Source organism: Trachurus trachurus (assembly GCF_905171665.1).
Source record: "Trachurus trachurus genome assembly, chromosome: 17".
NCBI lineage: Eukaryota > Metazoa > Chordata > Actinopteri > Carangiformes > Carangidae > Trachurus > Trachurus trachurus.
In genome coordinates this window covers 22,444,639-22,587,626 of record NC_139900.1, presented here as the reverse complement: position 1 = coordinate 22,587,626, position 142,988 = coordinate 22,444,639, and the positions used below count along the sequence as shown (strand labels likewise).

Sequence of the window (142,988 nt, the reverse complement as noted above, 5' to 3'; positions counted from 1 at the left end):
TCCCAAAGGAGAGTCATGAGAAGCGGCAAAGATGGAGAGATTCCTTGCAGGACCTACAAGAGTTGAAAATTCCGAGAATGTATACGTCACTCCCATTGTCTGCAGCTCAGAGAAGAGAAATGTGCATTTTCTGTGACGCATCCATCAAAGCAGTAAGCGCCGTTGCTTACCTTAAGGTGACAGATGACAGAGGTCACAGCGAAGTGGGGTTCATCTTCGGCAAAGCAAAACTTGCCCCAAAGCCAGAGATCACGGTTCCACGACTTGAGCTCTGCGCCGCCGTATTGGCCGTGGAGATAGCCGAACTGCTCCAAGAAGAGTTGGACATGAAGCTGGATGATGTCAAGTTCTTTACCGATAGCAAGGTGGTGCTTGGCTACATCTTCAATGAGTCAAGGCGGTTTTATGTTTATGTCCACAATCGCGTGCAGCGAATCAGACGGTCCACAACGGCAAGTCAGTGGAACTATGTGTCCACCGACCACAACCCAGCTGATCATGCTACCCGGTCGCTACCAGCTGACCAGCTGGTCTTCTCTTCGTGGCTAACGGGACCTGCTTTCCTCACCGATGAAAGTCAGACTCAATCATCTGACAAGGGTTTCAGCCTTGTTAACCCCGAGTCAGACGCAGAGTTACGGTCAGACGTTACTACTTGTGTCACCAGTCAGTCACACAGTAAGCTTGGCAGTGCACGCTTTGGAAGGTTCTCTTCTTGGAGTCCTCTCTTGAAGGCTGTTGCCCGGCTTGGACACATTGCCAAGTCCTTTATCAAGGATAACAAGGACAATACTTGTCACGGCTGGCATAAGTGCAACAAACATCTTGATGAAGAGCAGCTCAATCGGGCCAAAGCTACAATCATTCGCACTGTCCAGAGAGAAGTGTATGCAGAGGACATCAAATGTCTCCAAGAAGGGCGGCCTGTCTCTAAGTCAAGCCCACTCAGCAAGCTTTGTCCCTTCATCGACTCAGATCGTATTCTTCGAGTCGGAGGTCGGTTAGCGAGAGCCCAGCAAGCATCACGTCGCTCTACTACTCATCCGACACTTCCACAAGAAAGTTTGTCACCAAGGCAGACATTTTACGGAAGGAGCTGTAAGAGCAGCCGGTTACTGGATCGTTGGGGGAAAGAGATCGATCAGTAGCATCATCTTCAACTGCGTCATTTGTCGCAAGTTGCGAGGCAAACAGGAAGAGCAGATTATGGCTGACTTACCTGCTGACCGATTACACACAGATCCTCCTTTTACATATGTAGGACTGGATGTGTTTGGTCCCTGGTTCGTCATGTCACGGAGAACTCGAGGTGGTCAAGCCAATGCGAAGAGATGGGCAGTCATCTTCACTTGCATGAGTACGCGGGCGATCCACATTGAGGTGCTGGAATCCATGGATACATCATGCTTCATCAATTCTCTCAGGCGCTTCTTTGCCATCAGAGGCCTTGTGAAACAGTTCAGATCTGATTGTGGTACCAACTTTGTGGGTGCCTGCAGGGAGCTTCAGATCGACAAGAAGGGTTGCCACAACACGAAAATCGACAGTTACCTCACAGACCAGGGGTGCCAGTGGAAGTTCAATCCCCCACATGGTTCACATATGGGTGGGATTTGGGAAAGAATGATTGGTGTCGCACGCCGCATCCTCGATGCTATGCTCCTGGAACATGGCCATGCCAGGCTTACACACGAAGTTCTGGCAACTTTCATGGCTGAAGTCACTGCAATTGTGAATGCGAGGCCACTCACTTCAGTCTCCACAGATCCAGATCAACCTGTCATACTCACCCCAGCCATGCTCCTCACCCAGAAGGTTGGCACTCCTCCTGTACCACCCGGCCAATTCGACAGCAGTGACCTGATGAGAAGTCAGTGGCGGCGGGTCCAGAGCCTGGCTAACATATTCTGGGATCGGTGGAAAAAAGAGTACATAAGTGGGCTTCAAGGACGCCATATATGGAGAACCAAGAGGCCTAACCTACAAGAAGGCGATGTTGTTCTTTTGAAAGATGCCCAAGTAAAGAGGAACGACTGGCCAGTTGGGCTGGTTACTAAGGCCTTTGCTGGTGAAGACGGGTTTGTCAGAAAGATTGAGGTGAAGATCATCCGGAAAGGTGAACAGAGACTATTTCTGAGACCAGTGTCAGAGGTCATTCTCCTGGTTTCCAAGGACACTACATAGAGAATAAGACACTGAGACCTACCTTTTGATGATGTTTGTTGTTATTCCTGTTGGTTTGTTGGGTTGCCATCTCATAGATGCCAGGCGGGGAGTATTCTGCCCCCAGTAATTACATTAGAATGCAGTGTGCAGTGCCCCCTAGTGGTGGAGGTAGTTAAAACCACTCAAGATTTAGCAGGGCAGCCATTTTGAAGTTAGCAGTGGAGAGTTGTAATCACATCTACATCCACCCTCTTTCTTTTGACACGATCAGGCACAATCTGTTGTACATTTACACAGTTATACGTGTTACTGTTTGTTATGTAGATTATTCATGAGCATATATAATCACCAACCAGTTAACTCTCTTCAAATACTTACCATGGAGTTGTTGAATATTCTTAGATGAAGACTATTAGCCTACATGAGTGTGTTATTTCATCTGTATAATTTGATGCTGTACCCAGCAAACATTTTGACGTCTATTTCACGTCTAATTAACGTCGGTCAGGCAGGTTGATTCGACGTCGATCTGAGGTGCTCAAATGAAAGTTTTTCTGACGTCGGTGTTATGACCGACGTCATTTCGACGGCTAATAGACGGCATCATTTTACGTTGTTTCAACGTCGTTTAGACGACTTATCAACGTCTCAGAGCAGGCTACTTCATGACGTCTATCTCACGTCTAATTAACGTCGATCTAACAGGTTGATTCTACGTCTATTTGAGGTGCTTAAATGAAAGTTTTCCTGACGTCGGTGCCATGACCGACGTCATTTCGACGGCTATTAGACGGCATAATTTTTACATCAACATTTCAACTTTTGTCGTTTCGAATTGCAATATAGCTTACATTTCAACCTTTTTGTCTACACATGTAATGTATTGCATTTCAAAAGGTGTCTATAACTGGCATTATCATATCTAGAAATTCTATGAAAAGCACAGATCTTGTGCTGCATATCCTATGTGTAATTCTCAATGCTCTAATCTACACATACTTGAACAAACTTCTCAATTTTAGCAAAAAAAAAAATCTCAAGCTGCATTGACTTAAAAAAGTCAAAGACATCAAATCACATCAGCATTTTTGGAAAAGTGAACCTGACGGAAACTTTGATAGCAAATAAACCTGAAGGTTTAAAATATCCTTGTGATGTTCACCTAGGCTATACTGTAAAGTACAAGTGGTGCATGGACTAATAGGTAGAATAATAAAAGGAAAGCATTCAGGACAATATCTATTCAACTGGTTGTATTGAAAACATATAAACAAGTAAAACAAATATATTTATTAGAGAACAAATTTTTTTGTGTAAAGTCAGGTCATAGCCAAGGAGGCTTAACAGTCAGCGACGAGGATCTGCTCCTTCCCCCCGCTTCTGGCTGGCGCATGCTTTAGATGATTCATCATTGCATTCTCTATTTCCACATCTGTGGCCTTAATGCTCCATCTTTTCACAGCAGCTGGAGAGAGGACACAAGAAAAAAAAATTATAGAGCACCTATTCAGATGTAAAATGCACTTTATAAATTACAGTAAGACTTTGTCGTGGGATTTGAAAGAGTAATGACATAACCACTTCTTAGACCCACACAGTAGCCTGAATCTTCTGATGGTTCCTTATAAAGCCTATAGGCATTAGTTACAAGTCATTGATTTAACCAGCATTAGGACTCTGGAGCTAAGGGACACATGGAGCAGGTTTGAGGATGGAATCCTTAAGAGTTCCTCTTTAACCATCCTGTTGTCCACCTGGGTCAAGGAAGGAAGTACAAAGGGAAAATGTAGATCATTCATGATGATCCCTGTTGTGCCCAGTAGGGGTCGCGCCGCCTGTGTGTATTTGTGGATGTTTGGGTTCAGTTGTTTATGCCTGCTAGGCTAAAAGTAAGTCTGCCACTCCATGCTCTCGGAGCTACAATAAAAATACACTCTTTGGAGATGATGTATGATCATTGAACTCACACACATACATGCGGAAGCATCTACAGGAAAGAAGGAATGACGAAGGGAAAGAAGGATGAAAGATAAAGGGAAAGATGGGAGGAAAGAAGGGAAGGAAGGAAGGGAGAGAGGGAGGGAAGAAAAATGGAGGGTCAATTGGATCAATAGAGGAGGAAGAAGAAGGAAGGAAATAGGGAAGGAAGGAAGGGAAAAAGATTGTGGAAAGAAGGAAGGATGGAGGAAGTGGACAGATTGGTTCAATTTGACCCAGAAGGCCGACAGGAGAGTTAAGACCAAACCCAGATAAGTTTTTATTTAGAGCTGCACATTAAAAGTTCATAGACCTTTTCAAACTGCTGTACTGTCTTTGGGAACTGAATTTGCTTTGAGATTCACAACGATTACATTGTGATCCAATATTTGACAGGAGGTATTACTAGCCTTCATTTCTGAATAAAACAGTGGCCAGCGCATAGGCCTGTTATCATTTCACATCACAAATCAAATCAAATGATGATTATGACCAGAGGTGCTTTAAGTGCTGCCTCTGGCGGTCGGTGGACATTCAGATGACATCAGAATGACTTTTGGCGATGAGAATTTGTGAGGGTCATACCCTGTATTTCAGTGAATGGGTGGAGTTACAGCAAAACATGGACACTCTCATTAGAAAGAGGGGGGCCACTCCAGCGGCTGGGATTTGAAGGGAAAACATAGGGAAAACCTAGGCCATTCAGCTGACTTTCAGCCTGGAGGGGAACTTTTGAACCGCTACTACTGTAGGCCCTGTGTATAACAAGAGCAATGATGGTAAAATCTTCACAATCATTCAAGCCCCCATCACCCTTAGTGTGTGTATCTTACCTGGTATGCGTCTCTTTATCACAGCAATACACCTGTAAAGTGAGATATTGAAAAGATAGTTATCAATACAGGCCTATGGGAGAGACAGAGACACAAAAATATAGTCCTGTTTCAGGTAGAGATAGCTAAATATGACATCATCAAGCTCAGTAACGTTAGTGTGTCATGATCTTAAAATGTTTGTCATACTGTTAGGTCATAGCCATGCATGTTGCTTATGATAAAAAAATAATGCAGTGATACAGTTTTCACAGCAGCAAACTTTTCTTTTTCTAAGAGGTTACTCTGTTTCCTTGGTATGAATTTGAATTTAAAATGTACATTTTGTGAACATATACTCGGTGTAACATCGATGCTACACTTGATGTATCAGGGTAGGCCTTGCTATTTCGCCTGCTAGCTTACTGTTAGCCGCCGCTCGGTTACGAATAACATGCAGCAGATATCTGTAACATTACACGATGCAGCAACAAAATCAGAACTTTGACATGTAACTCATGAACGTATAATGTCTTACCAAGCACATTTTCATTTTAAATTACACTATTTTTCGAAGCTCACCTTTCACACGCGTCTGTGTCTTCTCCTCGGCGACTCAAAACTTCTTCTGCCGCCGCCACCGCACCGCAGCTGAAACCAGGTGCGTTCACTACGCGAGGAAAATAGTTCCTTGATGGATGCTAGAATAACAAACATTTAAGCCCACCCCGCCAATACACTTGATGGTACTACATTGTTTTCTCCCATTCACAAACATATTTCCATCATTTTGAATAGTTTTTAACAACGTAAACCGATGCCGTCTAAACGCCGTTGAAATGACGTCGTCATCCGCCGGTCATCTCACCCCTCAGATAGACGTCATATCAACCCGCCTGCCCAACGTTAATCAGAGGTGGAATCTACGTCCTGACATGACTGGACGTTGACTGGATGTCTTCATCTCCACACAGCACTAGACAGCAGTAGATAGAGGAAATCATTCTTGGCAGTGTTTTTTTAGTTAAATATGTGTTATGTGAGATCGTATCCCTCCTAATGTTATCATGTCGAAAAAAAGTCTAAATAAAGTCACGTCGTGACGCAACGTCTGATGGATGTCGTCATCTGGACGCGGATGGAGAAAATGTTTGCTGGCAGTATTTAACCAATTAATCCGATCTAAAATGACTCATTATGTATGTCATATTTACTCAGATGTTATTTTATCATGTTGAAAAACTGTCGAATTAAGGTCACGACGTGACGCGACGTAGATTGGACGTCTCCATCTCGACCCAGGTCGAGGAAATGTTTGCTGGGTACATACTGTACATTGATTCTGTGTTTCTGTTTGTATGCAGTTTTACAAAAAGACTTCCATAAAAATACCTAACGCTGGATTCCCATCTTCGTGTTTTTACTGGAAAATTGTTAAGCTCACTGTCTACACCATGCTCTCATTCCAACACATGGTTAGGGCAGAAGACTCTGAACATAACCTGGTCGGGACCAGGTTATGAGCTAAGCATAAGTTACCTGTGGACATGTAGTTTATATCTACAGTCACACAGTAGGTTATGTTAATAGACAGGCATCTATGGGACGCTTTTAGCTATTTCATTTAAAACAAATCAGCTCAGCAAAGATGGGAAATAATATCTAATCATAATTAATTCGAGAATGGACGAGAATTAATGCACGTGAGTCTGGCCGCAATAGCGGATCAGATCGGACCATCAGGTCTTTAAGAACTGTAGCAGGAATTAAGCACTTTCAGAGGTTTTGTTCATTCACTAGAACTTGTAGAAAACAGACCCGGCTTCTAATTGAGACCGGCTTTTATTTGCTGAAACCTGGAGACAGACCTGACCCAGTGCAACCGGCATCTCCCTTTTCGCCTTTTTTTTTTTCCTCCTTCTTTTTGACAATTTACAGTAGGCTACATATGATGGTCTGGGAGACACTGTGCGCTAGGCTACTGTAGGGGGATGAGAAGGCTCGTGGTTCAAATGATACTTGATCTAAAGAAGCTCTGTCTGACCAGATGGGGGGGGGGTTACAATAGCCTATCCTCCAGTCTTTAGCCGGTCGCTGCGGAGCATCATTAAAAAAAAAAGCGCTTACCCTAACCCTAAGCTTCTGTGTTGATTTTGAGCCAACAGGTCACATGAATTTTTTATATATTTTATACAGTAAATATGGGCGTTAGAGCTCAATAACTCCTAGGTCAGGTGACCTGTTGGCTCAAAATCGACACAGGATGGTAGAGCTAAGCCTCCTCTATGACACACACCTGTTTTTATTGCATTTAAACACATTTACTATTTTATATGAATTTTTAATATATTTTATACAGTAAATATGAGCATTAGCCTATAGCTCAATAACTCCCAGGTCATGTGACCTGTTGGCTCAAAATCAACACAGGATGGTAGAGCTAAGCCTCCTCTATGACAACACATCCAATTGGATAATCAAAATCATCAAAATCAATAGGAACAAAAACCTACATACAACCTTTTTTTGTAAATGACTAATCGTCAACCAAAAAATAATCGTTAGATTAGTCATAAAATTAATCGTTAGACTAATCGACTAATCGAAAAAATAGTCGATAGATTAATCGGGAGAAAAATAATCGTTTGGGACAGCCCTAGTGAGCAGGTGCACACCTGCTGTGAATCTGTCACTAATGTGTTACGGTCACTTTCGTAGGTTTGAGAAGGGGGGGCTGCCATATTGTGTAATGTTTGGATTGGTTGCCTGGTTACCTGTCTGCTTAAGTCTGACGTGAGCGGAAGGACCAAGGGATGCTGGGAAAACGCCAAAGTGAGAACCGCGTGGAGACGAGGCTGCGGCTCCGCTGAGTAGTCAAGAGAAGTGGACGATGAGAAAGGACCCGTTTTCACCTCAAGATTGAATTATTATTTTAGTTATTGTCTCGTCTAAACACAAATGAACTGACAAGGCCATGACTGCGTGACGACGGACGGAGGTCGATACACGCAGGACGCTGGAGCTGGTGGCCGGCGGTGCCACTGAAGCAGAACGCCGGTCCGCCCGGAAAGCTTTCGCCGACCAAGCTACGGGTGGGGAACGAGAAGCAGCCGGTGAGTCAAACATTATACTATATGGCGGCGAACCCCACCAGACTGGTTTTAGTAATAGAAATATGTGCACCTGTGTCAGCCCTGAAGCCTAGACTTGTTAGAGCCTGTTCGATAAAACTCAACTTGCCAGGGTGGCACGTGGTCGCGACACATGCAAGCCTGTATTGAAAAAAAGAAAAAGAGAAAACAGGAAAAAACTGCTTTCCATAAAATAAATATTCTAAATACAAGAGAGAAAAAAAAATAGTATCCTAAAAAACAAGAAATAACATTACTGGAGAAACATTTTAAAAAACAAATTTTTTGTTAGTGAAATACCTAACACAATCAAGAGAATTATGGAAAATATATAGTAGATTCACAGCAGGTGTGCACCTTAGCCACTCCCCTTGCCACCCCACACTTGACTTGACAGCGAACCGGCCGAAACGTTGTCAAATAAAACTCTCTGAAACTGTGTGTGTGGCATTCTTCTTTTTCTTTTCTCAACTTTATCCATCGCCAGCACCTCTACAATTACGGTGTGCGTTGTTCCTCATCTTAACAAATAAGTTACGTTGCCATCAAAATGAGCTGCTGGATGTCACAAGTCACTCCATTTTCAAAACATGTGAACAAAACAAAACAAAAATTAACATAAAGGAGATACTAATTATATTTCCATGATGTTAAGGTGTGGATGGATGCTGCGAACCAGGTGTTTTTCTCTTACACTGTGTGCTCAGGTTGTTTGACATCTATGGGAAGTTACAACAAATTCAACAACAACTGCTACAAGTGAGGGAATAATTATTTAGCCCCTTTTATTCCACTATGTCTCATGTTTACATGACTCAGGATACAAACACCTCTTTCCCATCACAGAGATGCAATTGGCCTGTGCATTATGAACGGTTTGACCAGCTTTGTTGCAGGATTTGCAATATTCTCTGTCCTTGGCTTCATGGCCGATGAGTTAGGAGTCCACATCTCAAAAGTGGCAGATTCAGGTAAGTTGCAATGCCACACCATGACCTGTTGTTGATTTGTCCAGTAGAGGCAAAAAAGCAAAGACAGGTTTTACAATATTATATACTTTTGCAGGTCCTGGTCTGGGTTTCATCGCCTACCCTCTAGCAATAGCCATGATGCCTGTACCTCAACTGTGGGCTGTCTTCTTCTTCATTATGCTGATCTTCCTCGGACTGGATTGTCAGGTAGGACATTCAATTTAAGTAAATATGAAGTCAGGAAATCATACTCCTTCTAATTGACAATCATGAGGATAAGTGACATCCTGAGGCTCTGACATCTCAATCTGATTCAACATTAAGGCCGTTAAATACAGATTCATTCTAGCCTATATCTTATTTTTTCACCTAGTTTGTGTATCTGGAAGGTCTGGTCACCTCCATATCAGACATGTATCCATCCTTCTTTTTAATTGGTCATCGACGTAAACTGCTGCTGTTGGTCATCTCTGTTCTGTCCCTTCTCATTGGTCTCTTTATGATCACTGAGGTGAGTGTCATTTTGTCTGTTCTGTCATTTCAATATTAAAGATATAAACTGAAAGTGGGGCTGTCATATTGGATTTCTACTACATGATAATCATAGCCAAGAGAATTACATTATCATAAAAAAAGAAAAGATGATAATATAGTCAATCAAATTCACCTTCCTTGTTTATTGTGAATTATGAATGCTAGTCTAGAATATGTGGAAGGAGTCAAGGAGAGTGTCAGAAATAAATAAGTCATAAATAAGACATTTTTCTCCCTCTTTCCTCTTGTGGGAAACAGGGAGGAATCTATGTGTTTCAGCTTTTCGACTACTACGCCTATAGTGGAATCCCGTTGTTAATTTTTGGCATTTTGGAGGTCATTTGTGTAGGATGGGTCTATGGTGAGTTACACTGTTATTCATATACGTTTTCTATCTAATCCTGTCACTCAGAACTAAATACTGTATACTTTTAACAATCCATTGCCATACATTCAGGACTTTTGTAGAGAGATATCAATCTGACCTAGTATATCTATGCCCCTATCTCCAGTTCCACATGAGTTTCTTATGGCTTTCAAATTATTCTTTATGTTTCAATGAAGTTTATTTAATACTTTTGTTTTGAGCTGGAAACATTCTCTGTCTGCACTTCACTATATGTAATATAGTTTATCTAATCAAAGTCTGTCTTCAAGGAGCTGATCGTTACTATGACAATGTCATGGATATGATTGGCTACCGCCCTTCACCTTATATGAAATATTGTTGGAAGTTCATCACTCCATTTGTGTCCTCGGTAAGAAAATAAAGTCTAAAGTCTAAATTATTATGTTTTTTCTCTCTAAATCCACTTGAATGATAATGAAGAAGATAATATTGCAATAGCCTATTGTTTATTAAGTTCTTCAGTTCTCAGTTATGTTTCTGTCTTCACAGGGTATATTGCTTTTCTCTCTGGTCAAATTTACCCCTCTGAAATACAACAGCACCTATGAGTACCCATGGTGGGGCAATGCCATCGGGCTATTTTTGGCTTTCTCTTCAGTCCTCATGGTACCACTGTGGTTTTTCTACAAACTGGCTGTAACTCCAGGAACACTAAGACAGGTTCTCTACACCTCACATATACTACACACACATTGCTGCGGTCTGTTGTGTTTTTGTGATGCTTTAATAGTTGCACTTTCCTCTTTTCCCCACAGAGAATGACAGTGATGATCACTCCTGCAGAGGAACTGCGCAGAGCACCACTCTGGACGAACACATGTCCCTCCTTCAGAGAACAAGAAGAGTGTCCTTTGTAAATGTGTAAAATTTGCAACTGGCAATTGGTTTTAAAGCCTTTTCACATCCTCTCTGGAGATTATCAGAAATGTATATAACAGCATGTGTTACTTGGTTGATATGAGTTCAGTTGCTATTGTCCTTCATAGTTGTGAGCAAAACAACTTCAACACTGGGCACTGAAGTGATCAGTGGCCTTTTTAAACGAGTAACAGTTAAATATTTTAAAGGTTGGGGTTACAGAGCGGAGTGTATTTACAGGGTGATGTGTGTATTTGTGGAGAATATGCAAGAACCAAGGGATCTATGAGAAAATATTTTATAAATGCAAGAATAAAGAAAGACAAGAACTTTTGATTAACTTTTTAAGTATTAGGGGAGACTGGGGACAGTTGCAACACTTTTTAAATTTTTCTCAGTTACTCAGAGACTATTTGGACTAGGCTCACCAAACTTTTATAGATTAAACATACATATGTCAGCTAATTAGTCATGCCATTTAAAGATGGTTACATGTGACACATCAATCACAATATTCATTTGAATGGAAGAATCCAGACGTTGCAGCTGACCCCAAACGTTGGGACAGTTGCAACACGGATAAGGGACGGTTGCAACATATTGCAACCGTCCCTAAGCATAGTATTCCTAAAATATGCATTGTCTTACAATAATACTATAGTATTATTTAGTTATTTAGTAATATTTATCAGAGAACTGTTGAGTTTTGTTTTGCATAGAACATAGGCCTTGAGTCAATGTGCAGATGTTAACAGTAGTAATAAAACTCAATAGCTTAGTGTGAGACAAGAAGAATGGAACTATTTGCAATACAAAAAACTTATATAAACATGTACTCTACTTTTGGATGATTTATTCACTGTATGACATCGAATAAATTCAATTTTGTCCAATTTTCAAATATATGTGGCTACTTTTATAGGAAGTTATCTGGGGAATTGTTTTTGAAATCTTTAGCATTAGCCTACTCTCTCATGGTTTAATATAATTGGCTGTTCTGTTCATCATGAGGAATAAAATAGATATATTGTGCCTATTTTAAGCTAAAAATGTTCCATTTTATACATTTGCATTTGCATATGTGCTTCCATATTCAAATGGAAGTTGTTGCAACCATCCCCACCCTATCAGCCATGACAAAACATCATGTACTAGCTAGACACAATGACACTGACACATGAAAACCATGTCATTTGATAGTCAACAAAACAGTGATTCAAAGGTAGGTTTGGATTCACTCAGGACAGTATGACAAAAATACAGCCCAAGAAAAAAGCTACTTTCATACCTTTAAAACAACTTTGTCTCAGTACAAGCAGGAGCAGATGCTGAATATGTCTTCTCTATTCTTGGTGGGACTGACTGTGGCCGTGCGAGTCGCGACTCTAGCATGTTTCTGATTGGAGAAATAAGGCTTGTTGCAACTGTCCTCAGTCTCCCCTAACTATGGTTTTACATTGGGGAATAAGTCTGAAACCTGTTGCATTTAAAAAAAAAAATGTTTTGGGGCTTTTTCGCCTTTAATGTATAGGATAGTTGAGAGAGACGGGAAATGGGAGGCAGAGAGGGGGGAAATGACACGCAGGATAGGGCCGCTCGGCGCGGGATTCGAACCGGGGTCGCCTGCATAGGACTATTAGCCTCAACACATGGGGCGGGTGCTTTACCAACTGAGCTAAATACCGCCCCAAAACCTGTTGTATTTTCACAGTAGGATGTTTATTTCCACATCCAGAAGCAGATGTGGAAATATAGAAATGATAATATCACAAATTCATGAACACATGAACAGTGGGTTCTTGACATATATCCAGGGGATGCATTTTCCCAGTAAATATATTTTTAATCGGGCTATTGAGATGAAATTCATTCAGTGTTTAGAAAGTCTTTTTACAAGCGTGTTTATTCTGAATGCGCCGTTGGGGGCATTACCCGGAAGTGAGAAAAACTTCACAATGGGACTGCTGCTGCAGCTGGCTGGCGTTCAGCATCAGGATCTCAACTGGATCAACCGGGGGTGCATCAAGTCTGACATGTTCAGATGGGAAGGGAACAGATTGTGTAACATACTGTAACACAAGCCCTTACATCTTGTACTACAGGTTATTCTTACCTTATGTGAAGATCACTGTAATTATAATTAGGCTTTTATGATGCTTGGTGACAGACATTGTCTCTGAGATAGTATGAAATCTCAAGCTTGTCAAAAAAAACTAACATCATATACAATCATGGCAAAGTTTTTTATTTTATTTTATTACACAATGTAGTGAAAGAAAATTTATCTAGAAATGTCTCCCAAATTCACATATTTATTGTCCTTTTTTGCCAAACGGCAACATCATATTAATCTGAATCAAACAACTGTGTATATGGTTTTCAAAGGCGGGGGGAGGGATACGTATGGAAGCCCATTTCCGCCACTTGAGAAAAAAAATTATGAGCTACTAAGTCATAATTATGAGATAGCTAAGTCGAAATTATGAGATAGCTAAGTCATAATTATGAGATACTAAGTCATAATTATGAGATACTAAATCAAAATTATGAGATACTAAGTCGAAATTATGAGATAGCTAAGTCATAATTATGAGATACTAAGTCAAAATTATGAGATACTAAGTCGAAATTATGAGATAGCCAAGTCATAATTATGAGATACTAAGTCAAAATTATGAGATACTAAGTCGAAATTATGAGATCCTAAGTCATAATTATGAGATACTAAGTCAAAATTATGAGATACTAAGTCGAAATTATGAGATACTAAGTCGAAATTATGAGATACTAAGTCATAATTATGAGATAGCTAAGTCATAATTATGAGATACTAAGTCAAAATTATGAGATACTAAATCGAAATTATGAGATCCTAAGTCATAATTATGAGATACTAAGTCAAAATTATGAGATACTAAGTCGAAATTATGAGATAGCTAAGTCATAATTATGAGATACTAAGTCAAAATTATGAGATAGCCTAAATCAAAACAAGGGGCACAGAGGAGCTCATCGTAGCAGGATGGCTATGGATTTTCAAATTCCGGTTCACGTATAATTAAAACAGTGAGGACAGATACCACACGGACTGTAACTGGAGTTGGAGACCTATATCTGAACGGATTAAAACATATTAATGTTCAAGGAGGACACGGGAACAGTGCTGTCATCTAGCCAGGCAGGACTAGCAGCATAGCTCCACAGCTGGATGAAGAACTTTCACAGTGAGGAAATACAATGAAGAGGTGGATAAAACTCTGTGGTGGTGGGTCGGCTGTGGGAGGCTGCTATGATAGCGAGGCCACACGGAGCACTGGACGACCGCCACCGTTAACCGGCACGTCAGACGGCTCTCTCATTTTAATCAGTGATGCTCGGAGCGAACTTTTGGACTATGCTGTCGGTTTGTCTGCGGTGCATTCACAGCCCGCCCGAGAGCGTTTTATTAGATCACCCAGCTTCTGGGACACTGGACTGTGACACTGGACTGTGTGGTCACACAGTGTGTGAGAGGAACACCGGAGCTTGACCGCCTGATGTTACCTGCTGCATTATGGTTTGAGTGACTAGTGTCACACATGTAAACATATCGAACAGTGCGCTGCAGCCACCTATGGATCCGCATCACACGTCCTGTACGTCCTAGGGTCACTAAGGAATAACAGTGTCCAGTCCAGTGTCCCAGAAGCTGGATGAACATGAATAAAACGCTCTCGGACGGGCTGTGAATGCACCGCAGACGAACCGACAGCGTGGTCCAAAAGTTCGCTCCGAGCATCTTGATTAAAAAGAGAGAGCCGCCGGTTAACGGTGGCGGTCCTCCGGTGCTCCTCTCACACACTGTGTGGCCTCGCTGTCGCATCATAACAGCCTCCCACTGCTGACCCAAAAGCACCACGGAGTTTTACCCACCTCTTCACTGTATTTCCTCACTGTGAAAGTTCTTCATCCAGCTGTGGAGCTATGCGGCTAGTCCTGCCTAGCATGGCTAAGACAGCACTGTTCTAACTCCAGTTACAGTCCGTGGTATCTGTCCTCTATGTTTTAACAAGTAAATTACACTGAATCGTAATTTGAAACTGATGAAAACTCCATAGCCATCCTGCTACCGAGTGTAAAAGAATTATTGTTAGGAACCTTTGTTTAGTTCAGTGTGACACACGGACATGTTTTGAAGTGACACCACCTGACCGGACCAAGCTGAATCTGGCTGAATGTAACCGGGCGTTACACGCTTAATAAAGTTTGTAACCCAGCAGGGTTAAACAGTAAGAATAGTGTAGGCCTACGCTTCTTGTGATGAAGTAACAGACTTTAACACCGAGGACAGCTGTGCTCCGTGATTTATCTCATAATTATGACTTAGCTATCTCATAATTTCGACATAGCTATCTCATAATTTCAACTTAGTATCTCATAATTATGACTTAGCTATCTCATAATTATGACTTAGCTATCTCATAATTTCGACTTAGTATCTCATAATTATGACTTAGTATCTCATAATTATGACTTAGCTATCTCATAATTTTGACTTAGTATCTCATAATTTCGACTTAGTATCTCATAATTATGACTTAGCTATCTCATAATTTTGACTTAGTATCTCATAATTTCGACTTAGTATCTCATAATTATGACTTAGCTATCTCATAATTTTGACTTAGTATCTCATAATTTCGACTTAGTATCTCATAATTATGACTTAGTATCTCATAATTATGACTTAGCTATCTCATAATTTTGACTTAGTATCTCATAATTTCGACTTAGTATCTCATAATTTCGACTTAGTATCTCATAATTATGACTTAGCAGCTCATAATTTTTTTTCTCATGTGGCGGAAATGGGCTTCCATAGATACGAGTGCTCGTGGTGGATACAAAGGTAACTCCAGGTGTTGCGGGGTGCTCTTGAAGTTGAAAAAATTTGTAGAGACGAAAAAAGCACAAGGCTTACTTCAGGCACTCACGCGCAGGAGACAAGGTGATGCGTAAAAAGCCTTTAATTAATCAGGGCATAGATACAAAAGAACGCCGACCGGTTTCGACCGACACGGTCTTCTTCAGGGCGTGGATCAATCCACGCCCTGATCCTGAGGCTTTTTACGCATCACCTTGTCTCCTGCGCGTGAGTGCCTGAAGTAAGCCTTGTGCTTTTTTCGTCTCAACTGTGTATATGGTTTGAAAGATGTGTACCAGTAGGTGAGACTGGGGTATGTTGAGCATAGAGGCAAGGTGAGCCAACCCTTGTTGCTAGAAAACCACAAGAAAAATTGTGTGACCAAAGCATGTGACCAAATATTTCAGAGGAAGGCATCATTTAATGGAGTCTGTGAAAGTAAGAACCACATTGTGGTTTGACATTTATGTCCAAATAACCATTCACTCTTGAGAGTGAAACTAGTGGATCAGAATTTTTATGAGAATTGTGTTTTGACCAAAATAGGCAATTAGATTAATTTTATACATCAGTTGTGGTATCTATGAGCTACAACATGAGGTAAAACCTAAGTGCACCATTTTAGCTGTGGGGACTAAAGTCAATAGCTCTGGGGTAAGTTGAGCAACCTGCCCCATTCACTTAATGAGTGTATTAGGGGTTTATACAGTATGTCCTAATTATTAAATCAATATTCTGCATTTGTATGATTACATTCCTGCGAGGTAAAGCTGTTTATGGTGAGCCAAGCTTTACTTACAAAGAGAAAGATAACAGAGTCTAAGTTCCTCCTATGCTCAACTTACCCCTACATGGGGTAAGTTATGGCATGAGAGAACTTTTTTTGGACATGCACCTATTATCAAAACAGTTATGTTTACACTCCTTCTGTTTGTATAAGGATGCACAACAAATGCAAATATATACAGATTGATGTAGTGATCCTGAATATGAAAAGTGGCTCAACTTACCCTGGTCTCCCCTATGCACATTCTCCCCACTCGTGAATTTTTATACATTTATCTGGGGAAATATGGGGAAAGTACTGTATACTTTTTATGTGTACATTTGGCCCCATGGTGGTCCTTGCAAGAGTCCAAAGAGAGAGCCAAGAAACACAGGGAGCTTTAGATACAGGTACAATACAACAAAACAAATGAGTAATGTACTAACTGCATCTAACTGTAGGCTAATGTGTAGGTATGTGACCTATGACTAAATGAAACTGTTCAGAGTGGGTGAACTGGTCTGTTCCAAGTTTTAGTTATAGGTCAACATACCAGACACACGTGGGTGGCACATATGGATGCCAGTGGACCGTATGAAAGACACAATGGCTGCGTGTCACGAGGCAGTGCCTTGCAAAAGTAATCACCCCCCTTGGATGTTTCCCCCTTCTTATACAGTATGAATGAAATCATGGTCAATATAATTACATGTTTTTGACAAGAATTTACAAAAAACAACTCTTTACAGTCAAAGTGAGAGAATTTGTACAAAGTAATGTCAGTTAATTAAAACTATATAATCATAATAAATGATTTTATAAACACCCCCTTTAAAGTGACTGACCCCTCAATTGAGGTCCAGCTAATTAATGCTAGTAATCTCACAATTAGTGAAATTGAGATCTGTGTGCAATTAATGTGTCACAAGTGATTGTAGTATAAGACAGCTGTATCAAAGAATGTCTCTGGCTGTATCTGGAAGCTCCGGTCACTGGTTCATCAGTATTCCTGCTACAATTACACAATGAAAGACAAAAGAATAAGCAACTCGGAGAAAAGATTATTGAAAAGTGAAAGTCAGGGGATGTCTACAAAAAAAGTTCCAACTCACTGAACATCCGCTGGAGTTCAGTTAAATCCACCATCAAGAAATCGAAGGAGTATGACACTTGTATAAACCTGCCTGGAGCTGGCCGCCCTCACAAACTGAGTGACCGGGCAAGAAGCAGACTGATGAGGGAGGCCACCAAGGAGGAGTTAATTAAAAGCTTCAGTGGCTGAGATGGTAGAGACTGTACATACAACTGTTGCCAGGTTAATCCCCAGTCGAAGCTATATGCGAGAGTGGCAAAGAGAAAGCCACTGTTGAAAAAAGCTCATATCAAATCTCAACTGGAGTTCACTCGAAGCAAAAAAATGCAGCGAAAAATTATGAAATCCTGGAGGATAATCTGACTCAGTCTGCAAGGGATCTACAATTTCAGACAAGATTTAATTTCAGACAAGATTTAATTTCTAGCAAGGCAACAACCCAAAGCATACAGCAAAATCTACACAGAAATGGTTTAAATCTAACCATGTGAATGTTTTGGAGTGGATGGGTCAAAGCCCAGACCTCAATCTGATCGAAAATGTATGACTGGACTTGAAAAGAGCCGCTCACGCCTGATCCCTGCATGTACAGGGCTCTGAGGTGCAGGAGGACCTGCTTTGGGACAGCAGACCCCACTGACTGCAATTTATGTGTAAGGGTGGATGGGATGTGTTCATTTTGCTGTTCCTGTGTATTGTTTTGTATTGTTGTTGGGGTTGTTGTGTTGTTGTGCATCTCGAACAAGTGAGATAATGTGAAAAAGAATTTCTGCTTAGGGGACAATACAAGTCAAAAGTCGAACTCAGTGCAGTTCTCCAGTTTTTCCACCAGAGGGGGGTAGATGTTAGGTATTAGACCACCAAGCCAGCTGTCGGAGCTGCATACGAACTATACTTTCACTGGGGTGAAGTCACTTTGACCTTTTTGGCACATGCACAGAAATCCATAGAGTAGCCCTAAGTGCTTTCCCTTCACTGTACAAATGGAAGGAGTGAAGCAGTCTGCTAAATGTGTAAACATGTAATATGTTATCCAGTGCTCTGCTGTATTTTACATGACATAGTAACAGTCATGTGCATCTGGCCAACATCTGGTGCCATCATGATGCCATCACTACTGTAATGCTATTTAAAAATGTTACACCATGAGAGGGAAAATATGAAAATATTTGATTTGTATTTGTAAATGTGACATTTTGCTAATACTAAAAATGTTTCACACAGCAAATTCTCCACCCGTGTGTTTTACTGTATGTATGTATCTGTTTGTTGACCTTGACCATTGCAAATATTACTGAGCACCTACAGTACTAACTCACTATCTCCCCCAAAACCTGTGGGGAAGCGACTTTGAGAAAGAAAAATCACAGTCATACTTTCACCTGATAAACATAAAGCTGAACTCAACAGGGGGGGGAGAAAAAAAAATGCAAACACACACTCATGTATCTGACAGTCCAGCCTATAATTTATCAGGGGACATTCTCCTATAATGTACTTTTCTTTGCAAATTTAACATGGACCCACCGCTGGGAGAAAAATGGGACAAGGTGTGCAAGCTGAAAGCCCTAAGACTGTGTGACAACCGTGATAAATGCACCAGGCGCTGACACGGCTATGGAAAAAGACAAAAGATACCTTTGTCTTGTCACAATAATCCTAATCTGTTTGAAGATTGGGCCATGTTGGAGAGAATACGAGAGAAGGGAAAAAAAAGAAAAGAAAAAGAAAACAGAGGAATGGAAGCAGATCCCCGGTCAGCAGTGATGAATGTTGCTACATCAGAACCAGGACTCAGGATGGTGTTTCTCTCTAATGGCCTGATTGCTCAATTAATTCTGTGGCCCGTTCTTTGCCGGCCCCCTTTAATGTGGAAACAGCTATATTTTCTCCCAGATTAGTATAGATACAGGCTGACAGTCTGCACTGCTCAAGGTATTTGGGAGGTATAATTCATTCATAATGCCACAATGCGCCCCATCTATCATCTCAGCTTTTTCATCCGCTAACTTGCCGCTTGCTCCCTCCTCTCATTCCCGGCTCCTGGCTCTTCTGGGGCAGGGTGGTGGGGGTGGGGGGTGGTAGTGGTGGTGGTAGAGGGGCTAAACTCATCCCTGAATGGTGTGTGTGTGTGTGTGTGTGTGTGTTATGTAGGTGTACATGCATATGTGGGGTTGAGATGTTAAAAGTGTTAAGATATGATGTGTGTGTATGTTTCCGGGGGCATGTGGGGTGGTGGGGCATGCAAGGTTGTGAGGTCAGCAGCTTCTCTTCTTCTGATGAATTAGCTGGCATATGCAAGCGATGAATTACCAGGCAATGGGAGTCAATTATCCCCCCCCTCCAAAAAAAAGGAAAAAAAGAGAAAGAAAAAAGGAAACGTGGGCCCTGTGCCTGTGGCCCCAGGGTCCCTTTTCCAATTCAAAGAGTGATTTTCCTAAAATGTAGAGAGGGGAAGAGAGGAGAAGCAGCCTTGAAGGAGTGAGAGTGAGATGATGAGGAGTTGGGAAAAAAAAGAGAATGAATGAAACTATAGTATATAAATGTGTGCCCCCCCCCCCCCATTCTGCCCCTCCAACCATCCCACCCTCCATCGCTTTCTCTCCCCCTGATCAAATGCAGAAGGCAAAGCGCAGTGTGAAAATGCAAAAGGCTATTATCAGGCCTTCAGAGTGCACAAATGCCACTTATGATGGATGAGTGTGGGATTTAGAAAGGCCTCCTGTCAAACACCGGCCGTGTCCCCTCCTTGAATGGCCCTCTCGTTTTCCTCACTTGTCTTTTATATCAAAACCACATCAGGCCCCTGGTTGAAACAGGCCTAAGTGGAAGACATTTGTAATATATTGAAGCGGGTGCACATGCGCTCACATACTCCCCTGCCGTTCTTGCCATTTAATTCTCTAACCTCTTTTAGAGGAGAGAGGGAAAGATGGAGTGATTGTGGTTCATGGTATTTCTGAGAACAAGAGGAAAGGTGTAGTGGTCACAGCATAGGCTGGGCAAGTGACACCGGTCAGATTGTTAGCAGGAATCACAGAGGGTTTTGAATGCTTTAGTCATGAAACGACAAAGGAAGAAAAGGAAAGTCCTTTGTTTTTATTGAATTAAAGCAAAGTACAGAACCGAGGACGGAGAATCTGAAGTGATTTTGCACAGCTGCAACATTTTTATGCAGAAGAAGACAATAACTCTAAGAAGCTGCACGTTACTGCCATGGACATAAATCCAAATCACTGGATGAACCTGGCCGCAAATGTTGCTTTTGATCGACCAATTTAATCTCAATAGTTGGACTTGCAGTGTAACCAAAGACCACAAGAGAAAAGAGGATAATATAAGCTCATAGTGGGCAAGCACAGCCAGAAGTCATTAACAGTTTTAAATCCTACACTTTATGACTGCCAAAAGAAAACACAAAACCATTAACAAAAGATTCTTAAGTTATAAGAACGAGAGCAGACACACATCAGAGTGAGAGTTCCTCGTGAGATGGGGAAGAGGGATATAAGAATAAAACAAAAGAAAGCTCTATCCCATGGTTTAGCTGGCACCACCAGTGGCCTCTGTTAAGAGTATTATGAGGGTAAAACTTCAAATGAACCACTGACACAAGTGGAGAAAACGATAGGCACAGTGAAGCCACAAAGACATTCAACAAGAAGGTGATTCCTAAATTCAGCAAGAAAGACATTTTCTACTTGATTAAGTGATGTTTACACTACCTAAATATTTATGAACAAAATCCGGCAATTTCCATCCAGGGGTACATTTACACCACGGTGTATTTGTGCACTCAAAAAAACAAAACAAAACAAAAAATACAGTCCCTGTCTTTATCTTTCCAATAACCAAAACCTAGAAAAATAAAATATATAAATTGTGGGATGACCATTTTTGTTTGAAAAAGTTATTGGAACAAAATCCACTTTTAATTGCCCAACACAAATAGTTTAAAGTCATTTCAAAGTCTGAGCTGTGGCGTTACATGATGATGAATTGCAGTCCCTCATGACAGCAACACAAAGATTTAAAGATACAACAACCACAAGAACCCTCAGTGATTTCAACATCAACTTTTTGTTTTGACCTCAGCTCAACAAAAACTCTAGATGTCTCTGTCAGAGTCTTCTGTCAAGCCATTATGCTCCATGGGTGTGGGAAACTGTCTTTGTTAAGGGTCACGCAAAAACATTTATATTGAATTACATTTGAAAGAAAACCAGCTATATGATGCACATGTTGACTACGACTCTGCTCATGCAGGGGGACACTGAATATTGACCTACAGAATCTGGAAGTTCTGCTTTCACTTTTCAAAGGGAGACGGGAAAAATCCATAAAAGGGCTGAAAAAAGAGAAAAAAGAGAGAGAGAATAAAAGAAAAAGAAAGAAAACCTTTGAATTAAGTGACTCCAACGTTCAGTATCATTGAATAATACAAGACTGTTTCATAGTTACTGCTCTGGACACCACAGCCACATCCCAGATGTTGTTTCAGGACATTTTAAGATTTGTGGTTATGTTTACATCCAGTATCACCAATGCTGTCATGCTGTGATCTTCTATAGGAACTATATCTTAAAATTTAATGTATAAGGGGTTTGTGGACTGTATCTGGGCTCATGACCTCAGTGTTTCTAATATCCTGGCTGGATGTGGAGCCCTGTGTTCAAGTTGTAGTTCATTGTTTGAGGCTTGTGTATTATTTGTGGGTGATTGTCTCTTCCTCTGCCCAAACTGATTTCACTAAAGCTTTCCAGTCTCTTCCGTCTCTGCTACTCTCTACCGTCACACTTTTCCTCTGGGACTATCAGCCCCTTCACTTCCTCTATTACCCCCTCACACACCCTTACATCCTCCTACACACGCTCTCACACACACATCACCTCCTTTCCCTGCGGCGACATGCGCTCCACAATGGAGAACAGAGTGGTTTGGGAAATGATGGCCATTTATAACTGCCTGACGCCATATCCCACCTCACACTCACACACGCGCATACACGCACACACACACGCGCACACACACACACACACACACACACACACACACACACACACACACACACACACACACACACACACACACACACACACACACACACACACACACACACACATACACACACACACACACACACACACACACACACACACACACACACACACACACACACACACACACACACGAGTTTGGTGCTTAGGTGGGAATGGAGAGGTGTGAGACAAAGGGAGAACGCACCCTTCTCCTGGCTAATGTCACAAACACATTAACACTTAACTGCACAGATGAGCACTGTGCAAAAGTGTCGTATCACATCTAAACAGTGTGTTTCTCATATGACTTTGGGACTTTGGTGTGTGTGTGTTTGTGTGTCTCTGTGAAAGCATGCAGGACTGTTTGTGTATGCAAATGAAGGAGTGGTTCAAGCTGAGCACAGAATACAAACTTTAAGTTATTCAGCTGTCATTAGTTTATTACAGTTTTTTTCAATTGCTAACAAGCAGTGGTCGAAACTGAAGTCACATTTTCAAAACTCTTAACACAGTTTGCAAAACACAAGTCCATGTGGACCAAACTGTGAAGCACTTTTCATTGCTTTCACACAAAATGCATTGAGTGACCACAGTCACCAAAATTCATGGACTCTTTTCTCAGTTACTAGTTCACCACCTGCAAAACACTAGACTTTTACAGCACATTTTTCAAATGCTAACACACTTTGTTCAAAACAGTTAAAAGCACAATCAAAACAGAATGATGGGAGGGAGAGAGGGAGGGAGGGGATGGGGGGGCGTGGGGAATTTCTGTTGCAGGAACATTGAAATATATAAAATGTCAAATCAAAAATATTTTATTGAATAACATAAATAAAAATATTATGCAACTCCAAACACAGGTGAGGTTAGTTTCCAGCTCAAAACCGATCCAGGTGATCTGTGTTTGGCCTCATTAGAAACCATATAAAAAGTGTGTGTGAGGGGGGGCTTCTGGTTGTTTTTTCTTTGGAAATATGGATCAAAGAGCACCAGTTGAGGTTGGTAGAGAGAGAAGAGGAAGGAGAGGAAGACCAAGAGTTGGCACAGAGAAAATACATTTTCTTGACGTAAATTGCTGCATTCCTGATTCATTCTTGTTGCAATGTATTATCTAGAACACTCAAAGTGCAAAGATATTGCAGTATTTATTTTTATAATAAAACTGATTTACTGATTTTGAAAAAAAAATCATTCAAACTACAAAGATCAAATTTATTTTAAGTAATGTTCTTTGTTGTTAGTGTTTTGTAGTTCAGTGTGCTAAGAGTGACAGTGTTTGTTTCCAAAGTGATACTATGTGCTAGTGTTGTGGTTGAATGAGCTTATTTTGAGACATGTATGAAGTGTTTTGTTGGTGAGGCACCGTTTTGGGGAAGAGATGAACTGTTTAGCTGAGATGCCTGATGGAAATGCTGGCTGTGTTAAGAGTTTTGAACATGTGACTTCAGTTTCGACCACTGCTTGTTAGCAATCGAAAAAAACTGTAAGTCACGGTGACAGAAAAATTAACTGCACTCAGGTAAGAAGAGCTTTTTAGTTATTAAAGGACCAACACTGACTCTGTGTGGAGGAGCAGGATGATGAGACTCTTCTTTCTTAGGAGGCTCAAAAACCCAAAATCTTTCCAAGAATATTTGTCTTATTTCTTGTCAAAATGTCTAATTTCTACTCGAAACTAATCTCTTTTCACTTAAAATAAGACTCATCACCTAAAAATTAACTTGTTTTTAGATCATTTTCACTTGTTTCAAACAAATTTTCACTTGAAATAAGTAGAAGAATCTGCCAGTGAAAGCAGGTTTTTTGTGTTTGTAATAAGAAAGAAAAGCTTGCTCCACTTTCAGATTTTTCTACTTATTTCAAGTGAAAATTAGCTCGAAAGAAGTAAAAAGTGTCTAAAAACAAGCTACTTTTAATGTGATGAGTCTTATTTTAAGTAGCATGAGATTGTTTCGAATAGAAATAAGACAAATGTTCTTGGTAAGAGTTTGAGTTTTTGCAGTGCATTCAGTTTAGGATGCAAGATGCTGGAGCAGTGTCTGAGCCAGAGGTGCCAACAGGATTAATACATTGATCACTGGTCACAACCTGGAGACATCTGTACTAGTACATCAAAGTCTTACTACATTCATCATACACACAGCTATTTTTACAGTTGAAATCTTTGGTCGGTTACATCCTAAAACTGTTTGTCCTGTACCACCGTTGTAAAGCAATTATTTTTGGTTGTGTCTGATTAGTTCACAGAGTTGTTGATGTGTAGTAGGCCCAATGCTATAGAGCAGTTTTAATGAGTGGGCCTGCTTGGTGTATTACATGAAGTGGGTATCAGACTTAAAGGGATAGTTCACCCAAAATTCAAATTTGCCTTCTCTGAGTTACAGCAGGGCTCCGTGCAGCACTGCATGTCCATATGACGGTTGAGAACGGAGCTCACTTTTCTTCGTCCAAAAAGACACACCAAAAAAACATCCAAATACCTCCATAGTGCTCGTCTGTAATGTCCCTCTTGTATTGAAGCCCCAACATGAGAAATTGTTCCGAAAAAAATTAAATAAGTCTGTATTTTAAGCTTGTTCGTAGCTGAAGCTCCCAGCACTGCTCTTCCTGGTCTGTCCAAATCTCGCGCGATTTGCGCCGGCGTCAGTGAGCCCCGTTCTTTTGGGTGAACTATCCCTTTAAAGATGATGATTATTAACTTGTATGAATGTGAGACAGAGCAGCTTCAGGTTTATCTCTGTGTAACTTTACACTGAGATGACATCATCTGCTTTAAAATCTGGCTCTGGGAAAGTCTTAGATGAAAGAAATGAAACCTTTGGAAGCTAATCTAAGCTCTATAACTTTGAAAAATAGATCCATATAACATCACGGTAAGCCCCCTTTCATTACTGGTAACAAGTGGCTTGTTGTGGGTTAAAATGTCACTGGTGAGTTTCCTTTTGTCCACTTTTGTTCCACTTTAGTTTCTGGGATGAGGATGTGAGGCAGATATGAGAGTAGATGACACAGAGCCAGTGCCTTAAATGTTAATTAGGCCGCTCACGGATGATGTTTCTAAAAGCTGGTCATTACATGGATGCTGGTTGTGTGCGTACATCTGTATTTCTGCATGTGTGCGTGTCTGTGAGTGTGAGGCCGTCCGCGGCCTGTCACTGTACTGGATGGGCTGTCACTTTCTTAATTGCCTGAGCATGACCCCGCCCCGCTCTGCTCACCTGGCTAATTACTGTGTCTTTCCAGCCAAGAGATTGAAATGAATTCAACTCCATTCAAGCTTCATTGGCATGAAAAGTGAGGTTAGTGACATTGTCATAATACAGTACAGAACAGCAGTTTTGTCCTTCTAGTGATATTATACAACCCTGAGAGTTTCATCCCTGTCTAGAAAACAAACACTGATGATAAAAGACATCTGGTGCCATATCCAACACATGTATGAGACCTTTTCAACAACAAAGTCTGTGGCAAGTGTGAACAAAACACTATATGGTCCTTCACCCTTGAATGGCAACAGAAAATGTCACATCGAAAATTACCAAAATAAAAGCCACAAAAACAAAGGTTCAAGAGCATTATCCACAAAACAAGAGTTAGGAAGTTGTACTGAAGGCTAAGAAAACAAAAAAAACCAAAACAAAACAATACAAAAAAAGAGAAGGATTTACGAAAAGGAGCAGATTGAACTGAATCAGATTGGAGCCATGCAAATGAAATGCTAATGTGATGCTAATGAGCAGAGGGAGGGAGGGAGGGAGGGAAGGGGAGAGTGTCAGGTAGGAGGTAAAGTTTGGTTAGAGAGCGAGCTGGCGAGACAGCAGGCAAATGGGTAACGCCTGGCTGAGCAGTGAGCGGGCTACCCATGATGCCTCGATGAGAGAGGGAACATTAAGCGATAGAAAGACGGAGAGAGATGGAGAGGGAAAGATACTTGGAGGAAAAGGCCCTGTGGGCTAATGAATGCTGATTAATTCCCAAATTACATTTCACAACTTTATGGTTTCTTTTTTCTCTGCTGCACATTTTCTATCAAAACCAGCGTCCTGTCTGTTTAATCACTTGTATTCTTTGCTTATTAATTTGAATTTGCTTGTCTTTCAAAGCTCCATTTAACTCAGGTTTACCAACATCTGAAGCTGCTCTCACACAGTCCTCATCTGCTGCACAACTTGCATTGTTGATGTTCAGATTTACATGAACTTTGTTGGTGTGTTAGGATTTTATTTTTACCTAATATTTTTCAGGTCTGTTCATTATTCACTCCTGTGTTGATCTCACTTAATTTTATGATGTTTTAATTGCTGGTTGAAAGGCTCTTCTGGTGTAAATTTGGGATTTTGGGTTTTGCATTGTCTGAATCATATCATTATCTATCCTGTTGGAAAGCTGACAGAAGGCCCTTACCAAACCATTTTCTCATTATCGGAATAAGTCTGTTCAGGTTTACTGTTTTTGTGTTACATTGTTTTCATTAGCCAGTGGGGAGCTGAAATACTGATATGAGGTGAAAAAGAGTCTGACATGAAACCACAGCCCCTGGGGCAAGATGTACTCCTGATCAGACATCTTAAAAAAAAAATCAAACAACTAAACAACAACAAACCCTTATAAAGATGAGATATTTAGAGTAAACCAAATGTACATACACTGACTTGTTGTACCTGAGTACACATTTCAGTTACCTGTACTTTACCTCTGTATTTTCATTAACTTACATGAATATATGACCACTACAGCTCAGGGGAATTATTTTACTTTCTCACAACATCATGACAGACCAGCATCAAACATCTGCAGACAAACTCATGATCAATTAGATAATGCATTAAGCAGCTCAGCAGTTTATAAAATAGTTTATACAGGTATCTATGGCCCATATAAAGTACAGAAAAAATATTTCCGTTAAGTAACTTTCTACACTAAAGAAAATGAAGTTTAACATGCTTTACACCAAAGCAAAAAATCATATATTGTGTGTCTTTACTGGCTCCAACATAACAGCTGCTTTGCTTCTGCTGAATGATCTCTTTTTTAAGGACAATAAAAAAAAGTTCATTTTAATTTCTGTTTTATTGATATTACTGAGTGCAGCCTCCTGCTGATCAATACGACTGATAGATAAACTTGACATTATAGTTGGCCTGACTTGTTATTCTCTCCTCTCTACCTGTTTATACTTCAGTGGGTCTGTCTGTGCTCTGGCTCGATTAATGGAGCCACTCTGTCTTTTCTGACACTACAGCAATCACAGCTGCTTCATCTGCTCCTGTCAGTGTCTCCAAGTTAAAGACCCTCTGAAGAGACAAAGAGCAAATATCTTTTTGAATGCCTGTCGGGTTTTCCAGAGCTTTCACAGACCAACACATACATATGCACATATACGCATTCATCAGAGCTGGGGGGGGGCAGAGAGGTGCGGGGGGCGGGGATGTGGGGTGGGGGGGTTGCTGTAAGAGAAAAAATGTGATCATCTGCATCCCCCTGATGTGTTGGAGGTGAGAGGGAGCATCTCAATGGCAGGCAGAGCACGGGAAGAGAAAATGGCAATATTTAAAATAGGAAACACAACTCCATTTCTTTTTGAACAAAATATTAATGATCTTTCATTTGGATCTCATCACAGATGCGGCCGGGGGAAAATTGCATTCTGTGTGGCACAAGTCTGGGGAAGACATGAGACAGGATAATAGCCAATAGGTGTTTGGAGAGAGGGAGTCAAAATGAATGAGAGAGAAAGACAGAGAGAAACAGAATTGACAAATTCCCATGATGGGTATGCCATGAGAGAGGGGGGAGGGGGAGGAGGAGGGGAGGGGAGGTTGGAGAACAAGAAGAAAAAAAGAGCAGAAAGATTGGAAATTGAAATTTATGACATTGAAAATGACTATGACAGAGACAGAGGCAGGTCCCTCTTTGCTCTCCCCTCTTTGGTAGCAGTCAACCTTGCAATGAGGGCAGATCAAACAAAAATAGGCTGTTAGGGGGGCAGAGGGGCGGCGGGCACTGAGCACTGTGGACGGGATGAGAGAGGGGGAATGAAGGAGGGAAAGCAGCGGCGAAGGTGGAGGGACGAGGGGGAAGGATGGAAGGGGAGGGATAGAGGGATGGGAGGGAGGTGTATAGACAGAAGTGAGGGAGGACATTAAAGGAGAAAATGATGATGTTGTCAGTGAGCGATGTAAATCGCGGCGGCTACATAGTCAACAGATACAGTCGGCTGGCTGTGCAGGCCAGGGCCTGTCTCAGCTGCAGTGGCACTGACAAATGGAATATTTTCAGAGGACTTAATCAGAGGAAAATGGGCTTTCATCTGCTCGCCTACCCGCTCTGCCGCTCGCACAGAGAAATGATTGCCTGTCGCTCTTCTCTCCCTGTCTCTTCCTCTCTCACAGTCATTGAATGTGGCCACTGAACCCTGCAGAGGTTACAAAAAGGGAATTTATCAGTAGTGTTTTACAAAAGCATGTAGGGACACAGAGATCACACTCTTCTCATAATGGACTTTGATTTGAGGATGCTGATAGCTAGTTTTGCTTTGCATAAATGCTTAAAGTTAACACATTTGAAAAGGCAGGGGAGACAGATTAAAATATTGGTACATGTTGAAAGACACAAAGGCAAAACTCAGACTCTTTCTTTGTGAGCTCTCAGTGACTGGAGAAACTCTGATAGAGCAAAAAGCAGAACTTTATGTGTTCGGTGAGAAAGTACAAAGTGTGCCACACTGAGATCGCCCCGATATACTTCAAACACACTCATCATCCACTCAATAAAACCTATTACTTGTCATGAAGGCCTCATTTCCTACAGTTGTATTTGATGTAGTACCTTGGCGGTCCCGTCTGTGGGCCCACAGGAGCAGCAGATAGGCCTCCACAGAACAGACAACAGTGACATGATCTATTTCTCCCGTGATGAATGTACCAATCTGCTGCCCTGTTGCCCTGTCCGCCTAATTTGTTATGATGTGACACCATGTACACTCTTTTCTATGATGATGAACTTGCTGCGAGTGTGTACCAGCAGGTAAGTGGGATGAAAATGTCAGGATGCTCTACGATGCCAGCGCAGCACTTTAACTTTTAATCTTAATCTGTGACGATTCATTTAAACAAAATGTATGTTGTTATTTCCATCAACAGATGTCAACAAGAAAACTGATATTTGGTTTTTAATTTGCTTTTCTAATTTTTCCTTCCAGTGTTAGTTGATTGATATCACTTATACGTCCATTCAGTGTGAAGCTAAAACCAGGAGGTGATAAACTTATAGCTTAGCATAAAGATGAGAATTAAAGAGGAACGATTAGATTGGCTTTCTTTGTTGTTTGTCCTCTAAATATAATAAATTACATGACTACAGAAATGTCACTTCTTTAACTTTAACAGATTAGTCATTTGTGTTTTTTCCCCACCTGGTCACACCTCTGTCTTTAAGCTAAATGATTTCCCCCAAACTCCTCTGGTCAACTCGATGCATTTTTGATTCAGTTTCTCAGTTGATAGACTGAACTAGAAACAGACAGCGCTGTCCATGGTGCTGAAGATGTTTGGATGCACATAGTAACGGCTACTTTTTCTTTGGTGTGTTGTCAGGTATAAGTGTAGAAATTATTGTGTGGTTAATAATTATGACTTTAAGCACTCTTATACGGGGTACGATTGGTTGCAATGGCATTTTACAGTGGGTTGATATTGATGTGTGAGCTGCCACACCAAATGGATTTCCTTTTGGCAGCTTTGATAAGGCGCGCACACACACACACACACACACACACACACACACACACACACACACACACACACACACACACACACACACACACACACACACACACACACACACACACACACACACACACACACACACACACACACACACACACACACACACACACACACAGACGTAAGTACACACAAACCCTGGCTCTACAGATGGGCAGCGGGCTGCCCTGTGAAGGAAGGCAGTAATGGCTTGTTGAGCTGCTATAAAGGCCGGGCCTCGGGGCTGGTCACAGCCATATCTCACACAGTATTGATCAGCTCAGAGCTCAGTGTGGCCCAGAGCCCTTCATCCCTTCCTTCTTCATCTCCCTCTTCCCCTGTTCTTGATCCTGTAAAGTTATAACTGTACTCATGTCAGCTGGGTAATTATCATTGATCTGCTGCCTCAGAAGGCGACAAATTCCACTGTAGCTCTACCAGCTGATCTGTGATCTGTCACGGCCGCTGCCCTGACTTTGCCACAGTGCGGGTGGACACATGTTGCCATGACATTGAGACTCTGGTGGACGGCTTTGGGTTGTTCTGTGGGTACTTAACTATCAGGTCTCATGGTGTACTGATCATCAACAAACCAATCATCAGTTAGTTAATTTCCATTGCAGATATCTGCAGTTCCTGAAGAAAAATAACAGTGATGTATTATCACTATAGGTGTTTAAGTGTTTAACATGATGAAAGGTATTAAAATTTACAGATGTGCAAAGTAGCCTACCTGAATACCTGAAGAGATATAATACCCCGTATCAAGAAATATTTTATTGATGGACCATCTCCAGTGTCTACGGTGTGGTGGATTTCCAGCTGCAGCTCTGTGATGGAGTTGTGTTTGGAGAAAGGAGCTTTTTTTCTGACTGCTTGAATAAGTTTATGGTTTAGACACCTGCTCAGTGGCGGCCATGTGTTAGCCCCATTAAAGCTGTAGAGTGTAGAGTTCATACACGCACACGGTTCATAGGTTGGCAGATGATGAGGTCTCTCTTCCAGTGTCTCCTGGCAGGGATTTGTATTGTTCACAGTGAATGTGAATCCGGGGGTTTTGGAGTCAGTCGACTCTGCTGCTGCTACAAGCTTTTACTCTGAGGAGGGAGAGGTGCTGATGACCCAGTTAAACTGTCTAACAGTGTCCACATGGATCTCAAAAGGACATAAATACCTGTGTAACAGATTCTCATGCAAGCAGTCATGTTAGCACAGATTCATGCATCTTCGTTAGCTAGGCCTGTAACATGCTGTGAAATTGACATAAAGTTTCCCAATGATGTAGCCTATACTATTTTCTTTTCTTTGTTCCTTGTATTTTACCAATGTTAAGTGTTTGATCTACACTTGGGTAAAAGAAAATACTTGATTCCTTGACTGACTAGGTGTTGAAAATACTGTACTTAAATTAGCACAACAATAAAATGACTTTGGAAAGAGTTGTTGCAAATCACAAAATCTGTGCATGTTTGTCAAAGATATAGATAACATATACAAAACAACAATAATGAATTATAAAGTGAAAGCAAAGTCTCTGTGTCATTTTTTTCCTAATCTGCTAGAGCAATAGAGGTTTCCCTTTCTGAAAAAAACAACAACTCTAAAATGTTAGTAAAAGTTTGCTCCAGAAAACTATCTCCAGATTTTTACACAGTTTTCACAAAAGCTATTAAAAGTTTGTGTTTTGTGTCACTGTAAATGTTGCTGCATTCATAGGCTACATGCTCTGGGTTGACAAACTTAGATAAGTTAATAATTCTTATATCAAACAAAGACAGTTTCTTTTTTCACTTTTTAAGAGTTACGGGTTCATTTTAGTGTTTGGAAGAAATATTAGCTCAAGTTACCAGAAATATATTGTGAAGTGGAAATGTACTGAAAATAATGGAGTTCTAAAATGCGCCAAACCTGGTCATTAATCATTGATGACTTTCCATCCTAAACCCTCACTTTAACTACTGATGATTTTCAATAGTCTGATTTGGCCCAACACAAACACACATGCGCCTCTGTCCACTAATCTATAGCAGACAAATGAGGCTGGGTTAACAGAGTGGTGCAGAGAGAGAAAAGATTGACTCGGAGACAGAGGCCTAATTAGCAGACTCATTAGGAGTCTTTAAGAGGCTGTGATTAGGGATGTTTGTTCACACAGCATGCTGCTGCTGCTGCTGCTACTGGGCTTAATGACTGGGACTGATTGCTAGCTAGTTTGGCCTGGGGGGGGGGTTGAAGAATGAATGAAGTGTGAGGCTGTGTCCCTGCAAGTCATTTGTCTGCTGTTAACTGATGTTAAACACAGGAGGAGGAGCACATTTAGGCTTTTTTGACATCAGACATTTGCTCTGTGTGCTAAAATCAGAATTGCCCTAATAATGGTCAGGGCGGGCCAGGTAACCAGACGCGCTTTTACCTCTCTGGGCGGCTACTTTCTATTCAGATCCTATGGAGTTCAGCGCTCACAGTGCTCACAGCGCTCAGCGCCCTCAGCAGAAAAGACACTCTTGGTGCTTCCTTTTTTTGTCGCGGCACAGAGTTGAAATCTGTTCCCGGCAACGTCACTTTACCCACGCTGGTGCAGCAGCATTCTCAGAGGGAGAGCGCTCCAAAAGCTTGTTTGGTGGACACGGCCCCTGATTGTTTGGCGGTCGGAGCGTTGGCTACCATTTTTGTTTGTTTGTTTGTTTGTTTCTTTCTCTCTTTCTTACTTAAACAAAAGGTGCCTAATGACTTTTGGTATAAGGGAATGAACAAATTTTTTAAAATGTTGAGCTATTGTTTTGAGTGTGAAGATTTCTGGGATGTTTTCTTTTTTACATTTCAGTTGGTGCAAAGATGAAAAAAACAAGTCGACTGTGTAAGTTAGACTTTAGTCTTTGATAGTGTAATTTTGTCCTCTAAACAGAGAGCAGGACTAGCAGCCTCTGTCTGTCTGCAAGACAGTTTGCATATGCTATTTCCAAAATGTTAGGCCTACTCTAAGGCTGGGCAAGGGATGTAGCTTGTAGCAGTATAAGGAATAAGAATGATGGGATTCATGGATGTGTCCTTTACAGTGGTTCATAGTCTGCACTTAGCCGAGTAGCACAGTCTCTGTTAGTTAAGAGCTAATCAGGGAGCTGCAGCAGTGAACCACGATGTGCCTCAGTGTTTCTTGTCCAGTTGAGAAACTTAGAGGACTCTAAAGCTTTCTCTTCCTTAAAGCTCAGACCCATAATAATCATTTGCATCCCCCCACCCTACCCTCCACCAACCTAAAAGTTTACCACTGAGCCCAAGCTCTTGGCTTTATAAACTCCAAACCCCTTCACTTAAATCTGATAAGGCTCCCAGCGCTATTGTGATACAATTTCCCCCCTCGGAAGTCCGTCCATGATCCCCTATTTCCCTGAGTCCTTCTCGTTCCACTTCCTGAAGTGGGGTGGATTGTCTGGAATAAACTCCAATCCTCCTTAAAAGAAGAGAGCAGGAATGGGGGGAACACGAAGAAGGGGTGAGGGGTGGGGGGAGTAAAAGCTGAGAGGATCAAGGATGCGAGGGCCAAAGTAGAGGATCCGACAGAGCAGAAAGTAGAGTTAGCAAGTTTGTCTCCTGTCCTTGAGTTCCTCCAGCTGTTCATATGTATTTTAATCCATCCATCCAACCATCCATCCATCCATCCATCCATGCACTTCTGCCCCATGGCCTCTGGGCAGCGCTGCCTCTCTGGTGTATACAGTGGAGCATCCATTTGACTGATCCATTTGTTTGTTTTCTGAATCCGGGATTTGCAGAGATAGATTAGACAACAAAAGCATATGGAAAAGATAAAGAACACTTAGGTAATGGATTTTGGCGGCCTTTCTAGCACAGTGGAGAACTCATCCTCTTTCCATCTCCCATCTCTCCTCCTCTCTCTCTGCTCCAAATAGGTTTGTTGATGTTTTTTGTTGTTGTTTTTTTTTTGCACTTTCTGAGCAGAGAAATAGCCCCAGTATTGATGGGAGGATGGAGGGGGTTAACTTGAAATGGAGCAGTTGAATAATAACAAATGAGTTTTGGACCAAGTAGATCTCAACCTTTGGTTTAATGTGTAAATATGTAGAGTGGCTTAGGTGGTATTCACATTAAGGGTTTTCACTATACTTCACTGTAGCACAAATGAGAAAAGAAAAGAACAGAAAAACTGTAATTAAGGCCACAGAGTAAAAATTCAAAATAAGGTCTAAATGTACATTAAGTTTACGTGTGTTCAGCTACTTTTACCACAGATGTATGACTGAAAAAAAAGAAAAAAGAAGAGAAAAAAGAAAAGCAGAGCTGGTATGGATTAGAGGACGCAGTTATTGATGTTCACCAGAACTATATGTGTGTGCTCATACACTGTGATGTGTATAATATATTGTGTCTTCTAAGCCCATGCGTGACACTTGGGTAATGTAAACATCTTAACTTCTGAGTGTGTTTAGCAAACAGGGCTGTAGGACGTAGACATGCAGAGGGATGAAAATAGTGGAGCTCAGACCAGTTCTGGGTCATGGAGGCATCATGGAAGAAGCTGTGGGGCAGGGTCATATTGACCTGCAAACATGGACCATGAGACAATGGGCCCCTGTGCAGAGATGTGCAAAAGACCCCTCACTTCTGACACTCAAATTGACTGCAAGCAGCACTGTTACCTTTGGTAATGTTATATCTCTTTGTGTTTTCATACATGCCGCCATTCTGCATCTAGTGATGTTACTCCTTACTCCTGGCTGTTTTGTGGATGTTCATGGTCTCTTTGTAGTCCCCCTCTGTGTCTTTGGGGTAATATTGCACTGTTTTGGTTGCTCTCTTTGTCTTTGAAGTTGTCACCCATCTTTTTGTTGCTGTTTTATGTCTCTTTGTTGTAAGTTTTGTCTCTTTGTAGTGGTTTTGTGTCTCTTTAAACAACCAACCATGCTCTGTCAGACACCTTATCTTCGGTTTATTCCCCCTGTGTAGATGGCTGGTTTTACATTGTGTTTTCTAAAAATCTCCTTTTTAAGTTTATATGTTGATTTTCTCTATTTCCTTCACGTCAAAGATTTTAAATTTAAACCAGTTTTACTGTAGTTTTAATGATGAAGTCTCTGCAGCCGTCTGCAGTTAATGTCATTAATGAAGAATGATTTCATAACTATTCACAAAAGCCTTGAGTAACATTGTGTTAATGAAAGGACATTAGCTCTGCTGCTTGTTTGCTGTGATTGAGTTTAGAGTTTAAACAATACTTGGAAAATGATCATCACTAATAGATCCAAAAGACTTCATTATTTTACAAGGGGATTGCAGTCTTGAAAGCCACACACGCACACACACACACACACACACACACACAAGCAAACACGACTGCACATATGGATGTACTGTGTATGCGCACACGTACACACACACACAACATGGGTGCCTTAAATAACAAGTAGCAAACAGCTTCAGTAACCCAACTCCTTTGAATTATCACCTCCTTGCTCGTGGCTGTTTATGAATACAAATTGAATTTCCACTGCAACCTTGTTGCAGTCATGGCTCATTTGATTTATTCCTTAATGAATATTTCCCCTTTCAACTCAGGAGATGGGAAAACATTTCCACACTAAATGAGACTCGGCTTTTATTGTAGCCCATTCTTTCCTACATCTAGAAGAACATTACACTTATGGTTGTGTTGCTGCTTTGGATTGAACAAGGCTGCTCCATTTTTATAAAAGGCAACAAAGGAAAGTGAGACAGTAAAATAAAATCTCCTGTACCTGCAGTTCGTAACATTTTTTACTCCAATAGCTGAAGGTAAGTTTTCATAGCTAGTCCAATAAAAGACGTCACCATTCTTCTGCATTATACTGAATATAGACAATGTCATAGAAGTTAGAATCAGATAATGAGCTCTACACGCAGGGTTCAGAGACTAAACCCTCTACATCGACTGTCCACTGTGACAAAGGCGCCAGTCGCCACATCGCTCAGCAGCCACTGTTGACAGATTCTACACGAGCAACATTTACCTATTAATGTTGTGTAGATAATGTGCAATTGACTGTACACCTGCTAAATAATGCAGCAGCTTGTTTTGGGCCATAAGGAGAATTTAAATAGTATTGATTGGCTAAGCTGCCAAGGTGTAGGATGTATACAGTCAGAAAGCCCCACTGTGTATTGATCAGAGAACGGGCTTAGAGCAGAATAGCTCCCTGTTCTCCAACAAATGAGGACAAAACAAGCAAACAGAAGAATGGCAGCGTGGGGCGATAATTCAGAGCAGGTGGAGGAGGAGAAGGTGACTGTTATGGTGCGGGAGGCGGAGGAAGAGGGATGATGGGCAAAGAGACAGAGTGAGAGTTAGACAAGGAGACGTCGGGGCTGCGTATCCATCCAGCGCATCGCCGGGGGCAACAGGAGGAGTAAAGTTGTTAACGAGTGTGTGGACAGCGATGTCAGGCAGAGCGGAGGTCCATCAGGGAAATGAGACGCCCGGGTTCTATTATGGCCCCAGGTGCATTATGGGAGGACAAAGGGAAACTTTTAGTGGAAATAGATTATAGACAATAAAAGGACAGAGGAGAATTCATGAGCAGTATTTATTTTATTCCAGTGTGTTGGTTTTAATTTTCAATTTGTAAAGAATCTTTTCTTTTCCACCTACCTTTTTGATATCTTGTGGCTTTCTAGAACTGGCTGTTTGTAAATGAGCTCTCTGGAGCCTTCTCAACATTATGAACAATCAGCCTTAAAAGTATAAATGATGCTGTGTTTATGAACAAATTAATAACTACGGATTATGAGATTGCTGTAAAGTCCCATAAATCACTGGCTTTTATTTACCACAACTATGAGAGAATCAGGCTTTTCTTAGGCAGTGGGACGAGGCAGACCTTTGTTAGCCACAGTACACTACAAATAAGTGTATGTAGATATAAATCTTATCTGTGGCTAATAGGTCGTTCTCCAACAGCAGATCGGCTACCTGTGCCACTTAGACGTCTCACTCTCTCTCTGTTCATAGCAATAATTAAAGCTACTAAGTCACAGTTCCATATATTTTCTGGTATTTTTTCCCTCTCGCTAAAGCCCAACCAATTGACACAAATTATAAATAACTGTTAAAATCAAATGGATTTGGTAACTGCACACTGGAAAAGGCACACTTATTGAAGTAAGGCCCCAAAGGACGACACTATACAACATCAGATCCTCTGAGAGCATCAATGAAAAATATGTGTTGATATTTATAGGTGTACATAATGTTAATGTGTTTTTCTCTGATGTATATTCCACTAGAACCTGAGACGTCATTTGACTTTGTACTCGATCTGATGAAAATATTTGCAGTGGCAGAAGATTAGGAGACCAACAAAGTAACATGTCATGTCTAAGGGAGATATTTTTCTTATCTCAACAAAACATCTTTTATATGGTGTTGTTCTGGATGCTATCAGGAATTAACGGCACTTAAAGCTGGATGCATGACAAGTCTGCAACAAAACAACCAACTTACCAAAGATACTTGTCATGCATCCTTCAGTTGTTATGAAGAAACTTCATATTTAATCTGTTATGATCGGTACAAATGAGGAAGAAAAACATGTTTCTCTGACCATTAATGTGTAGTGTATGTGCAGTGGTGCCTGAGACATGTGGCCGCGGCCTGTGTGCTTAGTGAGGACTGAAATGCGACGGCTTTAAAGGGGGATTAATGCAGTACGGCCGAATGAGAAAAACACTCTAGTGGAAACAAACACATGCAGTAATTAAGAGGGGGGCAAACAGTATAAAGGGTCAAAAATTATTAAATTATTATTATTATTATTATTATATATTACAGATTTACTTTATTTATGTCTACTCTAAATAACCAGATGCCACATTTCAATAATGATCCTGACTTTCACCTGGAAAATGCTATTTTACATGGTTATACTGTAAAGTGTTATCTTAAATGTTGGTCTTTAAAGTGTTAGGTTCTCTCTCCTTTCATCTTCAACTATGTCAGAGGATCATAAGTTCACATTTAATTTCCAATATTCTAATATATTCTAATATCTATTCTAATAGCTCAGCCTATTTTAGCCACCTCCCCTCTTAGCCTCTGATGTTCCCTCTTTGCATGATAAACAGCTTTTCAGCCCTCAGAATATGTATGTGGCCCATATTTATTCATATGTGCAGTATATGAGAGCAGACGATTCTGCTTTGGTTGTGGGAGAGGAAATATATAAATAAGAAAGTAAATAAACTGTCTAAATAAATAGCAAGAGTAATAAGGTTAACTATTTAGGTTTTTTGATATTGATATTTGCAGGGAGAGCTACAGGAGGGGGCAAAATTAATGACAGCAGACATAATGCCATTGGGATACTTGGGAGTGTGTCCAATACTTTAAGTAATAGCGTTAATGGCGAATTTGAAGGAATTTAATTTTCGACATCAAACAGCAGCGCCTTTCGAAAGCCACCTCCCTCTCGCCTCCACATGTTTGGGGCTCTGAGAGCTTCTGAACTCGCTTCCTCTCAGAAGGAGGAAGAGGAGGAAATCATCTCCGGGGTGGCAGGCATGCAGGGAAGGCAGGCGGCTAAAAACTTCCAAGCAGAACCCAAGCAGAACAGCCTCTCGACTTGCAGGGTGACGCTTGTTAGGCTCAGGCCCAGAGGAGGGAGCATGGCCAGTAAGTAAGGTTATTGGGAAATAATTAGCCTAGCCCAGGAATCAGCGGGGATAGCAAAGTCCTCTGGGGTAGAAACGCCAGTGCCCCTGGCCTCGTTTCCACAGCTAATTAACTTTGAAGAGAGCCTATTAATAAGGTTGTCTTCATAGAAAAAGCCTGAAACTGTGTGCAGAAGGAACTTTTAGGTGTGGAGGAGGCAGGAATTCAATTTATAGATGAAACACAAAGAAATACACAAGACTGTGGACGTAATTGAAAATGAAGGGGTCTTTTTGGGTATTTTCCAGGGGAACTCTCTATACAAGTCCTACACACTGTTCAGACACATCAACCTTCGTCTCTGACTGTCAGATTGCTTCAAGAGAAATTTTGCTCCAGATCACTTGCTCCCCACTTCTACCTACTCAGTGGACGTCATCCCCAAGTGGCCACATGTCCCCTTACCTGTCATCCAAGAAACAGCTGGTGTTGCCACCAGGTCTGGGTGTGCTAAAAAAAAAAAAAAAATCTAGCCTCACAGCCTCAGGCTGAAAGAGAGCGACACAGGCCTCAGCGCCTAATCACCCCCTCCCACGACAGCACTCATCAAGACAGCAACTCCAACAAATCAATCTCCCTCTGACAGTTCATTTAGACTGAATTAATTTGGAATTAGGGGCCATTACTGCAATTGGCAGGCGTGGATATTCCCCTAACGCGGGCTGTTATCCTGCTTTGGGGATAAAGAAAAGGAGCCAGCTTTTCTTTTTTTCTGTAGGATCGACTGGATAAGGTGTTTTTCTGTGCTGATCGCAGGGCTGAGGGAGGGAGGCATTGGATTTTCAGTTTAACTAAATCATCATTGTTCTCAATCAACAGTCAGACTCTGCTGATTGTTTTTTTTCTTTGTCTTTCTTATTCACTTGATAACAAATGGAAGTGAAATAGGTGTTTAATGAGGGTCGTTGCTCTATCGACTGTCAAATTGTTGCCAGGGGCCAATTAAAAGTCTGATAGTCGGCTATATCAGCAGAGAAAACAATGACTCCGGATAAGATACGAGACACAAGACAGAATCGAAAGACTGATTAAGTACTTTTAAATTCTTTCTGTCAGTGGTTAGGCCAGAATAAATCAGCAAAACTGATAAAGTATCACATCTACTGTCTTTTGTGGCCTTCATCATGTCTATTACAGACCCAACAGGCCTCCACTGCTCAGTCCGACTCAGAGAAAGAAAAGCACTTTCACAGTCACACTGACACGTATATTAATTTTCTCCTCGGTAGAGTTTTTTTCCCCTTTGTGTTACCGTTATTTTCAGTGCAGCAGTATCTCTGGTCTGCTGCTGAGCTACTGAACAGATTGACTTGGCCTCTCTCTCCTGCTGGGAGGCAGCAGCTTGAAGTTTACCCAGGGTTCATGACCCTGTGACCCGCAGGTTTGACCGAGACAGCTCAGCTCCATGGAGACGCCGCTTTGAAAAGATAAACACTCTAACATCACACACACTATACTGCACAGAGCCACATGAAGAAATACCCAGATTAAAGAGATATCTAATCCTGTTGTGTTTGTTATGGGGAAGGTTTCTTATATCACTTTTACATTTCTCAAAAAGTCTAAATAAATGTCAGTTTCCATCTCTCTGAATATACATCTCTGGTCTCCATGCAGGTGCTGGCGCAGGGGAACAGATGGAGACATTCCTATGCCTGTTCATTTTATAACTGTGTGTCATTTGTCCATTTCCAACCAACCACTGAACTTGCTTGACGTGCTGCTCATCGCATGCTTATATGAAAATTGGGAAGTGCAGATATAAGCCTCTCTGTGGGCATCACTGAGCTGTGCTTACCCATAATACCCATGACGAGCCAGTTCGAGGTAAAGTTTCTGGAGAAAGAAAAGATATAACTGGGGAAGTTTTTTTTTTTTTTTTCAAATAATAAACAGCACAGCTGGACCTTTGACTTCTGTATATGAAGAGGATGATGTGGTTTGTTTAGCCAGACTTTAGGCCCATGTTCACTGGCTACACACTGGTTACATATTTAAGTGATGTGCATAATGCATCGATAATAATAATATAATAATATAATTTATAAATATATATGTTATTCTGTTAATGACCACCTGAACTTTTGGTATTTTAAATATATTTTTTTGTAATATTTTCTGTTCATTTTGCAACATTTTATGCAGGATGTTTTAAGTTAAAAGTGAGACTGTTTTCCATCTACTTTAGTAAATTAATTGAAACTTAAATTAAATTGAAAATAAATAAGCAAATAGGCATTTTATTTTAGCCATGCTCTCCTATTTTCATTCATCCAGTTTTGGCACTCTGTTGTAAACATGGAAGGGGAATTATGAGGAGGTGTACGCTGGGCAACGAGGAGCAGCTCCTCCGTCCAACCATGAGATCAGAGCAAATATTAACACTCACACACCGCTGTGGAAATACCTCTGTGACTTAGGGGGCTACAAGGAGCAGGGCAGGAGGATGAGTGGGAGGAGAAGAAAGACGAGTGGACGCAGACATTTAGGTGAGCCAAAAGGTAAACTGCAGGGCACTGCACATACACTGCAGCCCCGAGTACACACAAAGACACACACACACACTGACACCCTCTTAGCCCCCACCACGAACGCTCCAACCCCTCTGATGACATGTTCCCTCCACACCTACACAGAGCTCACCCAGGAAAACATAGCCAAGTCCTCAGCTGACATAACACACAAAAAACACAAGGACTTATCCATTATAATGCTGACACTAAAGCTGAGTCCACGTAAGTCAATGCTCTACTTTTAAAAGTACTAAACATAGGCAGATTGGAGTGTGCAGACAATTTTAAGACCTTTTTGTTACACATGTATTGCTTACAGTACGTTGGTTTTCATTGTTTCAATGCTCTTAAAAAGCTGAGGGGAGGAAGTTGTGATCTGAGTCAATGATAAAAGCGCATGAGGAGGTTGTGGGGTCAGAGAATGATCACATTACGAATGCATGCTAAAGCCGAGAGCAGACAGTGCGGCCCTCTATTTATTATGTTTTCAGGCCTGGGCAGAATCTTCCATCAGCCTGAGAAATATGACAGTGATTTCACCGGCACACTCTCAGGTTTCAGTGCAGGTAGGTAGAGGTGTGTGTGTGTGGTGGACGTAAGTGGTACGTATTGTGAGAGAGATATAGAGGAGGAGGGAGAGAAGGACAGTTGGGAAAACGAGATGAGAGAAAACAACGGCAGAAAAGGAGAGAGGCGATGAAAGGAAGTTCATGTTACGTATTTGTAGTCAGGGTGAGACATTTCAGCACCGGACTGATAATAGAGTCAACACACTCTGCACAGGTTTAGGGGCACAATGATGTATATGAGGAATGTAAGAGTGTCAAATAAAAGCTCCTCTACGCCGCAGGCAGGCAGGCAGACAGACAGACACACACACACACACACACACACACACACACACACACACACACACACACACACACACACACACACACACACACACACACACACACACACACACACACACACACACACACACACACACACACACACACACAGTAAGACAACAGAGCAGAGTCTGGCTAATTGTTGGATTCAGTGTTAAAGGGATAGTTCACCCTAGAATGATATTTCGCTCATTATCTACTCACCCTCATGTTGACTAAGGGCTGGAAGAATTTCCAGAGTCCACCGTCCCTTCTCTGAGTTACAGGGGGTCTTGGCGTAGCAGTGCATTTCAATGCAACGGTTGCAAAGGGACACCAGAGCTCTTCGTAAAAAAACACACACAAAAAAACATCCAAATACCTCCATGATGCTCGTATGTAATGTCCGTCTTGTGCTGAAGCCCCAAATTGCGTAATTGTCCCGAAAAAAATTAAATAAGTCTATATTTTAAGCTTGTTTGTAGCGGAAGCTTCTCGAAGCTCCTCTTCCTGGTCCGTCCAAATATCGCGTGATTTGCGCCGGCGTCAGTGCGGTTACTGCGAATCACGCGAGATTTGGACGGACCAGGAAGAGGAGCTTCGAGAAGCTTCCGCTACAAACAAGCTTAAAATATAGACTTATTTAATTTTTTCCGGGACAATTACGCAATTTGGGGCTTCAGCACAAGACGGACATTACATACGAGCATCATGGAGGTATTTGGATGTTTTTTTGTGTGTGTTTCTTTACGAAGAGCTCTGGTGTCCCTTTGCAACCGTTGCATTGAAATGCACTGCTACGCCAAGACCCCCTGTAACTCAGAGAAGGGACGGTGGACTCTGATAATTCTTCCAGCCCTTAGTCAACATGAGGGTGAGTAGATAATGAGCGAAATATCATTCTAGGGTGAACTATCCCTTTAACTGTGACAAGTACTTAGGAAGAACGTTTTTGTCAAGAAGAAGGGTCGTGGCTTTGATGCTCACAACTGATAAAATTTTTTCCATCTCTATACAGAAAAAATCTAGAAGATGGAGTTAGCAGTGAGTTAGCTGATCTTAACTTAGCACAACGACTAGAAACAAGGGGAAACAGCTCCTACCAACATCCAATCAGTGCAGCAGGTTCACCTGCAAAAACCAATAAACTGTTGTTTCTACACATTGTTTTTTCTATGAATTAAAGACACTAGATGAAGTGTTGATGAGGGAGCTGTGGAGGTGCTGGTTGGCAGATTTTATTTACCTCTGTTTCCAGTTACCAGTCATCAAACAATCATAATTTAATGATCTGCTGTCTGTAGCTATTTACTGTGCAGACATGAGAGTCTTACTGAGCTCCATATTTAACTCTCAGAAAGAAAGTGAACAAGTTTATTTACCAAAATGTTGCTATTCCTTGAAATTATAAAATAGAGTCGACTCTGTGGGTGCCAATATGAGGCTACACACTGACCATGAAATGTTCATGGGAGCAAATGAAAGGCAGCATGAGGGAGGAAGAACACAGTGATCTCTAGATTTGATTAATGCAATGAAAGGCAGAAGATCTAAAAGAAATGCACAAATAAAACCTGTTAGTATCTTTTTTTATGGGATTTCAGTGGCATCACTGCTACCGCACAAACAAGATTGGAAGATTAGGAGCCACAGAGATGCAGACTAATCGCGGGATTTGTTGTGGGAATGCTCGAAAATCCTGGGATTTTCTGCCATGATTTAGGTTTAAATCCATTTTACAATGATACAATGATACAATGATTTCACTTTTTTGCCTCTATGACCTAAAGTCATCGGAGGTTCGATGACAGCATATGGGAACACATTCAATGAAAGACCCAATATATATTTTTTTTATTATTTTTTCTTTAGAATGGCAGAAAGAGACAAAAAAAAATAATGGAAAACTATTATTTTCAGGAATCAAATATCACATCCACATCACAGTTTTTTTTCTCGTTTATTCAATTTATTCACTCTCTTGTTTGTTTTGTCACATTTTTAAATCACATTGGTCACCAGAGGAATTGGGAAGGGAACTGAGGGGAAAACCTTTCTGAGCAGCTTTTATATTTCTAGTCATGAACTTAAGTCAGATCATGAACCACGTGTATAATACGAATCATCTCAAGGCACCGAGGGCTTTATAAAGTCTTTCAACTGAACATTTGGTCTCACAACTCAGACAAACTCCCAGTGTGCTCCGCTACCTGCTGCTGAGGAGTGACCCCCGGGAGCTGGAGACAGGGGGCGTTTGAGGAGAGCAGAAGTTGGGACATGGAGGAGGGAAAGGGGAGTCACAACAAGATGGAAGATGAAAGAGATGGGAGAAAGGCAGCAGAGAAAAGAGAGGAGAGTAAGCCTGACTGGGGAGGTGTGGGGAGGGTGGCAGCCCTCAGCGGAGGGAGCTCACTCTCCGAGGTAGCAGTGTGGAACCACCGTGAGCCTTGTAATAGTTAAATCATATCAATTAACCATGGGACATCAGGGGATTAGGGGTTAATCTCTCCCTTGAGAGAGAGAAACAGTAAATTAGAACGGAAAGAAAGGGGAGAAAAAGAAGAGACCATAAACGGCTGTGTTGAAAGGGAGAAAGCTGACATGATGAATTACAGAGCATGAAAAAGCATGTTTCAAATATATAAAGAAAGCGCCTGAAGGTTGACTTCTTCCTCACTTATGTTATCAACAATGACGTGGTAAATTACGATACAGCAAATGAGCAGTGTAGCACCGCATTTGCATTTCCCCCGGCAGCAGTGATGGGACCAGAAGTGGCATTTAGGGATTAAAAACAACACAAAACAGGAGATAATCCCATAGCTCGGCCACACCCGCCTGGGAACTGATTTACGCCATTTTCAATTTGGATGAGGGTTTGGAAGAAGAAAAGGGGTGCGAATAATTTACCCCCTTCTTTTAAATCCTCATTGCCCCCCCCATAAAATCGTCCCCTCAGATTTAGGAACATCCACATTTGATTGAAAATGAAATCATATACAATAAGAAATGGTATATGAGGCCGAGGTTTGGGGGGGATCTATATTTGGGGAGGATTGGGTGACTGAGCTTCGGGAGTTTGAGAGGGAAGAGAGGAGCCCCTCTTTCTTTGGTGTATATGCAAAAATAGCTGAAGTAGGTAATGGAGCCGTGAGGTAAGAGGATTAAGATCAGCATTGGGTCAGGACTGATAGTGAGGAATGGGGTGATGGAGGGACAAAAGGATGAGTAGAGGAGAAAGGAAAAGGGGCAGAAAGAGAGGAGAGAAAGAGAGGCAGAGAGAAAAATGGAGATATTAAACAGGGGTGGGTGATTTGGTGTGAAAAGATATGAAATGGAGAGCGGGGAAACTGTCCCCCTCATCCTCTGTCTTCCTGGGCCCGAAGACTCATAAGTGATCATATGGGATCTGTGCGTCCCATGATAGAGAGCGGCAGGATAATGCTGAACCTGATACGTGGCTTGGCAAGAGGGGGGGGGGGGGCTTGAAGGCTGCAGGAAGGTATGAGCAGGCTGGGAGTTCAAATGCTGAGCTCTCTGGAAGCTAGAAATCTGCAGGAGTGAGCTTTTAAAGGTGATAGAGAAGGATGCAGGGCTGTAGAGGCTGTAGAAATAAATCTCCCACAAATAACACAAATGACTGCTCCTGCAGCAATAGTTTGACATTTATTCATTTTCTTGACAATGAGAGAGAAACTACGAGTATGACTCTTCGGTTTTACACCTTGTTTCCTGCACTGTTAAACAAATGACAGAAAATGTGTTAATTAATGAGCTTTAGAGGCGTCGGTAACAAACCTATGCTTCAACTAACTGTTTCCTCCTATTTCCAGTCCATCAGATAAGATTAACTAAGGTGTCTTGTCTCTGGTTTCAGATTCGACTGGAGGCAAGAAAGTGGATTCCTCAGAATTACGGAGCTATTCCTTTAATGTTCAGAAAATTCAGAAACCTTCCGAAAATTGGCAGCAAAAGATTGAAAACTGCATCAGAACGTGTGAGTCTGGAAAAGGCTGAAGGTGCCTGAAGTTTACAAACTTCTTCCTCATAAGTTTCTGCCTCAGTCGACATCCCAGCCCGGAAAGCAGTCGTCTGTATGGACTGAGAAGCCTCATCTAAATATTCCCCTGCCTGACCTGTGTGTCTTTGCTTTAGCCAATTTGCTTCCATCACAGGATCAGACCCGACTCTTATTTGCCAGCCAAAGAGGCTCAGCTGCTCGACCCCGGTGGTAGCCTCGTGGAGCCACGTTGCCTTCGACACCCCCGCCCTGCCTCAGTCACCCCACCCCAAGTCTTAATTCAGACACTTTGAAGTATCTTGGTCTGTGGTGAGGAGCCACTCAATCAATTACGAATGAAATAATCTCCTTATGATATTTCGAGGTTTCTTAAAGAGAGGAGGAGGAGGAGGAGGGGGGTGCAAGAAGAGATTATAGAAGCCAAATCAGTCTCTCAGCTGCGTCTAAAGTGACAGGGGGAGAATCAGCTGAGAGGATGGTGGGAAATTAAATAAGAAAAAAAAGATTATGTTTAAGTGTGTCACCTCCAAACACGGCTGTGAAATCTCTAACCTGATCCATGAGGAGAAGGTGCTGGTGGCGGAGAGGAGGAGCGAGACTAGATTACTGCAAGCCGCGTTAGAAAACGACCCACGGGTTCTTAAAAAGCTTTCGTTCACCACTAAGAGAGAAAACACACATATCAAACAAACATCAATTTGATGTTTCTGTGTGCAACAAAACCAAAACCAAAAGCAAAGACAAAGGGAGGGATATGTCGGCTTGTTGGGAATCACTCTTTATCTGCTAAGTGCAAAGATAAACCAGGTGATTCTGCTTTGGAACATGAACATAAATGAACGTGAATAGAGACACAAAACGTAAAAGTTCATTGTGATTCAGAACTGAACAAGGGTTAATAAAGATGTGATGCTCAAATGTTTTGGTGACATAAGGTGACATTTGTACATGTGAGGATGAAGTGGACTCATCTGAAAAGTTCAAATTTCATCCAATGAACTTAAAAAGGTAGATGGTCATCACCAGAAAAGATCCTGTTTTCAAACGTGTCTAGAAACCTCTCAGTTACTTTTTAATTTACAAGGTCCATTATCAATGGTCACAGTCCAAAGTGTCTCTAGATGCAAATGGATAGATCTACAACCAATCAGAGTAAACTATACTAAATCCAGTTGACAAACACATCTTCCTTATCAACTAGCGCCGTAAGTGTGTGTTCCTCTGTTAGCAAAAATTATACTAAGCAGTTTGATACTGTTGAGGCTTTAACAGACCTCTCCACATTAACTACCTTGGTCAATGAAAAAGCTGCAGCAGCACTTATCCGTCAGTCATCAAAAAAATCCCGCCCTATTCTAGAAAAACAACTGGGATTGGCCCAACCTCTTAACATGGATAGAAATCTGTGGGCCAGAGCCATCAGTGAGTACGAACTGGTCTGGTACTCAGGCTACTAATGGAGTGAAGTTAGAGCATGAACTGGAATTAAAAAGGTGTTGGAAGATATAACAACTCTCCACTGTATGTGTGTTTTCCCTCCCTTCAAACTAAAGGATGGATGAAATCAGACATATTGTAGAATATATTTTGTGTAATAATACAGCAGTTTTAAGTTGTGCTTTGAGCTGTGGAAAAATATTTCCCCTTGAGAAAGTGGAGGAAATTTAGATTTTCTTCCGCATGTGGGACATTTCTACACAACTAATTCTTTGAAAAAGGAACATTATAGTTAACTGTGAGGGCTGTTGAAGATTTATTTGAGAATTTCTCATACATCCTCTCTCTTTAGTGCAATTCATTTGTGTCAAATGTTTAGTAAAACACCAATAACTACTCGATGCATCTGAAACATGACAACAAACAAGGCCAACTGCCTCCCCTCCCTCCAGCCTCCCCCGTCTCCCCTCTCTCCTCTCTCACCCCCATCAGTGCTGCTCACCCGTCTTGCCTGAAGCCCTTTAGATTTTCTCCATGGCTGACTGTTGTTTCTGCTGCTGCAAGCTCAGCCATCAGCACGCATTGATCGCTCCCCTTCATCCTCAGCATCCCCTCCGTTATACCTGACTATGGCGACTAATTCCCCCGTTCTCACCCCTCTTCATCCCAGATTGAGAAGGTCGGAGGAAAAATCAATAACAGTGCCAAGTGGGGCGGGGTCAGGGGTCAACGAGGGCCTTGACAAGTGTGTCAGGGGAAGGAAGGAGTGAGAGAGGGGAAAAAGTGCTTGTTTGTGTGTGTGTGCGAGTATATGAGTGTGTGTTGCATAAGGAGTGGTCAAGAGAAACAGAGTGACCAAAGGCCTCGTGGGTGCAAGTGTCAGGCTTGTCAGGGATCAAATTTATGACCATTGATCGGTGCTGTGTGTGTGTGTGTCTGTGTGTATGTGTGTTACACTAAAAAAACTGCTGGGTTAAAAAATAAGTCAACCTTAACCCCGCCGCTGGGTAACTATGGGGCACTGGGTTGGTTTGACCCAAGTACTGGATTTTACCATTTAACCCAGGTTGTTCATTTGAGTGAAATGAGCTCTGTTACAAGGTTTTATGTTATCTGTATGTATATTATCTATCTGTATGTTATGTCTTTTTTTGCTTTGCCTTGATACTTTTATATTCAATAATGATTATAATAGTCATAACAAAAATAACATAGTGTTACAAAAAAAGAGGTCACTGCGAACGTACATTTTATGACATTTTACAATTTTTATGTCAATAAATGCATCGATACAAGTGGATATAATATTACACACAGAGAAACTATCAGGTGTGGAGGCACTGCTTGGTGCAGTTGAGTTCAAACATGAGCCCTGAAAATACCGACAAAATCTGTTGCTGATTGATTGGTCTTAATTTCAACCATGTTGTTCTCCACCTTTTAACCAGTGACTCTTCTGAAATATCACCATCATTTAAGTTGTCAAACTCTTTTTGTAAAAGCTTCAAAATGCAAAAAAAAAAAAGTCACTTAAAAAACCCCTGACTAAAAAAAGTGAATAAACATTTCAAACATGGTCAAAAACAGCAGCTAGTGTTAGCCTATAGTAACAATAGCATCAACTTCTGAATCATTTTAAATTTTCTCTTCCTACTAACTTTGAATTGGTAATTGTTGGTAATTTCACTTAAAATCACATCTGTAATGGAAGACATAGCAGCTCTATCACTGTGTTGCTCTAACTTATAATTGGTCCATCAGTGTAATCCTGCCCATGATGCCTCTTGTGAGTATAAGAGGTTGAGCAGAAAAATGAATGAACAAGCAGCTGTGAATGAAGCAACCCAACACTGTGCTCAGACTATCCCCCATGACGCAGACTTATGAACCAACACGATGAAACTCAACAGTGTTTGTTGCAGTAATTACCCAACACTTTTTATGAGTGCGGGTGTTGATGAATGTGTGAGTGTTTGGATCATGGTGGTGGAATCTGACAGAGGTGAGGAGTCATCATATATACAGCCCATAATGGTCACACAAGCCAATTAACAGGTGACTCCCATGAGGTGTCAACTCCTGTCATTCACGTATCCATTCTTCCGTTTCCAAATTTGAAGCTGCAGGCAAGAAACTGTTTGCTTAGCTTAGCATAAAGACTGGAGAAGGGTGAAACGACTAACCAGGCTTCGTTTTAAACTAGCAAAGATCCTGATCACCAAGAAGCTGCAGGGAAATCTGCAATGAATTCAGGAAGCCACAGTGATTTGCTAAGATATAAGCATGCTCATAACTCTCCATAAAACACAAATGAATGTTTTTACATTTTGATTTCAGTACAGATTAATCAAAATGACACAACATGCTAAACTTTAAAGGTGCTGGTATAGGAGGAGCAATGACAGCAACTGAGGGATGACAGAGACAGAGAAAGATATGCAATACGTGCAACACTGACAGTTTTAAATCATGCATGAGTTTTGACGGCTGAAATAAATATTGTCACCTGACATGTTCAATTGGCTAACTGCACACTTAATGCATTCAAAACGCTTCTCTGTATCAACTGCCTCTCCACAAGCACGGGTGCGATGGTGTCAATTAGTGCTCAGCTTAGCGACCTCCTGCTGCTGCTCAATTTGGCCGTTCATTCCCCACTGTTTGAATTCCACATCAGTAATCGTTCACTGTAATCTTCCCAGCAACACATAATCACTGGCCATGAATTAGCTCACACCTCCCCCAGGAGACTGTGTATGTGTATGTTTGTGTGCGTGTGTGTGTGTGTGTAAGACTCGATGACAACCATTTAATGACTGACATCCACTCCATGATAAAGGTCATTATCCCTGTTGTCATTATGAAATATAAAATAAGGAAGACAAAGACAGAGATGACACATCCGCCTAAGGTTCTCTTTTCTGCTATTCAACTTTTGTGTCACGCTCTGAAATAAATTCATTATAAATGAGGGCGTTATGATGTGCTCTAGCAGAGGTGTGTTCAGTTACACACACTTCTACTGTACATCCAAGCCACACGCGTATAGTGGAAATGGAAGACGAAAGCCTTGAAGAAATCCATTTGCAATTTAAATGGAAATGTAATGAGCCTGTGGTGGCAGTGAATTAGCCTACTGATCAATTGATCATGTCAAGGACAAATAGGTAAACAAACATATCCATTAGCCTCCTGCTCCACCTCCTCCCTCTGCTCCCTGCTGAGGAGAAGTACTAGAGGATCACTGAGAGGTGAGAATGTGTGTGTGTGTGTGTGTGCGTGTGTGGTGACAAGAAGTAGTGGTGACAGCAAACACCATCTTAAGGGGAGACTCCCTAAAAAAAAAAAAACCCAAAGTACAAACACACAAACATATGTGTAAAGACACTGACACACACAATTGCATACCCCACTGTGACTGTCCTGCCCAGCTCGTTACACAGACAGTTGGGCCCAGCAAGGCTCCTTTCAGAGGCGATGGAGAGAGCAGAAGAGGAGGAGGAGGAGGAGGAGTGATGGGGCCTCTGAGATTCAAACAAGGAGCAGGACGGAGAAACAAGGGAGAGAGAACGAGTGGAGAGGCTGCCAGAAGACAGCAGGCTCAACTAGACCTGCTGCCTGGCCTCACCCTAATCCTCACCCTCCGTGTGTGTGTTTCACAGGGATGTAACTGTTTAATTACTTGTATAGAAATTTGGCTACAAAAACTTTTTACATTTGTACCATTATGCTGCTCAGTCTTAAACAGCAAAGTCATCAAACTTTAATTTCTAATTTCTTTTTTCACACGTTTAATTTAAAGTTGGAGCAAACTAAAACATTGATATTCCATAAATCAGTTTGGACCACACTCTTTGAGACTCATCTGTCATCGGTTAGTTACTTATCTCTCTAATCTATCAGACGTCTCTAAAAAACTCAATCACCACAACTAATTCAGCTTAATAAGAAACTGATGAAGAGCTTCTCTGGTTTGAGCACCAGGTAAAATAACTCAATCGCTGCTTAATAGTTCCAGTGAAATGTTTAATGGTGAATCCGTGTGTGGCTCGGTGCAAAACAACCTGTGATCATGTCAGTAGATTCATTTAACATCTTAGATGAAGATAACGCAGGAAGAAAACTCCAGAAAACTCCAAAGTCACCAGGATACATCAACTGGTGATCATGAATATCTGTACAAAGCTTTACTTCTATTGTGAATAAAACGGTTCGACTAATGATATAAAAACAGAAATGACAACAAAAGAATCTAAAGCTGTATGTAAAGAATTTACCACTATCCATCAAGATCCTGTTAAAAAGCAATTAGAACGGAGACTAATAGCTTTACCAATAAATCAATATAGGGCATATTGATGCTTTGATCGTGAGAAAAAACCCTTTTGCAGGTGACCTCCTCCCTGACACACGACTGTAAAATGTATAAAATAAAATGTTAATAATTTGCTTTTTAAAAAATGAGAAAACGTTTATATTCGCTGTCTCGTTGTCCATTAGAACGTATTATATATATGTATATATATATCATATGATATATGTATATATCATATGATATATAGTATGCAACTTCACTCAAAGATTTCAGTTGGTAATTTGGATAATTGTTTGAATTTCTCAGACCTCAGTTGCACACAGTCTAACCAGACGGCTCAGTAAAGATACCGGGGATGGAGATATGAGAGAGGATGACAGCTTGAGCATTTCCATCAGGAGTTATTTCATGCAGGCTGCCTGTTCAACGAACAGAAAAAAGTGCCGCCATCTCCCTTTCAAAGAGGGACAGGATATTACCCTGAGCTTTTGAGGGCAAGGACACATGGAAAGGCATTTGGAAAATTATAATATCCTAGCATATACTAGTATGTTGCAGTGTGCATGATCTATTTTGGTGACACACCACACTGGAACAGACTATTACTACTAGCTAATAGGAAATGTAATGCACTTAACATGAGTCCTTCAGAGGAAGAGTGGGTCCACTTGTGTCTAATCAAAACAATGTTTTTACGCGTTACCTGGGTGCGAAGAAGACAATCTACATACACAGATTGTTATAATACTTGACCCCAAAATCTGAAATGCATCACAATAACAACAACAAAAAAACTGCTGATGAGGAAACAGCGGGTTAATACAGGATGAAGAGAGGGGAAAAAAGACCTCCACAAAAAGAAAGTGCATTTTAAAGAGGACCATTTGTAAAACAAGGAGTTTAAAGCCAGATTATAGGCCAACAATGACACAATCCCTTATGTTCATTCCTGTAATACGCTGTGAAGAAGAGGATTTATACTTTATTGTGGTGGAATGCATCGAGGCTGCCTCGTGTCTCCCTCTGCGTCTGCCTGCCTCTTTGGGAAACATATTCCTCCTCCTGAGGCCAGGTGTAATCCCTGCATGGAGGAAACAGAGATGCCTTCAGCCAACTACTGATCAGCCTTATAATGATTCCAGTATTACGAGTGATACCACCAGAGGGAAAATTCTTTCAATCCAGTCTAAAGCTTTCTATGCACAGGCCAACACTGCTGAAGACTGGGCTTGGTTTGGGTGGCTGGTCGTTGGATTTCTCCCCAACAACTCTGCTCGTCTCCTGCTTTGGGTTGGATTGCATTGGATTGTCTTAATTGACTCTAATGACTAAATTGTCCCAACTATTTGCTTCATTAGCTCTGTGTTAGCTCTATTAAGAAGGAACGGAGCCGAGGAGGAGACGGTAATTAAGGGTGTTAATAAAGGCTACATGGCGAGTGCTGTGCTGAAAGTAGAAGAAAAGTGTGATGCTTGTGCCTTTGAGTGCTTTGACAGATTGTTGGTGCATTTTATTCTAAAGGGATCTTGGATAAATGAATTGGATTTACCACTAAAACAAAAAAGGAAACTCTCCATCTGACAGAATCTCATATTCGACAGACAGTTGAAGCAATTATAAGTTTAAAATCTTCATGTCAGTATTTACTGTACCTAGTTATGCAGCAGGTATGACTTAGGCTCTACACCTATCCCTCAGAGCTCTGACTTAAACTGTGAGCTCTCAGTCTGCTAAACCCAGATCCAGATTAGGGTCTGATTGTCCATAGTGGAGCAGATAAAGTGGGATTTTCTGTAGTAAAGACAGATGTTTCAGAGGAAGTGAAGTGGATTCTGGCTCCACGAAGGAGCTTTGGCTTTGTCATCGTTGTTCAAGGTTTGTCCTCGTGCTCCCATTTCTTAAACTGGAATCTGGGCCAAGCAGGCCACACCCAGTGTCAATATTAGCAAAGAGCCACTCCTGAATCAAGTAGTATTTGGCATATCAAAATCCTCTCACTCCCTGTGTTCTGCAGACAATCACAGCTAGATAGATAAAGATGGATAAAATCTAAATGTACTAAAATAAAAATCAAACAGTTCATGTGCCACTAAGTGTTCAACCTGCTGACCTGACATCACCCAGCTTCCTGCACCACGACCCTCAAACAAACAAATTCTTCATAAAAGACGCTTCCTTTCACAGATGCAACATGATATTAGGACTTTGCTTCCTCGCTGTTACACAAATGCATTAACCTGTAAAATTTAAGGTATTTTTGCCTTGAAAGTTAAACAGTAGAAAAGTGAAGCCGGGACAGTTTAGGCCTGTGTGCCTCATTCACCGGACCACTGAGATGCACTTACACCTAATTAACAAAGGTAAAGCAATTAACACTGAGCAGCCCATCCCATGAGCCCAGTAAAGCACAGAATCACTGTTATAGTCTCATTGGAGGTGCAGTTGTCAACCCATAACAACTCACTGTACATGATTCACATCCAGTCAAGAATATGAGACCACGATGACAGAATCTGTCTCATTTAGTAGCAGCTCTCATTCAGTTTTTGCACCTTGATCTGAAGACAGTCCACCTTAAGAGAGAGAGGCGTGTGGTGTGTGTCCCACCTCTGCAGCAGTTACAGTTAACACACATCAAGTCTCCTCCGTGCAGGTGAACGCCTGTGTTCGTCAGCTCTTCAGAGAAACTTTGACCCTCCCCGTATGATCTCTCCCATAGTTCAATCCTAGAGTGTGTGAGATTTTTTTTCTCCTCTTGTTCGCTCGCTCCTTTTCTTTCTTATTCTCTCTTCTCTCCCATTCTCTGCCACTCTCTCCAGTTTTTCCTGCGTTTTTTTCAACACATAGGTGGATTAAGGCAGAGGGGCTTTTGTTTAGATAAAGCGAAGGATTAGGGAGAGATTTGCCCCCATAAAGTTGTGGGCTTGATGGGCCTTTTATCCCTGCATGTCCCTAAAGCTGTGTTGCCTCTGGATTAGGACTATACAATGGGGCCCCTTGTGCAGAGGGATCCGGGCCAGAGAGAGGAGAGAGAGAGAGAGAAGGGAGAGAAGGCAAGGAAAAGAAATGAGACAGAGGGATTGAGACAAGGGAGAAAAGAGCGCAAGAAGAAAGAGAGAAGGGGATGGATGGAGAGAAAGAGAGGGGGGAATTATACAGCTTTTAGAGGAAACTGACAGGTTGAAAACTTTTAGAGGAGGGATTTGCAGAGGAGATCCTGAGATCTTGTCACCAATAAAAAGGATTTCAGGAGGATTCAGAGGCGTGGAGCTGACAATAAACTGCAAAAAAACTGTCGCTGTCTCTTTAAATTCATTTATCTACCATATTAGCAAATAAATAAATAAATAAGAAAGCGGGTCTTACTGCGGAAGTGCTGCTAATAACGTGTCTAAGAGGTGGCTCCTGGCAAATTGCTTTGTTATTCTTGTCAAAAAGGTCTCCTGCAAGAAGTCGATTTTAAACTACACATCAAAATGATTAATTGCTGTGTGATGAACAGATGCTGAAATACCCTTGAATGGTGCCGGGGAGGCTGAGGCTCGCTGGATCGCAGACCTAATGTATTCATGAAGTTGCAGAAACATCATTAAGACTATTAATTAGCTATTAGAGAGCAGAAACACGCAGGGTATACAGTACGTATATGGGTTTGTTCTCCAAACCTCTATCCAACGCAGGCTGAGGGAGCGAGTTTATCTGTTTGAATTATTCACATAAGAAAATAAAATCCTCGCTTCCTGCTTAAAAGTGACACAAAACACAAAAGGGGTTCACCCTGACAGAAAATCAATACAGACAAACACAAGTCCACTTTGATCAAGGCTCTTATTTAGAAATGAGTCCAGTCGCTTATAAAAGAGAAAACATTAATAGTCCAGGCGCATCTACCTAATCACTGTTATGTACTGTATCTTCTAATATTTGGAGTTGTTCGTCAACTGGAGGTCATTGTGGAGGCTACCCACCTTGTATTCAGCGGTGCATGGCAGGGTACAGGGGTAAAGGGAGCTGTTTTTTGGCGTTTAAGCCCCTCAGATGCGCTGGACAGCTCTAGTCGCTCTAAGGAGCTTTAGGTGGAGAGGCGCTGAGAAGAAACTCTTTCTCGCTTTAATTGCTTTAGAGACGGTCCTCACAAAGAGACAGTGGCCAGATTTACCTCCCGTTTAAGTTCTTATTTCCATTGGTTCACAAGTTAATCCTCTTTCTTTCTCAGACCTCGGAGAGAAACCGAGTGATAGGAGCCTACCAAGGCGACAGAACCAGGGAGGCACACGAGTTTTTCCAGGCGAGAGGAAAGCACTTTGAAGAAACACATGGAGAAAGTTTTAGGTGGCAGAGAAGAAACAGAAGGACAGCAGCCATCTATTACATAATAATAATAATGATAATAATAATAATTGTAATAATAATATTATTATTAATAATAATAATAATAATAACGTTTTTTTTATATTTGTATTTTTACGATAAGCAAATAAACACATTAATCCGTTCTAGTCAATCAGTGTTTAGTAACTCTATATTTCTATTTGTTAAATTTAATATTTTCTATTTTTGGACACTCAAATATTTTAATATTTTACTACAATGTACATATGCTATATCTGCATAGCTGATATTTAAACTACATGTTTTTCTTGTTAGAAAATAAATCTCTATAACTCACACCTTCAGTGCCCCCACTCTCTCTCTCACTCTCACATTTCAGGTGACTGTCACTGCGTGTTTAACTTTATGATAAATATCCGCAAACCACTGGTTGTCCACAAAAAGTCATATTGGGTGCATTTCAGTTTTTTTTTTCATGAAGCCTTACGTCAAACATTAATATTCTCCACTCCATGAAATCTTTTGTCTCCTGTTCAAAATTTGTCAGAGTGAGAAACATGGTCAGAGATAAAACTGCGTTATAGGCCAAGCACTTTCCCAAAGAATCTCCCAACAAAATATGCAAGCTTTACATTAAAAGGCTACTTTGCGCTGCCCTTAATTCCCTACCTAAACGGTTTTGCTCCGGGAGAAGAAATCTTCTCTAAAAACCCTTCAAGAAGAGAAGGGCATTATTGCCCTAATCCTCTTACCCGCAGTCATTTTAAGACAGGGGTTTTTGGAGGCTGAGATGGCGTCTTGTCTTCCCTATCCCATCCCAAATCCTTCCAGGCCGGGAGAGAGTCTAAAGGCAGCACCCTGGCATCTATTAGCCATCTTTCTAAAGTCTCCCTCTCCTCCAGTGGCATGGAGAAAAAGCCGAAGAGCAAACAAACTAAAGGTTCGTTGCTTTTCTTCACAAACCCTAAGAAAAGGCGATTGGTTTCATGCACCAAGAGCTCACAAGAAATGTGAGGACTTGAAAGACAAAAACAAATAAAATCACCTAAAGACCTGCACGCAATCCGGTTAATTTCACAATTAAACAACAAACGTAAGACATTTTTTCGACAAATTATTTAAAAACTAAACTTGATGAAAGCTGCAAGTTCAGGAGAACCATAGCCTATATAACAAAACTACAGCTCATATTTACAAAAATAAAATGTTCCGTAGGCTATCCTTTTTTAAATCAACAAGATAAGTAATATCCACACATTTGTCATAATGGATCCATTAAAAAGCTTTTCTCCTCACTCCTCGGGTTTGTTTACCAAGGAGAGGAAAAACCGTGTAGACAGACACGGGGGGATTTAGCGGACATAATGTGCTTAAATTGATCATATTTGAAAATTACTCCAGAAGTCAGTGCACCAAAGCCTGCAGCTGGACGATCAACTGTCTGATTTACTTGACTGACAGCGCGGAGAGCCAATAGGAAGCCGGCAAGACCCCCGCGAGGCTCCCCTTAAAATCCCACCACCGGGCTCTCGCGCACCAGCAGATGGCGGCTTCCCAAGTCTGCACGAGACTCGGAGAGATCAGCACGAGGACAGGAGAGAGCTGAGTGCAGGTGGAGCGGAGAGAGCGAGCGGACTTGAAGTTGTTGAAGTGACAGACTGGATGACTTTTTCTCTGCCCTGACTTGTTCAGTTCAAACCGGACAGAAGGACGAAGAAGACAGGCGATAAAAAGAAAAAAAGAAAGAAGAGAAAAACCCGACACACGGCAACTGAAGTGGAAGAGGAGAAAAGTGAAGAGTGACGGAGTTGACGAGCTTGGATTCTCTGTGTCTGGAAGTGGCAGAAAATACGACTGTCTGCACAAGAGGTAAAAAACTTCAACATCTGTCTACTCGGTATTTGTGTTTTAAAACGTCGTAGCCTAGCCTACTATTGTAGAAAACCTTCTTGTCAGTCACTTTTTAGATAATTTGAGAATTTGGGTCATCTGCACTGCTGGTTTTGTTTTGTTTACAAACAGAAATGTTGCCTATTTAATTTGTAATTTGTTTAAGAAAATATCATTATGGAAAACGAATTTTATATTAAATGGGCATTTTTCTAAAACCTCTATGCTGAGACTAAAAAGTGAGAACTGAAATTCATAACGACCACATCACAACATGGTCAAATTAAATACAAATAATTAAAATCTAAGCTAAATTTCACCAAGAACCACCAATTTGGTGCACCAGAATAAAAATGACACCCAGAAATTAAACAGCTTCTTAGAAGACCGCAGTCTCCTGTATGAGAGAAAAACTGTGACAGTTTACTATTAAAACTAGTCAGAATTAAATGATGTCATACCGAATAAAATTGACATCGCAAGTGACAACACGGTGAGGGTTTTCTCCTCATAAACATTGTGTGCTGCACACAAAAAATATAGTCTATAAATCAGTTTCTGGCAGGACATTGAGAGCTCATAAACACACCTAAAAATAGTGAAATTAAACTAAAAGCCCTATAAAATCAATCTTTGCTTCATCCTAACAAATATCCCTCGTGTCAGGGAAAAATCAAAGATGCTCCTCGCCCTCTGACAGTTTACACTAGTGACACAGCAAATAGCAGATTGTCAGGTCGACTCCTGCCCCTCAGGGCTGTTAGCAAATAACATTTTTCCTAATTTAGTCGGATCAAAGAGTTGCACTGTACATGCCAATTTACATAATGACGGTTTTATAATCGAAGCATTGAGCGGGGCTGCCAGGAGGGCCCAGCGCCTGGAGCAGATCGAGGCTTATGAATGACAATAACAGCACTGACGGGCTCACAGTGATGAGCTATTGTGCTGAATTTGACATGGGCAGGAGGATCCAGGCTACAAGCAGAGATGCAGTGGTAGCTACACATGAAGCTGGTAATCCTGGGGAGGATGAAAAGTTTACCTGCACACAAAAATAGGGTGGAGGAGCAAACGGACTAAAAACATCCAGATGGGCCACATTCCTCTGCAGCTTTACTGCATGGTGCAAATCTGATTTTAAATCAGTGGTTGGACGTTTTAGTCTCTCAAACTGTCATTAGTTATCAGAGGCAACAAATACATTATATTGTAACGTATTTTGTGTGATTTTAAGGTTAAAAAAAAAAAAAACTGACTATAGATACACCACTGCAGAAACAACAAAAATCGTTAGCCTATTAGGAGAACACATGCACGTACAGGTGCCAGCGCGCGCACACACACGCAACTCCAACCCAGAGCTACCCACCAGGTCCCACTGTACGTCCGTCCGTGTCAGCGTTGATGATAAATGGAGGGCCTCGCAGTCGAAACCTATTTGCACTTCCATTAGACGGGGAGCCAAATGGGGATCAACATGCATATTTTTACCCGCGGAGAAGCCATACATCTCAGCCAAAACGTTGCCCCGGGGCGATGGGATAAGAGGCCGCCAGAGAGGGGAAGGGGAGGGGGGAGACGGGGAGGGGGGCCCATTCAACTCAAATACTTGGGGGAGTAAAGTAAATGTTTAGCGAAGCACCTTCTGTCCCGGCGAATTAAACTATTCCCCACTGCCCTCTGATCACATTCATCAGCCGCCGCAGCCACTTAATAGGCTGGGAATGGGCACTGCGCACACACACACGCACACACACACGCACACACACACACACACACACACACACACACACACACACACACACACACACACACACACACACACACATACACACACACACACACACACACACACACACACACGATCTTTCCACTGACAAATGGACAGAAAAAGCGCCTTTTACAAGAACGACCACCCAGTCTTTTCTGTTTTTAAATAGCCAGGGTTTACTTGGCCTACAAAAACGACTATGATATTAATAATATTAATAAGGGTTAGGGTTATTAATAATAATAATTCATAATAATAAGCTATGCAATTCAATGCATTAAATTATTTTTCGGTGTTTTAAGAATTAAAAGTTACCATCAAGACTTGTTAAGTGACAGCTACACAGAGTCCTGTCTTTTTTTTATTATTTTATTTTATTTTACATTAATTAAATTAACCTACATAACCTGAAATTATTGCCATGTCGAGTTTTTTTTTCAATCTAATCCATGCAAAAGTGTATCCGGAAATATGAACCGAAATGATGATTATTAACCTACATTTACAGATTAGGCAAACACAAAACACAAACACTCTGAAATTGTTGTAAATTGATCAAATAAAACCAAAACTGGAAACACCTGCAACTCCTGTCGAAAATATTTTTACCCGTTATCTGCTCTGAATCCAAGAAGCAGGCAGCTCCCTGGACACTGTACCTGTCATACAGCAGAAAGATTTATATTCTCCCTATGGTCTCTCTGTAATAGTTATAATAACTGTTTGGGCCTCCGAGATATCCCCTCCTGCCGGCCTCCTCCCTACTAATACATATCTAATCGTGTCCTCAAGCGTTTCATCTATGAAAATCTCGGCCGTGAAGGAGAACTACAAAATAGAGTTTTGGAAAGTGCTAGCCCTCCTTTTCAAAGACAGGGACATGCATGTTTCCTTCAGCAAATTCATGTGTTCGTGTCAGTATAAAAGCTAGAAATATTTTTGACCGATTTTTGATTAATAAATAACAAAAACATGGAATATTAAATTGCAAATGTTGGCTTTAAATGTTGCAATAAAATTATTTTCAATGTGAACAGACAGTCGCTACAATAGAACAGCTCTGCATTTCCGTAATCATAGCCCATTAAAAATAATCCTAGTATCCGGTTGCAGGTTTTGCCACCGAGACCCGGAACAAATCTCCTTAGGCCTATATCATTTTCCAACACATTTCATCAAAGCCTTGATCTGTCAAAGCAACGTTTTCAATGGGGATTTGGCTTCTCCGGGATCACACAAACGTGAATAAATTCATGAATAAGGCATCCGTCTCGGTTCATTATGGGAACGAGTGATAATTACCCCAATTAAAAGTCTTTTGTATAATTAATGGAATGAACAGAGTGATAATTGGATGTTAATGGATAACACTTTTTGTCTGAGTGCGCACATTAAAATCTGTTGGCCCTTGAGCGCGTGGCCCCGCTCTCATTAACCAAAGGAGAGAGAGAGGAAAAAAAACTGGCGTGTGTCACATCACTGGACCACCTACTAATGGACGTTTTTGTATGTGTGTCTTATGTTTCATCATAACTGGTAGTGGGGTTGAAGATCACATGCTCAACAGCGTCACAGCGCGTCCATCAGCAGCCACGTGCCCTCACAGCCAAAATATCCTTGAATAAAACCTCCTGAACTCATGTCTGACACTCACAGCCTCCTGTCCTCTCCTCCGCAGGTAGCGACCTCTCAACATGCAGCACTACGGGGTGAACGGCTACTCTCTGCACGCCATGAACTCCCTCAGCGCCATGTACAACCTGCACCAGCAGGCAGCGCAACAGGCGCAGCACGCGCCCGACTACCGGCCGTCCGTGCACGCGCTTACACTGGCCGAGAGACTAGCTGGTAATTGAGTGCATGCTCTCTCCCTCTCTTCCACACACACATACATTTACTTACATACTGTGCACAGACGCACCGCAGACTGACTGAGCTTGTTTTCTTGTGAAGCGTCACCAAATATTGTTTAATATATCAACATGATGCAAGATTAAGTCAATTTCCACGATCCCATTAGATCAGTAAAATAAAACTTGCCGTGTGTTTTCTCTTCCAACGGCTGCGCATTTCAAGACATCATCCTGGAGGCTCGCTACGGCTCTCAGCACCGCAAACAGCGCCGGAGCCGCACGGCCTTCACGGCGCAGCAGCTGGAAGCGCTGGAGAAGACTTTCCAGAAGACCCACTACCCAGATGTGGTGATGAGGGAGCGGCTGGCCATGTGCACCAATCTGCCCGAGGCCCGCGTGCAGGTAGGGCCGTCTTATAGAAAAAACATACAAAATACATCAATATGGACGAGTGTCTGGAGCTCCATGCTGCTTAATTTTGGTTGTATGTGTGAGCCCATGCAGCGTTATACATCATTTTTTGTGAACTGGTATATTTTTTGGTATGATAGATGTTTTTATTTTATTTTTGTATTAGATTTGAAGAAGTGATGCAATGAATCAAAGTAATAGAAAAAAAAGTTTGCTTACATTAAATAGGATACTTACTTTGGGCCTACACAATTTGAGAAAACACTGAGTGTGCATTATAATAGTCCTGAATACAGAAGTGAAAATCAAAAACATCAGCTACACATAAGTTATAATCTGAATATGTTGTGTTAATTTTCATATCTTATTGAGATTAAAATGGTTTAAGTTTGATTATGAGCATTACACACTTGAGGGCATCTGTTGTTGTCATTTAGCTAATCATCTTATCAACCATTTGGTGTCCAGTGAAGTTTCGACTACAGTTTTCATCAACTGCTGCACATCTTCTCGAGTCCTCTGCCTCACTTTCTTTCTCCTCCTTGCCCCCATCAGGTTTGGTTCAAGAACCGCAGAGCCAAGTTCCGCAAGAAGCAACGCAGCCTCCAGAAGGAGCAGCTTCAGAAGCAGAAGGAGGCGTCTGGCGAAGGAGGAAGTGAGAAGGAGGACTCTCCTCCCTCCACCACCATCATTCCTGACACCCAGCTGCCTCCTTCATCCTCCTCCTCCTCCTCCTCCTCTTCTCTGGAGACAGAGGGTCCCGTGGTCGGTCCTGTGCCGCTGGACATGGAGCTGAACGTCACGTCAGCAGAACATTCAGGCAGCGAGTCGGCGACCGAAGATAATGATAACACGGACAAGGAGGATGAGAGTAAATCTCAAAGAGAGGAGATAAAGTGTGAGAGAGCAGTGACACCTGGGGACATGTCCCCCTGCAAAAGACTCAGCCCCAAACCAGGTAAGGAACTAGGGTGCTGTATTTTTAAAAAAGCTCAATTTCTTTCTTTCTTTCTTCTTCACAAACTCATGAAACTGACACCTCACATCTGCATCATTCTACTCATCAGCTGACTAATAATTAAGTTTATGCACTAATAACTTAATCCCTTCTCCCTCCTGTCCAGACTCTCCCCTGGTCTCTCCGTCCGTGACCCCGTCCTCCTCCAGCAGTGGCCTGGCCGGCACCGGGCCACTCTCTCAGAGCCATTCTTACTCTTCCTCCCCTCTCAGCCTGTTTCGTCTGCAGGAGCAGTTTCGCCAGCACATGGCCGCCACCAACAACCTGGTGCACTACCCTGCTTTTGACCTCGCTGCCCCGTCTTCACTCCCCTACCTGGGAATGAATGTTAACATGCCTCCTGCGCCGCTTGGCTCTCTGCCCTGTCAGTCCTACTACCAGTCCCTGTCCCATCATGCCCAGCAGGTGTGGAACAGCCCGCTGCTTCAGGCGTCGGCCGCGGGCAGCCTCACCAGCCACAACAGCAAGACCACAAGCATCGAAAACCTGCGTCTGAGGGCCAAACAACACGCTGCCTCGCTCGGACTGGACACTATGTCTAACTGAGAATCAGATTGTACGGAAGGACAATGTAAAATAGGCTACAGCATCGGCCTAGACATCACCCCATCCTACTGTGACTGTGATAGGTCTTAGGTCTCTAGGAGCTGCATACTGACCCCTACTTGAGCAGATGGGCACATGACATGCAGAGATGTCCAAAAAAAAAAAAAAAAACGCCAACATGCACTGGACCTACAAAACTCCATTCGACAGCTTTTAAAGACAACCACACTTCCCACGGCTTGATTGACTCCTGTTAGCTTCTGTTGTTGCAGCTCAAGGTCCAAAAGAACATCCTTGGGAAAAGAGAACCCATGCAACACTTAATATTGCTAGAAAAAGATGAAGCGGATGAAGTGACTGTCCCAACTCCACAGACAACAAACATATTCCAGATTCATATGATGATTTCCAACAGACATGTAAAGTTGGACCATCTGAAATACTTAAAAAAAAAAAAAAAAAAAATCACTAAAGATGATGTGAACAGCTGATGACGGATGCACTCAGTTAAAAAGAAAATGCAAATAATGTTTACAAGAATAATGTGAATAAACAAGGCACTTTGGAAGAATCAGGCTCAGCTGGACAGGAGGAGAAAAAAAAGCAGATTTGTCTCAAACACAGCAAAGAGACCATTTCTGTCAAAAGGACCGCTGACATTTCAATTAAGAAACGTGGTTATGTACATAGCATGTACTACATAACAGCACATAAATAAAAATAAACCCAAGCCATGTTGTCCTCAACAGCATAATTAAACGTGACTAATTTACCAGTTTAATGGCCAGTAATATGCCACTTTGTACGGAGGCTGGCTCGGTAATGAGAAAATGATTTCAGTGACTAAATTCTCAAAGCTTTTAATTACATTTTGCCCTGGGCTGAGGGAGCTGGGGCAAATGCAATTATGAACATGCATACCATTTAAAGCAGCCTTTATGAATTCAAAAGGTCTGTACACTTATGTTCAATTAAGGTAGCAGCATGACTGACATACATCGGAAATCATTTTGTATTCAATGTAACTCAATTTTCCATTGAATGCAAAATGATATGCTAAAGACATTTGGACTATTGGGTAAATACTGTCTTGATCCATATTTTCTCAGCAGTTATTCTTGCCTTAATATTCTCTTGAGGAAACATGCAGCTGTTCATTGAAAGTCGGGCCGACTGTTAGCACTTGGTGAGGAGAATCACACATGTCTCTGATGTTTTCTGTTCATGTGTTCTGGCAAGTTAAGTCTTCATATGAAAAAAATGCACATTATTTTAATATGTAAAATATAAAAAAAAGTTTATCTATTAATGTTTACTGGTAGGGTAATTGTAAAGTTACTATTATGTTGTATAATTGATAATGGACTCTGTCTCAGATAAAATTTCTTTAGCTGTCAGATTGTAAGATTGTATTTGCTGAGCTCACCGGCAGCCCCCGTCTCCCCCTCCCTCTCTTGGTTGTCTGTGTACCGACCCTGGGTTGAATTAATATTTTAAGTGTGTTCACTTTCTTCTCTGGGTTTGACCTTCAAAGAAAACAGTGGAACAAACTTGGATAGATGGAAAATTGCCACCTTGTGTAGTTTGCAATCAATCCAGACTGAAGTCAAAGAAGGTGAAATGATTTCAGTGAATAATTGAGCCAAGTCCTCTGTGTACTGCTGTCTTGACTCTATTTGAGTTCTGTTGTCGCTCTTATTCTAATGCTGTTCCCCCGACTGTCTCTGTCAAACTACTTGGTCCAGTGGTAGATAGATTTCTATTGGTGGAGGAGGGGAGTGATCGGACCATCAGCAGTGTTGTTTCCTTTACTCCTCCCTAACAATGTAGACTTGAACTAGTGTTGTTGTAAAATAATCATCAAATAAAAACATTGCTTGAATCTTTACAATGAAGGCTTGCTTCTCTATCTGTGCTGAATATTTAGTCAGTATAAACTTTGTCTGCGTTACAAAATCCATGAAACAGCTTTGATCCAGAAATACAAACAGATATAGGGTTAAGGGTTTTACATTTTAGTGCTGTTGTAAATCTTTCAGTGAATATTTGAGAAATCTCCTACTTATATAACTTTATTATATTTTACCTGCGTTCATTTGCATTTTTACATTGGCCAACGTGAACTTAGTCCAGCCTTTCTTCTGTCTAAGGATTAAAACTAAGGGAGAAAAGGTCAAAAAGAAACATGAAGGTAAAAAAACAAACAAACATCATGAGAGCAAAACTGTGGGAAGAAGGTCAAATAAAAAAACAACAACAAACAAATAGGTAAAATATATGAGAATCTGCAGGAAGACAGAGAGTAGGGCAGAAAAAAGGACAGAAAAAGAACAACGTAATCTGAAATATCTGAAAAATAAAAAGCTACGTCGAGACATAAGCCATCCCCAATGAATAAGCAGGCCATTATCCTGAAGAATGATGGCCTGGGGCGGTGATTATGCTGCTATTATATCTTTAACAGCATGGTTTGTCAAAACGTACCCCCCTCACCCTCCACCCAAGCCCAACCGTGCTCGTACACACACACACACACTTAACAACACACATATTTGTGAGGAAATTGGGCATCTCTTCCACATCCTCCAAAAAGTGCCCTTGCACTTCCCACAGTAAAGTTTACATGCATCGCCCCGTCTGTGTGACATTGCTCTGCTGTTAGCTTAATAACTGCCTTTAGTGCGTTTAAATAACAACACCACAGCGGCGACTGCACTGAGCCATATTTCCAACCGTTGAATGAATGGCCGCTTTCCAAAAATCGGATAGAAGGGGATAATGATCTCACCAGATTAGCAGCGTTAATGTGGGTGTAACACTTCACCCTAACCTTGTTGTGTTTTATTACACCACATATGTGTGTCCTCGGCCAAGGGCATCCCGATTGTGTGACTGATAAGATTGTGGTGTGGATATGCAGCCAGAGTGAATGTCCTTGTTATCCAGGAGAGGAATCTGTGCACGGCAGGATTTCCTCCCATGGGGCTCTGGACCGCAGAACATAACACAATACTCTTGTTCCAAATGTTCCCTCTTTTCTTAACACCCATCCCCCAAGCACACACACACACACAAACATTTACACACACATGCACGCCCTGAGGGTTGAACAAGGATTGGTAGATTGTACTGCTGCAGGGTCAAGTGTGTTGAGCCCTTGGAGCTGGATCAGGTGCTTCCATCTCTAACACTCAGGGCTGTATATTCACCACTAACGCCATAACCACCTATTTATAGGCACTCACACATTTCCATCTACTTTCCTTTAAGCAAGTGGTGACATGTGTGCATTCGTGTGTGTGGGAGTTCTGTAAAAACCTGTAGTGGAAACGATTCCCAGATACAACACTTTACTTTAAATGTCAGGTCAGACAATTTTTCTTGTAGTCTTAAAGTTTCATAAATAAATTACATAAAAGTATCTTTCAGAAATGTAAATGCTGCTGTGTACGTTTTTTTAACCACAGAGTGGAGACTACGATAGAAATGTCAGTTTACACATTTTCAAACAAGAGTGTTTTGTATTTTTACCCTCTCTAGTTTAGTGCATCTTTTGCTTTGACTCTCCTTTTCTCATTCACTCACACACACTCAGCCCCCCAGAGCAAGCCCCCCACACAAAAATCACAGTGTACCATTCAATCAGTGCGTTTTTCTCCCTCCTCTCCATGGTTCTCTTAAAGGTTTTAACCATGGCGAGAATGAAAAGTGCCAGCGTTAGAAATCTCGGCCCATTGAGGAGGTGACAGGGTCTGCCAGAATATGATCCTAATCCTGTTTCCAGCATTCTTTTAGCCCACTGGCATTGCCATTTCGCCGCATATTCTCTGAGCTGTCAGGCCCAGGGAAATCCCTCTAATAGTGCATTGCCCAGATACACATCAAAGCCCTCCTGGAAACCACCAGCGGGAACTTAAGGGCGAGGGAAGCACGAGTATAATCAGGCTCACAGCTGCACATATAGTACACATGCACAAAAAAAAGCTCAAACTTGGTTGGGTGCAAGAAAAGTCTCAGACATTTTTACTCATACATGATGCATGATGCAAAATGAAGGTGTCAAAACTTTTCTAAATAATAAAATGTGACATGACATCCAATCCTCTGGCTTTTCCCCCTTGAGGCTGTTTAAACCGACTTTTATCGTGGCATGTTAACTAATTAATGGAGGAAGACCCAGAGCAGAGATCGCTGGTTGTACAGATGGAAAAACAAAGAGAGGAGTGATATCAAGGGGCAAACAACAGGTGGCTAAACTGTGTATCCTGGGCCACCCTCCTTTAGTTCCACTTCATCTTCCATTTTCTTCTTGTCCTTTTTTTCTTAAACACTCTGACTGCCATCTCGCCCCTCCCCGGGTAATCTTCTTAGAGAGAAGAAAACCCCCATTCTCTCTCTTCTTAATCTGTCTGCAGCCTAAACCTACGGTTGCATTTCCAATGCGGGCCTCACTAAACCGAACAGGAGTGCTCTCAGCCAGTTCATGGAGTCTGTCGCTGAAAGCTTAGCTCACACGTTGAAAACATGTCTGGTATATGAAGCTTGTTGGGAGAAATTTAAAAGAGAGTCTTTAATTTTGAGGGAAAAACACTTTAACAATTTGTTGCAACAAACACTGAGTACATTTCTCACATGGCATCATTAGATGTTATTGAATGCAACCCTGATGGGATCTTGGCCCTGTTCCACATGTGAAATATAAAAAACATACATTAGGACTAAGAGACGAGGAGAAAATCCTCTATCAAGTTTTAGGAAAATTGATTGTTATAGTACATTTTCTGGAAAATGAATATGGAACCTCTTTATGTAAATATCAAGCACAAAAATTACTCAACTGGAAAATTAAAGATACTTATTTATATCAGTGCCAGTGGTGGAAAGTAACCAAGTACATTTAATTAAGAACTGTACTTAATTATAATTTTAAGAAACGTTTTATACTTTTTCTATACTGGCAGGCATATATGAGGGGGCAGTCAGAAATGTGAAGGGGGCATCATGTGAACACATCATGCTCCAGCACTTTTCCTTCTCTGTGCTTATAGTAACTTCATTGAATTGGGTTGTTGGCTATGTGTCCAACCCCAACCTGGAGAAGTGGATTGCACTTTGTCAGGCCTCTACCTTTAGACCTGTCCAACTAGGGGCTGGGGTGGCCAACCAGGGTCTTAGAGCCCAAATTTTCTACTGTCGTAATGCAAAGAGCCACATTATATGGGGGGTTAGGGGTGCATATACCTGAAGATGCATTGCAAACCCAGAGGGGGTGAAAAAGGTGAGTAGCTAAACCCCTGTAGGGGAGTCTGGGGGCATCCCCCCCAGAACGTTTTTGTGATTTTAAAATGTGAGTGAAGCATTCTGGTGTACTCTGAGAAGAGGGGGGGGGGTGGTCTACTATGGTCAAGATGTACAAAACTGAAAGGTAGTCTTATGAATACTAAAAAAAAAAGAAAAAAGAACCGAACATTTTAGAAAAGAACACTGTCCCTTTTTTGGCGGATTTTTGTGCTACTGCAGATAATTTTGTCAACTTGTAATATACACATTTCTTGAGTATGTTAAAATGTGCTGTCTCAACTTCTAAAATTTGGATTTGAGGGGGCAAGACATTTATTTGAGGGGGCGCTGCCCCCTCTTGCCCCTGCGTAGAGCCGGCCCTGCATTTATGCCACTTTATGCTTCTACTCATTAAAATATCAAGATTGTCCCCTTTTACTCCTCTACATGATGACTGTACTTTTGAGAAGGGCCAAAACAACACCGATTTGTTAAAATAAGACAATGCATTAAGATTAAAACTGTTTCAAACATTTTATCTGGAATCGAGTTAAAAAAAAAAACACCTCTGAAAAAAGCATGAGCAAACAAAAGGAAAATAAAAGATTTTTTTTTTTCCAGGACTGAACAAGAAAATTACCTCACCACCAGACAACACAGTATAGAAAGACTTTTTCCATCTAAAAGTGTAACAATAAAATGCTTCTTGCACACTAATTGATCAATATCAATTTGTGTTTTTCAATCAATAATTAATATTTTTAATATTCATATTTTGATCATGCCACTTATATGGGCCAGTCTTCCACAAAATGAGTTATTTCATGTGTGACACTGTCAAAAATAATTAGCTTATAATATTTATTTACTTTTAGTTGTGTACAATTTTAAATGGAGGACATTTACTTGATGTAATTTACTCAAATGATCTGACCAATCCTTCGCAACTGGTCCATACAAAAAAAAAAAAAAAGATGTTGAAGAGATAGGCAAGTCAGAAACTGTCACACAGTCCAAGCTAATCACATATTGAAAAGAACATCCCAAAGTACAATCAGGATGGGTTTCATATCGGCCTCTAGAGGACAGTGTGTGATCCAGAGTCTGACATGACTTGTTGTGGTAGATGATCTATTTTAGTAAAGTTTCCTAGAATACCATCAATAAATCATGAGTGATAGTTGTGTCAAGAGACAACTGAATAATTGCCAAGGTATAAACAGTTTTTTTCTGAACATCAGTAATCTGACAAGAAAAACCACGGCATGTAACATTTTCTCTGCAGCCTGTGGCTGAGAGCAGCAGAGAGCACATCCTGCTGGGCTCAGTCTACACAGTGCATCTGTCACAAAGACCCCCACTGGTGAAATCCTCTCTCCCACCACCAACTGGGACACACGTGTGATCTTCACCTCTGGGCTGGAAAAAAATGCCACAGCGGGAACAGCAGCATCTGCTTAAACACACAGGCTAGAGGTAAGACTCCACTTGCCTCCAGGTGAGGTGTGCATTTACTTACCATAAAGACACATTGATGTTTGTCTGAAACCACTGAAGACAAAAAACTGAATCATTAACTTTAAAAACCTAACCCTGTACGTGCCCAGTTTTAATATATGGACTTCGTTAGTAAAAGCTACAAGATCATTCATTCAGGAGCTTATGTCATGGGAGGTGAAAATGTATGACTATGATGGTGTTTTTCATATTTATTGATAAAAAATACAACATTTAAATTGTGTTTGAGAACACAACAGAAGCATGGCTGTGTATTAAATCCATAATATTCATCTTTCTAATACACAGCATACATCTCCCTAACACAGGCTTACACACAAGGACACAAATGCATAGCGCTTCATTGGCTAATTCAATAATAAAGCAGGCAGCCAGTCGAGTCTATAGACAGGCAGAATAGAGAGTAAGTCATCTCTAACAGTCTGCCGTCTCCTGAGTGTTAAAACATGTAAATTTATGTAAGAGCCCATAGGAAACACATATTTACAATAGGTTTAGGTAATCACAAGATGCACGAAGAGGCATTCAGGGCCCTGGAGACGAAAGCAGTCAATACAAAAATTGTTTTTATGTGTCATTAATTCCCTCTGCATTCCCCGATACATCCCCCTTTTACCGCAGTAATACAGTAATCACTCACAATCGCACAGAAAATTATCTGCACTCATCTGTGGAATAAAAAAGCGGAGGGGCAAAACAGGGCGAGACGTCCCATTTTAGCTCTCTGCTGCCTCTTTAATGTTCATCTGGCAGCCGCATGGCTGCCGTCCATCCCTGCACGCGGATGGGAGTCAGCCCCTGCACTTGGAGCAGCTTAATGACAGTGGGATGTGGTTGGTGGACTCGTTAGACACACACATACACGTGCACGCACACACCTTCTTTCACGCTACATTGCCTGGGCAGGACAACATAAAGGGTCATCGGCGGTGTGATAGAAAAGAGGCACCTCTGCGCTCACATTAGGTTGTGATGAGAGTAAATGTTTCACCTCTGGGTGATGTCAATGCAGAATGGAGTCAATCCAGCTATAATAATGAAACTTGCACAGATTCAGATGTGAGATGCCAAATGGTCAAATAAGTCATTACCTGCCTGTTCATTATGGACTCCTTCCACACAGCCACATATCGCATTATTAGGCAAAGCCATCAAACCTGATGAATAACCATAGAACAAACCAGAGCCATTTCCACGAGAGAGTTAAAGAGAGCAGGTAATTCTGACAGGAATTTGTGTCTCAGTAATGAGACAACACGAAACATTCATCTCCATGCATCTGACACAGTGGAGGACATCCTGTATGTATGGACTGGAGTTTCTGCAACCTTTACAGACATATGCTTAGTGTCCTCTAGCGGCCACAGTAACAGGATATCATCACTCTTTAGCTGCTGTCGCCACCTATGGAGCAAAAATAAAACTGCAGGTTCCAGTGCTCAGTGTGAAAACTTCAACTGAAATAATTATTCAGGCATCCCCAATCTGAGAAGTGTCATTCCTGTTGGCTTGCAGTTCTCCAAAGGTCAATCAACCCACTGTTCAGCACTGTCCAGTGTGTCCACAGTTATGTCCATTAACCGGATGCTTCATTTACACCAGTGTCGAAAAAAGTCAAGTCCATCCGCTGTGCTCCAGTGAGTGCAGAGTGTAACTGAAGGTGTGCACTAATCTCAGTACTCGAGAAGTCAGAAGAAGTCCAAGAGCTTTTAAACAAACCTGTTCACCAGTCCCCGGTCTACGTCAGCCTCCTCAGCTTGCACATGTAGATTGGCCCAAAGTTGGCAGCTAAATGTGGGATGACCATCTCCCCCAGGTGGAGGTCAGGAGCGAAGTGAAACGTTTTCCTGAACATGTGCGTGAGGGGTTGGAGGTCGACAACCTGGAGGTGGACATGATTCAGGAAAGGTGGCGGGAGGAGAAAGGACAAAAAAAAGGTCAGTTGCTTGTGAGTTGTTTGGGTTCTGAAATCGTCACGCTGATTCTCCTAACGCAAAAAAAGACACACAACACAAACTGGGACATGCACCAAGAGCAGGTTTGTTAAGACTTTTTCCAACCCAGAAAAAGTCTGTTTATGGACCAGCAGCAACATGATTTCAGGTGTTATGTGCCAAACTTAAACCTTTATTATGATGTTTTTTTTAGTTAGTCCAAAATAATGTCTAAATAAAATTAATTTGATCTGGCATTTTTGGAGATGTGAGAATACAGCAGGTCACGCTGAAGCTCAGGAGATGACTGGTCCGTCCTTGAGCTCCATCATCCTCTGGTGAACAGTCTTATCTTGGCTTATAAATTGCAAGGTTCTTCATGTTATGCTCATGAAAATCTCATCTGAACCGATTTCTGTCTTACAAGCAACTAACAATTCTAGTTAAAAACTTTAGATCACAACAGTAACTCATTTAATAATGTCAGCCTGTAAATATGAGTAATGGGCCAGGCTCAGAGAGAACGTGCATGAGCTTGGACAGGGTTGGGCAGGATATTTTGGTCCCTTTCTGAGCTCTAGTTCATACTACGTTTTGCCTTGTGAAACTTTTTTATCCGACCCTGGCCCACTACTCCCCCTAGTGGTCTTAAGCACTAATGCAGCATTTCTTCTTCTACATTTCTTTTCCCTATTTTTTTTGTTATTTGTGTTTCATGTTCCCCCTTCATGTTTGTGCTTTCATTCTCATACAGGCTTTGTTTTAGGGCCATCAATTTACTGTTAATAATCATCCACGACTATGACGTGTGTCTCCACTCTGCAGGATGGACATTTCTTCTTGATACTGACAGTGTGTGTCTGACTCACCTCAAGATGGATGTCGTAGTTTTCTTGAGCCAGATAGATGGCCTGCTCCACCACACTCAGGTTCTGTGTATGAGAGAGCGTGCAGGTGGAGTACACAATCTCCCCACCTGGACACGCTGCTTCAATTCCAGCTCTGCAGCAGAGAAACAGGGTTTGTTCATCTACATAAAATAATATTCTTTCATGTACTGTATATAATGTCTGTGTATATTGTGATGTAATAAACCATAGTAATGGAATTCACACAATGTTGAATACTTACAGCAGTAGCTCCAGCTGTACCTGTGGCAGCCTCTTTCTCTCTCCCATCCTCATCTTATTAAATATATTGTTGTCATCCTCCATGAGGGAATGTCTGTCTGTAGTGCAGGGAACGTCTACAAGGACCTGAACACGGAGGAGTGGGATTTGAATAAACACATGATTCCTTCAGGTCTGCACATTTCTCTGAGAATGGATGAATATGATCACGTATCAGGGCCTTACTCTGTCAAAACTGTGTGGTTCGATTTCCCCCCACTTGGTGCCATCATAGGAGGTGATGCGTAGGCTCTTGTCTGTCAAATACTCTTTGGGAACATAGCTTTGTAGGACCTTTTTCAGTCGCAGTGTCCGAGAAACTGACGAGTCATTTGCCCACAAAAACCCTTTGACAGACACAAATGGTGAGTTAATGACAACTGGCTGAGAGAGAAAAATATGGATGACTCACACAGAGAACAGGCAAGAGAGACTTTAGCATGAGCTGAGTGAGAAAGAATTCAAACGTAAAAACAGTCCACTTACTGATAGCCTGGGTCTGAAGTAACGTTAGGGTCTTTCCTCCAGGTGCAGCACAAAGGTCAAGCACACTGTGACCTTCTTGAACATCCAGTGCAAGACAAGGCAGCACAGACGCAGCATCCAGCAGGTAGTGCCCAAGCAATCTGTACGCGTCTGGTCTTAAAAGGACAAAAGAGTACAGAGAGTCAGAACACTCGTGTTTTTGATCGCTAGCGCCGATTTAGTTGGTTTTGTCCATGAAGTTAAATGAAATCACCTAGCAGGCTTGAATCTTGTGATATCCCCTCTTGGAAAAACAACACACTCGATGTTAGGACTAAGCTGGAGGGGAGATAGCTGCTGGCTGTCACTGTCAGATTTCCTTATGGGAACATCAGAGGTTTCTCTCTCCACGCCAACCTCAGATTCTGGCTCCAAGCGTTCCTGAGCTGCAAAAATATTGAAAAATATTGAAAAACTGAGAACTGAAGATTCAGCTCACCACAGTTAAATTCCTGCAGGGGATTATGAGATAAAATTACATTCATATCAGTCATATTCAAGAATAGTCTATAAAAGTGTTTTCCTTTTGACTCTATAGGACCACAAAAATAACACCAAATGTGGATGCAAAGTGCTTTCTCAACCAGGTTAACTAAGCAGCTGACATTGGCAGGTTCACTGTAAAATATAGAAATGAACACCTACCCTCTGTGTCGCTCACGAAGTCTCTGCATCCCTTTGCAAGAAGTTCTGTCAGAACAGCATCGTGGGAGAAACTGTTGATCAGGGCTCCGTATTTTCTCTCTGAGAGCAAAGCGACGCGAACCGATGGCCACAGAGGACCCAGTTGAGCACTGTAGGTGGCATCAAAGTGCTGCAGGGCCAGACTGGTAGGGGGATGCTTAGCATGTGTAGCAGCCTGTTACAAACATAGGGGGAGATGTTAATATGTTTTTGCTTTTGAATGGTTGAATAAAACACCTAGAATTATGGTCACAATTTGATAGGTTTAATTTTATATTTCACAATAAAAAAAAACAATAAAAGTGAAATACAATCAACTAAATGGACAGTGCCATTTAGCCTACAGTTTTTATCCACTGTCTGGTAGATACTGTAATTTATTTAATTACAGCTCTTAATTATTTCTATTTCAGGAGCTAGCACTCACTAAGCATCTCCGTGATGCAAACATTTATTTTCAAAAGTCAAGGACGTTTCATAGACATTTGCTTCATGTAGCTAGTTACTGTGGACAGGTGAAGATCCATTACACCTCTCGAACTGTGTCTAATTTTCACTGTTAACGACAATTATCATCAATTTTACGTATTGCTGTTTTCACAACTTACCCATTTCTCCTTCACTCGGTTTCGTCTGGGCGTCAAACTCCTTAAATCTTTAACTTTCCTCAGAAGAAATCTGGTGTCCATGAGCAGAGCCATGATGCGGTGTCACAGCTCTTCAGTTCCGACCACGCACGAGAACCAACCAAAACCAGTGTTCCGCACGTAAGACGTTTTCGAATGGGCGGGTCTTACACACACATGCGGAGTCGATGATTGGTCGAGAGAAACTTAGAACCTTTCTTAACCAATAGGAAGCTTTATCCGGTGATCCTTCTAGTCTATTCCTGTGTGTGACCAGAGAATTTCTAATATTGAGGAGAACTGCCACTCTCGTCCTACTTCCGGGTTTTCGGTACACGTCTCTGTCCATGTGGGGGCGCTCGCAGGCGAGTGCAGAATGAATGGGAGTCAATGGGGATACACCCCTAAAAATCCACTTTTCTCTGGAAATAATTTTTTGTCAAGTAATTTGAATATTATTATCAAAAGGGGGAAGCAATAAAATGCACTTGGCTGAATATTGGATTTTTTAAGTTCACTTTTCTGTTCTAAAAAGCTGTTTAAAAAACATGATGACGTCACAGACAAGAGGTGCTGCTTTACGGTAATTTCTGAGTCACCTCAGAGCACGATGACAGCCCGTCCAGCCCGTCTACAGAACCGCGGACCGTAACCATGTTATAACCCAGTGTCTGAGAAAGGCTGTTATAACCTATAACATAACATAATAATAATTTTTTTTTAAAAACATTTAATGCAGGCGATCGGTTCATTGTAAAATATTTATTTATTTATGTAAATGTGGTGAACGTAGGAGGCTACAGAGCCCCCAGGCAGCACTGCTCTCTGTCCAATACACAAATGAAGCTTCACTTTTCATTCAAACAATAAACTAATGCTACTGCTACAATTGTTAGATTTCATCAACCAGCCGGTGGTAAACCTCTAAAAACCTACGTGTAAGTTAATTAACGACCGTTTTCTCCGCCGGGATCGACGACAGAGGTACGCCGACCGAGCACATCAGCAGACCGGCTGCTGCCGCTGTGATGTCCCGGTCATTGCTCCACAGGTGCAGCTTCACTTCTCCGAAAACATCGGAGCAGACTTCTAAACAGCCGTCATTTGGATGAAGTGGCCGCATATTGGGAGACTAAACAGTTACTTTCTCGCTTGAAAAAATATTAAAAGTTAATAAAAGTGCATAATAACAGCGGTACAGAAAGAAATAAAACAGCTTTTCGCCCGTTTTACAGCTATTGTGTCATCAGGTGGGATCTCTGGTCGTAAATAGTCGCAAGTCCGTCACTGACCAATCAGCATGCATTAGCAGAATGCTAGCGTTTTATGGGCAACAACAGCCCAACCTGTAGGAAATCGAAAGGACAAAACTTCTCAACAATTTCACTTTTAACCTATAATCCATATTGATCTTGCAGAAACTACAACAATATTTGCAATTTTTTGACTATTACCAGGTGAAAGGGACAAATTTAGCCTTCTAGCTCCATAGGGCCCCATTCATTCTGCACTCGCCCGCGAGCACTCCTAGTGGAATTCTGGCGGAACTGCAACCAAGTTCGATACAATGGGGCTAATGGAGAGTGGCAAGGCTCGTCAATAGACTGGCTCTGGTGTGACTGACCCCTCGTCCTCGTCGAAGAAGCGGTGCTTCTGCTCACCTGGGACCTTACTCGTTTTTGGGGATATTGTGGTGAATTTCAGAGCAGTAATCATGGGTTTCGAAAGGAAAATGCTCACACACGGCGACCCCGACGACGAGGTAGCGAAAAATATCGTTATGTCTTTTTTAGTAGGTTTTCGTAAGTGTTACCCAACATGTTAGCGCATTAATGTTAGCACGACTCTGCTAGTAGTGAAGTGGTGTCACGTTCAGCGTCAACGCGTTTTAAAGAGTTTTTTTTTTCTCTTTAATTGTATGTATCAAATAAGGACAGTAGCTGAAATTGGTCTTAAATATATGAGTTTAGGAATTATGAGAGACATTTGGCTGATTTTTATGATAACAGTTTGTTCCAATGATCCTATCTTCTTTTGCATATTCAGAAGCACTATTGAACTCTTATTGTCAAGTCAGACTAACAAAATATCATCTGATATTATTGGCACTGACCAGGAGGAAGATGCGCCAGCTGAGGAGGAAGAAGAGGAGGAGGAGGAAGAAGAAGAGGAAGACATGGTGGTCAGTCTGTATTTTGTCTATTTTACTAACCCTCATAAGAGCAGAAGTGTAAATGTTTGTATGTATTATTTCTTATTGAGGAATAGAGGGGAAAGGACAAAATCTGATGAAAGACGTTAAAGCATCATTTTCTCATAGCGTGAAGGCTGCACACACATACAACGATTTGCATTACTAAATGTAATGTGGCTGGACTCAATTTATACTTTCATTGTGAATTGTAAATTAATTTTTTGGTCACCAACACAGCAGCCATGATCAAGCTACAGATTATACGTGTTGGCCCAAGTTCGTCTAATATCCCATTTCTCTCATGTCCCTTTCAGGACCCTCTAGAGACAATACGAGCCAAGTGTGAGCAGACTGAACATTGTGTGCACACCAAGGCGCGTTTGGAGGCCTGTGAAGCCAGGGTTGGCTCCCGGTCCCACACAGAGGAGGAGTGTACAGAAGAGTTCTTTGACTTCCTGCATGCACGGGACCATTGTGTAAGTGTGACACAAAAAGAGTGGACAAGGAGAGAAGCATACAACATATGTGGAGAGCTCAATCTGTGCCTTATTTATCTACCAGTGATAATGTGACATGTCTTCTTTCTCATTACAGGTGGCGCACAAGCTGTTCCACAACGTGAAATGACCCACCCCCCCAGTTACTACGATTTGCAGTTGTAGAATCTATTTAATTGCTAAAAAATTGTATAATAATCACAGAGTCTGTTGTTGTGTTCCTGTGTATTAATGTAAATTACCTTCCTCGGTTCCTGGACTAAAAAACACACACAACCTCTTCTTTAGACAGTTCGTAGAAGGGTCAGAAGCAGATTGTAAATTGTAAATCACTGCTTGTATAGACGTTGGGCACTATGGTCTTAAATGGATAGTTAAAGGGATAATTTCACTCATTATCTACTCACCCTCATGTCGACTAAGGGCTGGGAGAAGTTTCAGAGTTATCCATGGCTTCTCTGAGTTACAGGGGGTCTCGGCGTAGTAGTGCATGTCCATATAACGGTTGCAAATGGATACCAAAGACAGTTGGTATCCATTTGCAACCGTTATATGGACATGTACTGCTACGCCGAGACCGAGACCCGTAACTCAGAGAAGGCACGGATAACTCTGAAACTTCTCCCAGCCCTTAGTTGACATGAGGGTGAGTAGATAATGAGTGAAATTTCTATTTTGGGTGAACTATCCCTTTAAGGCTGTGAAAATACAGGTTCAGACTTTCATAACGTGGTCTCTTCATATGCAACTTTAAGAATGCTGCTCCAGAAATGGGGTTTACCTCAGGGTGGGTCATTGTTGTATCATGACAAGAACAATAAAGGTTTTCTTTAGTTTCCCACTTTGTCTGAATTGCTCCTCTTCATTGCTTTCCACTCATCTGAAAAGAGTAGCTTTTTATATGTTAATTACACCAGGCAACCAAATCATTAAGAGGGACATTTTTTCCATTTTTTTTTTGAGGGAAAAAATGGATTGTGTGATTAGTGTCAGGGTTGTTGGACTAGTAATAGAAATATCTCTCTAAATAATTCTGTCCTGAAATTACTAAAACCTTATGGAAGACAGTAAAACAGGTTTACCCAGCTCTATAGTTTACATTTTCCCACACAACAAAAAAACAAATTTTTGGGACAAAAAAAAAAGTATCTTATATCCCATTATTATCAGGTATATTACTAACTGTACTCACAGATTTTTCCTATGTACAGAAATGCTAAAAGATCCACAAAGTCCCAAAATGTATGTTGACTAAAACTTTATTTGAAAACATACCAAGAATCATGATAATAAATAATAAAAAATTAAAAAAAACAGCATTTTAAAAAACATGATCTCCAAGACCAGTTAGTTACAGAAATAAACACATGGTGGCAGTGTGACCTCAAGTACTGCAAGAACAGGACCTGTAAGGTTGACTGAATGTCTAACTGCAGATTTAATAAATCCATATCATCACCAGGAGAGTAACAAAATCCATGCACACAGTGCACAACATTACAGATGATGCAGGGGCAGTCTCCTTCCTACCAAGAGTTTTCTTTGTTTCTGCCAACAAAATCATCCATGGAGGCCTGAGGACAGGAGACAGAAAGTTATCACTGAAGACTGAATTAAAAACGATAGTGAGATATAAAGGCTTTCTCAGCCACAAAATGTAATATAGAGGTTAGATCTTCATCGTGTTTTCTCTTTGTGACGGAATACAAGATATATGTACTGTATTAAATACAGTCTCTAAACCATGGGTGTCAAACTCATTTTAGTCCACGGGCCACATACAGCGCAATTTGATCTCAAGTGGGCCACACCAGTAGAATAGTAGCATGATAACCTATAACGATTCCCTTTGTTTTAGTGCAAAGAAGTACAAGTGCATCTGAACTATACATTTACAAAACATTATGAACAACCTGAAATTTCTTGAGAAAAATACGTGCAATTTCAACAATATTCTTATGTAATTTTCACACTTGGCAAATTCATCCCGTGTGGGCCATGTGTTAAACACCCATGCAGTTTTGACAGAAAGTGGAGCTGCTGTACTAACCTGCATGAGCAGCCTCTCCTTCCTCAGTTTCCTGTAGAAGACAAGAACATCTGGATCCGAACGCACCACGCTGGGGTCAAAGTCCATGACCCTCAGACCCTCCAGGCTCCGAGCCCGAGACAGAGCCACGTAGGCCTGACCGCTCTCAAAGACGCGTGCCAGAGAGATTTCAACACAATCCAGTGTCATCCCCTAAAGGAAATAACACACGACTTGTTCACAATTTGTGTCACAATCTGCCTCGCTGGATGGATACATCCCTGACTTACTGTAGGGATTTCTGCACACCGCATTAGGATATCAAAAATCTGCTTTAGTACTATTTTGTGAAATTGGAATTAGGAACAGTAACCTACAGTACTGTCCGTCAAACACAAGATTGAACCATTTTTCTTCAACACAGTTTCAAGATTGAGAGCCACAGGGCCAATATCCCCTGTATTCTTTTATGTCCACTCATTTCCTCTGAAGGGATGCAGGTGTGGGATTTCTTCTTATTTCCTTGCTCCTCTGCTTCCTGCAGATCAAACACTAGTGACACATTGACTGTGACCAATGAATTCAATTATCCAGAGGGCCTCATTTCCCCTCTATAACCAATTTCATAGTGTGAGGATATAGGTGTTTGCCGTGAGAGCCAAGTGGGAGCCGTTGATGAGGCCGCTCAGTGCTGATGACACAGTTACAGCACATTTGTGAATAACAGTCACACTGGGTTAATGTTCAGGTTATCTGATCAGGTCTCTATGGCAATTTCCTCATCAAATAGCATTTTTGTGCCTAGACTCACCTAGCATGAGTTCCTATGAATGATTTTAAAACTGCTCCCACGAACATTTTTTCCTGTCATTATATTTTTAGCAGAGACAATAAAAATACTTCCTTAATAAAAGTCAGTTATGCTCTGGAAGTGGAAGTAATCTGCTAAGTTTCTCCATGTGATCATTCTACAAATAAATACAGCTGCACAGCATAGCTTTTCTCTTTCTCTTATGCATTTGGTGTTGTTTAATTTGTGACCATGTAATCAATTCAGCTCTCCCTTCTGTGACAACATCCAGATATCAAACTGCTTGACAAAAAAAAACAATTAAAATTTCGGCATTGTGTTGGTGCTTAATGAAATGTTACAGAATAATGAAAGTTAATATGAATTCATCTCGAGGGGAAAGATGAATGCCTGTTCAGTTTCATGGCAACACATTCAACAGTTGAGACCTTACAACTAAAAACACAGAGTCAGGCTCCTGCTGGAACAGTCAGGAAACCACTATGTTGTTACAGTTCATCCAATTCGGTTAATTAAAAATGGAAACCGTTAATGTTCTGTTCTCGCTGGTGTGCTACCGTCAGAAAAAAAAAAAAAAAAAATCTGTCTATGTGAACAGAACATCTGTCAGGAGAAGAGCAGAGTATTTTCCTTGAACACAGTCTACATTTCTGACATCACTCTCATCTTAACCTCATGGGACGAGCAATACAACACTGATCGCTCTTCAAGGCCAGCCCACCGCTGCTCTCAAAGCGTGAGCCATGTCTAACGCAGAACAAAGGACAAATACAATTGTTTCAGGCCAATTCAATTACAACAGCCATTAATCAACTGAGTCATTCATTTAAAAAAAAAAAAACTCACACAAAACTCTGGTGCCCCACGGCAACACTGAGGAAGCTCTGAACCAACAAGAAAGTACCATCAGTATTTCTTCTCTTAGATATTTAGAGAGAGAGCTTCTATATCTTCACCCTCCAAACACTAACCCCCAGAGGCCTAAACCAGGAGTATGATATTAAGCATTTTCTTTAGTCCCCTAAAAAGAGGTTTCTAACACTTTCTCTGTAACTTTAATGATTTATTAATAACTTTGTAACTTTAATGATTTATTAATATTTGTTTTGTAACTTTGGTGATCCTTTATATGTGTAATGTTGGTTGTTTATGCATTTGTATCCACTCTGGATCATATACACGTTGTTTACTTTTTTTCTTCTCTCATGATTATGAAATATTTGATTATTGTTTCACTGCTATGATGAAAACTTTTTGACTACAAATGGGTTCCCACTGATTATATTTGTGTTTTTCTGGGCCCAATTGTTTAATGATAAGTGTATGATGTTTTCTATATTTAAAAGATTTTCTATATTTAAAAACTGTATATTTAAAAGTGTATAATTAAATACTGTAAGCTGAAGGATGTGCCCCTTACCTTCAGGCTTGCCCCTCCTCACTTAATTGGACCTCACACCCATACACCTGTGACCCTATATATGGGTGTGAGCGTTCCTTTGTTCTGTTGGCACCTGATGAAGACCACACATGGTCGAAAACGTTTGTGCAAGTGCTAAATAAATCACTGTGACCTCCTTTAAGAGTGTGCGGGCAACCCTCTCTTTTTCTACGTTACTTTTTATTGCCCTGCACCTCAATAGCCTACAGCATGATGTGCATATAAAAACCTCCCTTTTCCAGATCTCTTAGATATTTTGCAATAATAAATAATGCAATAGTTGTATGAAGCTCATTGAGTGACTGGACCTGCACTCACCTGGCTCTTGTGGATGGAGATGGCCCAGGCCAGTTTGAGCGGCAGCTGCTGTCGACTCAGATGGATCCCACCACCGGACTTGAAGACCCAGCGCTCTTGCTTCAGCACCTCCGTAACGCCGCACAGGAATCTCACACGTGGGAGTCCTGAGCAGGATGAGGAGAGGGTTTGTGTAAGAAGCTTACCACCAGTAAAGTAACTTGTCATGTTTTGTTTAGGACTATTTAACAAAAAAAGATGGATGAGTTCTCTCTATTAAAAATCCTCCAGTGATAATTTTCGTGTTAATGGAAGGTGACAGCACCAATGCAGCTCTGAAATGTAAGTGCTGAACTGAAATTACCGTTTAGAGAGATGGAGAGTCATTTTCTGAGGGTAATTTTGTGGCAGGTAATTTTCTGGAATTAAGACTGATAGCTACAGATGAGAGTCATTTTCTGGTCTGGTTTAGGCGAGACCTTGGAGTGGATCAGGTCATGATCAACAGCAAGGACAGTAATACTACTATCTTGTAGCTGCAGTTACTTATACAGTATATACATGTTTTAAAGTGAATGTAAGAAAGGGGGTGGCCCCTGTATGTATTTGAGTACCTCCTACAGACACACGTCAGAAATAAATGAAAATAAAATGCAGCACAAACAACTGGCAGCTTGAAGACTGATACCACTCAAGTCTGTATAGTGCATTTGAATCAGGAGACAGTTATCTTAGCATTAAAGGTACAGATCAGTGTAGATTGCAAGCAACTCAATCGTATTTTTCATGCTGCATTCACGTGAAATTGGGCAGACGGACGACAGCCGCTGCATGTAACGGCATAAACAAGCCTATATGTAAACAAAAACAAATACTCATTACATTTATTGTATCGAACATTTGTTGAGCCATACATTACTTATTGCATAGAGGTCTGGGGGTATGCGTATAAAACAATTACAAAACCAATTTTCATATTACAAAAGCAGTGTGCTTATAAACTGCTGTATGTAGAATATGCAGGTTTTTTTTTTTTGTTCTGTAAAAAATTTTAAAATGAGCGAACGGAACATGTTAATTTAAGAAGGGTAGGCAAAATAAGCTGATGCTTCAGCCTACACCTTTTCGGTCAAAGTGAATTGTATTGCTTGTTGTGTTTTTGTTCTGATTTGTTTTGTTTTGTATTTATACCTTTATATTTGTCTATTGTATTTGTTTTTATAAGACCGAAATAAACACACTAAACTAAACTAAGTGGTCCGTCAGCACAAGGCAAAACAATACACGTGACTATACTGTATGTTGTCATGGCGTTGTCGTATTTAGTCCTTGGGCCAAGACCCAAAATTTCACATATCGGTATCACCTGGGAGGGCAAATTCTAGTTGTGATTTTTTTTATTCCTATACACCCCTAGATTAAGTTTTGATATGATAGACCTTGCTGACTGGCAGCTTTATAGTATTTATCACCTCTTAAAGGAATAGACTGTTGCTGTTCAAAAACGAAAAAAGTGCTTTCCCTGGAACTCATCTTTCTTTCATCATATCCTCTCCTTTGGGTGTGTTTGAACTATTGGCCAGCCATAGAGACTTGTAATAAACCCTTAAGTAGTGTTTCAAGTAATTTATCTACAGTAATATAGGTGTAAATAAGCTTCAATTATCCGATGGTCAGGTCTAAATCATTGCAATGTATCTTCTAATTAAGGATACTTTTTGACAAATGTTATTTCTTCCCAATACCTTATTCCAGATAGATAGATAGATAGCTTTATTGACAATGAAAAAACTATGCTGGGTGGGGTGGTGGTGGTGGTGCCGGCTCACAGAACAACCATGTGGTGTACTGTGCACATTAAAACATTGGATCAGTTCTTTATTTTGGTAACTGAACAATGATGAACGCAGATCAACAAAATGTGAACAAAAGGTGGTGGATGTGAAACCCTGTCAATTAAGCTTGAGGCAGCGGATAATCTAAGGTTCTTCCTTCAAGTTTCTCGGTCTGTTGCCTCACTGTACGAAGCTCAAGTTGCTCAGGCTCTCCCTCCAAGCCCAGATATTCTGCTGTTCCAGGTAACAACATTATGCACTCAGATCCATCATCTAAGATGGCATAGGTATCAAAGGGTTTGTCCTTGTTAGAGAGTCTCACTTTAACAACGTTAAATTCTCAATACCAAGAATGCAAAGAACAATGAATTTGGGAGATCACAGGTACACAGAATGCTGAGACGATGCGTTCTCTTGATCATAGTGATTGTAACATTCCCACCAATGATCTCACTCTGACTGCAAAATTCTGAAAGCCTGCATCATCTCCAGAAATTACTCTAGGAAGATTTAAAATGGTCTGCATCTCTCTCATGGCCAGCTGGTGTGGTTGACCATACTGTCACTCTAAGGCTGCTAATGCCATAGTGAATGGTTGTGGATCATGTGCATAGGAAAGGGCAATATGGCGGGCAGAGAGGAGCTGTAACTGATCTAATAGGATATGAAATTTTTACAGTTCAGGTTCCTCTGTTGGCAACAAGTAAGTCAGAGCCATCTTCAACAGTATAAACCCATGAGGGTCATCATGGTTGAAATATGGGAATGAAGATCCCTCTACTCATGTTGAAAACCTGGAGCCCATAGTTTGCTGCACAGGAGCCACAGGTAAAGAGAAGCTCGGATTAGCAGGGGGAAAGCTCCAGTAAAGTGTGGGGCATATGATAGTGGAGCTGGCTGAGACACAGCACCTTGAGCTTGAGGTTGCTGTGCAGGCTGAGGGGGCATGTAATGGAATTGATATGGGACAACACTGCTTGGGTGATAAGCAAATGGTTTGGAAGACTGGGAAACCTTTCTGGGGTTCGGAGCAGGTACAGGTGCTGATTCAGACTGTGCTTTCTCACATTGGGGGGGCATTAGGGGTGGTTAGATGCATATGGTGTCTGTTGGGGCTCTATATTACATTCCTCTTCTGTATCTCCCTCCGAGTAACCCTGCTCATACTGCCCAACTCTGTCCATCAAGACTGAAACCATACCAACCATTATAGTTGTGCCACTCCAGCCTCAGATTCAGGAGGCTGTGATACAGGTGCCGCTCTGGCCTGTGGCTGTTGGGGAGGCCTGTCATAAAGTTAAGTCTGTAGATATCTTGGAGACATTCTCTCCCACTGTGGCCTTTCTCCTTGCTCTCTCCCATCATGTTGCTGAACGGGTCATGGGTCCATTTTCCAGCATGGGTGTTCGCTCCGGCTCGAAGGACCATGAAAAAACTATGTGTGATGTCTATGGATATTCTCATTCATCCAGGTTCATCGTTCTTTTCTGGGCAAACTGAATCGTAGGCAACTGGTCTTATATTTATCTGGGAAGACGTTTCGCCTCTTATCCAAGGGGCTTCATCAGTTATACGCAACAAGTCTCACTAGTCTGCACTAGCTAGACAAAGACAGTGGAGTAAGACCCAGGTATTTAACCTCTATGGGAGTGGTCACCAGAGTACCTGTGTGGGTGTGTTTACAAAGGTAGCCTACTGGTTTCACTTGACCATTGTTGGGGTCCCCTGTGACATGATGTGTGATGTCCAAAAAGAGTATTAAATGACTTTTAATGTTTTATTGGCTATCTGTGTTCTTTTTAGAATTAATGACAATCTGCCTATATGGGAAAATAACAAAATGCGGAAAAAAATTTAAAAGCTGCCCCTATGAAAAGGCTATCATATTTTAATTTACTTATATTGACCCTAAAAACAATTTAGTATAGGTAAGGTTTTGCCCACTTAAGTGATACCGATATCTGGTCTGGCCCAAGGACTAATGACATCTGGGGCCGTATTCACAAAGCCTTTTATCTTACCGCTAGGAGTGCTCCTAACTCGCACTAAAAGTTTTTACGTAGGAGTTTTTTCTTAAAAGCTATTCACAAAGCCGGTGAGACCCACTCTTACTAAGGATAAATCACTAAGAGCAAACTAAGAGTCACGCCCCTGGTGACGCCCCGTTGCTATGGATTACGTCAATTCTCGTGCACGAATTCGAGGCGCTCAACACGGTGATTGGTTGTTGAGTGCCGGCGGCGCCCCCCCTCCCCTCCCCTCCCTCCTCCTCCTCCTCCTCCTCCTCGCCGCCGCCCGCTCCGCTCCACTTTTTTTTTTTTTTTTGCCGTCAGGTCCGACGGGGCTTTTTAGACTGCTTCGAGTCTCTGCTGCCGAGTTGGGCTCTGAACTTTCTGTCTCTCTCTCTGCCATCTGCATCTTTCTGCTACAGTTTTTGTCGCGTCTCACTTTCTGCAGTGTGACGCTGTGCAAATGCAATGAGGGTCAGTGCGTCCACTCGCAAAGCAGCCGCTGGTTTTTTTTCTTCCCACATTTTAATATTAATTTTCACATTCGTTGACAGCCCTAATATTATATGGTGATCATAATAATGATGAGAAAAGAAAATGCATTACCCACATTTGTGGCCTATAGCAGGATTTGAACCCAGACTAACAATAAGTTTAGGTTACTGGAGGAGCAGCCCTATCACATGAGCTATTACTACTAACAGATGTGTGTGTCTAGCGCACCCACCAACTTTTTAAAAATATTTTTGGCTCACATCAGCATGACTGCATAGCAGCAGTCGCAGTTACCTCAGTTCGACCGTTGTGACGCCGATATTAGACAGTCCGTCATCGTCACTACTCCCGTTTTATAGCGAAAATGTTGTAGATGACAAAAAAAAAAAAAAAAAAAACACCGACAAAAAGGCACGTTGGGCATCAATGAGCAATGGGGCAGGTGCTCCAGCTCCCCCCTCTGCAGCAATTCGCAGTCCTCCAAAACAATTTGCCTGGCTGCAGCCATTTGCGATTCTTTGTGAATAGGTCTTACTGAGTTAGGAGTCCTCACGAGGACTTTTAAGCTCTCCCAGACTTAGGAGCTACTTTTAGGCATAAAATACTTTGTGAATTACTCTTATTTTAAAAAACTAGGAGTCCTAAATTTAAGACTGACACGCCCACTTTTTTTAGGAGTTGCTCCTAAATTCGGCCCTTAGGAGCTACTTTTAACCTTAAGATTCTTTGTGAATACGGCCCCTGGTTTCTTATCGACGGCCGTCTGCCCGACTGCAAATTCAGAGCTTATCGGATCACTTCAGTTTGTTGATGGGGGGGATTACTGGTTAATGAAAAACAGACTTTTGAACGAAATAATCGATTTTCATGACTAGATAACAGGAGAAGTTACACAATGTCCTTTAAGACTGAGAAGAGAAGCACTGATTTATCAGTAAATTCCCGAATCACTGGTGGACAGGTTTCTTAACTAAGAAGGCCACTGCTCCCGCCTGTGTCCTGTCTTTATAGGCTAGCTGTCTCCTCCTGGCCCTAGCTTGATGTGTTGGGTAAAAACACGAGTTGTATCAATATTTTCATCCATCTCTCGGCAGGAAGGTGAAGGATTAGGTTTCAGATAATCCTCTGCACTTCTCTTGGCAAACTGGATATCTGGCATTTAGCAGACTACTAGCTGGTCAAATAATTAAATACTCACCATGTTTTCCAGACTCAAAAGCTACAACAACCCCTCGCGCTCCATTCACCAGACCACGAGCAACATCCAGGTTCTTTGTCAGCATGACCTTTAAAGTGAGGATGTTAGGAAATATTTCAGATCATATCTTCACTCAAACCTGAGCACAGACACGTTAAAGGTGCATTATTGCAAGACACACTTCAGTCAGCACAAAGATTAAAATGACACCCTGCAGTTATACCTGAGCTCCCACTTTGAGTTGGATCAGTCGGCTGACAGGGCTGTGAGCGTTGATGGTCTTGACCAGGGCTGGGTCACTGTCAAGGGCCTCAAACACACGCACTGTGCCTGAGGGAGATTGAGATTGAAAAATATTTGAGTATGAAGCCATAAAAAAGAGGATTCTTTTGTCACAAATATTGTTAGTTTGGCCTTAAAACCACAAAAAACTGCCACAAAAAGACAACAACCAAAATTTAATAGCAAACACACGACCAAGAGTGTCCTGTTGCAGTTACAGAAAAGTAACCTAGAAACAGGAAATAACAGGGAAGGAGTCTGAAAACAAATGGCATCAGGCCGAGACTGTTGACACCTTGACAGGAGACAGTTTTCACCAAGGTTATTGCACATGACTCACACCACAGTAACAGTTCGGCCAGTTTTCATCCAAGAATTGAAGGGGAAAAAAGAAAAATAATAACCAGACCTGGAAGCTGCTGGAGTTTGTTCCCATTTGTGAGCTCCACATCATCCTTATGTGTGCACAGCCTGGTTGCTAGAATACCGTCCCTCTCGATGTGATGGTAGGCGCTTTCCATCAGCTTAGCCGTGACTTCCTCTGTCACCCTAAACGGTGTTGATTTAAAAAAAAAAAACACACTTTGTGTTTTCAAAAGCAACATTTTACAGCAGATCACAAAGGTTATGTGGAGTAAAAATGTCTTGATGTGCCTCTAAGTGCTGCGAATGCAATTATGCATAATTTACCATTTAGGTGCAAATGGACATTGCATTATTCTGCACGGTCTAAAAGAAATAGATGTGAATCCTGTGATCAGAATAGCTGAGAAACGGAGAGTGCCCTTTATTTTACCTGCCCACCCTCACGGCCTGCAGCAGGGAAATGAAGGACTGGTCCGTTTGCCTTCGCACTTCTGTTAGCTCCATGTTGACCTGGATGACCTTACGCCAACTCCTTGCCTGAAAAGTCCATAGAGGGGCACAAGTTTTTACATTAACATCCATAATGGAAAGAAGACAAGTCTATAAACGTGATCTGAAGTCATGGCAGCAGCACAGACAGAGTCTAAAATGGAGTTCAGTTATGACTTACCAACACCACATCACTGAAATAACAGAATAGGAACACTTCTACAATACCAATGCACCTATTCAGTTTCATTTCCATTTAATTCAATGGAGAACATAAAATATGATATTAAAATCGTAGTACTGATCATAGGGTTGTGACAATTTTCTAGTATTTTATGTTCTATCAGCCATCATGTTACTGACAAAATAACAAAACAGACAGGAAGTTATGGACTGACCTGGAAACAGAAGCTAGCCTTCTCCTTTCCTTTAGAGACGGGAGGCAGCTGAAGAAAGTCGCCACATACAATCAGCTGGATGCCTCCAAATGGCTCAGTGGACCTCCTCACTGACCTGCAGGAGTACAGCCGTACATGACACTGAAGATGAATATGATGATTATAACATGCAAATGAATTATAACACAAAAAATAGTAAATTTAGTGCCTCATCAGACATAGTCGCAAATTAATTTTCTGTAGATCGTATCGATAACCATCCCTCTTATAAAAGGGGTTAATAAATAAATAAAGGTTAATAAAGGTTAAAAAAAAAAAAAAAAAAATTCTGAAAGAGGTGAGCCACGACATGTTTGTTTCCATGGAGAATATTTATATTTCACACAAGGGGGATTCAATTCATGATGTAGTGAAGGAAAAAGCACTCTGTATAACTTAAATATGTGAAATAGTAGTTGTGACTCTGTAACATTGTATTGTTACAAAATAACTTGCTGGTTTGGTCCATTTATAATACAAACAAAGAAATGTTTGTTCAACTCTCTGATGTATCTTTGTTCAGCCACAGTGGCTCTGATGGCTGATAGTGATCAGTTCATCTATTTATCAGAACAGACTCCTGTTGCTCCTTCTAATAATATAAGAAGCATTATTATTACAGCTGAGGCGAGGAAGTGTACCCCCTGTAACCTTGACTTATCGTTCAATAATATTTAATATCTGCAACAATACAGCACCACACGCACCAGGGTGCTGCTGAGCTGTAAAAGAAAATCCAGGATTTTATCTGGATTGACTGGGGCTATAAACTGGAATATTGAAATGAAGTGGAACTAATATCAGCACTGTAGCTGTAATGTTAAAATTCTTCCTGCAGGAGATAAAACCCATCTTCTCCTGCGGGAAGAAGGTTTACTTAAAGTAAGTAAGCGATCCGGTCGTTTTGGCTAATGCTGCGTTCCAGGCAGGCTTTTGAAACCGTAAATTACAGCTTCAAGTCACAACTTACGACTTTGTAGCGTTCCAGGCAACCCACTCGTGTTTTTCCGACCAGTTTTACCTGTGAAAGTCACTATAACGGCCACTCGTAACTTCTGACCCGTGAACTCGTACCAGATCGAACTGGTACGACTTCACAGGTCGGAAAAACACGAGTTACGGGTTGCCTTGAACGCACCATAACAGTCCTCGTCCCTACGTCACCACATTCACGCGCATCCCTTGGCTGCACACACAGCCCTTCATGCCGTTCTCTCTCCTCATTGGATAAAACTTGTAGGATACGAGAAAAGTTTTCTCCTCGGCTCAGCGCAGAGCAGAGTGACTGACAGACCCGTGTTTCGGTCCAAACACTCTATGTAAGTGATTGCTGTCGGAAGATAGAACTATTAAGACTTATATTAACACAAAAATATCGCTTACTTCTGCTTTAACTTCCGAGCAGCACTTTGTACTTAATGTGAAATAATATTGATGGTGAAGAGGAGTGTGTGAAATCTCAAATGTCCCTAATTGTGTTTGGAAACACAGCATGAGAATAGGTGAGTTATTGCAGACAGTCAAAACGTTTTCAAAATTTTCAAAATTTAAACCTTTCAGTAAACAAATTTTAGCTCCAAATGATCATTTAGCCTTAGAAAGGGCAGTCAATGTCAAGCAACATCCACCGAGTCTGATTTAATTTCATAAATGAAATTACATTAAAGCAGAAGTGAGTGATCCGGTCGTTTTGGCTAATGCTGCGTTCCAGGCAGGCTTTTGAAATCATAAATTACAGCTTCAAGTCACAACTTACGACTTTGTAGCGTTCCAGGCAACCCACTCGTGTTTTTCCGACCTGTTTTACCGGTGAAAGTCACTATAACGGCCACTCGTAACTTCCGACCCGTGAAATCGTACCAGTACGTCTTTTTGTACAGTCTATGTACCAGATCGAACTGGTACGACTCCACAGGTCGGAAAAAAACGAGTTTCCTTGAACGCACCATAACAGTCCTCGTCGCTACGTCACCACATTCACGGCGTCCCTTGGCTGCACACACAGCCCTGCATGCCGTTCTCTCTCCTCATTGGATAAAAACTGTAGGATACGATAAATGTTTTCTCCTCGACTCAGAGCAGAGCAGAGGGACTGACAGACCCGTGTTTCAGACCAAACACTCTATGTAAGTGATTGCTGTCGGAAGATACAACTATTTAAGACTTATATTAACACAAATATATCACTCACTTCTGCTTTAATTACCAATGACAAATCTTTTTCTCTGTGAGGGACAAATGAAAAAACACATTGACACAGCATCCAAAAACTCAATATGAAGTTCAGAAGTTGAAGAAGTTCAGGAAAGTTTTGCATAGAAATCTTATTTTACCTTCATTATGCACAGAGGAATTTGTTTGGTGGAGGTCATCCATTATTTACACATGGCTTCTACTCCAATATTAGACTCATAATAAAACAGCTGCAGCTTACAAGTAATAATTACAGGAAGCCCTTTAGCCATGATAGATTACACTGATACTAAACTCAGCCATGTCGTTCACTTTGAATCTCACCCCACCTGGCAACTGACTCGAGCTTGTCAAAGAACTGGGCCTCCACCATGGAGATCTCATCGATGATGAGATGTCGACAACTGGTCCAGTGCTGCAGCACCCCGGGCCTCTGGGCCAGCTCGATGCACTGCTCCAGGGGGGCGGAGCCTGAACCAACACCTGGAAAGGGCACGGATACAGAAGATGGGACACAGATCAAATGATCCCTTATCATACTGAAATTAAACCAAACATATCTGTTTACATGGAAATACAACAACAACAGAAACTTTTTTTTGCCTTTAACTGACAGATTAGTGGAGAGAAACAGTAAAGTGGGGAGAGAGGCTTGGGGAATGACACACAGTTTACTTTGGCACAGTCAGGGGGTGAACCAGAGATAAATGCTTTGGGCATTACCAACATGGGACATGCTCTTAACCACTCGACCGTCCCTACAGAAACTATTTTGATTATTATTGTTTCATTCACATTTTAAACTAAATGCAAAAACACACCGCATCCACTTTCTCAAGTCTGACAACTTGCTGCTTTTTTCTGCAAGGTAAATAGAAATGTCTCTGCTTGGTTTATGCAACCAACAGTCCAAAACTCAATCTGAAATTTGAATAGTATGGCAGCTCTACTGATAAAGTTTGCAGTTCTGTGTGAGCACAGCAGAGAAGCATGTGTCCTCCTCCACATGGCTAAATTTTGAATGGACCCCATTTCTTTAAATAAATGAATGTCTTTCAGGCTTTTATACCGTCATTTACAGGACAGCTGGAGAGAGACAGAGTGGGGAGGGGGCTCTAGTCTCCATTTATAGGGCGCCTGCTCTACCTGCTCTACCCTGAAACCATCAAAATAATCAATTACTTCTATTGTTTTCACTGAAACTGCTTATTCCCAACCCCTAATTATGAGCCAAACAAACACATTTGCGTCAGAGGCAGAACAACTGACCTGCAAAACTATGTAGGGTTGTTCCTCCAATGTGACATGCAGCCACTCCTGTGCTGGCTGTGGCAAATGTGCTCTTTGGAGGAAGAGATCCCATGATTCTCTTCAGTAGGAAAGACTTCCCTGTACCTGAAAATCAAAAGTCATACGAGCTCAGAGCAAACATACGACAGTGTGTGCTTTCACCTAATGGGAAAACACCATAAATATATCTTGAAAGCAATTTTTAAGGAACAAAGACAAAATGAGTCAGTCAGACTTTCTATTGAATCTCTTTCAGACACCTCACCATTGTTATAAAAATGCCAGCTCGCTGTCAGACACTTTACCTGCACTCCCAGTGAAGAAGACGTTCCTGCCGCTCAGCACTGCACTGAGAACAGCAGCCTGTTCTTTATTGAGTTTACGTGACGGCAGAGACAGGATGGGCTTCTTACTCGGGTTCGTCTTCACCTGAAACAGTCGCCACAAAGTTGCAGACAAGTGATTCCAAACAGCAACAAGCATTGTGCACATGGTAAATTCATGATAGAGTATGATAAAATGTGAATTAGAATAAAAGCAGTTGATCTGAAACGAGAGGTTGAAGTGAGTACACAGGGCCAATGTGGACAACTCACTGGGCTAAAGTTGGTGTCACTCCTTGACCTCTTGACCTGCTGGCCTGGTCTGGCTGCTGCCATGTTACTGCTGCGCTCCGTCAGACCCTTGGGAGCCGCTTTACTCATCAGCTCATTGACCTTCTGGATGTCCTTCTGCTGCAGGGGGCTGATGGCCTCGAAGCTGCGGGGCAGACCGGCTTTCAGCTTCTCTCTGCCGCTCATCGGCTTGCTGCTCTGCAAGGCCCGGTGTTTGATGCTCAGGGTTTTGAGGAAGAGGCTCAGCTGGTCGGGGGGGCAGTTGGAGATGAGCACCTGTATGTTTTCAGGGAGCAGTTTGACGGTGCATTTGCCATCTCTGACGAACTTGGTGAAGAGTTTGAACTCTTTCAGGTGGTAACTCTGCGGGACTTTTCCGTCGTGGACGCGGAGGATGATCTCCTGGAACTCGTTCCTGCCCAGGATCACGGAGGCTTTCCGGATGGTCTGCCTCCGGGTGGCCTGTCCCGAGGCGTTGAGCTGCTCCACCGTCACACAGCACTGCAGCTGGGATCCGTCCTCTCCGGCGAACATGGCAGCTGCAGCAGCTCTGCTAAACACAGAAGCTGACGTTAATGTGTGAACACCACATGAACAGTGTCTCCATGTAGCGCCGTGTAAACAAGGAGACACAGCGCGACAGTGTATGAAATAGGAAGAACAATGTTTGCTCACGAGTCACCACAATGCTGCATTTAAACAACACAAACATCACACATCGTGCTCTCGCTGTGGATCATAATGTAACATTTTAACTTGACACCGCGATCAGAAACTTTAAATGCACTTACAGTAGGCTACTTTCAATCCAGCTCTTACCTTTATATATCTTTGATAAACTTCTTATCTCCGTCTCTCTTCCTCTGTCTGTCTGTGCAGCTGCTTCGTCTCCAAAAACGCGAAACAAACGATTTTCAAATTGTCGGGTGCTTGAAATCAGCCAATGGCGGCGCGACGCTCCTGGCCAATCAGAGGGAGGAGATTTAACAAAGCAGCCAATGGGAGCGCAGAAGGGACGCTCCGCGCGGCGTCCGGACCAATCGAAGAGAGCCCGGCGGATGACGTCATATTGTGAGAAAACACATGCATGGTAAACGGAAACAGCTGCGGAGTTCAGGTTTTCTTCACAATATATAGCCTACGTGTTAAAAAACGACGCGTACATTCTCCCAGCCTGTGTCTATAATAAAAACATTTAATCCAAAGAGAAGTTTTGGTTTCATTTAGATCACGATAAGTAAGTTATTCATATCTCAGAAATTACTGTATGAAACATCATGACATAAACAAACGTAGGCTAGAGTAAGCTCAATCAAAATTGTAGCCTACTTGAGTAAATTCATGTAAGCCTAGTTACTTCTTGTCTGAAAACAAAACACCTCTGGCAGCATGAAGAATGATGCTGCATTTGCACCCATCAGAAGATAGGCTCCTAAACAAAGAAACAGTAGAATGTGAAATAGGCTATCCAACAGCAACTCCAAAGTCGTGTTTGGTCAAAACTCGACCTCAATGTGATTTTCTTGCGCACATTCATATTAGAGATGAAGGTTATGATGTCGAGTGGGGGATAAACAAACAATTCAATATCCATGAGCTCTCCTATGTCGCACAGCTTCATATAAATACCCTGGAGTGACTCATTGTCATTTCCTCATTATTATTGATAATAACACGCACGCACACACACACACACACACACACACACACACACACACACACACACACACACACACACACACACACACACACACACACACACCACTTAGCAATAAACCATCCATCATTTTCAGATTACCATACCATCACACTTCCCAGAACCTGGGCAAAGGGGAGAACATACCCCCACAGTGAGCAGCTGTCATTAGATAAGGTCGACCAAACACAGTACATTTTAAAGTGACTCTCACTCTGATCCTTAAGCAATGAACTGTGACAGCCAGGTAATGTGAGTGTGTTTGATCAGTGTGAGTAGGCAGAATCTAGTAAATGTCTCAGAAAACCAAAATGTGATAAGGAAGAGAAAGTAATAAAGCAAAGAAAGAAAAACATTATCATAATCTACTGTAAACATTTATGTTTAGAGTCTTGGTAGGAGGAGACATGTATTGTAGGCAAACAGCTTCCACTGATGACAGTATTGCAGCAGATTAGGCCAAAAACATTTTTGTGTGAAACTGCAATGACATCTCAGAAGTGTTCAAATCATAGACTGTATATATATAGACTGTATTACAGTAAAAAGGGTCAAATGGATTTCTGGCCACTAGAGGTCAGAAAAGCTCCTAACAGATTAACAAACACCAATGTGTGTAAAATATGGCTACATTTCTATGGGTAATGTGTCAGGAAGCATTTGCGTACATGCTGCGTGGAGTTTGGTAACTACCTGCAAACTCAGTGATAATATCAGACAGATAGAATAAGTCAGCTTTAATGATTTGTTCTGGGATCATCCTGATTGGATGAAGTCTACAGTATGTGTCACCATTTTAAAGCAGAAGTAAGCGGAATGTTTGTGTTAATATAAGTCTTAAATAGTTATATCTTCCGACAGCAATCACTTCTATAGAGTGTTTGGTCTGAAACACGGGTCTGTCAGTCACTCTGCTCTGCTGTAAGCAGAGGAGAAAACTTTCCTTGTATCCTACAATCTTTATCCAATGAGGAGAGAGAACGGCATAAAGGGGCGGTCCTCTCTGTGTGTGCAGCCAAGGGATGCGCGTGAATGTGGTGACGTAGGGACGAGGACGGGGACTGCTAACTCCATCGGCTGACAGAAAGTTAGCCAAAACGACCGGATCGCTTACTTCTGCTTTAACATTTAATGTGAAATTGTTGGTTTCAATATATATTCAAATGTGATTGTGCCTATATGAGACAGCTGTGATGACCTCACTATGGGCACAGTGTTAGACAGCGATCTTCAAAGGCCTTCAACCTTGATAATAACATTACCTGTAAATTGAAAATGTGCCCAGTGGAGTGAGAGGAGATTTTTTGAAGCATTAAAAAGTTTCCATCTTGTGGCTTAATCATGAGGATAGGACATCCCTGTTATGAAAGACAACACAACTCTGCGTGAGGCTGTATCAGTTCATCTGGTTAATATTTGAATGGTGCATTTCCTCTGCAGGACAGATTCCAGCATGGGTTTTTTTTAAGTTGACTGTACTTGTAGGATCTGTACTCGTGGTGCATTTATAGTAAACACTGGCCTCTGATGTTACTGCAGATACTCTGGCGCATGTGGTGAAGATGAGCGCAGCACATCACATGGCTCTGTCACAACCACAACAACTTTTAATACTCTGTATTCCAGGTAAACACAAAACTGAACAGCGCCAACAGTGATTTCTCAGCACTGTGTGATAATGGAAAGATACACTCAACGAGGCAACGTTTAACAGCTTTATGTAATAAATGCAGAGTGTTCTTAAAAATTCATTTTGAGCTCACTGAGCCAATTTTCCACAGCAGTAAGAGGCATTAGAGCACATTTTCATTAAATCTGAGTGTGCACTGGTTCTCATATAGCGAGATGGCACAGGAGTACACCATTTGCAATTTCCCCTGACCCTCCACTCGTCATTAGTTGGACAAATGGCGAATATGGGTGCTTTTCACTTCCCCACAATCCCATGGTGACCTCAGTATTGACCTACGGGAAATATTTTGATATCATATTATGAAGAAAATAACAATGATTCACAAGATAAATGGGAGGTATTTTTTATATTGAGTATTGTGGCTGTATTTCTTGTGCACTTGACATAATTTTCACATAATACGGAGGCTGAAAAGGGCGGTTTCCTACGGTGTATATTTGATTACACGGCTGGCACATCTGACACAAGTTAATGAAGGTCTCATTGCGCCCGTAAACACAAACGTAAGAGGCAAATGTGCTGAAATTGTGTTACATGGGGAACATTGGCAGTATTTCTTTCTCTGGTTTCCTTTTTCTTCCTAATTTTCCCTCTCCTCTTGCCTCTCGCAGAGCCTTTGTCATGATGTGTTTCTGTACAGTAATAGAGCTGCAGACCTTTCTTGTTTCCTGTCAAAGTAAAGGGCACATCCACCGCACTGCTCACCTATCCATCCACACAAACACACCCGATGAGTAATGTTTTCACTGCAGAGCTACTTGGAGGTGCAAAGCCTCTTCCAAGCCCAGGAGCCAATTACATGTTCCTCTTTAATATGCAGCCTAAGGTGTGGAAAGCACAAGCAGCAGCCTCTCACCAATTCAACGTTACCTTTAGTGTTTTATGTGACAGTTTTATTCAAACCCTTTCTGTTCGAACATAGGGTCAAGAGAACAAAGAATTTCATAAGTAACACGTCGTCTCTTTTGCGAAAGTAATAGAAACATTTTTCTTTGTTCATGCTTTGTTTGTTTTGAGTGAGAGGCGGAGAGTGGATGTGGGTACTGTACATTATGGCAACACACACATAAAAATACACACTTTAGACTATAGCATAAAAGAAGTCTACATGCCCCCACAGTCCGTTTATAAAATACTTGGGGGAATGTTGTCCAAAAAATACAGTCCTGGAGTCCTGGACTATTATATGTATTTTATGTATTATAATACTGTGTGTGGAGTGTATAGATTTGATAGATGGTGCCGGCAGTGAAGAGGAGCAGGTGATATCTTTTGGTACAAACCCTCACTGAACATTGTGTATGAACTTATCAGATATTAACTGTCTGTAATTAATTCATAAAATATATTTTTACAATATAATTGCAATTTAGATACGTTCCACCAGGGATTGTATGAAAAACCTTTTTGTGTGTGTGGAGGTGAACCATGAAGGCGTAATGTTATTAAAGCGTTCAAATTAGCTTCACTTAACAAGCCACATTAAAATGCTTTTCACATTTTAATGCCCCAGTCGTAATTCTCCGGTGACATGTTTTTAATGTGCCATTCAGGATGTGGAATATTTTAACTATTTCAAAAAGTTTTCTCTAGTGGTATGGTTATTTGACCTCAGGTCAAAGATCTGAATTCATTTTCTGCCACTTACTCTCAAACGTCACAATCGAGAAAAAGAAGATCTTATATTTATCTTCGTGTTGCAGCTCAGTATTGTAAACCAACTTGCAATACAATGCACTATGTACAGACTATATATAGGGCAGAGTGTAGGCTAATGAAACTTAATATGCCATGTATTTGTTGTTTCAAATTGGCAGACAACATGCTATGGCAACCTTAATGAAATCTCTGACCAGGTTTAGCATATTAGATAGAACAGTATCTTTGTGAGTATGCAAAAAAATATCTTGCATGCTGTTTTGACAGAGCTTCCTAATGAACAATCTCAGAGCAGTAAAGCCTCATTAATTCTGAAGCATATGACTCACCCTGGCCTGTACATGTAGACTGAGACACTGAGTCCATTGCAACAATAACTCAACCTTTTACTAAAGATCTCAGATAATTAGTTCCTTCAAATAAAGGGACATGCAATAAGAGGGGTGCAAGGTACATAGATCAGGATGGATGAGGGGCTACTATAAAGAGATGTCCTTTCATCATAGGTACACACATATGTGACCGATGTTGTCTGGCCTGCCCTGAGTGGGTTTCGAACCCGGGTCTCCCGCACCGTGAACAACGATGCAAACCTTTTCACCAAGAGGTCAATGACCACTATACCCGCGGAACTCCATCACATACTACTATCGAACAGCAGCCAGCTTCAATCTGTTCTCCAGCACCTGCAGGATCCTGCGGTGTCACCTTCACACTCCTGGGTCGACCGTATCAGCCACATAATAACTCCATGAGAACCTGTTATTGGGAGTTATTGTAGGACTGATGTATTTGACCACATTTAGCTTGGATCTGGATAAAATGGCAAATGGCAGCAATGCTATTAAGATTATGGAAGCCTGAATATTCTGATAAATTAAGCTTTGTGCAAATTCAGGACACGGAAGTCTCAAGCCCCAACTGTAGACAGTTGACAGCCAGCCCATCAGTCTCCATCCAGTCACATTCATAGGCGGTCTATTTAAATGAATGAATGAATGAATTTATTTATTTAAAACAGGGACAATGCACAAAAAACATTAATCTTGTAAAACAAGAAGAGATGCTTTGAGCCAGGTTATACAGTAGCAACAATTGCTAATTTCCGCCTGTAGTCCCTGGGCAGGTAAAGTGCTAAACAGATACAATATTAAGATTAATTGAAATAGGACATAATAACCATAATATTAAAAAAAAATTTGACAGAATGCACTAATAAAAGCAGGGAAACAGGAGCGCCAAATCATTAAGTGCACAATAGGGACTAGCAGCACATACACTCTCTCTCACTCTCATCACACATTCAAACACATACACATACAATACACGGATAACAATCATCCTCCTCTAATAACCACACTCATAACCAGACACATACACACACTCACAAAATACTCAACAATGTGTGCAAACTTGCTTACTTAGTAACCAGCGCTTTGACAAGCATGAGAATGTGTGAGGATTTGTACATAGAATAAGTTCTGTGGGAAGGACATTCCACTGACTCATGGCCACACATGAAAAAGAAGAGCTGCCAAACTGAGCTCTACGTTGAGGAATACTACACTCACCCCTCGTAACAGATCTAGTTAGACGTACTGTGTTTCCAGAGCAGAGTGTCACAAACTTTTTCAGAGGGGGGGCATAAGCATTATGAATCATTTTGTGAAGTAGACAAACATTTGAGTGTATAATCAAGTTTTCAAAGCTCAAAATATCATATTTGGCAAGTAGCCTACATGGCAATGATGGTAATGCCGTGGTTTTTTGGCATGGATCTTAAGACTACTTTTGTACAATAACTCTAGTGGCCTGAGACCAGGATGTAACACAGTACAAAAAAATGGGGCTTAATCATTGCATTTAAATATGTACTTGATGCCTCAAGGGTGAGAGAATTTCTTATGTATCTGAAATTAGCTAAATTATATTTCAACGTGTTACTCAGCTTTTTGACATGCCCTTTAAAACTAAGTTGGATCTACAGTAACGTTACCCCCAGGCATTTAAATTGTTCTACGTGTTTGTTTTTTTTCCCATTTACTACAATATCAGGGTAACTTTTAAGTTTACACCTATTTGTAAAGAACATGGTCACAGTTTTTTCCACATTTAACGTGAGGCATGAATTGTATAACTAATCACTAACCTTGTTCATTGCCTTTGTTAATTTCACAGCCACCTCTGTTACATAATCTAGTAGTCTAGTCTTCTAGTCTACATAGTCTAGTTACATAGTCATAAATCTAGGCTCTCACACTGATCTCCCCTTCAACACCGCTGCATTCACGAAACTGCTGCTGTCAAAGCTCAGCCTCCACCTTCTCAGCGTCTCAGAGTCCAAATGGCTCCCATGTCTTCTCTCAGTGCCTCGATTCCACTCCGGGGGGTTATTTGTCGCGCTCTCTGGAGTGACATAGCATGCGCTTGTCCAATCCAGGGAGCTACCGGAGTGGAGCCCTCAGTGCCAAGTCTAACTGTATGGCATTTGTTGCAATAAATGGATTTAATCAACAACGAGAGTGCTCCTGAATGAAAAATATGTTATGATAGTGTAATATCGTCACTCATCGCATGGATTTCAAACCTCAGGTCTCTCTGTGTGGAGTTGTTGTTGTTCTTCTTGTGCCTGCATGGTTCCCTCTGGATTATCTTTCCTTCTTTCCACTGTCCAGAAGACATACACATTAGGTTAATTAGTGACTCTAAAGAACCCATCAGTGTGAATGTGAGTGTGGGAGGTTGTTTGTCATATATCTGAGCTGTGACCTGGTGACCTGTCCAGGATGTACTCCACATGGTGTCAGCTGGGATTGGCTCCAGCCAGACCCTATAAGCAGTAGAGCTAATGGATGAATGGACTTAATTATCCAGCTGAAAGCAATGTGTGATTTTGAAATGTGATTTCAATATGTCTTCCCCACCATTAAGATGCCAAGACGTCTTCCTGCTTAACTGAAGTAAAGGTGATACCACACTCTAAAAATACCACAGGCTTGCTTGCATTGCAATAACTTCCAATGCAGCTCAGTTCACTCATTTGCTCATCTATTATTGTTATTTTCAGCTGATTGTGTTTTTGACTGTATAGCGTTTTCTTTCCGCATAAACAGCTGGCAGATGCCAGGGACATATTCAGCAGCCAGTCTGAGTTAGAAAGTCAGTTGACACTGTCTATTGTAATGAGGCTGCTCAGTTGTCAGCAGGAAGAAAAACGATTGAAAAGCAATTGTGAGGCGTTTAAAAACAATTTCAGGAAAAGATTAGGAAGATGTGGTGTTAGAGGGAAAACAAACACCAACCTCCCACAGGAAAGACAAGTCAAAACACCACTACAGCATCACCTTTCTGTTGGATGTTTTCACAGTCAAAATATTTAAATTAGTGGAGCCGAGCCGCGTGGCTCCTTGGCAGCGTTGAAGGCATAGATGATGATGACACCGGGGGTTTGATGACAGATAAGTGACTTATTTTTCTTTCAATTAATTAGTCTGGCTCTGGCACCTCTGCCTCTTTGTCGTTACTCACTCGCTCTGTTTAACAGACGACTCCGACTGCTTTTAATTGCCTTTGGAAATGATTCAGCTCACATCCATTCCCTCCAATTAGGAAGTCTGTTTAAACCCTTTGTGCTGTGGCTATGTATTAGGAGCTGTAGTTGGGAGAAGAGTCTGTCTGTGCTCTTCTCTGATAGCTTTCGTTGTTTCAAACAAAGTCAACTGAGCACCTTAGCACCATTAAGCAGTGTACATAAGGTCAGTTTCCTGTTACTGCAGATTGTGATTGTCTCATATATATAATATATTCATATTAGACATGACTGTTACAGTTTTCTAGTCTTAACAAGAAAGTGAGTGATCACATTTTCCACCAAGAGTCACAGAGAAACTGGTTTATTTTAGATTTACATTCAGTTGTGGTGGTTGCGGTTGGGGTGGATGTCTCAGGAATCCAAAATATCAATGAGAGTAAAAAAGAGAGAAAATACAAATGACCTGTTTACCAGTGTTGCTATACCTCCATAAAACACGTTATTTTAATTTCACACAATGAAGGATTGTGTGACTGATTCCAGTTACTATATGAAATATAATAGTCACCCCTAATGTGGCAGGTTTAAAATCAGTTTTATTAATCCTCCTCCTGGTTTCACTGAACTTGTTAAACTTCTGTGGATAATGTGATTTCGCCCTCTCACAGTCTACGTGTTCAACCACTTGGGATTGTGTGAAACTGATATAAAGACACTGTAATGGTATTAAGATTAAATGTTGGGGGAGGGAGGAGGTATAGCTGCTAATAATATAGATGATTGTCATATTAATACAATATGAGTGGGCAGTGGATTGTGTGAGGAGCTGACGCTACAGTTACAAGCTGCTGTCTCTCAGAAAACTGCATTATCACGTCAAAAACACTGTCAGATTTTAAAATATGTAATTTTCATTTTGAATTACGGTATACACTCTCAGACAGCTGAGATGTTTTTCAAGGTAAAATGAAGAAATTACACAAAATTGTTCATTGTAGATGCACAGCACTTTTATCAAAGTCACAAACAGATTTTTCTGGATTCTTCCCTGTCATGTTTTTTGTGTACAAAAGACAAATGACCAGCTGCTCTGACAATGTATGTCTCCAACTGCCAGAAGGATGGACACACTCTTAGCTCAGGTCTCACACCTGCGTCTCTTGACTGTGCCGTGTCTCTGTCTGCAGTTGCTAAATTAAAGCCACCGAAAAGAGTTGACTTTTTGCAACCACAGTTCACAAATAAATAGTTATGAAAAAACCACAACATCTGTTCAGTTGTGCAGACAAAGGTTACAGACAGATTTGCTTTTCATTCTTCTCAATTTGAAGTGTCAGTTTTTCATTTGGCTGCTTCCGACCACATTAAGTACCATGTAGCCTACTGTATAAACTGAATTCAGCCTTTATTGCTGTTTTCACACTGTTTTCAGTAAAACAAAAGGAAATGACCTGAAATGAAATGAAATGAAGGAAAACTGAGGCTTATTTCATACATAGGCTACTGTGTCCCATAGTTGTGGTTATACTGTATGACCTGGGGGTAATGAGGACAGCATCAAGGTGCAGTGTAGCATGTAGGCTACAGCAATTGAATGGAGGTGCTGATCACAGTGCCACCACGGCCACATTCATTAGAAACACACTATGTGGTTAATACAAAGGGGGGCCAGCACAGCAAGTTTCATGAGTATGAATATTTTCTTGAAACTTTAACAGATATTGCATAGGCTATAGCTTGTGTTTCTAATTAACATCTTCAGGGAAATGACACACATCTTGCATTTCAGTGTTGTTGTTGTTGTATTTGAACACAGATGTGTACTTCTGCATCTGTGCATATGCATGTGTTAAAGTCCTAGATGAGCTTTTTAAGGCCTTACAATTTTATTACATTCCCAGTCTAGACATTAAGACACTGATTAGCCTGGCAACGGCAATGGCATATTAAACATACTGCATCTGTTTGTTTGTCTGTTTCAAAACTTGTATTCTGTGTTTCTGTGTATTTGTATCAGTGGTGGCTCACATGATGAAAACATTTAATATACCACAGCAGAGGCCTGATGCATGATGTGAAAACGCAACATGGAGGACCATTAGCACTGATGGCTGCTCTCCGTCCAAGTGAGAGAGAGGGAGAGAGAGAGAGAGAGAGAGAGAGAGAGAGAGAGAGAGAGAGAGAGAGAGAGAGAGAGAGAGAGAGAGAGAGATACAAAAAGATCGATAGAGAGGGAGCGTTCCTCTAAATGAGTAAAATGATGATGAGATGTCTCTTGGCATGGAAACTAGACTACAAGCACTCAGACACAAAACTCATTTGAATTTATATGAAAGTGTTAATCTTTTTAATGCCAGTTTCTCTGGAGGTTCCTCCCTCCCTGTTACCTTATAGTTTCTGAAGTATGATTATTTTTTATTTTTTCCCCCCTGCATTGTAATCCCCAAATAATCTTTCACCAATGTTGTGGCATGTATTTTTGGCATGTACTTGATGACACCAGTCAACACAGTCAGAAGAAGAAGAAGAGGCGGCTAATGGACCATCTGTTTACACAGTACTGTGAGCTCCAGGCTCCTTAATGTCAGACAAGCTGGAAGATGTGTGGGACGCACACATGGATGCAACAGGAGACACAGCTAACCTACACTGACATGCAGTAGGACATATGTGGGAGGTTGGTGTTCGGTAGCATTAATCATTTAAGACAACTGAAAGGTAATTGCGCTTAGGTGTGTGTTTGTGCCTGTGGGAGGTGAAGAAATGTGTGAGCCCCAGATGTTTATCACGGTATTCTCTTGTACAATAGACCACCGTGCAGGCCTGCATATACAGATGGTTGTTGATATTAAAAAAAAATTAATAAAAATAAACAGCAGCCAAAATAATGAACTGACACAATTAAACACAATTTATATTTAAAAAAAATCTATCGATAGAAAGACAGAGACAAAAGAGAGAGACCCAGCGAGAAAGATAGTAACATAGGAGAGGGTGGAGAGAGTAAATGAGCTTTAGCCTCCCTGGTGTAATGAGCTGGGGAAGCTGCAGCAGGAGCAGTGGTGTGATTGGACGTCTGTGGGTGTGAGAAGAGAAATCAGATAAAGCTGGGTGATGACGTCGCAGCTGTGCACTGCCACCAGCGGCATGATGACATAAAGACACTCAAGCATCACCACCAAATTAGAGCAGAGGTGCCGACGTCACCAACATGGGGCCATTTACACATGCCACTTTTTATTTATTTATTTTACTTTACCCAGAAAGGAGACTTAATGTCACTATGAACCCCTTGGGAGCAGGAGAGCACGACTAAATGAGGGGAGTGAACAGTTTTGTGTTTTCTGTCTCCTTCTCTCTCCTTGTGCTGTGTCCTCTCTTTGGGCCTCCTGCACCTCTTGTTGGTCCAGTTCTTCCCTCACGTGGACAGAGGTGATTATTTCACTTCCTCGCAATCCATTAATCCTCCAGCTGCTCACACACATCTGCAACAACTTTCAGGCTTTTGAAGTCTTTCAAAATGTCTCTCTCTTTTTTTTTTTTTTTTTTTTTTTTAAAGCAATGCTAAAATCCTGATCATTTCAAAGACAACGCTTTTCTGTGATTCACTACACATCTGTCTTATGTGTGTCTGTTTGACTCCATAAGAGAAAAGGAGAAATTTGAATATCTACTCCTCTGTTGTTTTTTTAATCCACAGCTGGCAAGAAATAATGACACAAAAATTGCTTCATACTTCAGCATCTGTGAATGTAGGCCACCCATTGTCTTTCTGACGGTGCAGCCTGACAGCATTACAGACATTTAACCAAATGGACTTCGTTTAAAACTGGTGGAACTACAACATGGCAGTTGCTATGGTTACACTGGTAATGAGAGCTAGAAAAATGGAAAATGTGCTTGTTTTGACTAAATATATACAAAAAAAAAAAAAAAGTTTGATGTGACAACGTCAGCGTGTTTGTTCCCTTACTAGGAATCGATACACTCTCATATGTTACATACAGGAGTTAGTTAGTGAAGCAGAAACAGCTAGCCCAGCTCGGGTCAAAAGGTCAATCACCTACCTACATGCATATCTAAGATCATTAATGTCTAATTTATTTTAATCCATAAAGAATCAGTGAAATCCCACAGTCTTCAGGGAGTCTCTACCTGTGTCTTAATTCAGGGGTCACATCCTCTGAAGACCACACAGACAGAAAAGGATGAACCAAAATGAGACCGTCTGGTCTGCGCGGATTCCCTATTGATCCCTGTTTACTCTGCAGATTCAGCCTCAATCTTGGCTTCTCAGATCCACCTACTGGATCCATTGTTGCTAGGGAACAAGGGCCACATTTCAAGAGCCTTTGAAATAGACAACGCAACAGCGTAACACAGTCATGCGAATCCTGAAATGCAACGCAGGTCCACGCGTCCAGCCAATGACTTTGATCATCTCAGGCTCGTGATGCCTGTCCGTTGGTTGTTCAATTTATTATGTAAAACAAAATGCAAGTGGTGGTATGGAAAGTGTCAATTTTCAGTTTTTTCCTTCATGTCGAGGCATCTGCTTCCACTAATGGCATCTCTCAGCACTACAGTTGTGATAGTTTGTGTCAGGGTTTGAGAGGAGCAGGCACGAACAAACACAGGGGAATGATTCCCAGGAATTTATTGAGGGATAATGAGACACAGTGGCGTGGCATGTAATCACATAGGCGGGACACTTGACAGGAAGACAGGTGTAAGACACGGACTAAGAAATAAAACAGGAAGTGACGATACAAAGACGGAAAACTGAACTAAACACCAAACAGCCAACATAACTGACAAAAACAACATGTCACATGATATCATATTAACCTAAGACAATACAACTCTCTTAATTGCATATCAGCAGTCAGTAGGTAAGACAGTTGGGGGGGCAATCAAAAGAGACCTTTTGATTGCATGCTGATCAATACCTAACTAACATAATACCTTCAAGACAGGAAATCAATTCCTGTGTTTTGTAGAATAATGAGCAGTAAGGACCCGCCAAAGCTCTTGTTATTACTTAGTGGGAACTGAGGCGTGCCCTCCATTCAAAACATTAACACCATTAAACAAGCCAGAGTGGCTTCATCTCAGCATCTCAGCACTGAGAAGAAGAACAATGATACACACACACACACACACACACACACACACACACACACACACACACACACACACACACACACACACACACACACACACACACACACACACACACACACAATCCTTAGTAAACCCACTCTGTGTCTGCTAAGCGTGTGGGTGGCTACGAGTCATTCAGGTAGTGTGAGAGTCTGAGAGATTGTGGGGGGGGGGGTCAGAATCAGAGCAACTGACGTCTGGATGCTTTGGGTTATTGCAGTGCGGAGGGCAGACTCCCCCCACTAGCCACACACACAGACCCAGGAGGCATCACTCCATGAGAAGAGGAGAGGAATCCACTTACACAGACAGAGACAGAGAACCGCAGCCCACCACAGTCTGCCATTAGACAGACCTATCCTGCATTGTGTATGATGAATTCTTTCATTTCCACTGATTCCATTATCCTGCATGTGTGTGTGTGTGTGTGTGTGTGTGTGTGTGTGTGTGTGTGTGTGTGTGTGTGTGTGTGTGTGTGTGTGTGTGTGTGTGTGTGTGTGTGTGTGTGTGTGTGTGTGTGTGTGTGTGTGTGTGTTATAGGCTGCTGTAAATGGTCTAAGTTAAGATATATAGTGACAGAGCTTTAACTGTCACAAAAACACTACACCAGTGTCATTTATTATGTTGTTTATTTTACAAAACTTGAAATTTTAATTTCTTTTTTTTTTGTTTTACAGTAAAGTTAAAGGACAATTCCTGGCAAATTCAACCTGGGGCTATAGTTTCCTAATATTGTAGGTCTAAAAGAATGAATCTCCTGTTATGCAGTAGTTCTGTCCGTCCCTGCATCGCCACAGCAGCGTATAATGGGAGCAGAAAGATCTTACGCTGTTTAGGCTGTTTACATCCCACAAAACCGCTTTTCTTTTTCCACAGACAACGTCAGATGGCTATTCAAACATACACAGAGGGGTTTGTTTACTTCAAGAAAGCCGACATGTTTGTAAATGGAGCTGTAACACAGAGTCAGCTTACATATTGTGTTTATGTTAAGTTAATGATAGTAGTAGACATAGTTTTACAGTGTAAGAATAAAAAGAAAAAAGAAAGAAAAGAAAAAGTTCAAAGAGTTCAGAATAAAAAGTAGTATAGTATCTTTGTGCTGGAGAGTTGCACTGTAAGGCCTTTGTTATTTCTATAGTGTATAGGCCGTTTCACATTGACATGTAAAGGAGCTATATTTAAGACTGTGGCCAAAACTGTTGCTGCAGTCAAAGATCATGTCCTCAAATTCTTCTCCGCTTTTAGCCATCTGCAAACGCATCTCCTATGCAGATCCTGGTTTCGTTTCTGCTTTTGTCAGTATGTTTTTGACAGTCATAGCGATGTTGTATAATGTCAGACATAATCCACATTTTTTGCAGCTCAGTGGTAACTGGCAACCTGGATGCATACTGACTTCGTGATTGGGAAAGAGCGGTAGGTGGCACAACAAATCAAAACACAAAATGCAAATATTCTGGCTGCACTATTGTTCTTAGTTAGATCAGTATTTCAAATTAACATGATTCCTATGTCTCAGGCAACACTGATTACTTGACATACATTTCTTACATATAGCTAACAGGTGCAGGTTCTTCAGCAACAGTTGTCTCTTCCACAGTTTCCTTTGTTGTTCTGGCAACACCTAAAAGGGAATCCCTCATTTTCAAAAGTCTTCTGACTCAGTGGAAAAATATGTGCCACTCAGTTTGTTAGTTCTGTTATTTACAACCTCAGTTATCATGTCATAGGTCCCCACTCTGAAATCAAGTTTCTGTTCTGACGTCATTGTGACTGTGACATCACAGTTCTGTTCTCTGAGGGTAAAAATAGACTCTTTTTGACCCAAGAGCGGCACATATCCACTGAGTCAGGCGACTTTGGATAAGGAACTTACTCTTAGGTATTGCGGTGGGTGTCACAAAAGGTGCTGCACAGAAGGACAAAAGCAATGATGAATAATCTAGAGACGACTGTTGCTGCAGCGTCTGCACATGTTTTAAAAACTCCAGCATCTTTGAAAGAAATCTGTGCAGCTCATATGAAGGGCTTTGATGATTTCGCAGAGCCCAGACCACAACCATCAAGAAGATGCCTCAAGAAGGACAAGCACATGTGGCCAGGCCGCCTGAAGAAGAAGCTGCTTATACCACCTCTGCAATTCAGAAGCAGCCTCAACCTGACAATGTGTAAAGGTCCATACACTTTACAAATAACAAAGGACTTGTAGTGCAACTCTCCAGCACAAAGGTTGTTGGATTTGCTGCCCCCTCAAGACATTGATGCCTGCTGTGATCTGTAAAAATAACAATAAAGAAAAACGAAGGGAGATTTTTCAGGACTTACATGCAATTCTTACACTGTAAAATATTTTGCAACAGTTTAGTGGCATTAACTTATTTAATTGACTTAAAGGTACAATATGTAAGAATGTGGCCAAAAACGGTTACTGCAGTCAAATTCAAAACACAGCGATCTCGTTTTTCCTCCCAGCCGTAGCGGCAGCTCAGTGGAAGCAGACTGAGGCTGAAACGCCACTGGGAGAGAGGGCTAGGTGGCGCAACATGTAAACACGTAAATTCAAAACATAAACATGATTTGCAGTCTGCAAAAAAATATTTTTAATGCGAATACTCTGGCTGTACTGTTGTTGTTGGTGAGTTTATCATGTTATATGAATATTATTCCTGAGTCTCTGTGACATATTAGGAGGATTTTACGGCCAGTTGCTTTTGATTTCTTACATACTGTACCATTAACATAAATACGGTATGTAAGGTGTATTCACCTCAAAATAATTAAATAAGAATATTCTTAAATACTGTAATAAGCAACACAATAAATGACAGTTATTTAGTGTCTTTGTGATAGCTAAAGCTCTGTCACTATTTATCTCAACTTTAACCATTTACAGCAGCCTATAACACACACACACACACACACACACACACACACACACACACACACACACACACGCTGCATTGTGAGATACTGAGTTCACTTACACCTTGCACCAATGTTAGCTTCCCCTCATTGGCTTCCTGTTCATATAAGATCTGACTTTAAGGAGCTTTTGTTGACATAGGCTCCTTCTTACCTGTCTGTTCTGCTTAAACCTCACACTTCCATCTTCTGCTCTCTGTTTCCAAAATTTAGGAGTCTCATCTCTTCCTAGAGTTAAAAAGACATCAGGTGGCTGCAGAGTCTTTTATCAGGCTGCTGTAGCCTTCACACTGACATTAGAACAGCTGCCTCCATTCAGGGTTTAAAATCCAAACGTAAAACATACTGTTACTTGTGCCTTAGCTTTCAGATAGCACTGATTCTTTCACAACTTAGGCTTATGTTACCATCCTGTCTACGGCGAGTGGGCCTCAGTCTCAATAAAACAGCTGAACTCATGATGGAAAGTTTAATCCAGGTTTCCCTGCTGATTCAATTACTGTAAATGTTCTGTGCACATGAACACCTACGCTGTGTGCCTCTCTCTCCTGGATCTCCTCTTTTCAGAGCTGTTAAATCCAGATCGACAACTGCAAACCACCTTCTGCTTCACGAACATCTGCTGATAAATTCTACATTAGTTATCACTGTTATTGGCTTTCATCATTACTTAGCCTATATTAGTGGGATAGATACAGTTAGCTTAAATATTTGTATTGCTGTTGCTGCTACTGCTATCACCTTTATTGGTATAACTCTTATTGTGTGGTGGTTATTTCCTCTGTTCTCTCTCTCTCTCTAGGGAGCAGTGAACGATTTCCCTGCAGTCTTGCTGTTGCCACTGAGAGTAGCTACTGAGGGACAAACATATTTCTCACTTACTTATTTACTAATTACAATATGACTATTAAATGCATTATACATACTACATGCAATATGTGAAATATGAAAAAGCACACGCATGTTTGAGAAGTCTGCATGTTGAGGCGACTGTACTTTACTTGGATACAGTAAATGTTTCCTTATTATCGATCCTAAACCATGTGTTAAAGTCCATGTTTACTTTAGCTGATACATTTCACAGGGACATAATGTACCTTGTTCTCCACTTCATTTGTTGAATGGCTTCAGACAGTAACAAATTACTTCTTAGATAAAGATTTTACATAAAACATGTGATAAACTTATAAAATGTAGCCTATTGTTATAGATTACGTAACTTGGAAATTTGTAAAAAATAAATAAAATAAAAATGAATAAAACATTAAAAAAATAAAATCGAAGCCTGCCAAATCTCTAACGATAACATCCATCAATATATACCATGGGCACATTCTTATGTGGCTATTATTTTGATACTTGACATGGTCTACAGTTTATATTTTTATAGTGTAGCTGTTTTTTTTTTTTTGTTTTTTTTTTACCTAACCTCTCTTCGCCACAGTATAGGCCTACAGTAGCCTACACAGTGGCGTCTTGCCAGTGTGTAGCTCAGTTGATCACATCTTCGCAATATCAGGAAGGCAGGACAAAACCACGCTATTGAAACACCTGGAGCAACATCTGTAACAGCGCACGAAGCAAACGTGGTGTCCCCCCCCCCCCCCCCCCTTTTATTTTTCTTTTTTCTTTTTGAGCCTATCGGCGCCCACAGAGCTGCAGCTCCTCCGCAGCCCGGCAGGCGCAGTGGGCGGGAACGGTCAGAGATCATCAGCCAATCAGTTAGAAGAAGACATGCACCATGCAGACTAGATGAAGACTGGCTGTTTTAGAAGAACTCCTGAATCATTGATAAGGATTGGTCATGAAATTATAATGGGACTATCCAATTTAATGTGAAGATATTTATTTTTCAAACGATTTATTCAACAAACCCCGAAGACAATTAAAATGAGATGAAATGACGTCAAGAGACCCCCAAAAGTATAGGCTACGGAGCATATAAAAAATAAATAGGAGAGAGAAAAGCAGCAGGAGCTGTTAATCACAGACAGCGATGATAAGCCCTATAGCCATTTCGCACTTCATTGAGTGTCGCGCTTCAAGTCCCACAAATCGCCACTCCCCTCTCCTCTTAGTTCAGTGTCAGTCAGATAATCAGCTTTTCATTCATCTCCTTATCTGTTACTCTGAGCTGGTGTGTTTATTGTTGACTGTTTGAGTCTGACTTCACTTTTGTGAAAATAGGTCTTTGTGTTAAGAAACCGAGACTTTTGAAAAGTGCTTTTATAGGCTATTCAAACTTCTGTTTGAGGTTCATAATTATGTTCAAAACAGCCTGACTGAAAAACACCTGTTCTCCCTCCATCCCGTGCTCGGATGTCAAAACCAGCCTACAGATACAGATGAGCAGCCTCAGAGCCATAAATAGCTATATAAATAAGTAGCATTGACACTTTGTCCCCAGGAGTCCTCTTCTGCAAAGCAGGTTCCTGCCGACGTGATCGATTGAAGCCTTTTTACTGCAGCGTGTTGGACTCTCATCAGACCGTGAGCGCTCTGTTCACATACTGTGAGGTCATACAAAGAGATCAGAAATGGTGTGTGTGTGTGTGTGTGTGTGTGTGTGTGTGTGTGTGTGTGTGTGTGTGTGTGTGTGTGTGTGTGTGTGTGTGTGTGTGTGTGTGTGACCACTCCACTGTCTCTGTTCGTGGTGCTGATTGTGTTCACGGCGCTGACCTCGGTGCTGAAATGCGAGATTGACAACATCTGCACAATTTCCGTCTTTTTAAATTTTGGAACATGTATGGTTCCTATTCAACACTCTAATCGAAGGCGTTCAACCAATCGATCACATTCATATTGTATCATATTCACTGAGTAAAGATATTACAACTTAAGGGCTTTAATTTTTTAAGACTTTTCACTGATGTGTGCGTCTGACTGTGCAGGGCCACTCTGGATGAAATCACTTTTTGGCAGAGTAACGACGTACAAATACTTCGTTACTGTAGAAACTTAAGAAGATTTTTTTTATGTAGGTTATCTGTACTTTACTTTTACTTTTTTCTGACGACTTTTTACTTTTTACTCCTTTGAACACACATATCTCTACTTAAAACAGGTTCGTTACTGACGATCAGGGGTGAGAGTGCCGACCGAGGTTGCGCACCTGACGCATTTTTCATTGTTTGATTGATGGCAAAAAAAAATCATTTTAATTGTACTTTAATTGTACCTGTACTTTCTGAGTAAAGGAGTTGAATCAGTAGTACTTCTAGAGTATTTTTATTTTTATTTTACACAAGTATCTGTACTTCTACAAGTAGCCTACGGAATGTTTTGACACCTCTGCGTTTTTGAGTTATTGAGCTAATGATACCAGATGTTGGCTCTTGGGTTAACTGTGAGCTGGCATTTTACCCGAGGGGCTAATTCGTGGCGAGCAGTGACAAGTGTCGGGTAATGACACTTTGGCTGCAGAAATGTGATCCTGGGAAGCCGGGGCAGCCGCGCTCCCAGCCTGCACGTCACCGCACTGACATCAGCACACAGCTTTAAAAACCCGCATCACGGAGCGGTGTAAACACAGCCAGACGCACACCTTCATGTGGGCGCATCGGGAGCCAAACCTGAAAACACAACAGAAGAGACACTTCAGAGTGGTGCACCTCATGCTCCGTCAGAAACAGGATGTAATTTGAACATCAATGATGAGTTATTCTGAGTAGAGCTTTAAATTCCCAAAGCAACGTTTAACACCACAGAAAGTTATTGTACTTTTAATAATGATCAACGACACGTTTGGGTTTGAAGAACTGGACGCGAATATTTCTGAGCCGCTCTCTGCTCTCTCTCTCAGCCACAACCGCACGCTCCGGCTGGAGTCCAAGTCTCTGGTCACTTCAGCCACGATGTTCGCCGTAGGAGTCCTGGGGAACCTCATTGCCATAGTTGTGCTGTGCATCTCCAAAAAGGAGCAGAAGGAAACCACTTTCTACACGCTGGTCTGCGGCATGGCCATCACAGACCTGCTGGGCACATGCTTCACCAGTCCGGTGGTCATCGCCACATACGTGGCCAGCCGCTGGCCGGGAGGAGCGCTGCTCTGCCACTTCTTCTCCTTCTCCATGCTCTTCTTCGGGTCTGCGGGGATGTCCATCCTGTGCGCAATGGCCGTGGAGCGATACCTGGCTATCAACCATGCGTATTTCTACTCCCAGCACATAGACCGGTCAATGGCGCGTTTTGCGCTAATGGCCACCTATCTTGCCAACATCGTCTTGTGCATTATGCCAAGTTTTGGCTTCGGGCAGCACGTCAGGCATTTTCCTGGGACTTGGTGTTTCTTGGACTGGAGGGCGGCGGATCCACTCGGAGCCTGCTACTCCTTCCTGTATGGCGGTGTGATGCTGGTGCTGATCACAGTCACAGTTTTTTGTAACTTGGCGGTGTGCAGGTCGCTGGTGGGGATGAACCAGAGAACAGGAATAGTGAGGACGGAGTTGTGCGAGCACGGAGGTTCACGTCGCCTCTTCCCCCGGCTGCCGTCCGTCACCTCAGCGGCGGAGATCCAAATGTTCTGGCTTCTGATCTTCATGACCATAGTTTTCCTGGTCTGCTCCATTCCTTTAGTGGTGAGTTCAACAAACTGCTCTATACTCCAACTGTGTTTGAACTGTATTCATATCTGCTGTATTTTATTATTAAAAACGTATATTACATTGTCCCTCAACGTGTTTTCTACCTGACAGGTGCGAATCTTCGTCAACCAGATCTATGACCCTGCCTATATTTCTGCTGGGGGGAAGCCTAATTACCGGAGCGACCTGTTGGCGATCCGCTTCGCTTCCTTCAACCCCATATTAGACCCCTGGGTGTACATCTTGTGTCGGAAGAACCTGCTGCTAAAGGGCTGTGAGAGGTTGAAGACGGTGGTGGCACAGGTCAAGGACGGCCGCAGAGACAACATAGGCTGGGTAGGAGGTCAACACTCCCCTCCGTCTTTACACAGCAATGACACCAGTTACGCGTCATTACGCACAGCCAGCAGGAACGACGTGGAACAACAGGTGTCAGTCAACAAGGATTCCTTCACAGACTTCGCCTTGAGGCAAGCGTGGGAGTACGACACCGCCCGAGTCAACTTTCACCCGTTCAGCGTCGAGTCGACCGCGATCCTCGGCTGTGATGAGGAGGAGGAGGAGGACGCGGCTGACTCCACACAGAAGATCATGGCGTCCAGGTCGGCCAGAGGAGTGGACGTCGTCACCTGCACGTTCAGCACACCGAGCTCCTGTCAGTCAGCCAAATGCCTTTGATGGACGTTTGTTATCAGTCAACAGAAGTTTATAAGTGTGGCAGCTGATCCGTCTGCAGACCATTGGTTGTTAATTTAACTGTGAGAAATATATGAGGGTTGCCAGCGATACAACTCTACATTTCTCTTACATGATGAAACCTGCTGCAGAGAAGTCTCTAAATTTAATTTAGGCTTTATTTTTGAAGTATTTTAATGCCGGTCACAGGTGCAATTGATTGAGGCGTTGTCTTTATGACACGTCTTGTTTTACATTTCCAGCACCTCAACCACAATGAGTGGAAGTGAAACCCAGGAAACCTCTGGCTTAAAGTAATTCACCGTTCACCTCTTTTGCCTGAATGTTTGCAGTAAACTTGGTGGACATGTAAAGATGCAGGTAGACGGGTGGTGTGACTTCTCTCTTTTTTTTCTTTTTTTTTTATAGAGGAGTCCAACTTCGATGAAGCTGTGGTGAACATTTCCAAACATGGAAATGTATCCATATTATCATCATACCCCATGGGTACAAATATGTGACACTGAGTGTTTGATACACTGTATAGATCCATACTGTATGTGCCATTCACAATTCACGATTGCTCTTTACGTGTTGTTACATTTCATACTTTTTTTGTAACCTCTATGCTGCTAATTTGCTCTGTGCCATTTGACAGTGTTGCATGATGCAGGGAAAACTGAATATGGACCTTTTGGATCTCGTTTATCTCGTTTTATATTTTACATTTACATGTAATGTTTTGATATTTGCAGGTGTAAATAGCAAAAACAAATACATCACATTTTTAAACCAAAAACATGTTGTGGCTGTAAGCTGTGGGTCTGTGCAAAGAAATAAAGTCACAGTGAAGAGTGTACACTGACGAGTCTCTGTTGTTGGAAACAATACTGAAACTTTTTTTTTTTTACACTCACCATCTTCAGCTGACAGACAGGTGGCAGGAGAGCCTCTCCTCAGCTCCACCAGGGGACCACGGGATCGACGTTTGATGTTCATTTTAAAACAGCAGGTGGCGCTACAACACTAAAAGCCCCGTGTAAAACTGAACTGGGAAAAATGATGTTGATTCTGTTAGCAGGAAAAAAAATCACTATGAAAGTCACTTCTGGAAAACCACCTCTGAAATCAGTTTCAATCTGTGTAAGATGTGAAGTAACCAGTGGCAAGAAGATATATATATATATAAAAAAACTTTATTCCCTTAGAGGATAATACCATACAAAAATAAAGGAAGCTTTATAATAATAATAATAATAATAATAATAATAATAATAATAATAATAATAATAATAATAATAATAATAATAATAATAATAATAATAATAATGTGACATACTGAATTCAATTACTTGACCATTTAAAAAGAGACATGTTGAGGTTTTGTAGTATAAATGTTTCACTTGTTTGCTGTACATACATTCTACATGTTAAAACTTAATTCCTGTTTCCTTTATGCTGTTGGAAAGGAGCTGATGTCATTACCCAGAGTGCATCACAAAACTAAAGATCACCTCTCAAGTGTGTAAGATGCTCTTGAGGAAAATTGTCAGCGAAGCGCAACCACATCATTTCACTGTGGGTCACTTTGTTCCTGATGTCTGTTTATTTGTATTTTTAACTTGTCTCCCTGGGATGAATTGTAACATCTGCGCTTCTGGGTGATTTCGCTGGCTGATACAGTCACTCGGCTAATTTCAGAAACGTAACTTGCATCTGAGCTATTGAATCAGCTGATCAGATCAGGTTCATGAGGCGTTTAATGAATGTGAAAATCAGCACCTTTAAAAAAAAGACAAAAAACAAAATGTACGTCCTGTATGCGAGCAGAAGTAACTGTCGACGTGAAATCTGATTCTGGGCAATAAATAGATATTTATCTACAATCTATAGTTCATAAAAACAGCTCTCATATGAAGCTATAATAAATAAATAATTTATCAGAAATAAATATATCTTACTTTTATACAGTAATACATGAAGATGCATGGCATCCATTTGGCTGAGTTCACCTGAACATAGAAACAATGCAATACCAATGTCCCTGTTTGTCTGTGTGTGATAAACATGATGTTGAACTGGTTTCACTGCCACGAACAGTGAAAATCCTACAAGTCTTTTTAGTCGGAACCAGAGTTTAAACAGTGTCAGTCATTCACCGGCGTCTTTGAGCTTCAGCCCTCAGGTCTCGCCCATGTCAAATTAAAACAGTCACGTTCACAAAGAGACTCCTCTGTGACTTATAACTGACTGTATCCTGCATTCGTTGCCAGTTATTCAGTTGAAAACAATTCGTCCTTTGATGATGCAACTGTAAATCCAGACTGCGATTCCCTGATGACCTCCTCCTCAGTCTCTGATTTTGACCTTCACTCTCAGTCGTCCAGCTGCACCCAGACCTCTTCCTCCTCAACTGGAAATACACCACAGATAAGCCAATAAAGTGGCCTTCATCACTTCCTCTGCTCTGTGTGTATGGCAGCGCCCCTCTGGCTGTTTCCTACGTCCAGGCCCCTCGACTCCTCTCCCTTCAGGATGGGTGACACCCGCTCCCATCACCCTGTCCCTCGTTTATCTCTTCAGCCCATACACATGCAGCTTGCGGCAGATAACGACTGGATGGTCCTCCACGTGGTCTGGGCGTCCATGAAGGAAACCGATTCGTACCGGTCGGGCCGGCAGCAGGGGTGGCTGCTGACCTTGCGCCGCGGCAGTGACCCATTTTCCAGCAGCGTCTTCAGTGCCAGGTCGTAATTTGTTCTTGAAGACTGGCAGGAGCCCACGCAAAACTTAAAGAGGACAATCTCATCAGAGTCAAACCCCAGGCCAAGGTCGCGAACTCTCATCTCTCTCTTCTCCACACGGCAGTCCCTGCTGCTCTGCTTCGGCCGCCTGTTTTTACCTTTACCCTTTTTATCTCTTCTTCCTGTCTCTTCTTCTTCCTCCTTTTCTTTCCTCTTCCTCTTCTTCCTTTTCTTCTGTGATCCCTTGGGTTGAGGTTCTGTGGGGTCAGAGGAGCGTGGAGAGCGCCCCGCCCAGCGACTGCTGGGATGGTCATCCACCTCATCCATTACAAATGGGTCTGAAATGAAGAAGAAAGAGGAGTGGTGAACACAGAGTAGGAGTGAATATCAGCATTTATTCAGAGTCATTTTAAGCAGCATCATTCAAATGCAACCTTTAACTTAACTTGTCACCTTTTGAATTACATGTAAATATATTGAGAGATGACTGAGCTACAATCTCCAGACACATGCCCTCTTTCCATTCTTATACTGCCTGATGAAGCGGGCGTGCTATAAATTACTGCTTCAGTACCGTATAGAGCATGCCAAGTAGAGTAGGGGTCACTGTCGTCTTCCTGCTCCTCGTCCTCTACCACCTCTGGCAACGTCACAGGAAGCTCTCGCTCCTCCTGGCCTCCCAGCAGGCCCACAGCGTGGCCCGAGTCCGATCTCACACCAGCAGCACCGGACCTCATGTGAGCTCCCTCCGATAGAGGCAGCAAAGAGAGGAGCACCCAGAGCAGCACCTACAGGACACAGACGGCACGTGTGAGCTGGCACAGGAGGATCTGAGGGATTTATTTAAGGGTCATTCCATTTCAAACTCACCCAGGACTACTATTCATTTCAATTCAAAACTGGTAATACCTATTGTAAAAGAAATGGCCTCTGTTACTACGGTACTCTTTAACCACTTAATGATGTGCTGGAAATAGCTATTTTTTTTGTACTTCTACCTGTCACTGTTATATCACATTTACTGGAATCTTTTTTATATTTGTACTATGTTGACTTCAAGGTTTTCTATCTGTGTCAATATCTCATGGGACTGAAAGTCTGCAAGTTACAGCTTGTAGGCTAATGCCTGGTTTGTTGCTGACTGGATGTACCTTGTTGTGAGTGTCACAACTTCATCTAGCCATCCATCGATCTAGCCATGCGGGGTTCTGGCAGATTAGGTTGCCAGTCTATCAAAGGACTGACATATAGAGAAACTAAATGCACACACACTCACATTCATGCCTACAGTATGGCCAGTTTTAGAGTCGCCAATCAACCTAGTATGTACTGTATGTTTTTGTGGAGTGTGGGAGGAAGCCGGAGGACACGACTAGGGACCACACAGGTAGAGGGAGAACATGTAAACCACACAGAAAGGCCCCAGGCCTGGGAATTGAACCCAGAATCCTCTTGCTATGAGGCAAGAATGGGTGGATTATTGGAAAATGGATAAAAACACATCAAGCCGTTTCATGTGAAAGTGAGATTGTGGAGCTCAGCTCTTCTGGAGAAAGACCGTGTGAGTTGACAGGAAGAAAACTGACTTGGCAATGACTTTTGGTAAGATGATATAAACATGCTAAAACAGGCTCACTGATAACTTTGATTGATCTGCTATGTGCTGCTGGACGAGTTGTGTAAAGTGTATTTAGCAGACCTTGTTTTTTTCTGTGTTTGTGTGTAATGCTGAAAAAGCAACAAGTTGCACCAAAACAGCAAATATCCAGGCCATAAAATCAAAACAATGAGCTGAAAGACACTTAAACAGTGTAGAGCAAGGTTCATGCAAATGTATCAATCAATGTCATATTATTTTAATGAAATAATAATTTGGCGTTTCTTTAACGAGAACCAGAGTAACTGTTTCCGCCTGCTCTCAGTTTTTATGCTCAGTTAAGCTTATTGGCTGTAGTTTTATATTTGGCATATTGACATGATGGTGTACACACTGAACTACCTGTTGATAAGTCAGGATTATAGTGCGGCTTAGCCCTACATTTCTTCAGGGGAATCTTTCCTCTGTTTAGTCACATATTTATGTTACAATATCATAATGCCTTTACTACAATTGTGCTACAGATATAAAAACAACAAAAGACAATGAGATAATACCCAGAAGATCTCATAAACCCCACAGACTTCTTCCAAAGATCTGTCTTAAGCCTATTTCATCAAAAGTGATCTAACTTACTCTTCAGCACGACCTAAGTCAAATAACTCTGCCGTCTTTCCGTCCCGGATCAAGCTTTGTCCAATGGCTTATAATTTAGTAATGAAAGCTTTGGTGCTGAGATGGACTTATGGAAAGCTCAGGCCTGAGCCTTGTGGGGATGGATTTCATTAACAATTTATACCTACACATAAGTCATCTCCTGGTTTATAGTGGCCGCTTGTACAGTGGAAATGAAAAACGATAAGGCCGGTGATTGTTTGCAGAGATGGTGATTTTAGATGGATTGATAGCAAATAAGCAGAGAGAGAGAGAGAGAGAGAGCAGAGAGTAGAAGTGACAGAATATAAGAGCAGGAAAAAGCACAGAAAGGCTGTGATTTCTTGGCAGTGACGTTTGTGTCTGACAAACCTTGGCCCTCGCTGACATTACAGAGGTAATCTCCTGTCTATCCTTCCTCCGAACCCTCCATCTGGTCCCACCTGGAAAGAAAGAGAAAGAGAGGGAGAGAGGAATGTAAGACCAAGAACAAGCCTTCACTCTGTCAGCTTTTCTCCTCCCAGAACCCCCTTTGAAAAGGGTAACATAAACTAAGGGCACAACATGCGGGCAATATGATGTCTATACATTCACAATTGTCCATATACTGTAAAAGAAAACAGTCCCACGGGCCCCTGAGAAAGCCGACGTGTCACATAAATCACGTCCTCAATGCACGAGGACAGCATGTTTGTTGCTGCTTCAGTAAAAGACCAGTGTTTGCTGCCAGCCAGTGTGGCTAGTGTTGGCTTGTCGGTTCATACATCCTTGCAAACAGCTCCAGTCCAGCAACAAAAGGCAGCATCTGAGATATACTTGTCAAAGGCATTCTTCAGGGTTATTCCTGTGGCAGAGGCACAAGCACGGGGAACCAGGCATAGCGAGAGCACTTCGCGGAGGTCCCAGACAAAAACCACGGAGATGCAGGATGGGTGATAAGAAGTGTCACGGACGCAGATGTTTATATATAGTACGTGCAGGGTGGAGGATTGTGCTAGCGCTCGTAACATTAGGTCATCAGGTTCCATTGTGGCCAATGTAAATGTGAAAGTCAGCGGAGGTCAGAGCATCACGTACTCAAGGGTAGGAACTGCTTTAGTTCTGCACTGCTTTTGGAAAAGCCACTGTAGGACACATCCTCTGGGCGCATTAAACCAACACTAAGGAACTTTTCAACCTTCATAAAATATTTTCATAACTTTTGTGATGATACATCGACTTACAACAAGTTGAATGACACCTCTGTCATGGCCTGAGGGGGTCTGTATCTCTTTCTCTGGCACTAAGCAGCTTTGAGGAGCATGGTAGGAACCCGGCTCTCACTTAAGTTTCACTTTCACTTTTGCGAGTCACAACAAGGAGGGAACAGGCAAAACAGCACTTTAGCAATGGATTATGTTTGTGTTTTCACTTTGAAATGATCCACTGGAAACAGAAACTTAGTTTTGATGTCTTCTGTTAATTTTAATGCAGGATATTTACAGGGCTTCACGCTAGTGTTCATGGGAAATGGAGTCTTCCTTCAGGCAAAACACTACCGCTTTGGTCCACAGGCGCCGCAAAACTCAACCAAAACTGAAAGTTCTTTTGTACTGCTTTAATACCTGTACAACATTTCATGGGAATCAATCCACTACTTGAGATATTTCAGTCTGGACCAATGTGGTGAACAGACCAACCAACAGACCACAGAGCTGTAATTCAATCAGCGTCTTTACTAAACAGATTCCTCTTTGTACAAAAGATGACTGGGTTTTCTCCCCAATTCCATTACAGTAGCATTGAGGTAAATGATTACAGCAACCGATCATTTTTACGATACTCATGGCCATGTCCACAATAAGAAAAATCTGTTCTGAATCATTTCATCCTGGAGTTCCCAAGCATTTTGTCTAGTGATGGTGTTTACTTCTAAACCCTTGTCTTTGGTTGTAACCAGTGTCTTTTTTCACCCTTTGTTTGACTTGAGAACTTTTTACAGGTCTGAAGAAGTAGAGCGTTTAAGAATTTGTGGGGTGGACAGAAAACATTCAGAGATGTCCAACACAATTTCAAACAAAGGTACAAAGGAACACCTTCCAATTGTTTGATTTGTCCTAGTAAATCCAAAACATCAAATACGTCTATGGTAGAGAGAAACAAACTCAATCATTTACAGCAGTTGAAAAAACAACATCAAAGTCCATTAGTTTCTGCTTTGGAGCTTTTGATCACATATTCGGATCTTCCTGAGTAGATGGAGTTTGCCTGGTTGTCATGTATTTGCAGATGTTGAACCGGGCCTCTTGTCTATCAATCCTTATGCTTTAAAGGCCGTACCGAGCAAATGTCCATTTTACTTGATAACTGACTTGAATAAGAATGAAAACTGCTGTTGGTTCATTGTACATAAAGAGTTGTGGGGGCCTTTGGCAACTATGAGGCTCTGGAGATTTCAAGCCGCTCAAACGTGAAAGTTGAAAACTAGGAGTAATTGTGCTGTTGCTTTGGAGCAAGTCTAACGGACCACAAATTAGTGCTTAAATCCCACTTTTCATCTTGCCTCTGATAGAGTGTCACAACTTTGTGGTTTGTTTGCTCTGTCCTCTTTGCCACTTTTTATTACCTCTTTCACTTTCCTTTCTCTTTGAAAAAAACTTTGTAACTTCTACTTTAAAAAAAAAAAGCAAAGTTAGTCAGGTGAAAAGGCCTTCTGCCTACAGATTACTCCACCTTTGAAGCCAGATCTGTCATCTCCAAGAGGCTTTGTATAACCTTGGTACTGAACTACAGCAACATCATATGCCCATAACAGCGTATTCGAGCGTACTCTGTTCATGTGTCGGTAGATCTCACCGATATGTAGTGTACCATGTTTATTTAAAAGTCCAAAACAATCCCAGCAGTTCTGTCTGCGCGCTGAGATGGAAGACTGACAAGACGTTCAGGATCACAGGTCACGATAAGACCTGTTGATGCATTTATGCAATCCTGCATGTTCCAGCTGAAGCCAGGGAAAGTGAAGTTACAGACACTGAAAGAGGGGGAGAGCGAAGGAGAGGACTAGCAGAGACAAACTGAGCATAATTCAGACAGAGACACAGACAGACAGAAAGGCCACTGCTGCAACCTAAAACCAAACTGCGCTGACTCCTTGTCTGAGAGCTGATTTAAAACCTCACGGCGGTGTGAGGAGGGACGGAGGGCCACGGATCCGTGCCTGGTCTCAGGAGAGGTGCCATTCGAAATTGCTAATGCAACAGCTGGGAGTGTTTAGCCTCTTTTAGATCAGCAAAGCAGGGAGTCTACATGGGCCTATCTGCTGGTTCATTTCACCCCAGCACGCTGGAGCTGTTTACAGCCTGACGCCTCCAGCCTTTTCAGGGGATGAGGTGGGTGGGTGAGTCAAGGAGGGGTGGAGAGAGGATTAAAAGGAGCGGGACACCACCGGTCCTGAAGAGCTCCAGACTGACACAGGCCTGCTGATGATGTGTGTATGTACAGTTTCACATCCAGCGCTTGCATGTGGGCCGTTCTGTGTGTGTTTAGAAAGGTGAGCATGTGTTTCTTCCTTGTTTGGTTGATTAAAGCGTTCAGGTTGTCAGTCTGTGTGTCTGCAGCGGGGAGAGCAGAGTTCTTGTCACCTTCCATTTACATTGTTGCTCCTCTGCGCTCCAGTTGTTGTTCACAGTTAGTTAAGTGGGTAAGCCCTTCCTGAAGCAGGTAAAAGCCATAAAGCCGGAGTGAGCTTCTATTCCCAGAGTTTATTCTGCTGTTGAGAATTGCTTTTCCAAATAATGTTTAAGTGCTTGGAGGGGATGGACAAGGATTTCTTTTTGGGGATATTTATGAGGTAAAAGAAGCTCCCAGCACTGAAGGAAGTCAGCTCACTCAACAAAATGTGCACTGAGCAGGCGTATATCCTACAGCAGGGAGTTTTTATATATGATATTGTCAGCATTCAAACCTTAATCCTATCATGTGATATTATTGTTCAGACTGCAGGGCCCTAAAGCTCAAGTAGCCTACAACAAACTAAGACCTGAGTTAACACATGAGTCACGTGTTTTGGCTTCTTACAACATGAAAATTATTACAGCATAGAAATGAGTGAATTGTTTGGAGGGGAAACGGCATCTTAACTGAGTTAGAAAAAAAGGTTTTAAAATGGTAAGTTAGCCTTAGCTAAGAGCTTTATAGTCGTTCAGGACGTAAGAAGAAATTAACATTTTCAAGCTAAAACTGCTTTAGTCAGCTTCCTGTCATTTTGGAATGAAATCCGATGCTCCGATATCTTGATTATTGATTGAACTTAAATTGATTTTCAAGCCACATGGATAAGGCATTTCACCACAAAGGATAAAAAAGTATCAGATAAACTAGTTTTATAGCTTAGCAGAGAAGTCTTGGTAAAAAAAAAAAAAAGGAACATTAGAGTTGAAAAAGAAGCAGCACATCTTAAACCCTGTTTTCTCTCAGCTCTTTAGATTGACTCAGTCTAAATTCTGTATAAGTCTGTAACAATTATGCCCCAAAGGCACAAAATTCAAGTTGTACAACTTAAACATATGTCAAGCATTTGGCACAGAGTCTACAAACTTCACTGTCAAACTGTTTTTCTCACATATAATGTTCTTTATTACTTTCAAATATGTTATTAAGATTATTATTATTGTCATTTCCAACAGAGACACATAAAGGAGGCAGAGCAAGGAAGCAAAATGTGTTTCTGATTAGTGATCTATGTGCCTACTGTATACTATTACTCCCTCAGACTTGAGCTTTGTCCTCAGAGCCTCCACAAACCTCTCAAGTTGTGAAAAAAAGTGAAAGCTATGAGCTCTCCTGTGTTTTCGCCTCCCTCTAAAAGCCCAACCTCTGTGATAATGACTCCTATTAGAGACGCACGCTGCTCTCCGCTGGAAGCGCGTGCACGTACGTGAAATGTTCTGACCTGCAGCTTTAACCTGTCACTAACACGGTACCTGATTGCAGGAGCGAAGAGAAAAACAAGAGTACAGTAAATCACCGCTGGCTCAATAAAAGACACCTGCAGTGTAAGAGGAGATGCAGGAGAGAGAGGCAGAACACCAGGAGAGCCGTCTGATCACTACCAGACACTGAGAAATCAGTGGAGGTCCAACAAAACGAAAGCATGCTGATATCTGCTGTACATGCATGTGCCCCACAGCTCTGCATATATGCATCCAGAACAGTGTGGAAACTGAAACTGGTTGTGTGACATTACTTAAATCTGGCTTGTAGTGCTCTGTTGACAAAGTTTAATGCCATGGCAATTTGTCAGTTGTAAAGCCAAGCCTTCAAATTCAGACGGGTTGAATCCAAGGTTGATTCTGAGGAAAAGCCTTGCAGGGCAAACTTCGGATTTGGAGCGATAAAAACAGACCTCATTTAACTTTTTAAGATACTAATATGATGACAGGGAGTCATGTTTTACTGCACCTTCATCCTTTATCCTTCTCTCCTCTCCTCTCCCCATTTCTCATTTTCATTACGCTTCATTTAATGTTTCACATTGAATGTCTTCTTCGCTAAACGAACTATCCTCCCCTTTCCCGACTAAACCAATTTCACTCTTCAGCAGTTAATGACAGCATGCCTTAAGTATGCAAGGCAGCCACAAAGTCAAAGGAGAAAAAGCTAGAGGAGGAGCGATAGAGGGAATGAGATAATAATAAAAAAAAAAGAAAATCACATGATAAGAGTGAGGAGAATTAAAAATAGAGAAATGGGTTATTGTCCAGGGGAAAGACAAATGAGAAAAAGATAATTGAACCACTGAATGGCAGAAGCCTGAAAGCAGAGACAAGGTGAACACGGGGAAGAGAGGGAATGACAAAATGAGAGTGCAGAAAGGGAGCGCAGACTGAAGCCCAGTCAGTCTGTAATCCCATAATCCCTGGCAGGCAGGCAGGATGTAATTGCTCGTTAGTGCCAGTTTCCACTCTGAGGCCTGTCACTGCTGGAAAACCACAGAGCTGCGCTGAAATGAGAAACAGATAGCAGGTCCCATGCCTCGGTTCAGATAGGCTTGCGAGGCCCCCTACCTTAAGCCCCCCTGAAACACACACACACACTGGTGCGACCACACAGTCATTCTTTCTGTTCTCATAATCCTTTCTCTGCCACAATAAAGTATATAAAGTCGCTATCTCCCTCACCTTCTCACACTCTCCAGCTCCGGCACACACACATGCCCACACGCACACACACAAGGAGGCAGCCGTAATCACTATCAGAGGTGTGGACACTATAGAGCCTGGAGGAGGCTGGTGAGGAGAGGGGGTGAATCTGTCTGACCTCCCCTCTCTCTACGTTTCTCCCACCAGGCTGTTTTATTAAACTATCTCGTAGGTGTCTGAGACTCTTTCAGGCCAGAAACAGAGTGAAGCAGGAGAGAGAAGCTCTGGTGGGCAGAACAATGTGTCAGGAGCAGGGTGAGATTTCTCAAATGTGCTGGTGGTTTGTGTAGAATAACTAAATAAGCTTGAATCTTTGGAAGGAGAGTGGGTAAGGGAAATGTTGTCATTGGTTTATTGTGATTTAATTATAACAAATTAGGCCTGTTGTTGAATGAAGAAGAAGTAATGTGTTACAAATTATTTTAATGATTAATCAATTATATTTAAAGCTGCTCTGATTCATTTCATCTATTAACATTGCTAGTAACACCAGACTCTCCTAAGGCCAATTGGCATCTTTTAGTTCAGTGTTTCTTTGTGTTTTTTGTGCCACCTTAATGTCTTGCTTCCAGTCTATTAGCCTTGTTGTGACCAGCAGGAAGCTGTGTTCAGTGAAAACACGCTAATGCACACAAGTGTTCACAACCTCCTCAGCAAAGTGAAGAGACTGGCTTTAATAGTGGAGCATTTAGCAGCTAAAGAAAAGATGGAGGTCAGTGACTCCACTGACACAGCTCCAAATGAATGCAGATGTTATTAACGAGGCGACTGTGTGCCGACATCAACTGTATAACATGACACAATTTAATTTATCAATGACAGGTTCATAGATACATCTTCATTATCACTGTGATTATTTTGCTGGTGACCAGCTTGTGCAGGGTTAACTATCAAGGAGAACAGTGCCTCTTTTAGGCACTGCCTGTAGGCTTAGATAGTTCAGCCTGGACCTCATTAGAAGACCCTATTAGAGGAAAAACTTATTGGTTTCCTGATGACAAACCTGAGTGATTAGTGATTTACCTCACTGACCCTGAAGCCGTCTCTCCACACCAAAGAGAACTACAGAGAAACATGTCTAATTGCTCTTCAGTGGGCCAGATGAAGCACTTTTAGTGTGTCTGAAGAGGAACAGTTCTGGATTAACGCCCTCATATGTGCAGGTTCAAGTTGCCAAAGGTGCTACGGAGAGTTACTACAGGTCACGGGAGCGCTGGGATCACTGGGTCACAACAAGCACGATAAAATGGACGTTTCCTACGAGACATAAAAACGTCATCCATGACCAGCACATTAACCTCAAGCTGCAGCCCTGACAGCATTATTACCACGGACAGAGAGAAAGAAAGAGCTACTGTCATCATTTTAAGCACCACAGACACCTGACTCCATGAGAGGATCTGAGCCTCTAATACAGCAGAAGAAATTAATTTATATATCACAGGGATATCCAATGGAGTTCAGAGCACACACTGTGAAATATGTAGATGAAGCTCCACCCACCTTCTGGTATTGTACAAGTTTCAGATATGCAAATCAAATTCTTCCTTTCATGTTTACATGTTTCTGTTATGACATATTTCAATGCTTACATGCCACATATAATAGCTGTTATTGTTGCTGGTTAGGCACGCGATCAACTCCTGCCAAGATCCCTTGATTGAGTCTCATGGCGTCATAGTTTCCATCAATCTGTCAATGACATTTCATTAGAAGAAAAAAGAGTCACTTTCCCACTAGTGGTTGGAGTCACTGACACTAGTGGGGAGGAAACGCGGGATGGAATAAACCAGCTAAGTGGATTATTTATTTCTCAACGTCTATTTATATGTGCAGAACAATAAAAAAAATGTGTGTGTGGTGTAATACAGAATAAACAGCAATTAAAGGATAACTGGGATTTATGCAACTTATTTTTGAAAGTCAAAGAATATTTTTGTGGTTATGCTAACAGAGACATTGCTGAAACAATTGTTCTGAAAATAGGTCCCACAGGGCAAGAAGCACATGTGCTAACACAGGTTTTACCAAACCAACACTTATCCCCATTTGATCCGCCTCGTTTGGAGGTAAAACCAAAACTGGTTGCACCTGAAATTTGATAATAATGTTGCTGCTGCTGCTGCTGATAATAAGTATGTACAAAAACCTGTCTGTCTGTCAACTTCAATGGAAATCATTTTATTGTTCAAGTGTAACAAGGTTTGAGATTTGGATCGACACTGATCTAGATTTTTTTATGTAAACCGTATGCACTGTGAGAGATGATGATGATTGTAGTGATAAACAGAATTACACATTACCAATTATCACCCTCAGCTTCATGGACCAGTTTAGCATCTTTCATTCAACTGTTTTGGTTTTGCGGGCTGCACTTCCACGGTTTTGTTTCATTCTCAGCACTCAGCAGCCTCGTTTTCACACACAGTCACCAGCTGTTTTCGGTTAAAAAAAAAATGTGAACCCTCTGTACACTACCTGCCCAGCACCATACGGCAGAAACAGTTAGCATCTCTCTGGTGAACATATTGTAGCATTTAGCAGCTAAAGACATGGATATTTCCTTAAGGAGCTGTTGGACAAAAAACAGAACAAAAAGGGTCTGAATACTAGACTGAATGAACTCTAGTGTTGCTGGAAAAATGAAATATCTCTGACATGTTTGCTACAACATCTGTGTCATTGGTTACAGCTTGTTCTCTTGCTCACAAGTTGCCAAAAACATCAGGGAATGCAAACTGTAATACTGTCTGGCTGCTTGTGTTTGTTGCCTCATTGGATCTCTTTGTATCAGTCAGAGGTTTTTTTTTTCTTGTACAGTGAGGCGGTGTAATAAACCTCCTGTAGGATTTTCCACATCAGCTGTAACTTCCACGATGTAACGGCCTCTACAAGATTAAGCGTGCAGGGTCACTGCAAAGTTTAGCTTATGTGCAGTTAGCACTAATTACCCACATAAAACCCCACAATTCAACAGACTTATACGTGTCTTGTGACCCGATCAGGTAAATTAGATGGGACACCATCATCCGCGGCCCTGGGCCTGTTTTTCCCATGAGCCCCGAGATAGAGACAGCCTCCTGATGCGACACATCTGTGTCCTCACCTTCTCGCTCTCTTTCACTTTTTTGTTTCTCACTAAGGCAACTTCCCAGTGTCCCTGACCCTAATAACCCAAATTCCTGCCTGATTAAGTTGGTTTTAAAAGGAAGCCACACAGAGAGCGGTTGGGTGAGCCTCACCTTAAATGGGAACACATTTGAGCCGCGTTGGAGCGATGATCGGGGGGTAGGATTTCACTTTCCGGTGGTTGTGAGGACGGCAGCGCTTAAAAGGCCGCAAAAAGGACGGAGGGAAAGAAGGGAGAAGAGGAATAGATAGAAAACACACACACACACACACACACACACACACACACACACACACACACACACACACACACACACACACACACCTCTCAGTTTCTCCATCTTTCTTTCCTTACATTTCTGTGAAGCACTCTGCATCAAGGACGTTTGCACGAAGAACAAATTTCACACACACACACACACACACACACACACACACACACACACACACACACACACACACACACACACACACACACACACACACACACACACACACACACACACACACACACACACACACACACACACGAACACAGAACCGCTCACCTTTCATAAAAAGCCACACACACTCTCTGAAATCCCCTTTCCCGCCACTCCCCCTCCCACCCTCATGACCTTTTCATGCTCCCATCTCATGTTGTTATTTCTCCAAATTAAGCCCACACTGAGCCTGAGAGTAACACTCTGAGAAGTGGCCATCGGTGACACACACACACACACACACAAACACACTCTCTCTCTCTCTCTCTCTGGCCATTAATAGTGTGTCTTGTGTCTGGGCGAACCAGCGCTCTCCAAAGTGTTTCCGTGTCGCCCGCTCGCGCCCCAGACAGGCTGGGTTTAATGACCTGGCCTGATAGTTCAAAGCAGCCCTCAGATGCTATGATTAATGAATCTGACCTGCTAATTTCAGAAGAATACAGCTTATTGTATCAAAAAACACTCTCACAGACACAAACACTGTGCTGGGCTAGTTAACATTCTTCTGCATTTTGAGAAAAAGTTGTTTTAAGGAGGGAGATTTTACGATAAGGACAGGAGTTAGCTTTATGTTTCATCAGCGGCTCCGAAAGTATTAACTGCTGCTTTGTTCTAAATAATTTAAGCTGTTTGAACTTGAAGAAGCCAAAGTGCTCAACAACAACAAAACAATTCAAGATCAGAGAAAGAAATAATTCCCCTAGCGTACTTACACAAGATTGTCCACTGCCATAAAAGCAAGGACCCAGAAAACAGAAGTTGCATGGGAAGCATTTGTCTGAAGGAATACATCTAACAAATTGAAATTCCTTTTTGTCAGATCATGCCTCCTTCAATTTGCCCTGAAGGAATCACTGTGGTTCGCTGCGTACTTTAAGCACTTCCAGATTGAAGTTGCCCTGCGGCACTTCAGGTTGCATAATCAATCTCTCTCAGTGCACTCTCTCCATTAGCGCTGGGACAAAACAACCAGAGTAACGTTACACACTGAGGCTGAGACACGGCCGAAGACAAGGCTCCCTGCGCAGAGCACACATCCATCTTTTAATGACAGATTTGCACTAATGTGAAAAGATTGTGCCCCAGTTTAAAGGTGGAATATTTTTGACTGCATCAATGTTACGATTGGAAGGAGCCAAAAGGTTGAAGCTGTAGAGTTGAAGCCTTTCGCTGTGTTTGATGATGCTCCATTGCTGTGTATCCACTGAGTAGTCAGTCCTTTTAATGATCTGTATTGTGTTCAGTTTTTTATCGTCCTCTAGTGGATAAATAAAAATAAACAAAGTTATATTACAACACTCACAACAAGACAGGTTTTGTTTTCACTTTTCAATCTATAAAATGTTAAATTAAGTTCAATAAAAGGCATTGCCAAATCATGAAATAAAGTAATTATTTTTGGATTATAGTCAGCAGACGCCACTTGACAAATGTGGACTGCATAGTGTGTTACTTTGCACGATATGTCATAATTTATTCTAATTAGTCGAAAAGACATTACTCTTAAAATGCCAGAGTGCACATAACACACTGGATGAAAAAGTCCAGACTCAGGTTGAGGCAACAAATTATACTGTACATGTGCATTTTGTGGGAGCTCGTATTTTTAAAGAGTGACATCATAGAATCAATAACAACATGTGAACGTCTTTGTTCATGATGTTTCTTACACATAATGTAATTAAACTGGTTATTTTTCTCTCTTTAAAAAAAAAAATACAGTTACAAAACATGTATGAAATAGTTATTTTCTCACACATATGGAGATACGGACAAGCCAATACAAAACAAAAACAAAACTAAGGATATACCAAAGCTGCGTACTGTCGACACTACTGTACGGTGCGGAATGCTGGAAGACCACAGAAAGTGACATACACAAACTATCCACTTTTCACACATCATGCCTGCGCAAAATCCTACATATATTCTGGCCCAAGACCATCGCAAACAATAAACTTCTCAACATTACCCAACAAGATAACATATAATCACTAGGCGAAGATGGTCCTGGATTGGCCATGTCCTCAGGATGGACACCAACGCTATCCCAAGAGTCGCTCTACATTGGACCCCAGAAGGCAAAAGAAAGAAAGGGAGGCCAAAAATGACATGGCGTAGGACTATAGAGAAGGAACTACAACAGCACCACCAGAGCTGGGGAACCATCGAGAAGATGGCCAAAGACAGACAGAAGTGGAGGGACTTTGTTGCTGCCCTATGCGCCATCTGGCGTAATGGGGATAAGTAAGTAAGTAAGTATGGAGATACGGAGTAGGTAGTCAGACATGCTATAGGAATAAAATGTGACTTGCAACAGCGTAATTATCAAACTATAGCAGCTGAAGCTCATCTAGAGACATGCTTATTAAGATGTTTAAGGATGTAGTATGATGTGAGTGAACACCTATCTGAACGTTTCATTGGGTTGTAAGGTTTAAAGGGAAACATTAAACATTGGAGATGTGGGGAGTGAATGTTAGAGAGCAGCTACTGTACATCAGGCTGGTGGCCACTGGCCAGCTATAGATTATTAGCTAAACTTGGTCATCAAATGTGATCGAATTTTTTCGTACATCATTTCTTTTTAGTTTTCTTTTTGTATATTAAGCTTCCATTCAAAGAAATATTACTATGAGTGACATAGCTACTACAACCCTCGGGCCATTTCAATAATGTAACAAAGTCTTAACTCGCAACCAAGAACCATAATCCTGAATATCAGGGATTTCAACCGTTATTGTGATTCTTTTTTATTTCTTGTTCGTTTCATGGTCTTTATTGAGTTTGTTATGCTTTTTTCCCTTTGATTGGCAGGTGTACTAGACTGTCTTTCTCTTGGCAAATCGAAAGATAAACAGTATCACGGAGAATTACACTCTCTGACAGTGAGTGGGTTTATCCCCAACATGTCTCAGTCGTCTCAGAGTAGTCGCCCTAAATGAGATACATAGAAGTAATATTTAAAATATCAGGCTGTGCTTAGTGAGTCATAAAGGCCGCTGGGAGAGAAAACAAACCGTTAGAGCCTGTTTGCTGCTATGGCTCCAAATATATTCATGAGGATGTTTCTATATGAATGAGTAATGACAATGATTTATTTTGTCCTTTGGACTGTGAGTATTTAACTGGCTTTCTGTAAGCTTGAGGAGCAACAAAGAAGAGCATCAGAGCAAGAAAGAGTTAAACCCATAACACCAACAAACGGCACGCTAGCTCTCGTAAAGCCACATGCCAGTTAAAACAAACCAGACCACACATCGGGAGGCTGCTGGTAAAGAGAACACGCTAGCCCACAGTACCTGACCCTCGGTGGAGCCGCTGACCTTGTGACCTTTGACTGGAGGAAGTGAAAGCCGTGGCAGCATGACGGGGGAGTGTGAGATGCCTGAAGCAGAGGCCATACTCTCATGTTCGGCCTGAGAACAAACCTGAGATTTTCAAAGACACGAGCAAAGAAAAACAAGGTTGTTTCACGACATGTTTTCACACATTTTACAGGCATGTAGTGGGAGACGCCTGCTGGGGATGTGTGACATGTCTCAGGTGATGCCAAAGCTCTCGGACACACCACACACACACACACACACACACACACACACAGATTCATCAAGTGCAACAGCTTTGAAAAGCAGCGAGGAGACGAGACGAAATAAACATATAACACCAAAGCAAGATCCAACTCTGAACATCTGAGGCCGGCTGTCCTCTGACTGAGCCTACACTGCGTGCATGAGTGACATTGTATGTACATGAATGTGTGAGTCAGTGGGTCACTGAGTCAGGGAGCAAGTATGAGGGTTCATGTGCGAATGTGTGAGTCAGTGATGCATCATGTGATAACTTCTACATCTCTGAACGGACAAAACCAGAAAAATCACATCGTTTGGGATGAAAAGACAAAAGAGTGTGACGAGGGAGAGACTTTTTTTAAAAGAAAAAAGAAAAAGGTAATGAAACAGCATCCCCGCCACCAGCTCGTGAGGCCAAGGCGATCAACACAGTTTCATCTGAGGCTGAAAAGAAACAAGCTTGACTTCCAGCACGTCAAAACACCTGAAGCTTAAAAGACTTCATCTGCCCTTGATCCCCACAGAGTCACAGGAGAGGATGGAAATGGATACAGCTCTGTGTGTGTGTGTGTGTGTGTGTGTGTGTGTGTGTGTGTGTGTGTGTGTGTGTGTGTGTGTGTGTGTGTGTGTGTGTGTGTGTGTGTGTGTGTGTGTGTGTGTGTGTGTGTGTGTGTGTGTGTGTCTGTGTGTCTGTGTGTGTGAGTGATAGAAAGAGAGAGAGAGAGCTAGAGACAAGTACTTTGATATTTAGATTTGCAGCCCACCACAGAAGAGGGTCACACTGGAAGACTTCCTGACTGCCACTGTTTCCCTCTCAGTATGAAGAACACACACACACACACACACACACACACACACACACACACACACACACACACACACAGTATTTCTCCACAGCTCAGAGTCACCTTCTCAAACCTGTAAACTCCTCAGACCATAAACCTAAAACTTTTTGGTTTTATCACATCCCTTCATAAAACACAGATAACAAACACCTCCATCAAACACGGCCAATACACACTCCAAATTAAATCCAACACTAAAAATCCAGGCCATAGTGACCCTGAGAGTCAGAGGAGCTGGCAGGTGCGGGGAGGGAGGTTTGGAGGTTTGGAGCAAAAAAAAGAAAAAGAAAAGCCACTGATGTGAAAAGAAATCAAACATCAAACAGTGTTGTCACAGCAAACACGAAGACAAGAGCGCAGGTCTGCTCTCACAGCAGCAGTGCGCACAAAAATGTCCAACAATGTCCCTCTATATTGCACGAGATTCTTTTCAAAAAGACCGTGTGGACAAGAGCTGAAACCTGAGCGGCGCCTTACCAGTTGTCCTGTGCGCAATCTTCTGCTCCCAGTGCGCACCGGAGAAGACAGCAGAGCCGCCGCTTCTTCTCCTTCTCCTTCTTCTTCTTCCGCGCTGTGTGCAACTCATGTCTTTGGCAATCCATGCGCTGGGATGTGTCATGATTTACACCTTACTGTCACGGTGACTCGCAAATGTTGATAGCAGGCTGACTCCCCTGAGGCTGGAGCAAACATGAAGAATCCATCTAAAAGCGGCACAACTTGAACGCGGGAGGCGCCTCCTTCTCGCTCTCCTTTTTTATTTTTTTTTACGCGGCTAAAATCCTTTTCCTCTGACCGGTGTCCTGTCACGGCTCCTTGCAGAGTCTCAGCACCCTGAAGAAGAGCAGAGAGGGTGGGCAGTGAGTACTACAGACTGTTGAGCTGTGCGCCAAAAAAAACATTGCATCCTAAAGTTTTTCTTCAAGTTGAAAGTTGAAATATCATCACTGGTTTGTGGATCTCACTTATTGAGAACATTTTTTGCACCTTTTTAAGTCAAGTGTTTTTTAAACGCAGCTGCCAACTCTCTGCATCAGTCCCCTGTCCCCTTTCAAAATACCTTTTTTAATCAAAGGAAAATGTTGGAGATAAACAAAAGTGAAAGGCATGTGGAGAGGGGTTACATTTTCCAAAACAAATTGTTAGTTGGATAAAAATGTGTATTTTAAGACAGAATGGAAGACCAAATGACATGTTAAGTTGGACATTGTGCAGACTGCAGAGCTGTCCAGGTCATAAACTTTACAGCTGACTGGTGCATGCACTGTAAAGCCCTATATAAAATCTAATTAGGTGGCTTGTTTTGGGTGACACAAACAGTCCAACGCGGCATGAGAGACAGAGGGGGACACCCAAAGTGAGACGTGCATGTCCTCAATTTGTTAATTGTGCTGTCGGCTCGCTGACTCGGGTCCAAGCATCGATTAATGAAATGAAGCCAGTTTTTCAGGCAAGCATGGCTCCGCTCTCCTTACCTCAACTAACCTGTTCGGTCTTGTTTTCAAACAGCCTGTTTAGTTAAAGAGTAAATAACACCGCGGGAGATTTCTCACAACACGTTCTGCGTCTCTTTAAAGTGAAGTCAAGGTCGACACGTTATCAAAACCTGCGAGGGGAGACTGTGCGCGGGCGCACGGGCTCATTTCTGACGCCTTGTTTTCTTCTCTCTCTTTTTTTTTACGTGTCAGTTGATCTTCAGTGAATCTGAACGTGAAGTTGAACTGAAGAGAAAAAAAAAATAACGCGGCTCTATCGGTCAAATATGTTTCTTTAACGTTACAAGTCCATGCGTCACGCCTTTACGCAGCTATACGGTCTGCGTCTCCAGACGAGCGCTTCTTTTATTTCTCTCTCTCTCTCTCTAAAAAAAAAAAAAAAAACTCTCTTACTTTTGGACTCAGGTATCCAGGTTATCAGAGACTGTTCCGCTCCGCTGTCTTCTCAGGAGTCTATACTACACAGCTACTAAACAATGTCTACAACGCCCCGCAGGACTGGAGGCTATGCGTAAAAACAGTGCGCCGCTCCGCCTGTCAGAGACTTTTGTGAAATCGGAGCACGGTGGCCGCGCTACAAAGTGCTGTGATTTTTCTTCCCCATCCACATAGCTCAGATGTCGGTTTTGTTCCTGCGGGTGGGAGGGAGGGAGAGAGGGAGGCAGGGAGGGGGAGTGACTGTCACAGAGGACGGTCATGGAGCGATTCTGGAAAAGTGTTCCAGTGGAAGAGTCTGCAAAGTGACATCTGTCCTTCAGTTTTTGTACACAGACTCATCAGTGTCCATGTTGCACTATTTTCCGTTTGACAGTGCAAACATGGAGAGACACATGCATGGAGGACCTGAGACATCTAAAAGCCCCCCCTCCGACATTAAGGCATGTCACTGAGACTGGATGAAGTTTGTCTGTGGAGTGGTTTTACATTTCTTTCTTTACTTTTTTCATTCTTTTGTTTCTGAGACAAGAAATATTAGAGTTAGGAGCTCTGACCCATGGCCTCCTGACCCCTTGGGTCTCTGCCCAGTAGGCCAGTTAACTAATCCTTTCATGCTCACATGCATGATTGAGTGCACACACCTGGCCTTTATTCTGTGTACACACACACACACACACACACACACACACACACACACACACACACACACACACACACACACACACACACACACACACACACACACACACACACACACACACACACACACACACACACACACACACACACACACACACACACACACAGTGGTCTCTTCAGCTGACTGTGTCACCTGCTGTCACAGGCCTGAAGGATGGACAACACCACATATCCACAAACCACACACCCTCTACTGGTGGAGCTCCTGGACCTTCTCCACCCTCTAACTTGTCGCTCCACTCCACCCACCCTCCGACACAGGGAAAGGCCCTCCAGCTGAGGCACTCCCTGCAGGGCAAACACTGAGGCCTGGCGAGCACAAAAGCTGGGTAAACAGCTCCTTAGCTTTCTTCTCCAGGCCCACTTTCTGCGCCGAGGCAGAGACAAATGCAGGGAGGATCCTGGTCTCTGCCACGGTGCTATTTATAGTAGGGACCAACAAGGCAACAATGCACACAGCTGAGGTGCATGACACGCAGGAATGTACGGTCAGATAATGAGGATGAGCTCAATAACAACAGGAGGGGAAAGAGATCTGCTGGGACCATAAACATCCAATATTTGTGACAGCGATTAAAACAAGATGACACCAAAAGCTTTGAAGCATTATTATGTAATATCAACCAAAACGCAGGCCTGTTTTCACTCCTTCAAACACACTGCGAACTACTGCACACATTAAAAACTAACTGCACTGCCAAATAATGCACCACTCAAAGAGATGAAATGATCACCTCCAGGGTGAGACACGTCCTCAGTGGAACGAGTCACAGTGGAAGCTCTACGTCATCAGCCAGGTGGCAGAGACTCAGCAGAGGGCACCACACATTTAATAAGTGTGTGTGCTCTTCAGGAGTGTGTCTACATCATCCATCACAGCGAGCGATGACGATGAGCTTGTTCGGCTTTGTGAGAGGGATTTGCAGCATGACACTGTTTGTACAATCACAGTTAAACCCCATGCAAGCACAACACACACACTGTATATCTTACAGTACGCTCACACACACACACACACACACACACATGCATGTGTGCACGTTTAGTCCCTGGCAAGCTGCAGGAACACAATGGCTTTTGTGGAATTTTTCATTTCCTTGCAAGAATATAAAATTGGACATATGAGGAAAGATTTTTTTTTTCTAAACATATGAGATTTTTTTTTTTGATTTTTATCGTTTGTGTCCAGCCAAAGTTGACTTGCTGCTCTCCAACGACCACAGCTGTCCCTTTGGGACATGTACACCGGTTTCCATGGATGCAGCGTGCTGGTCTCTGCTGTTTGCACTGTCATGAGTCCATCCAAGTTCAGGACCGGATGGGGAAGAGGGTGGGTGGGTTTGGATTTTGGGTGGTGAGACTGAAGGGAGGCAGAAAAAGAAGAGCGCCTGCTCCAGATGTGAGGCTTATAGTTTAACTGTTTTTTGTTTTTTTTTAAATTCCCTGTTAAGTTTCTCAAGTTCTTCTGCAGACACAGCTCAGTGGCCTCGCTGCCTGTATCCTACCTCTCTGTTTTCTTTGTGCTTTCTCCATCCAAAGGTGACTTTCTTTTCTTGGACCTCTTCCAGCTTTTAAGTTTGTTTTCATTTTTTTTTTTCAAGTGGAAACTCCCCTCATCCAGCACACTGTCCAAAGCCCCCCAGGCCAAGTCTGTGGGACAAAGTCGCACTGTAGCTGGAAGAGCAAAACAGTGAGCTCCATAACAACGCGTTTCCACATTAGCTGAACAAATATAGCACAAATAAATCTGCGGTAATCAACGCTTCATCAGAGCCTCTCGGAGCTGCATTCCTGCAGGCCTCGTCCAGGTTTGTTGTATCACTGTTCATACAAACAAATGATAAAGCAAAGTGTCGGCATACAGCCTGATTAGAGGTGTTGTTATGAAGATGTATAACTGCAGAGCACAACATGGACACAGCACAGCAGAGGAAAGCAGCGGTGAAACTTCAGAGCTTCACTCTGACCCCTGTTTTATCTGAAGGAAGTAGCCTACAGCTAAAATAAGCAAAATAATAATAAAAAATTAAACAGCAACTATTTCTATAATCAATTAGTCGTTTAAATTATTTATCAAGCAACAAGACTAAAAGTCTAGAGCCATGCTAGCAGCTCTGTGATGCCGTATATTAGGCACACTATATTGCTTTGAGCTAAATGCTAATATGCTCACAGAGACAATGTTGAGCAGGTATAATGTTAAAGTCCTGTTTCTATCTCCGTTTAGCATTTTACTGTGCCAATGTTTGCTAATTAAAGCAGAAGTAAGCGATCCGGTCGTTTTGGCTAACTTCTTGTCAGCCGATGGAGTTAGCAGTCCCCGCCCTCGTCCCTACGTCACCACAGTCACGCGCATCCCTTGGCTGCACACACAGAGAGGACCGCCCCTTTATGCCGTTCTCTCTCCTCATTGGATAAAGGTTGTAGGATACAAGGAAAGTTTTCTCCTCGGCTTACAGCAGAGCAGAGTGACTGACAGACCCGTGTTTCGGACCAAACACTCTATATAAGTGATTGCTGTCGGAAGATATAACTATTTAAGACTTATTAACACAAATATTCCGCTTACTTCTGCTTTAACATGACCACAAAGCAAAGCTCAGGCTGATGGGAACATCATTGGTTTTCCACAAACCAGTGGTGGAGCAGTTGAAACTTGACGTGATGATGGAGAAAGAAAAGTGAAAACATCACTAAAGTTATTAAATTCATCCAGACTCCAAACCACAAATGTGAACCTCATGATATGGCTAGAGTTGATCGCTGCTGCGATGCCAAACATTCACTGGTGTCAGAGTGGGGATGTGGGATTTTTTTTTTTACTGTTATGTATCAATTAAAACTGAATATTTTAGGTTGAGACATTCTGCAGTCTCATTCACCATCACATGATCCACCAGCAGGATGGAGTTTAGTTAGAACTGAAAAACTTATTTCAGATTTTTTTCAAATTCCACATCCATGTTGCCTTAAAACTGAGACGGTCCATTCTTGATAGCGGAAGCAGCGGCTGGCAAAACAGTCTCACCACATTGTGAGTTTGGTGGTAAATTACAACCGCCGATGACAATCATGTGATATAATTGAGAGCCCCACAACAGCAACTTCCAAGATGAAGAATGAACTTGAATCTTCACCTGAACAGCTACTTCATGGTGATATTTTCTCAACCAAATCTTGGATGTAAAGCAGCTGGTGATACCTTAGCCTTTAGGAGATTCCAGTGGGTATTTCAGACTATTTTCATGCTTAAATTAAATTTCTGGTACTACAATTATTTTTGGAACATGGGTTGTATTCTGGTCATAAATAACTACTGAGATAAATGCATTTTCTTTTGTTTTCTATGAGCAAGGTGCTATAAATGGTCTATTCTTAAGTATATTTGCACTGTCTCATCCTTCAAAAGTATAAATTTGACTGAGCGAAATGTTTTGTTTCCTCCTGTCTAGGCCCCTTTCTGTGTGTTCGTGGAGCTGCAGGGTCTTTGTGTCGTTTAACAAATTAAATGTTTTATGTCACCCTGAAACGATCTTTGTCAGTATTCAGTATGACTTCAGAGGCTGACAGGACAAGAAGAAACACTGAGGGCCCTCCAGTGATTCAGGTCCTTGACAGCTCAGTAGGTGTGACCCATCCTCAGACAAAGGTAGACTGACAGAATGTGGGACACGGTGTGGAGAGGGGAATGTTGTTTTCCCTCCTCTCAGCTGACCCGGCATTAAGTAAACATAGGGGAAAAAAGGGTGTTTTCTCTCTTCATTCCAACTCTTTTTATGAGGAGTTTAAATTTCAGGCCCGGAGGTCATGGCCTCTCCGTTCCAACCCCAGAGAGGAGGTGGGGCGGGGAACCTGTCGCCCAGAATAAAGGCCCCACCGGCTGAAGAGGTGCAGGCACGCTCATACCTCTGTCTGCCGGACAAACGGGAGCGACCGCCTCCGGCAGGCCAGCTGCCTCGAGGGGAGATCCCTGGTGGCAAATATCCTGCAGCCGAGGGGGAATGAGTGTTCAATCCCACCCAGTGGAGGCCAGGAAATCTGTTGAGTCAAGAGTAGCCAAAGTTCGGTGGTTTTGGCGACCAGCGAGGCATGACTTGTGGGAGCTGAAAAGTTTCTGGCACCCCATTAACGGCAGGATGGGACGGTCCAGTGGTGCTTTTTAGGGCCCAGAGCATCTCGTCCTCTTTCACCTCACACCAGCACCGGTTTAGAGCCGCTCACAGCTGGACGGCCGTCTCTCGCTCATTCTCAGCAACACTCCTCAGGTTTATGGTGATGTTGCGGTGTGTCAAAGTGAGTGAGAGTTTCACGGCTGCAGCTGAATAGCCTGTGTGTCAGGGCTGTGCCTTTAGTGCACCCACATGCACGTGTGTGTCTGTGTGTGCAACAGGTTTTGAATGAGTCCCTTAAGGCTACAGCAATGAAACAAGATCCACCGCAGACTAGAGCAGGTGAAGAGAAAGAAATACACGGCCCAGAGACGGGAACAGGAGGCAGAACAGAAAGAATGAGGGAAGGAGAGTAGGGGAGAAAAGTGAGAACCAGAGAGGGGACACCCGAGTGGGACAGACATAAACACACAAGAGAAAAGGAGAGTACATTAGGGAGGAAGTCCGGTGGATGGAGGATTGAAAAATGATTTCCTCTGGCTCTGCAGGTAGGAGATACAGAGTACAGAGCAGCAGAGGAAATCCCCTTCTCCACTCAGTCCCTCCTTCATCTTTAGTGTGAGCTTCCTGCTGTTTGTAACTATCTGAGAGTGACAAGCCGACCGTAGAAAGCCCGATGGAAGCTGCACAAAGTAACTGAACACCACAACCAACCAACCAGCACTATAAACTCACTGCACTGTGGCACCGACGGCCACCGTGCTCTCACATCATCTGCAAACATCTTCAGGCCACTG

At 41.9% G+C, this 142,988-nt stretch overlaps 7 protein-coding genes and 1 long non-coding RNA gene across 8 annotated transcripts in view; 4 read left to right on the top strand and 4 right to left on the bottom strand.

Annotated features, from left to right (window-relative positions):
* Window positions 1–10,865, top strand: part of LOC311000584 (sodium- and chloride-dependent GABA transporter 3-like) — a gene marked incomplete at both ends in the record, with an annotated part of 21,535 nt that extends 10,670 nt beyond the window's left edge. The window contains 6 exons of the mRNA XM_083991322.1: window positions 8,742–8,845; window positions 8,933–9,057; window positions 9,152–9,264; window positions 9,431–9,568; window positions 9,850–9,952; window positions 10,756–10,865. Of these exons, the coding sequence (XP_083847448.1) occupies window positions 8,742–8,845; window positions 8,933–9,057; window positions 9,152–9,264; window positions 9,431–9,568; window positions 9,850–9,952; window positions 10,756–10,865 (693 nt within the window). The remainder of the gene's footprint in view (window positions 1–8,741; window positions 8,846–8,932; window positions 9,058–9,151; window positions 9,265–9,430; window positions 9,569–9,849; window positions 9,953–10,755) is intronic.
* LOC311000136 lies at window positions 3,423–5,932 on the bottom strand. Its single transcript, XR_014596074.1, has 3 exons — window positions 5,538–5,932; window positions 4,977–5,008; window positions 3,423–3,631 (listed from the first exon to the last, which is right to left on the bottom strand). It is a non-coding gene; the product is annotated as an uncharacterized lncRNA (long non-coding RNA).
* Window positions 10,866–61,971: 51,106 nt separating the features above from the next.
* Window positions 61,972–64,105, top strand: dmbx1a (diencephalon/mesencephalon homeobox 1a; the record flags this gene model as incomplete). The annotated part of the gene is made up of 4 exons (XM_083992198.1): window positions 61,972–62,125; window positions 62,354–62,532; window positions 63,097–63,499; window positions 63,666–64,105. 4 exons carry the CDS (start codon window positions 61,972–61,974, stop codon window positions 64,103–64,105), a joined length of 1,176 nt encoding a protein of 391 aa, XP_083848324.1.
* A 7,163-nt stretch (window positions 64,106–71,268) lies between these two features.
* nsun4 (NOP2/Sun RNA methyltransferase 4) lies at window positions 71,269–75,919 on the bottom strand. The gene is made up of 8 exons (XM_083990856.1): window positions 75,824–75,919; window positions 75,177–75,390; window positions 74,746–74,917; window positions 74,493–74,647; window positions 74,193–74,353; window positions 73,969–74,093; window positions 73,707–73,839; window positions 71,269–72,785 (listed from the first exon to the last, which is right to left on the bottom strand). Exons 1-8 carry the CDS (start codon window positions 75,914–75,916, stop codon window positions 72,642–72,644), a joined length of 1,197 nt encoding a protein of 398 aa, XP_083846982.1. The 5' UTR covers window positions 75,917–75,919; the 3' UTR covers window positions 71,269–72,641.
* Window positions 75,920–77,462: 1,543 nt separating this feature from the next.
* LOC311000861 (cytochrome b-c1 complex subunit 6, mitochondrial-like) lies at window positions 77,463–79,048 on the top strand. Its single transcript, XM_083991726.1, has 4 exons — window positions 77,463–77,603; window positions 77,958–78,023; window positions 78,350–78,511; window positions 78,630–79,048. The coding sequence occupies exons 1-4, from the start codon at window positions 77,556–77,558 to the stop codon at window positions 78,660–78,662; spliced, it is 309 nt and encodes a 102-aa protein (XP_083847852.1). The 5' UTR covers window positions 77,463–77,555; the 3' UTR covers window positions 78,663–79,048.
* Window positions 79,049–80,058: 1,010 nt separating this feature from the next.
* Window positions 80,059–95,216, bottom strand: pif1 (PIF1 5'-to-3' DNA helicase homolog; the record flags this gene model as incomplete). Its single annotated transcript, XM_083992244.1, has 13 exons — window positions 95,138–95,216; window positions 94,301–94,871; window positions 94,010–94,133; window positions 93,684–93,809; window positions 92,744–92,897; window positions 90,183–90,297; window positions 89,726–89,832; window positions 89,339–89,478; window positions 88,871–88,977; window positions 88,648–88,735; window positions 83,132–83,277; window positions 80,583–80,774; window positions 80,059–80,106 (listed from the first exon to the last, which is right to left on the bottom strand). The coding sequence occupies exons 2-13, from the start codon at window positions 94,850–94,852 to the stop codon at window positions 80,059–80,061; spliced, it is 1,899 nt and encodes a 632-aa protein (XP_083848370.1). The 5' UTR covers window positions 94,853–94,871; window positions 95,138–95,216.
* Window positions 95,217–114,711: 19,495 nt separating this feature from the next.
* ptger4c (prostaglandin E receptor 4 (subtype EP4) c) lies at window positions 114,712–116,247 on the top strand (the record flags this gene model as incomplete). The annotated part of the gene is made up of 2 exons (XM_083991006.1): window positions 114,712–115,563; window positions 115,681–116,247. Exons 1-2 carry the CDS (start codon window positions 114,715–114,717, stop codon window positions 116,245–116,247), a joined length of 1,416 nt encoding a protein of 471 aa, XP_083847132.1. The 5' UTR covers window positions 114,712–114,714.
* A 1,344-nt stretch (window positions 116,248–117,591) lies between these two features.
* Window positions 117,592–137,351, bottom strand: LOC311000271 (uncharacterized protein). Its single transcript, XM_083990936.1, has 5 exons — window positions 137,339–137,351; window positions 135,927–136,283; window positions 121,612–121,682; window positions 119,563–119,776; window positions 117,592–119,326 (listed from the first exon to the last, which is right to left on the bottom strand). Exons 2-5 carry the CDS (start codon window positions 136,066–136,068, stop codon window positions 118,824–118,826), a joined length of 930 nt encoding a protein of 309 aa, XP_083847062.1. The 5' UTR covers window positions 136,069–136,283; window positions 137,339–137,351; the 3' UTR covers window positions 117,592–118,823.
* Between the last annotated feature and the right edge of the window lie 5,637 nt (window positions 137,352–142,988).

Excerpts from the sequence above, each read along its gene's own strand:
- LOC311000271 (XM_083990936.1), bottom strand. The coding sequence starts at position 136,068 with ATGACACATCCCAGCGCATGGATTGCCAAAGACATGAGTTGCACACAG. Across the intron at positions 121,683-135,926 it reads GATTGCGCACAGGACAACTG|GTGGGACCAGATGGAGGGTT; the intron begins GTAAGGCGCCGC and ends CTTTCTTTCCAG. Across the intron at positions 119,327-119,562 it reads TACTTGGCATGCTCTATACG|ACCCATTTGTAATGGATGAG; the intron begins GTACTGAAGCAG and ends TCTTCATTTCAG.
- LOC311000861 (XM_083991726.1), top strand. The coding sequence starts at position 77,556 with ATGGGTTTCGAAAGGAAAATGCTCACACACGGCGACCCCGACGACGAG. Across the intron at positions 78,024-78,349 it reads AAGAAGAGGAAGACATGGTG|GACCCTCTAGAGACAATACG; the intron begins GTCAGTCTGTAT and ends TGTCCCTTTCAG. Across the intron at positions 78,512-78,629 it reads TGCATGCACGGGACCATTGT|GTGGCGCACAAGCTGTTCCA; the intron begins GTAAGTGTGACA and ends TTCTCATTACAG.
- nsun4 (XM_083990856.1), bottom strand. The coding sequence starts at position 75,916 with ATGGCTCTGCTCATGGACACCAGATTTCTTCTGAGGAAAGTTAAAGAT. Across the intron at positions 73,840-73,968 it reads GTACAGCTGGAGCTACTGCT|AGCTGGAATTGAAGCAGCGT; the intron begins GTAAGTATTCAA and ends TCTCTGCTGCAG. Across the intron at positions 72,786-73,706 it reads ACTACGACATCCATCTTGAG|GTTGTCGACCTCCAACCCCT; the intron begins GTGAGTCAGACA and ends GTCCACCTCCAG.